The sequence below is a fragment of the Engystomops pustulosus genome, chromosome 9 (genome assembly GCF_040894005.1).
Source record: "Engystomops pustulosus chromosome 9, aEngPut4.maternal, whole genome shotgun sequence".
Taxonomy (NCBI): Eukaryota; Metazoa; Chordata; class Amphibia; order Anura; family Leptodactylidae; genus Engystomops; species Engystomops pustulosus.
The window spans coordinates 113,535,001-113,679,179 of record NC_092419.1 but is presented as its reverse complement, the minus strand read 5'-3'; the positions used below and the strand labels follow the sequence as shown (position 1 = coordinate 113,679,179).

Sequence of the window (144,179 nt, the reverse complement as noted above, 5' to 3'; positions counted from 1 at the left end):
GTGTACGGACCCCTGTGTGGGGAGTCATACAGCAGTAGATGAGGTGACCCTGGGGTGCAGCAGGACTATCGCTGGGACCCCCTATCCTGGCAGTGCGGTGTACGGACCCCTGTGTGGGGCTTCATACAGCAGTAGATGAGGTGACCCTGGGGTGCAGCAGGACTATCGCTGGGACCCCCTATCCTGGCAGTGGGGTGTACGGACCCCTGTGTGGGGAGTCATACAGCAGTAGATGAGGTGACCCTGGGGTGCAGCAGGACTATCGCTGGGACCCCCTATCCTGGCAGTGCGGTGTACGGACCCCTGTGTGGGGAGTCATACAGCAGTAGATGAGGTGACCCTGGGGTGCAGCAGGACTATCGCTGGGACCCCCTATCCTGGCAGTGGGGTGTACGGACCGCTGTGTGGGGAGTCATACAGCAGTAGATGAGGTGACCCTGGGGTGCAGCAGGACTATCACTGGGACCCCCTATCCTGGCAGTGGGGTGCTGCAGGACTATCGCTGGGACCCCCTATCCTGGTAGTGCGGTGTACGGACCCCTGTGTGGGGAGTCATACAGCAGTAGATGAGGTGACCCTGGGGTGCAGCAGGACTATCACTGGGACCCCCTATCCTGGTAGTGGGGTGTACGGACCCCTGTGTGGGGAGTCATACAGCAGTAGATGAGGTGACCCTGGGGTGCAGCAGGACTATCGCTGGGACCCCCTATCCTGGCAGTGGGGTGTACGGACCCCTGTGTGGGGAGTCATACAGCAGTAGATGAGGTGACCCTGGGGTGCAGCAGGACTATCGCTGGGACCCCCTATCCTGGCAGTGGGGTGTACGGACCCCTGTGTGGGGAGTCATACAGCAGTAGATGAGGTGACCCTGGGGTGCAGCAGGACTATCGCTGGGACCCCCTATCCTGGCAGTGGGGTGTACGGACCCCTGTGTGGGGAGTCATACAGCAGTAGATGAGGTGACCCTGGGGTGCAGCAGGACTATCACTGGGACCCCCTATCCTGGCAGTGGGGTGCTGCAGGACTATCGCTGGGACCCCCTATCCTGGTAGTGCGGTGTACGGACCCCTGTGTGGGGAGTCATACAGCAGTAGATGAGGTGACCCTGGGGTGCAGCAGGACTATCACTGGGACCCCCTATCCTGGTAGTGGGGTGTACGGACCCCTGTGTGGGGAGTCATACAGCAGTAGATGAGGTGACCCTGGGGTGCAGCAGGACTATCGCTGGGACCCCCTATCCTGGCAGTGCGGTGTACGGACCCCTGTGTGGGGAGTCATACAGCAGTAGATGAGGTGACCCTGGGGTGCAGCAGGACTATCGCTGGGACCCCCTATCCTGGCAGTGGGGTGTACGGACCCCTGTGTGGGGAGTCATACAGCAGTAGATGAGGTGACCCTGGGGTGCAGCTGGACTATCACTGGGACCCCCTATCCTGGCAGTGGGGTGTACGGACCGCTGTGTGGGGAGTCATACAGCAGTAGATGAGGTGACCCTGGGGTGCAGCAGGACTATCGCTGGGACCCCCTATCCTGGCAGTGCGGTGTACGGACCCCTGTGTGGGGAGTCATACAGCAGTAGATGAGGTGACCCTGGGGTGCAGCAGGACTATCGCTGGGACCCCCTATCCTGGCAGTGCGGTGTACGGACCCCTGTGTGGGGAGTCATACAGCAGTAGATGAGGTGACCCTGGGGTGCAGCAGGACTATCGCTGGGACCCCCTATCCTGGCAGTGGGGTGTACGGACCCCTGTGTGGGGCTTCATACAGCAGTAGATGAGGTGACCCTGGGGTGCAGCAGGACTATCGCTGGGACCCCCTATCCTGGCAGTGGGGTGTACGGACCCCTGTGTGGGGAGTCATACAGCAGTAGATGAGGTGACCCTGGGGTGCAGCAGGACTATCGCTGGGACCCCCTATCCTGGCAGTGGGGTGTACGGACCCCTGTGTGGGGCTTCATACAGCAGTAGATGAGGTGACCCTGGGGTGCAGCAGGACTATCGCTGGGACCCCCTATCCTGGCAGTGGGGTGTACGGACCCCTGTGTGGGGAGTCATACAGCAGTAGATGAGGTGACCCTGGGGTGCAGCTGGACTATCACTGGGACCCCCTATCCTGGCAGTGGGGTGTACGGACCCTGTGTGGGGAGTCATACAGCAGTAGATGAGGTGACCCTGGGGTGCAGCTGGACTATCGCTGGGACCCCCTATCCTGGCAGTGCGGTGTACGGACCCCTGTGTGGGGAGTCATGCAGCAGTAGATGAGGTGACCCTGGGGTGCAGCAGGACTATCGCTGGGACCCCCTATCCTGGCAGTGGGGTGTACGGACCCCTGTGTGGGGAGTCATCCAGCAGTAGATGAGGTGACCCTGGGGTGCAGCAGGACTATCGCTGGGACCCCCTATCCTGGCAGTGCGGTGTACGGACCCCTGTGTGGGGAGTCATCCAGCAGTAGATGAGGTGACCCTGGGGTGCAGCAGGACTATCGCTGGGACCCCCTATCCTGGCAGTGCGGTGTACGGACCCCTGTGTGGGGAGTCATACAGCAGTAGATGAGGTGACCCTGGGGTGCAGCAGGACTATCGCTGGGACCCCCTATCCTGGCAGTGGGTTGTACGGACCCCTGTGTGGGGAGTCATACAGCAGTAGATGAGGTGACCCTGGGGTGCAGCAGGACTATCGCTGGGACCCCCTATCCTGGCAGTGGGGTGTACGGACCCCTGTGTGGGGAGTCATACAGCAGTAGATGAGGTGACCCTGGGGTGCAGCAGGACGATCGCTGGGACCCCCTATCCTGGCAGTGCGGTGCACGGACCCCTGTGTGGGGAGTCATACAGCAGTAGATGAGGTGACCCTGGGGTGCAGCAGGACTATCGCTGGGACCCCCTATCCTGGCAGTGGGGTGTACGGACCCCTGTGTGGGGAGTCATACAGCAGTAGATGAGGTGACCCTGGGGTGCTGCAGGACTATCGCTGGGACCCCCTATCCTGGCAGTGGGGTGTACGGACCCCTGTGTGGGGAGTCATCCAGCAGTAGATGAGTTGACCCTGGGGTGCTGCAGGACTATCGCTGGGACCCCTATCCTGGCAGTGGGGTGTACGGACCCCTGTGTGGGGAGTCATACAGCAGTAGATGAGGTGACCCTGGGGTGCAGCAGGACTATCACTGGGACCCCCTATCCTGGCAGTGGGGTGTACGGACCCCTGTGTGGGGAGTCATACAGCAGTAGATGAGGTGACCCTGGGGTGGCAGCAGGACTATCACTGGGACCCCCTATCCTGGCAGTGCGGTGTACGGACCCCTGTGTGGGGAGTCATACAGCAGTAGATGAGGTGACCCTGGGGTGCAGCTGGACTATCGCTGGGACCCCCTATCCTGGCAGTGCGGTGTACGGACCCCTGTGTGGGGAGTCATACAGCAGTAGATGAGGTGACCCTGGGGTGCAGCAGGACTATCACTGGGACCCCCTATCCTGGCAGTGCGGTGTACGGACCCCTGTGTGGGGAGTCATACAGCAGTAGATGAGGTGACCCTGGGGTGCAGCAGGACTATCGCTGGGACCCCCTATCCTGGTAGTGGGGTGCACGGACCCCTGTGTGGGGAGTCATACAGCAGTAGATGAGGTGACCCTGGGGTGCAGCAGGACTATCGCTGGGACCCCCTATCCTGGTAGTGGGGTGCACGGACCCCTGTGTGGGGAGTCATACAGCAGTAGATGAGGTGACCCTGGGGTGCAGCAGGACTATCGCTGGGACCCCCTATCCTGGCAGTGGGGTGTACGGACCCCTGTGTGGGGAGTCATACAGCAGTAGATGAGGTGACCCTGGGGTGCAGCAGGACTATCGCTGGGACCCCCTATCCTGGCAGTGGGGTGCACGGACCCCTGTGTGGGGAGTCATACATCAGTAGATGAGGTGACCCTGGGGTGCAGCAGGACTATCGCTGGGACCCCCTATCCTGGCAGTGCGGTGTACGGACCCCTGTGTGGGGAGTCATCCAGCAGTAGATGAGGTGACCCTGGGGTGCAGCAGGACTATCGCTGGGACCCCCTATCCTGGCAGTGGGGTGTACGGACCGCTGTGTGGGGAGTCATCCAGCAGTAGATGAGGTGACCCTGGGGTGCAGCAGGACTATCACTGGGACCCCCTATCCTGGCAGTGGGGTGTACGGGACCCCTGTGTGGGGAGTCATACAGCAGTAGATGAGGTGACCCTGGGGTGCAGCAGGACTATCGCTGGGACCCCCTATCCTGGTAGTGGGGTGTACGGACCCCTGTGTGGGGAGTCATACAGCAGTAGATGAGGTGACCCTGGGGTGCAGCTGGACTATCACTGGGACCCCCTATCCTGGCAGTGGGGTGTACGGACCCCTGTGTGGGGAGTCATACAGCAGTAGATGAGGTGACCCTGGGGTGCAGCAGGACTATCGCTGGGACCCCCTATCCTGGTAGTGGGGTGTACGGACCCCTGTGTGGGGAGTCATCCAGCAGTAGATGAGGTGACCCTGGGGTGCAGCAGGACTATCGCTGGGACCCCCTATCCTGGCAGTGGGGTGTACGGACCCCTGTGTGGGGAGTCATACAGCAGTAGATGAGGTGACCCTGGGGTGCAGCTGGACTATCGCTGGGACCCCCTATCCTGGCAGTGCGGTGTACGGACCCCTGTGTGGGGAGTCATACAGCAGTAGATGAGGTGACCCTGGGGTGCAGCAGGACTATCGCTGGGACCCCCTATCCTGGTAGTGGGGTGTACGGACCCCTGTGTGGGGAGTCATACAGCAGTAGATGAGGTGACCCTGGGGTGCAGCAGGACTATCGCTGGGACCCCCTATCCTGGTAGTGGGTGTACGGACCCCTGTGTGGGGAGTCATACAGCAGTAGATGAGGTGACCCTGGGGTGCAGCAGGACTATCGCTGGGACCCCCTATCCTGGCAGTGGGGTGTACGGACCCCTGTGTGGGGAGTCATACAGCAGTAGATGAGGTGACCCTGGGGTGCAGCAGGACTATCGCTGGGACCCCCTATCCTGGCAGTGCGGTGTACGGACCCCTGTGTGGGGAGTCATACAGCAGTAGATGAGGTGACCCTGGGGTGCAGCAGGACTATCGCTGGGACCCCCTATCCTGGCAGTGCGGTGTACGGACCCCTGTGTGGGGAGTCATACAGCAGTAGATGAGGTGACCCTGGGGGTGCAGCAGGACTATCACTGGGACCCCCTATCCTGGCAGTGCGGTGTACGGACCCCTGTGTGGGGAGTCATACAGCAGTAGATGAGGTGACCCTGGGGTGCAGCAGGACTATCGCTGGGACCCCCTATCCTGGCAGTGCGGTGTACGGACCCCTGTGTGGGGAGTCATACAGCAGTAGATGAGGTGACCCTGGGGTGCAGCAGGACTATCGCTGGGACCCCCTATCCTGGCAGTGCGGTGTACGGACCCCTGTGTGGGGAGTCATCCAGCAGTAGATGAGGTGACCCTGGGGTGCAGCTGGACTATCGCTGGGACCCCCTTATCCTGGCAGTGGGGTGTACGGACCCCTGTGTGGGGAGTCATACAGCAGTAGATGAGGTGACCCTGGGGTGCTGCAGGACTATCGCTGGGACCCCCTATCCTGGCAGTGGGGTGTACGGACCCCTGTGTGGGGAGTCATACAGCAGTAGATGAGGTGACCCTGGGGTGCAGCAGGACTATCGCTGGGACCCCCTATCCTGGCAGTGCGGTGTACGGACCCCTGTGTGGGGAGTCATACAGCAGTAGATGAGGTGACCCTGGGGTGCAGCAGGACTATCGCTGGGACCCCCTATCCTGGCAGTGCGGTGTACGGACCCCTGTGTGGGGAGTCATACAGCAGTAGATGAGGTGACCCTGGGGTGCAGCAGGACTATCGCTGGGACCCCCTATCCTGGCAGTGGGGTGCACGAACCCCTGTGTGGGGCTTCATACAGCAGTAGATGAGGTGACCCTGGGGTGCTGCAGGACTATCGCTGGGACCCCCTATCTGGCAGTGGGGTGTACGGACCCCTGTGTGGGGAGTCATACAGCAGTAGATGAGGTGACCTGGGGTGCAGCAGGACTATCACTGGGACCCCCTATTCCTGGCAGTGCGGTGTACGGACCCCTGTGTGGGGAGTCATACAGCAGTAGATGAGGTGACCCTGGGGTGCAGCAGGACTATCGCTGGGACCCCCTATCCTGGCAGTGGGGTGTACGGACCCCTGTGTGGGGAGTCATACAGCAGTAGATGAGGTGACCCTGGGGTGCAGCAGGACTATCTGCTGGGACCCCCTATCCTGGCAGTGGGGTGTACGGACCCCTGTGTGGGGAGTCATACAGCAGAGATGAGGTGACCCTGGGGTGCAGCAGGACTATCGCTGGGACCCCCTATCCTGGCAGTGCGGTGTACGGACCCCTGTGTGGGGAGTCATACAGCAGTAGATGAGGTGACCCTGGGGTGCAGCAGGACTATCGCTGGGACCCCCTATCCTGGCAGTGGGTTGCACGAACCCCTGTGTGGGGAGTCATACAGCAGTAGATGAGGTGACCCTGGGGTGCAGCAGGACTATCGCTGGGACCCCCTATCCTGGCAGTGGGGTGTACGGACCCCTGTGTGGGGAGTCATACAGCAGTAGATGAGGTGACCCTGGGGTGCAGCAGGACTATCGCTGGGACCCCCTATCCTGGCAGTGGGGTGTACGGAACCCTGTGTGGGAGTTCATCCAGCAGTAGATGAGGTGACCCTGGGGTGCTGCAGGACTATCGCTGGGACCCCCTATCCTGGCAGTGGGGTGCACGGACCCCTGTGTGGGGAGTCATACAGCAGTAGATGAGGTGACCCTGGGGTGCAGCAGGACTATCGCTGGGACCCCCTATCCTGGCAGTGCGGTGTACGGACCCCTGTGTGGGGAGTCATACAGCAGTAGATGAGGTGACCCTGGGGTGCAGCAGGACTATCGCTGGGACCCCCTATCCTGGCAGTGCGGTGCACGGACCCCTGTGTGGGGAGTCATACAGCAGTAGATGAGGTGACCCTGGGGTGCAGCAGGACTATCACTGGGACCCCCTATCCTGGCAGTGGGGTGTACGGACCCCTGTGTGGGGAGTCATACAGCAGTAGATGAGGTGACCCTGGGGTGCAGCAGGACTATCGCTGGGACCCCCTATCCTGGCAGTGGGGTGTTACGGACCCCTGTGTGGGGGAGTCATACAGCAGTAGATGAGGTGACCCTGGGGTGCAGCAGGACTATCGCTGGGACCCCCTATCCTGGCAGTGGGGTGTACGGACCCCTGTGTGGGGAGTCATACAGCAGTAGATGAGGTGACCCTGGGGTGCAGCAGGACTATCGCTGGGACCCCCTATCCTGGCAGTGGGGTGTACGGACCCCTGTGTGGGGAGTCATACAGGCAGTAGATGAGGTGACCCTGGGGTGCAGCTGGACTATCACTGGGACCCCCTATCCTGGCAGTGCGGTGTACGGACCCCTGTGTGGGGAGTCATACAGCAGTAGATGAGGTGACCCTGGGGTGCAGCAGGACTATCACTGGGACCCCCTATCCTGGCAGTGCGGTGTACGGACCCCTGTGTGGGGAGTCATACAGCAGTAGATGAGGTGACCCTGGGGTGCAGCAGGACTATCGCTGGGACCCCCTATCCTGGTAGTGGGGTGTACGGACCCCTGTGTGGGGAGTCATACAGCAGTAGATGAGGTGACCCTGGGGTGCAGCAGGACTATCGCTGGGACCCCCTATCCTGGCAGTGCGGTGTACGGACCCCTGTGTGGGGAGTCATTCCAGCAGTAGATGAGGTGACCCTGGGGTGCAGCTGGACTATCGCTGGGACCCCCTATCCTGGCAGTGGGGTGTACGGACCCCTGTGTGGGGAGTCATACAGCAGTAGATGAGGTGACCCTGGGGTGCTGCAGGACTATCGCTGGGACCCCCTATCCTGGCAGTGGGTGTACGGACCCCTGTGTGGGGAGTCATACAGCAGTAGATGAGGTGACCCTGGGGTGCAGCAGGACTATCGCTGGGACCCCCTATTCTGGTAGTTGGGGTGTACGGACCCCTGTGTGGGGAGTCATACAGCAGTAGATGAGGTGACCCTGGGGTGCAGCTGGACTATCGCTGGGACCCCTATCCTGGCAGTGGGGTGTACGGACCCCTGTGTGGGGAGTCATACAGCAGTAGATGAGGTGACCCTGGGGTGCAGCAGGGGACTATCGCTGGGACCCCCTATCCTGGCAGTGGGGTGTACGGACCCCTGTGTGGGGAGTCATACAGCAGTAGATGAGGTGACCCTGGGGTGCAGCAGGACTATCGCTGGGACCCCCTATCCTGGCAGTGCGGTGTACGGACCCCTGTGTGGGGAGTCATCCAGCAGTAGATGAGGTGACCCTGGGGTGCAGCAGGACTATCGCTGGGACCCCCTATCCTGGCAGTGCGGTGTACGGACCCCTGTGTGGGGAGTCATACAGCAGTAGATGAGGTGACCCTGGGGTGCAGCAGGACTATCCTGGGACCCCCTATCCTGGCAGTGCGGTGTACGGACCCCTGTGTGGGAGTCATCCAGCAGTAGATGAGGTGACCCTGGGGTGCAGCAGGACTATCGCTGGGACCCCCTATCCTGGCAGTGGGGTGTACGGACCCCTGTGTGGGAGTCATCCAGCAGTAGATGAGGTGACCCTGGGGTGCAGCAGGACTATCTCGCTGGGACCCCCTATCCTGGCAGTGCGGTGTACGGACCCCTGTGTGGGGAGTCATCCAGCAGTAGATGAGGTGACCCTGGGGTGCAGCAGGACTATCGCTGGGACCCCCTATCCTGGCAGTGCGGTGTACGGACCCCTGTGTGGGGAGTCATACAGCAGTAGATGAGGTGACCCTGGGGTGCAGCAGGACTATCACTGGGACCCCCTATCCTGGCAGTGCGGTGTACGGACCCCTGTGTGGGAGTCATCCAGCAGTAGATGAGGTGACCCTGGGGTGCAGCAGGACTATCGCTGGGACCCCCTATCCTGGCAGTGGGGTGTACGGACCCCTGTGTGGGAGTCATCCAGCAGTAGATGAGGTGACCCTGGGGTGCAGCAGGACTATCGCTGGGACCCCCTATCCTGGCAGTGGGGTGTACGGACCCCTGTGTGGGGAGTCATACAGCAGTAGATGAGGTGACCCTGGGGTGCTGCAGGACTATCGCTGGGACCCCCTATCCTGGCAGTGGGGTGTACGGACCCCTGTGTGGGGAGTCATACAGCAGTAGATGAGGTGACCCTGGGGTGCAGCTGGACTATCGCTGGGACCCCCTATCCTGGTAGTGGGGTGTACGGACCCCTGTGTGGGGAGTCATACAGCAGTAGATGAGGTGACCCTGGGGTGCAGCAGGACTATCACTGGGACCCCCTATCCTGGCAGTGGGGTGTACGGACCCCTGTGTGGGGAGTCATACAGCAGTAGATGAGGTGACCCTGGGGTGCAGCAGGACTATCGCTGGGACCCCCTATCCTGGCAGTGCGGTGTACGGACCCCTGTGTGGGAGTCATCCAGCAGTAGATGAGGTGACCCTGGGGTGCAGCAGGACTATCGCTGGGACCCCCTATCCTGGCAGTGGGGTGTACGGACCCCTGTGTGGGGCTTCATACAGCAGTAGATGAGGTGACCCTGGGGTGCAGCAGGACTATCGCTGGGACCCCCTATCCTGGCAGTGGGGTGTACGGACCCCTGTGTGGGGAGTCATACAGCAGTAGATGAGGTGACCCTGGGGTGCAGCAGGACTATCACTGGGACCCCCTATCCTGGCAGTGGGGTGTACGGACCCCTGTGTGGGGAGTCATACAGCAGTAGATGAGGTGACCCTGGGGTGCAGCAGGACTATCGCTGGGACCCCCTATCCTGGCAGTGGGGTGTACGGACCGCTGTGTGGGGAGTCATACAGCAGTAGATGAGGTGACCCTGGGGTGCAGCAGGACTATCGCTGGGACCCCCTATCCTGGCAGTGCGGTGTACGGACCCCTGTGTGGGGAGTCATACAGCAGTAGATGAGGTGACCCTGGGGTGCAGCAGGACTATCGCTGGGACCCCCTATCCTGGCAGTGCGGTGTACGGACCCCTGTGTGGGGAGTCATACAGCAGTAGATGAGGTGACCCTGGGGTGCAGCTGGACTATCGCTGGGACCCCCTATCCTGGCAGTGCGGTGTACGGACCCCTGTGTGGGGAGTCATACAGCAGTAGATGAGGTGACCCTGGGGTGCAGCAGGACTATCACTGGGACCCCCTATCCTGGCAGTGGGGTGTACGGACCCCTGTGTGGGGAGTCATACAGCAGTAGATGAGGTGACCCTGGGGTGCAGCTGGACTATCACTGGGACCCCCTATCCTGGCAGTGCGGTGTACGGACCCCTGTGTGGGGAGTCATACAGCAGTTGATGAGGTGACCCTGGGGTGCAGCAGGACTATCGCTGGGACCCCCTATCCTGGCAGTGCGGTGTACGGACCCCTGTGTGGGGAGTCATACAGCAGTAGATGAGGTGACCCTAGGGTGCAGCAGGACTATCGCTGGGACCCCCTATCCTGGCAGTGCGGTGTACGGACCCCTGTGTGGGGAGTCATACAGCAGTAGATGAGCTGCTCTCCCCTTACACAATGGCTGCCGCCCGCTCGCCGTCTGCATGGAATTTGTATTCTTAGAGGAATTCTCTGTAAAGGTCGTTCTCTCATCCCGGGTTTGACGCACGTCCGGTTTCCTGCCACAGAGAGATTTCCATTGTTCTGGAAAGTGTGGAGCAGCATCTTTGTGCCGCACTCACTTCCTATTTCCTGTCCGAGAGGAAGTCCAGATTTGTGACCCATGTGAACCGCAGTGTGATGGATGCTCTGCAGAGCGCGATACTCTGCAGGGTTATCTGCTCCGCAATGTGCAGCGTTGGTTCCTCGAAGAACCGTGACGATGGAGATGTGAGGGTGGGACCTGCAGGGTTTATCAGGGGACGGGGGGGGGGGGGGGGGGGGCTATTTTGGGTAGAAGTTGTTACTGAACAAAGGCTTTTCCTGAGTTTCCTTTTCCTGAATCTTTGGACAATAGAGTCCGGTCCGGAGCGCGGCAGCAGCTTCTCCATCTCCATGGATCAGGATCCGGGGGCGGCTTCATCAATGTGAAATCACGGAGAACAAATCCCCCAAATCACAAGTCACTACAATCCTCCATAGCTCCCATAGTGCTGAGCTGTGTATCTAATCCTATCCTGTGTGATACTGTCTGCTGAGCCATGTATCCAATCCCATCACGTGTGATACTGACTGCTGAGCTGTGTATCTAATCCCATCACGTGTGATACTGACTGCTGAGCTGTGTATCTAATCCCATCACGTGTGATACTGACTGCTGAGCTGTGTATCTAATCCCATCACGTGTGATACTGACTGCTGAGCTGTGTATCTAATCCCATCACGTGTGATACTGACTGCTGAGCTGTGTATCTAATCCCATCGCGTGTGATACTGACTGCTGAGCTGTGTATCTAATCCCATCGCGTGTGATACTGTCTGCTGAGCGGTGTATCTAATCCCATCACGTGTCATACTGACTGCTGAGCTGTGTATCTAATCCTCTCCTGTGTGATACAGTCTGCTTAGCTGTGTATCTAATCCCATCACGTGTCATACTGACTGCTGAGCTGTGTATCTAATCCTATCCTGTGTGATACTGTCTGCTGAGCTGTGTATCTAATCCTATCCTGTGTGATACTGCCTGCTGAGCTGTGTATCTAATCCTATCCTGTGTGATACTGCCTGCTGAGCTGTGTATCTAATCCTATCCTGTGTGATACTGACTGCTGAGCCGTGTGTCTAATCCCATCACGTGTCATACTGACTGCTGAGCTGTGTATCTAATCCTCTCCTGTGTGATACAGTCTGCTGAGCTGTGTATCTAATCCCATCACGTGTCATACTGACTGCTGAGCTGTGTATCTAATCCTCTCCTGTGTGATACTGTCTGCTGAGCCGTGTGTCTAATCCCATCATGTGTGATACTGACTGCTGAGCTGTGTATCTAATTCTATCCTGTGTGATACTGTCTGCTGAGCTGTGTATCTAATCCCATCCTGTGCGATACTGACTGCTGAGCTGTGTATCTAATCCTATCCTGTGTGATACTGACTGCTGAGCTGTGTATCTAATCCTATCCTGTGTGATACAGTCTGCTGAGCTGTGTATCTAATCCTCTCCTGTGTGATACAGTCTGCTGAGCTGTGTATCTAATCCCATCACGTGTCATACTGACTGCTGAGCTGTGTATCTAATCCTATCCTGTGTGATACTGACTGCTGAGCTGTGTATCTAATCCCATCACGTGTGATACTGACTGCTGAGCTGTGTATCTAATCCTCTCCTGTGTGATAGTCTGCTGAGCTGTGTATCTAATCCTATCCTGTGTGATACTGACTGCTGAGCTGTGTATCTAATCCTATCCTGTGTGATACTGCTAAGCTGTGTATCTAATCCTATCCTGTGTGATACTGCCTGCTGAGCTGTGTATCTAATCCTATCCTGTGTGATACTGCCTGCTGAGCTGTGTATCTATTCCCATCCTGTGTGATACAGCCTGCTGAGCTGTGTATCTAATCCTATCCTGTGTCATACTGACTACTGAGCTGTGTATCTAATCCTATCCTGTGTGATACTGTCTGCTGAGCTGTGTATCTAATCCCATCGCGTGTCATACTGCCTGCTGAGCTGTGTATCCAATCCCATCACGCGTGATACTGACTGCTGAGCTGTGTATCTAATCCTATCCTGTGTGATACTGACTGCTGAGCTGTGTATCCAATCCCATCACGTGTGATACTGACTGCTGAGCTGTGTATCTAATCCTATCCTGTGTGATACTGACTGCTGAGCTGTGTATCTAATCCTATCCTGTGTGATACTGACTGCTGAGCTGTGTATCCAATCCCATCACGTGTGATACTGACTGCTGAGCTGTGTATCCAATCCCATCACGCGTGATACTGACTGCTGAGCTGTGTATCTAATCTGTCGCTCCTCCGTGTTTCCGTATAATGGGGGGGGGGGTACATTATTTTGGCTGGGACCTTCCCCCAAGTCTCCTAAGAGCATGAACAGACACATTGGGGGCCGTTTTCGGGGGGATCACAGGTTGTAATGTTTCCTGAGCTCAGACTGCAGAGCGCGTCATTCATTACTCGTATATGTCTCCCCATATATATATATGGATACATGACCTCCCACTTACTGACAGCATCTTGTCATGTTATAGAGCAGGAGGAGCTGAGCACATTGTACATAGTGTCCTATCTGCAGGCAGCATGTTATAGAGCAGGAGGAGCTGAGCAGATTGTACATAGTGTCCTATCTGCAGGCAGCATGTTATAGAGCAGGAGGAGCTGAGCACATTGTACATGGTGTCCTATCTGCAGGCAGCATGTTATAGAGCAGGAGGAGCTGAGCAGATTGTACATAGTGTCCTATCTGCAGGCAGCATGTTATAGAGCAGGAGGAGCTGAGCACATTGTACATAGTGTCCTATCTGCAGGCAGAATGTTATAGAGCAGGAGGAGCTGAGCACATTGTACATAGTGTCCTATCTGCAGGCAGCATGTTATAGAGCAGGAGGAGCTGAGCAGATTGTACATAGTGTTCTATCTGCAGGCAGCATATAATAGAGCAGGAGGAGCTGAGCACATTGTACATAGTTTCCTATCTGCAGGCAGCATGTTATAGAGCAGGAGGAGCTGAGCACATTGTACATAGTGTCCTATCTGCAGGCAGCATGTTATAGAGCAGGAGGGGCTGAGCAGATTGTACATAGTGTCCTATCTGCAGGCAGAATGTTATAGAGCAGGAGGAGCTGAGCAGATTGTACATAGTGTCCTATCTGCCTGTAGCATGTTATAGAGCAGGAGGAGCTGAGCAGATTGTACATAGTGTCCTATCTGCAGGCAGCATGTTATAGAGCAGGAGGAGCTGAGCACATTGTACATAGTGTCCTATCTGCAGGCAGCATGTTATAGAGCAGAAGGAGCTGACTGAGCAGATTGTATATAGTGTCCTATCTGCAGGCAGCATGTTATAGAGCAGGAGGAGCTGAGCACATTTTACATAGTGTCCTATCTGCAGGCAGCATGTTATAGAGCAGGAGAAGCTGAGCACATTGTACATAGTGTCCTATCTGCCTGTAGCATGTTATAGAGCAGGAGGAGCTGAGCACATTGTACATAGTGTCCTATCTGCAGGCAGCATGTTATAGAGCAGAAGGAGCTGACTGAGCAGATTGTACATAGTGTCCTATCTGCAGGCAGCATGTTATAGAGCAGGAGGAGCTGAGCACATTTTACATAGTGTCCTATCTGCAGGCAGTATGGTATGGAGCTGGAGGAGCTGAGCACTTGTACATAGTGTCCTTTCTGCAGGCAGCATGGTATAGAGCAGGAGGAGCTGAACACATTGTACATAGTGTCCTATCTGCAGGCAGCATGTTATAGAGCAGGAGGGCTGTACAGTGTCCTATCTGCAGATTGTCTTGACTTCAAAATCTTCATAGGTGAGTATGTTAGGACATTGTAGATGTTGTGAGATCAGTTTTGCCTCCTTGTCAGTTTCAGTATGACACTAATATAATTAACAAATTAAGTTCCGTATCGGTCTGTAGTGGCCCATTTATGTTTTCTGGAAGGGGTCTGGTGTGATCCATGAAGGTCTGATGGGAGGGGTCTGGTGTGGTCCATGAAGGCCTGATGGGAGGAGTCTGGTGTGGTCCATGAAGGCCTGGCTAGAGGGGTCTGGTGTGATCCATGAAGGCCTGATCGGAGGGGTCTGGTGTGGTCCATGAAGGCCTGATCGGAGGGGTCTGGTGTGGTCCATGAAGGCCTGATCGGAGGGGTCTGGTGTGGTCCATGGAGGCCTGATGGGAGGGGTCTGGTGTGGTCCATGAAGGCCTGATCGGAGGAGTCTGGTGTGGTCAATGAAGGCCTGATGGAAGGGGTCTTGTGTTGTCCATGAAGGCCTGATCGGAGGGGTCTTGTGTTGTCCATGAAGGCCTGATCGGAGGGGTCTGGTGTGGTCCGTGAAGGCCTGGCCCGAGGGGTCTGGTGTGGTCCATGAAGGCCTGATGTGAGGGTTCTGGTGTGGTCCATAAAGGACTGATGGCAAAAGTCTGGTGTGGTCCATGAAGGCCTGGTTAGAGGGGTCTGGTGTGGTCCATGAAGGCCTGATTGGAGGGGTCTGGTGTGGTTCATGAAGGCCTGATCGGAGAAGTCTGGTGTGGTCAATGAAGGCCTAATGGGAGGGGTCTGGTGTGGTCCATGAAGGCCTGATTGGAGGAGTCTGGTGTGGTCCATGAAAGCCTGATGAAAGGGGTCTGGTGTGGTCCTTGAAGGCCTGATGGGAGGGGTCTGGTGTGGCCCATGAAGGCCTGATCAGAGGGGTCTGGTGTGGTCTATGAAGGCCTGGCCTGAGGGGTCTGGTGTGGTCCATGAAGTTCGGGCCAGAGGGGTCTCGTGTGGCCCATGAAGGTCTGATGGGAGGGGTCTGGTGTGGCCCATGAAGGCCTGATCGGAGGGGTCTGGTGTGGTCTATGAAGGCCTGATGGGAGGGGTCTGGTGTGGTCCATGAAGGTCTGGCCAGAGGGATCTGGTGTGGTCCATGAAGGCCTGATGGGAGGAGTTTGGTGTGGTCCATGAAGGCCTGGCCGGAGGGGTCTGGTGTGGTCCATGAAGGCCTGATGGGAGGGGTCTGGTGTGGTCCATGAAGGTCTGATGGCAAAAGTCTGGTGTGGTCCATGAAGGCCTGAGGGGTCTGTTGTGGTCCATGAAGGCCTGATGGGAGGGGTCTGGTGTGGTCCATGAAGGCCTAGCCGGACGGGTCTGGTGTGGTCCATGAAGGCCTGATTGGAGGGGTCTGGTGTGGTCCATGAAGGCCTGATTGGAGGGGTCTGGTGTGGTCCATGAAGGCCTGATTGGAGGGGTCTGGTGTGGTCCATGAAGGCCTGATGGGAGGGGTCTGCTGTGGTCCATGAAGGCCTGATCGGAGGAGTCTGGTGTGGTCCATGAAGGCCTGATGGGAGGGGCCTGGTGTGGTCCATGAAGGTTTGATGGGAGGAGTCTGGTGTGGTCCATGAATGACTTGCCCGAGGGTTCTGATTAGGTCCATGAAGGCCTGATGGGAGGAGTCTGGTGTAGTCCATGAAGGCCTGATCGGAGAGGTCTGGTGTGGTTCATGAAGGCCTGATTGGAAGAGTCTGGTGTGGTCCATGAAGGCCTGATGGGAGGGGTCTGGTGTGGTCCATGAAGGCCTGATCGGAGGACTCTGGTGTGGTCCATGAAGGCCTGATGGAAGGGGTCTTTTGTGGTCCATGAAGGCCTGATCAGAGGGGTCTGGTGTGGTCCATGAAGGCCTGATGGAGGGATCTGGTGTGGTCCATGAAGGCCTGACGGGAGGGGTCTGGTGTGGACCATAAAGGCCTGATGGGAGGGAACTGGTGTGGTTCATGAAGGCCTGGAAGTTGGGATCTGGTGTGGTCCATGAAGGCCTGGAAGTTGGGATCTGGTGTGGTCCATGAAGGCCTGGAAGTTGGGATCTGGTGTGGTCCATGAAGGCCAGGCAGGAGGTGTCTGGTGTGGCGTAGAAGACCTGGCAGGTAGGATCATTGGTAGTCCGTGAAGGCCTGACGGAAGGGGTCTGGTGTGGTCCATGAAGGCCTGATCGGAGGAGTCTGGTGTGGGCCATGAAAGTCTGATTGGAAAGGTCTGGTGTGGTCCATGAAGGCCTGATGGGAGGGGTCTGGTGTGGTCCATGAAAGCCTGATCGGAGGAGTCTGGTGTGCTCCTTGAAGATCTGATGGGGAAGGTCTATTGTGGTCCATGAAGGCCTGATCGAAGGGGTCTGGTGTGGTCCATTAAGGTCTGGCCGGAGGGGTCGTTTGTGGTCCATGAAGGTCTGGCCGGAGGGGTCTGGTGTGGTCCATGAAGGTCTGATGGGCCGGGTCTGGTATGGTCCATGAAGGCCTGATCGGAGGAGTCTGGTGTGGTCCTTGAAGGTCTAATGGGAAAGGTCTGGTGTGGTCCATGACGGCCTGATCGAAGGGGTCTGGTGTGGTCCATGAAAGCCTGATGGGAGGGGTCTGGTGTGGTCCATGAAGGCCTGGCCAGACGGATCTGGTGTGGTCCATGAAGGTCTGATGGGAGGGGTCTGGTGTGGTCCATGAAGGCCTGATGGGAGGAGGCTGGTGTGGTCCATGAAGGCCTGATCGGAGGAGTCTGGTGTGGTCCATGAAGGTCTGATTAGAGGAGTCTGGTGTGGTCCATGAAGGCCTGATCGGAGGAGTCTGGTGTGGGCCATGAAGGTCTGATTGGAAAGGTCTGGTGTGGTCCATGAAGGCCTGATGGGAGGGGTCTGGTGTGGTCCATGAAGGTCTGATGGGAAAGGTCTGGTGTGGTCCATGAAGGCCTGATCGAAGGGGTTTGGTGTGGTCCATGAAGGTCTGGCCGGAGGGGTCGTTTGTGGTCCATGAAGGTCCGGCCGGAGGGGTCTGGTGTGGTCCATGAAGGTCTGATGGGCCGGGTCTGGTATGGTCCATGAAGGCCTGATCAGAAGAGTCTGGTGTGGTCCTTGAAGGTCTGATGGGAAAGGTCTGGTGTGGTCCATGACGGCCTGATCGAAGGGGTCTGGTGTGGTCCATGGAAGCCTGATGGGAGGGGTCTGGTGTGGTCCATGAAGACCTGATGGGAGGAGGCTGGTGTGGTCCATGAAGGCCTGATCGGAGGAGTCTGGTGTGGTCCATGAAGGTCTGGCTGGAGGGGTATGGGTGGTCCATGAAGGCCTGATGGGAGGGTTCTGGTGTGGTCCATGAAGGCCTGATGGGAGGGGAGGGAACTGGTGTGGTCAATGAAGGCCTGGAAGTTGGGATCTGGTGTGGTCCATGAAGGCCTGGAAGTTGGGACCTGGTGTGGTCCATGAAGGCCATGATGTTGGCATCTGGTGTGGTCCATGAAGGCCTGGCAGGAGGTGTCTGGTGTGGTCGAAGAAGACCTGGCAGGTAGGATCATTGGTAGTCTGTGAAGGTCTGATGGGAGGGGTCTGGTGTGGTCCATGATGGTCCGATGGGAGGGGTCTGGTGTGGTCCATGAAGGACTGATGGGAGGGGTCTGGTGTGGTACATGAAGGTCTGATGGGAGGGGTCTGGTGTGGTCCATGAAGGCCTGATGGGAGGAGTCTGGTGTGGTCCATGAAGGCCTGATCGGAGGAGTCTGGTGTGGTCTATGAAGGCCTGATGGGAGGGGTTTGGTGTGGTCCATGAAGGCCTGATGAGAGGGATCAGGTGTGGTCCATGAAGGCCTGATGGGAGGGGTCTGGTGTGGTCCATGAAGGCCTGATGGGAGGGTTCTGGTTTGGTCCATGAAGGCCTGATGGGAGGGGAGGGAACTGGTGTGGTCCATGAAGGCCTGGAAGTTGGGATCTGGTGTGGTCCTTGATGGCCTGGCAGGAGGTGTCTGGTGTGGTCGAAGAAGACCTGGCAGGTAGGATCATTGGTAGTCCGTGAAGGCCTGATGGGAGGGGTCTGGTGTGATCCAAGCAGGCCTGATTGGAGGAGTCTGGTGTGGTCCATGAAGGCCTGATGAAAGGGGTCTGGTGTGGTCCATGAAGGCCTGATCGGAGGGGTCTGGTGTGGTCCATGAAGGCCTGATCGGAGGGGTCTGGTGTGGTCCATGAAGCCCTGATCGGAGGGGTCTGGTGTGGTCCATGAAGGCCTGATGGGAGGGAACTGGTGTGGTTCATGAAGGCCTGGAAGTTGGGATCTGGTGTGGTCCATGAAGGCCTGGAAGTTGGGATCTGGTGTGGTCCATGAAGGCCTGGCAGGAGGTGTCTGTTGTGGTCGAAGAAGACCTGGCAGGTAGGATCATTGGTAGTCTGTGAAGGCCTGATGGGAGAGGTCTGGTGTGGTCCATGAAGGCCTGGAAGTTGGGATCTGGTGTGGTCCTTGATGGCCTGGCAGGAGGTGTCTGGTGTGGTCGAAGAAGACCTGGCAGGTAGGATCATTGGTAGTCCGTGAAGGCCTGATGGGAGGGGTCTGGTGTGGTCCATGAAGGCCTGATGGGAGGGGTCTGGTGTGGTCCATGAAGGCCTGATCGGAGCAGTCTGGTGTGGTCCATGAAGGCCTGGCCGGAGGGTTTTGGTGTGGTCCATGAAGGCCTGTCCGGAGGGTTCTGGTTTGGTCCATGAATACCTGATGGGAGGGGTCTGGTGTGGTCCATGAAGGCCTGATGGGAGGGAACTGGTGTGGTTCATGAAGGCCTGGAAGTTGGGATCTGGTGTGGTCCATGAAGGCCTGATCGGAGGGGTCTGGTTTGGTCCATAAAGGCCTGATCGGAGGGGTCTGGTGTGGTCCATGAATGCCTGATTGGAGGGGTCTGGTGTGGTCCATGAAGGCCTGATGGGAGGGAACTGGTGTGGTTCATGAAGGCCTGGAAGTTGGGATCTGGTGTGGTCCATGAAGGCCTGGCAGGAGGTGTCTGTTGTGGTCGAAGAAGACCTGGCAGGTAGGATCATTGGTAGTCTGTGAAGGCCTGATGGGAGGGGTCTGGTGTGGTCCATGAAGGCCTGAAGGCCTGGCAGGAGGTTTCTGGTGTGGTCGAAGAAGACCTGGCAGGTAGGATCATTGGTTGTCCGTGAAGGCCTGATGGGAGAGGTCTGGTGTGGTCCATGAAGGCCTGATGGGAGAGGTCTGGTGTGGTCCATGAAGGCCTGATCGGAGCAGTCTGGTGTGATCCATGAAGGCATGATAGGAGGGGTCTGGTGTGGTCCATGAAGGCATGGCCAGAGGGTTCTGGTGTGGTCCATGAAGGCCTGATGGGAGGAGTTTGGTGTGGTCCATGAAGGCCTGGCCGGAGGGGTCTTGTGTGGTCCATGAAGGACTGATCGTAGGGGTCTGGTGTGGTTCATGAAGGTCTGATGGGCAAGGTCTGGTGTGGGCCATGAAGGTACGATGGGAAAGGTCTGGTGTCGTCCATGAAGGCCTGATGGGAGGGGTCTGGTGTGGTCCATGAAAGAGTTATTGGAGGGGTCTGGTGTGGTCCATGAAGGCCTGGCCAGAGGGGTCTGGTGTGGTCCATGAAGGCCTGATCGTAGGGGTCTGGTGTGGTCCATGAAGGCCTGGCCGGAGGGTTCTGGTGTGGTCCAAGAAGGCCTGATGGGAGGGGTCTGGTGTGGTCCATGAAGGCTTGATTGGAGGAGTCTGGTGTGGTCCATGAAGGCCTGATGGAAGGGTTCTGGTGTGGTCCATGAAGGTCTGATCGGAGGGGTCTGGTGTGGTCCATGAAGGCCTGATGGGAGGGGTCATGTGTGGTCCATGAAGGCCTGATGGGAGGGGTCATGTGTGGTCCATGAAGACCTGATGGGAGCTGTCTGGTGTGGTCCATGAAGGCCTGATGGGAGGGGTCTGGTGTGGTCCATGAAGGCCTGGCCGGAGGGTTCTGGTGTGATCCATGAAGGCCTGGTTAGAGGGGTCTGGTGTGGTCCTTGAAGGCCTGATGGGAGGGTTCTGGTGTGGTCTATGAAGGCCTGATGGGAGGGTTCTGGTGTGGTCTATGAAGGCCTGATGGGAGGGTTCTGGTGTGGTTCATGAAGGCCTGATGGGAGGGAACTGGTGTGGTCCATGAAGGCCTGGAAGTTGGGATCTGGTGTGGTCCATGAAGGCCTGGAAGTTGGGATCTGGTGTGGTCCATGAAGGCCTGGAAGTTGGGATCTGTTGTGGTCCATGAAGGCCTTGCAGGAGGTTTCTGGTGTGGTCGAAGAAGACCTGGCAGGAAGGATCATTGGTAGTCCGTGAAGGCCTGATGGGAGGGGTCTGGTGTGGTCCATGAAGGCCTGATGGGAGAGGTCTGGTGTGGTCCATGAAGGCCTGATCGGAGCAGTCTGGTGTGGTCCATGAAGGCCTGATGGGAGGGGTCTGGTGTGGTCCATGAAGGCCTGATGGGAGAGGTCTGGTGTGGTCCATGAAGGCCTGATCGGAGCAGTCTGGTGTGGTCCATGAAGGCCTGGCTGGAGGAGTCTTGTGTGGTCCATGAAGGTCTGATGGGAAAGGTCTGGTGTGGGCCATGAAGGTCTGATGGGAAAGGTCTGGTGTGGTCCATGAAGGTCTGATGGGAGGGTTCTAGTGTGGTCCATGAAGGTCCGATGGGGGGGGGGGGTCTGGTGTGGTCCATGAAGGCCTGATGGGAAGGGCCTGGTGTGGTCCATGAAGGTCTGATGGGAGGCGTCTGGTGTGGTCCATGAAGGCTTGATCGGAGGCGTCTGGTGTGGTCCATGAAGGCTTGATCGGAGGTGTCTGGTGTGTTCCATGAACGCCTGATGGGAGGGGTCTGCTGTGGTCCATGAAGGCCTGATCGGAGGAGTCTGGTGTGGTCCATGAAGGCCTGATGGGAGGGGTCTGGTGTGGTCCATGAAGGCCTGGCAGGAGGTGTCTGTTGTGGTCGAAGAAGACCTGGCAGGTAGGATCATTGATAGTCTGTGAAGGCCTGATGGGAGAGGTCTGGTGTGGTCCATGAAGGCCTGGAAGTTGGGATCTGGTGTGGTCCTTGATGGCCTGGCAGGAGGTGTCTGGTGTGGTCGAAGAAGACCTGGCAGGTAGGATCATTGGTAGTCCGTGAAGGCCTGATGGGAGGGGTCTGGTGTGGTCCATGAAGGCCTGATGGGAGGGGTCTGGTGTGGTCCATGAAGGCCTGATCGGAGCAGTCTGGTGTGGTCCATGAAGGCCTGGTCGGAGGTTTCTGGTGTGGTCCATGAAGGCCTGTCCGGAGGGTTCTGGTTTGGTCCATGAATGCCTGATGGGAGGGTTCTGGTGTGGTCCATGAAGGCCTGATTGGAGGAGTCTGGTGTGGTCCATGAAGGCCTGATGGAAGGGGTCTGGTGTTGTCCATGAAGGCCTGATCGGAGGGGTCTGGTGTGGTCCATGAAGGCCTGATTGGAGGGGTCTGGTGTGGTCCATGAAGCCCTGATTGGAGGGGTCTGGTGTGGTCCATGAAGGCCTGATGGGAGGGAACTGGTGTGGTTCATGAAGGCCTGGAAGTTGGGATCTGGTGTGGTCCATGAAGGCCTGGAAGTTGGGATCTGGTGTGGTCCATGAAGGCCTGGCAGGAGGTGTCTGTTGTGGTCGAAGAAGACCTGGCAGGTAGGATCATTGGTAGTCTGTGAAGGCCTGATGGGAGGGGTCTGGTGTGGTCGATGAAGGCCTGATGGGAGGGATCTGGTGTGGTCCATGAAGGCCTGAAGGCCTGGCAGGAGGAGTCTTGTGTGGTCCATGAAGGTCTGATGGGAAAGGTCTGGTGTGGGCCATGAAGGTCTGATGGGAAAGGTCTGGTGTGGTCCATGAAGGTCTGATGGGATGGTTCTAGTGTGGTCCATGAAGGTCCGATGGGGGGGGGGGGTCTGGTGTGGTCCATGAAGGCCTGATGGGAAGGGCCTGGTGTGGTCCATGAAGGTCTGATGGGAGGCGTCTGGTGTGGTCCATGAAGGCTTGATCGGAGGCGTCTGGTGTGGTCCATGAAGGCTTGATCGGAGGTGTCTGGTGTGGTCCATGAACGCCTGATGGGAGGGGTCTGCTGTGGTCCATGAAGGCCTGATCGGAGGAGTCTGGTGTGGTCCATGAAGGCCTGATGGGAGGGGTCTGGTGTGGTCCATGAAGGCCTGGCCTGAGGGTCCTGGTGTTTGCCATGAAGGCCTGATGGGAGGAGTCTGGTGTGGTCCATGAAGGCCTGGCCAGAGCGGTCTGGTGTGGTCCTTGAAAGCCTGATCGGAGGTGTCTGGTGTGGTCCATGAAGGCTTGATCGGAGGTGTCTGGTGTGGTCCATGAACGCCTGATGGGAAGGGTCTGCTGTGGTCCATGAAGGCCTGATCGGAGGAGTCTGGTGTGGTCCATGAAGGCCTGATGGGAGGGGTCTGGTGTGGTCCATGAAGGCCTGGCCGGAGGGTTCTGGTTTGGTCCATGAAGGCCTGATGGGAGGAGTTTAGTGTGGTCCATGAAGGCCTGGCCGGAGGGGTCTTGTGTGGTCCATGAAGGCCTGATCGGAGGGGTCTTGTGCGGTCCATGAAGGTCTGATGGGAGGAGTCTGGTGTGGTCCATGAAGGCCAGATCGGAAGGGTCTGGTGTGGTCCATGAAGGCCTGATGGGAGGAGTCTGGTGTGGTCCATGAATGCCTGATCGGAAGGGATGTGGTATGGTCCATGAAGGCCTGATCGGAGGAATCTGGTGTGGTCCATGAAGGTCTGATGGGAAAGGTCTGGTGTGGTCCATGAAGGCCTGATCGGAGCAGTCTGGTGTGATCCATGAAGGCATGATAGGAGGGGTCTGGTGTGGTCCATGAAGGCATGGCCAGAGGGTTCTGGTGTGGTCCATGAAGGCCTGATGGGAGGAGTTTGGTGTGGTCCATGAAGGCCTGGCCGGAGGGGTCTTGTGTGGTCCATGAAGGCCTGATCGTAGGGGTCTGGTGTGGTTCATGAAGGTCTGACGGGCAAGGTCTGGTGTGGGCCATGAAGGTCCGATGGGAAAGGTCTGGTGTCGTCCATGAAGGCCTGATGGGAGGGGTCTGGTGTGGTCCATGAAAGCCTGATGGGAGGGGTCTGGTGTGGTCCATGCAGGCCTGGCCAGAGGGGTCTGGTGTGGTCCATGAAGGTCGGATGGGAGGGGTCTGGTGTGGTCCATGAAGACCTGGCCAGAGGGGTCTGGTGTGGTCCATGAAGCTCGGATGGGAGGAGTTTGGTGTGTTTCATTAAGGCCTGATCGGAGGGGTCTGGTATGGTCCATGAAGGCCTGATCGGAGGAGTCTTGTGTGGTCCCTGAAGGTCTGATGGGAAACGTCTGGTGTGGTCCATGAAGGCCTGATGGGAGGGGTCTGGTGTGGTCCATGAAGGTCTGGCAGGAGGGGTCTGGTGTGGCCCATGAAGGTCTGATGGGAGGGGTCTGGTTTAGTCCATGGAGGCCTGATAGGAGGGGTCTGGTGTTGTCTATCAAGGTCTGATGGGAGTAGTCTGTTGTGGTCCATGAAGGCCTGGCCGGAGGGTTCTGGTGTGGTCCCTAAAGGCCTGGCCAGAGGGGTGTGGTGTGGTCCATGAAGGCCTGACAGGAGGTGTCTGGTGTGGTCGTTGAAGACCTTGCAGGTAGGATCTTTTGTAGTCCGTGAAGGCCTGATGGGAGGGGTCTGGTATGGTCCATGAAGGTCTGGCCGGAGGGGTCTGGTGTGGTCCATTAAGGCCTGGCCGGAGGGGTCTGGTGTGGTCCATGAAGGCCTGATCGGAGGGGTCTGGTGTGGTCCATGAAGGCCCGGCCGGAGGGGTCTGGTGTGGTCCATGAAGGTCTGGCGGGAGGAGTCTGGTGTGGTCAATGAAGGCCTTGCCAGAGGTGTCTGGTGTGGTCCATGAAGGTCTGATGGGAGTGGTCTAGTGTGGTCCATGAAGGCCTGACGGGAGGGGCCTGGTGTGTTCCATGAAGGTCTAATGGGAGGAGACTGGTGTGGTTCATGAAGGCCTTGCCAGAGGGGTCTGATTTGGTCCATGAAGGCCTGATCGGAGGTGTCTGGTGTGGTCCATGAAGGCCTGATGGGAGGGGTCTGCTGTGGTCCACGAAGGCCTGATCAGAGGAGTCTGGTGTGGTCCATGAAGGCCTGGCCGTAGGGTTCTGGTGTGCTCCATGAAGACCTGATGGGAGGAGTTTGGTGTGGTCCATGAAGGCCTGATGGAAGGGGTCTTGTGTGGTCCATGAAGGCCTGATCGGAGGGATCTGGTGTGGTCCATGAAGCCCTGGCCGGAGGGGTCTGGTGTGAACCATGAAGGCCTGGGAGGGGTCTGGTGTGGTCCATGAAGGCCTGGGAGGGGCCTGGTGTGGTCCATGAAGGTCTGATGGGAGGGGTCTGGTGTGGTCCATGAAGGCCTGGAAGGGGCCTGGTGTGGTCTATGAAGGTCTGATGGGAGGGGTCTGGTGTGGTCTAGTGTGGTCATGAAGGCCTGATTGGAGGAGTCTGGTGTGGTCCATGAAGGCCTGGCCAGAGGGGTCTGGTGTGGTCCATGAAGGCCGGATGGGAGGGGTCTGGTGTGGTCCATAAAGGTCTGATGGGAGGGGTCTGGTGTGGTCCATGAAGGCCTGGGAGGGGCCTGGTGTGGTCTATGAAGGTCTGATGGGAGGGGTCTGGTGTGGTCTAGTGTGGTCATGAAGGCCTGATTGGAGGAGTCTGGTGTGGTCCATGAAGGCCTGGCCAGAGGGGTCTGGTGTGGTCCATGAAGGCCTGGCCAGAGGGGTCTGGTGTGGTCCATGAAGGCCGGATGGGAGGGGTCTGGTGTGGTCATGAAGGCCTGATTGGAGGAGTCTGGTGTGGTCCATGAAGGCCTGGCCAGAGGGGTCTGGTGTGGTCCATGAAGGCCTGGCCAGAGGGGTCTGGTGTGGTCCATGAAGGCCGGATGGGAGGGGTCTGGTGTGGTCCATGACGGCCTGATCGGAGGGGTCTGGTGTGGTCTATGAAGGCCTGATGGGAGGGATCTGGTGTGGTCCATGAAGGCCTGATCGGAGGTGTCTGGTGTGGTCCCTGATGGCCTGATGGGAGAAGTCTGGTGTGGTCCATGAAGGGTTGCATTTTGTTTTCTGCTTTTTTAGTGTCCAATTGAATTGTTGAAAATTCCAAGAATTCCAGAGCCATTATTTCCTAGAATGTAACCTGGGAATGTTTAGTTATACATTGGCTGTGCGGCAATCATTAGACGCTGTCCCCGGGATGAGAGAGCGAAGTGGAACTAATAATCGGTGCGGAATGTGTGGAATACACAGGTCACATAGGAACCGGGATTACTGCCGACCCAGGCAACAGCCACACTGCGAAAGGAGTCAGCACATTCCAAATTACATCTGTATCTAGGAAAGCTGGGTGACCGTCAGTATGGCCCCCATATATAGCCTGTGATATGTAGCCAGAACATTGTGTATAACCTGTATCTGAGGTGTCTGTGTGTATAACCTGTATCTGAGGCGTCTGTGTGTATAACCTGTATCTGAGGTGTCTGTGTATAACCTGTATCTGAGGTGTCTGTGTGTATAACCTGTATCTGAGGCGTCTGTGTGTATAACCTGTATCTGAGGCGTCTGTGTATAACCTGTATCTGAGGTGTCTGTGTACAACCTGTATCTGAGGCGTCTGTGCGTACAACATGTATCTGAGGCGTCTGTGTGTATAACCTGTATCTGAGGTGTCTGTGTATAACCTGTATCTGAGGTGTCTGTGTATAACCTGTATCTGAGGTGTCTGTGTGTGCAACCTTTATCTGAGGCGTCTGTGTGTATAACCTGTATCTGAGGCGTCTGTGTGTATAACCTGTATCTGAGGCGTCTGTGTGTATAACCTGTATCTGAGGTGTCTGTGTATAACCTGTATCTGAGGCGTCTGTGTATAACCTGTATCTGAGGCGTCTGTGTACAACCTGTATCTGAGGTGTCTGTGTGTATAACCTGTATCTGAGGTGTCTGTGTGTATAACCTGTATCTGAGGTGTCTGTGTGTATAACCTGTATCTGAGGCGTCTGTGTGTGCAACCTTTATCTGAGGCGTCTGTGTGTATAACCTGTATCTGAGGCGTCTGTGTGTATAAAGTGTATCTGAGGTGTCTGTGTATAACCTGTATCTGAGGTGTCTGTGTATAACCTGTATCTGAGGTGTCTGTGTATAACCTGTATCTGAGGTGTCTGTGTACAACCTGTATCTGAGGCGTCTGTGTGTATAACCTGTATCTGAGGCGTCTGTGTGTATAACCTGTATCTGAGGTGTCTGTGTATAACCTGTATCTGAGGTGTCTGTGTATAACCTGTATCTGAGGTGTCTGTGTGTATAACCTGTATCTGAGGCGTCTGTGTGTGCAACCTTTATCTGAGGCGTCTGTGTGTATAACCTGTATCTGAGGCGTCTGTGTGTATAACCTGTATCTGAGGTGTCTGTGTGTATAACCTGTATCTGAGGCGTCTGTGTGTATAACCTGTATCTGAGGTGTCTGTGTATAACCTGTATCTGAGGTGTCTGTGTGTATAACCTGTATCTGAGGCGTCTGTGTGTATAACCTGTATCTGAGGCGTCTGTGTATAACCTGTATCTGAGGTGTCTGTGTACAACCTGTATCTGAGGTGTCTGTGTATAACCTGTATCTGAGGCGTCTGTGTATAACCTGTATCTGAGGCGTCTGTGTATAACCTGTATCTGAGGTGTCTGTGTATAACCTGTATCTGAGGTGTCTGTGTGTATAACCTGTATCTGAGGTGTCTGTGTATAACCTGTATCTGAGGTGTCTGTGTGTATAACCTGTATCTGAGGCGTCTGTGTGTATAACCTGTATCTGAGGCGTCTGTGTGTATAACCTGTATCTGAGGTGTCTGTGTATAACCTGTATCTGAGGTGTCTGTGTATAACCTGTATCTGAGGTGTCTGTGTATAACCTGTATCTGAGGCGTCTGTGTGTATAACCTGTATCTGAGGCGTCTGTGTACAACCTGTATCTGAGGCGTCTGTGTATAACCTGTATCTGAGGTGTCTGTGTATAACCTGTATCTGAGGTGTCTGTGTATAACCTGTATCTGAGGCGTCTGTGTATAACCTGTATCTGAGGCGTCTGTGTATAACCTGTATCTGAGGCGTCTGTGTGTATAACCTGTATCTGAGGCGTCTGTGTGTATAACCTGTATCTGAGGTGTCTGTGTATAACCTGTATCTGAGGCGTCTGTGTGTATAACCTGTATCTGAGGTGTCTGTGTATAACCTGTATCTGAGGTGTCTGTGTATAACCTGTATCTGAGGTGTCTGTGTATAACCTGTATCTGAGGTGTCTGTGTATAACCTGTATCTGAGGCGTCTGTGTGTATAACCTGTATCTGAGGTGTCTGTGTATAACCTGTATCTGAGGTGTCTGTGTATAACCTGTATCTGAGGGGTCTGTGTGTATAACCTGTATCTGAGGCGTCTGTGTATAACCTGTATCTGAGGCGTCTGTGCATAACCTGTATCTGAGGCGTCTGTGTGTATAACCTGTATCTGAGGCGTCTGTGTGTATAACCTGTATCTGAGGTGTCTGTGTATAACCTGTATCTGTATCTGAGGTGTCTGTGTATAACCTGTATCTGAGGTGTCTGTGTATAAGCTGTATCTGAGGTGTCTGTGTATAACCTGTATCTGAGGCGTCTGTGCGTACAACCTGTATCTGAGGTGTCTGTGTATAACCTGTATCTGAGGCGTCTGTGTGTATAACCTGTATCTGAGGCGTCTGTGTGTATAACCTGTATCTGAGGCGTCTGTGTGTATAACCTGTATCTGAGGTGTCTGTGTATAACCTGTATCTGAGGTGTCTGTGTATAACCTGTATCTGAGGTGTCTGTGTGTATAACCTGTATCTGAGGTGTCTGTGTATAACCTGTATCTGAGGTGTCTGTGTATAACCTGTATCTGAGGTGTCTGTGTATAACCTGTATCTGAGGTGTCTGTGTATAACCTGTATCTGAGGTGTCTGTGTATAACCTGTATCTGAGGTGTCTGTGTATAACCTGTATCTGAGGCGTCTGTGTGTATAACCTTTATCTGAGGCGTCTGTGTGTATAACCTGTATCTGAGGTGTCTGTGTATAACCTGTATCTGAGGTGTCTGTGTGTAACCTGTATCTGAGGTGTCTGTGTATAACCTGTATCTGAGGTGTCTGTGTATAACCTGTATCTGAGGTGTCTGTGTATAACCTGTATCTGAGGCGTCTGTGTGTATAACCTGTATCTGAGGCGTCTGTGTGTATAACCTGTATCTGAGGTGTCTGTGTGTAACCTGTATCTGAGGTGTCTGTGTATAACCTGTATCTGAGGTGTCTGTGTATAACCTGTATCTGAGGTGTCTGTGTATAACCTGTATCTGAGGTGTCTGTGTGTATAACCTGTATTTGAGGCGTCTGTGTGTATAACCTGTATCTGAGGTGTCTGTGTATAACCTGTATCTGAGGTGTCTGTGTGTGCAACCTGTATCTGAGGTGTCTGTGTATAACCTGTATCTGAGGCGTCTGTGTATAACCTGGATCTGAGGTGTCTGTGTATAACCTGTATCTGAGGTGTCTGTGTGTATAACCTGTATCTGAGGCGTCTGTGTGTATAACCTGTATCTGAGGTGTCTGTGTATAACCTGTATCTGAGGTGTCTGTGTGTGCAACCTGTATCTGAGGTGTCTGTGTATAACCTGTATCTGAGGCGTCTGTGTATAACCTGTATCTGAGGTGTCTGTGTATAACCTGTATCTGAGGTGTCTGTGTATAACCTGTATCTGAGGTGTCTGTGTATAACCTGTATCTGAGGTGTCTGTGTGTATAACCTGTATCTGAGGTGTCTGTGTGTAACCTGTATCTGAGGTGTCTGTGTATAACCTGTATCTGAGGTGTCTGTGTATAACCTGTATCTGAGGTGTCTGTGTATAACCTGTATCTGAGGCGTCTGTGTATAACCTGTATCTGAGGTGTCTGTGTGTATAACCTGTATCTGAGGTGTCTGTGTGTAACCTGTATCTGAGGTGTCTGTGTATAACCTGTATCTGAGGTGTCTGTGTATAACCTGTATCTGAGGTGTCTGTGTATAACCTGTATCTGAGGTGTCTGTGTGTATAACCTGTATCTGAGGCGTCTGTGTGTGCAACCTTTATCTGAGGCGTCTGTGTGTATAACCTGTATCTGAGGCGTCTGTGTGTATAACCTGTATCTGAGGTGTCTGTGTGTATAACCTGTATCTGAGGCGTCTGTGTGTATAACCTGTATCTGAGGTGTCTGTGTATAACCTGTATCTGAGGTGTCTGTGTGTATAACCTGTATCTGAGGCGTCTGTGTGTATAACCTGTATCTGAGGCGTCTGTGTATAACCTGTATCTGAGGCGTCTGTGTACAACCTGTATCTGAGGTGTCTGTGTATAACCTGTATCTGAGGCGTCTGTGTATAACCTGTATCTGAGGCGTCTGTGTATAACCTGTATCTGAGGTGTCTGTGTATAACCTGTATCTGAGGTGTCTGTGTGTATAACCTGTATCTGAGGTGTCTGTGTATAACCTGTATCTGAGGTGTCTGTGTGTATAACCTGTATCTGAGGCGTCTGTGTGTATAACCTGTATCTGAGGCGTCTGTGTGTATAACCTGTATCTGAGGTGTCTGTGTATAACCTGTATCTGAGGTGTCTGTGTATAACCTGTATCTGAGGTGTCTGTGTATAACCTGTATCTGAGGCGTCTGTGTGTATAACCTGTATCTGAGGCGTCTGTGTACAACCTGTATCTGAGGTGTCTGTGTATAACCTGTATCTGAGGTGTCTGTGTATAACCTGTATCTGAGGTGTCTGTGTATAACCTGTATCTGAGGCGTCTGTGTATAACCTGTATCTGAGGCGTCTGTGTATAACCTGTATCTGAGGCGTCTGTGTGTATAACCTGTATCTGAGGCGTCTGTGTGTATAACCTGTATCTGAGGTGTCTGTGTATAACCTGTATCTGAGGCGTCTGTGTGTATAACCTGTATCTGAGGTGTCTGTGTATAACCTGTATCTGAGGTGTCTGTGTATAACCTGTATCTGAGGTGTCTGTGTATAACCTGTATCTGAGGTGTCTGTGTATAACCTGTATCTGAGGCGTCTGTGTGTATAACCTGTATCTGAGGTGTCTGTGTATAACCTGTATCTGAGGTGTCTGTGTATAACCTGTATCTGAGGGGTCTGTGTGTATAACCTGTATCTGAGGCGTCTGTGCATAACCTGTATCTGAGGCGTCTGTGTGTATAACCTGTATCTGAGGCGTCTGTGTGTATAACCTGTATCTGAGGTGTCTGTGTATAACCTGTATCTGAGGTGTCTGTGTGTATAACCTGTATCTGAGGCGTCTGTGTGTATAACCTGTATCTGAGGTGTCTGTGTATAACCTGTATCTGAGGTGTCTGTGTGTGCAACCTGTATCTGAGGCGTCTGTGTGTATAACCTGTATCTGAGGCGTCTGTGTGTATAACCTGTATCTGAGGTGTCTGTGTATAACCTGTATCTGAGGTGTCTGTGTATAACCTGTATCTGAGGTGTCTGTGTATAAGCTGTATCTGAGGTGTCTGTGTATAACCTGTATCTGAGGCGTCTGTGCGTACAACCTGTATCTGAGGTGTCTGTGTATAACCTGTATCTGAGGCGTCTGTGTGTATAACCTGTATCTGAGGCGTCTGTGTGTATAACCTGTATCTGAGGCGTCTGTGTGTATAACCTGTATCTGAGGTGTCTGTGTATAACCTGTATCTGAGGTGTCTGTGTATAACCTGTATCTGAGGTGTCTGTGTGTATAACCTGTATCTGAGGTGTCTGTGTATAACCTGTATCTGAGGTGTCTGTGTATAACCTGTATCTGAGGTGTCTGTGTATAACCTGTATCTGAGGTGTCTGTGTATAACCTGTATCTGAGGTGTCTGTGTATAACCTGTATCTGAGGTGTCTGTGTATAACCTGTATCTGAGGCGTCTGTGTGTATAACCTTTATCTGAGGCGTCTGTGTGTATAACCTGTATCTGAGGTGTCTGTGTATAACCTGTATCTGAGGTGTCTGTGTGTAACCTGTATCTGAGGTGTCTGTGTATAACCTGTATCTGAGGTGTCTGTGTATAACCTGTATCTGAGGTGTCTGTGTATAACCTGTATCTGAGGCGTCTGTGTGTATAACCTGTATCTGAGGCGTCTGTGTGTATAACCTGTATCTGAGGTGTCTGTGTGTAACCTGTATCTGAGGTGTCTGTGTATAACCTGTATCTGAGGTGTCTGTGTATAACCTGTATCTGAGGTGTCTGTGTATAACCTGTATCTGAGGTGTCTGTGTGTATAACCTGTATTTGAGGCGTCTGTGTGTATAACCTGTATCTGAGGTGTCTGTGTATAACCTGTATCTGAGGTGTCTGTGTGTGCAACCTGTATCTGAGGTGTCTGTGTATAACCTGTATCTGAGGCGTCTGTGTATAACCTGGATCTGAGGTGTCTGTGTATAACCTGTATCTGAGGTGTCTGTGTGTATAACCTGTATCTGAGGCATCTGTGTGTATAACCTGTATCTGAGGTGTCTGTGTATAACCTGTATCTGAGGTGTCTGTGTGTGCAACCTGTATCTGAGGTGTCTGTGTATAACCTGTATCTGAGGCGTCTGTGTATAACCTGTATCTGAGGTGTCTGTGTATAACCTGTATCTGAGGTGTCTGTGTATAACCTGTATCTGAGGCGTCTGTGTGTATAACCTGGATCTGAGGTGTCTGTGTATAACCTGTATCTGAGGTGTCTGTGTATAACCTGTATCTGAGGCGTCTGTGTATAACCTGTATCTAAGGCGTCTGTGTGTATCACCTGTATCTGAGGTGTCTGTGTGTATAACCTGTATCTGAGGCGTCTGTGTGTATAACCTGTATCTGAGGTGTCTGTGTATAACCCGTGTCTGGGGGGTACAAGGATATCTTGGGGTACATGTGGGGGGCTGTAGTGGATGCGGCCGGTGCATCTGTGTGACCTCTGGAGGATATCCCTCCTCTGGCTCTTCCTGTAATCTCGGAGCGGTGACTTGCGGGTGACAGCCGGGTCCCTATGGGTGACACTTCCTTGTAATCTCATACTGTAAACAGACCGGATTGGGGGATGTGACTGCGGCCGGCGCTGGGGACATCAGGACCGCGGCCGCTCAAGTGTTTGTTGTAGCAGAAAGCTTTATCAGCCCCAAACACACACAGGATATCCTCTCCCCGAGCGGCCAGCCCCGTCCTGATTTATACAGGATCAGGGGCATAAAAAGATCCTTTCATAGAGTAACGCAGCACCAGTGCACCTCAAGGGTCTCCGAAGACGAGACCGCTCCTTCCAAGATGAACGCGGAGCCAGCACCCAGCAGGTAACGTCACCTTACTGCCTCCACACTGGAGGGTGCTCTGTACAGATGGCTGCACCCTGCAGGTAACGTCTCCTTACTGCCTCCACACTGGAGGGTGCACTGTACAGATGGCTGCACCCTGCAGGTAACGTCTCCTTACTGCCTCCGCACTGGAGGGTGCACTGTACAGATGGCTGCACCCTGCAGGTAACGTCTCCTTACTGCCTCCACACTGGAGGGTGCACTGTACAGATGGCTGCACCCTGCAGGTAACGTCTCCTTACTGCCTCCGCACTGGAGGGTGCTCTGTACAGATGGCTGCACCCTGCAGGTAACGTCTCCTTACTGCCTCCACACTGGAGGGTGCACTGTACAGATGGCTGCACCCTGCAGGTAACGTCTCCTTACTGCCTCCGCACTGGAGGGTGCTCTGTACAGATGGCTGCACCCTGCAGGTAACGTCTCCTTACTGCCTCCGCACTGGAGGGTGCTCTGTACAGATGGCTGCACCCTGCAGGTAACGTCTCCTTACTGCCTCCGCACTGGAGGGTGCACTGTACAGATGGCTGCACCCTGCAGGTAATGTGTCCTTACTGCCTCTGCACTGGAGGGTGCACTGTACAGATGGCTGCACCCTGCAGGTAACGTCCCCTTACTGCCTCCACACTGGAGGGTGCACTGTACAGATGGCTGCACCCTGCAGGTAACGTCTCCTTACTGCCTCCGCACTGGAGGGTGCACTGTACAGATGGCAGCACCCTGCACCCAGCAGGTAACGTCCCCTTGCTACCCCCGCAGATGTAGGAGCCCCCAGTGCCTGGAGGGATGTGGAGGTTTTCTCCTTGGGTTTTTCTTGTTTTATTACTATTCTTCTCCATTATTTTTATTTTTTTTTTTAATTTTGTGCTTTTTACTCATATGTTGTCTCTGCGTTACAATGTGTCAGTGCAGTCCTCTGTCCTTTATACGGGTGTTTGGGATGAGGAGTACAATAGTCATAGATCTGTGGGATGGTTTTGGGTGAGGCATCACTGAGGTCTGTCCTATATGTGACTGCCGCAGGGAGCGCTGCCTCTGAGCTGTCTGGGGGTTCTGCCTTCATGTACAACTTTTGTCCTGTGTATGGTGAACTGCAGTACCTGACCCGGCCTGTAGCCTGGGGTGGTGCTGTATCTGGCACCGCTTCAATGATTCCTCCCATGTATAGCAGACTGGCATTGAGGTGAAATCTGTGACTCTAAGAACAGCTGCAGCTTGTTATCCCCCCAAGTTCTGCCCCCTGGCCCCCCGCTCTTCTCAGGACCTTACTAATGTCTTCTCCTTTCCCCCCGCAGTCACATAAGAAGCAGCCGGAGCCATGAGGTGGACAGTCCTGGGAGGACACTAGGTGAGTGCCGGAGCCCCCTCAGATCTCCATGGAGCGGGGGTCTCACAACACCACAAGAGACTGAACTGCTTATGGCATCCAGGGTCGTCTCGTTAGGATTTCCTCCTGTCTCTTCTCTCTCTGTTTTCTCTCTCCTGTCGCTGTCTCTTTCTGTCCCTCTGTCTCCTCTGTTTTCTGTCTCCTGCCTTTTTCTATCACTCTCTCTTTATTTTCCTTTGTTCTCTCTCTGTTTTCTCTTTTTGTCTTTCTTTGTCTCTTTTCTTGGAATCTAAAACCTACACCTCTGTTATATGGCAGCAGCATGGTCTAGTCCTATGGAGAAGGTTCCATTCTAAACTAAAGTGCTGATGCTGCAGAACATTGCACCCAAAGACATACGCAGTGATATGCCCTGCAGAGCATTACACCATTGACCTCCTTGCTGACCTTTCTAGTGATCTGCAGAGCATTGCTCCATAGATGTGCAGCAGGTGCTGGGGCTCCACTCATCGCCTGTACCCATAGCCTCTGCCTCCAGGTGTAAGCGCTGGGCCCCCATCCAATGGGGAAAAGGGAGGAGGAGGGGGCACTGGCACGCGGGGGAGGGGGCCCCACAACTCCTGTCACTTTCCCACTACACATCAATGTATATCCCACTGCAGCTGACCAACTGAGCCCGGACCCCGTGTACCTGAGCCCACCTGGTGCTGGACCCCCGTGTACCTGAGCCCACCTGGTGCTGGACCCCCGTGTACCTGAGCCCACCTGGTGCTGGACCCCCGTGTACCTGAGCCCACCTGGTGCTGGACCCCCGTGTACCTGAGCCCACCTGGTGCTGGACCCCCGTGTACTTGAGCCCACCTGGTGCTGGACCCCCGTGTACCTGAGCCCACCTGGTGCTGGACCCCCGTGTACCTGAGCCCACCTGGTGCTGGACCCCCGTGTACCTGAGCCCACCTGGTGCTGGACCCCCGTGTACCTGAGCCCACCTGGTTCTGGACCCCCGTGTATCTAAGCCGATGGACTACTCACTGACTGTGCTGTGACGAGAGCAGAGGGCGAGTGACAGTGAGTACATTCTGCACCTTGTGTGTCTCCAGTGCAAGGGTTAAATACCCCCCCCCCCCTTCCTATGATTGGGGCGCTGGGACCTGTTCTGCTTGCAGCGGTTCTGTCCAATATATTGGGACCCCCTCCTCCATTATTCTGGGTGCTGTGATGTCACCGCTCGCATTGCGCAGCACTCCGGGTGATGAAGGCGTTTGGGGGTGATTGATTTAACCCTGTGATTGCTGCGCTAACCCTTGACCCTTTAGTTTAATCAGTTGGTGTAATAGAAGTGGAAGTTGTGGTGATACATTGTATCCTCATCTTGGGGCAGCAGCTGCCACCTGGAGGCCGCTCTGAGGTACTGCACCTGCCCCCATCCCCCAGACGCCCCCCACAGCTGTGATACGGCAGTGAGTGAGGAGTCCCAGGCCCAGCCATTACTCGTCTGTCATCCCCAGGAACCTGAGAACCAATCATAATCTCCAGGGACCGCGATACGGAGCTGTGTATCTAATCCTGATGTGTGTGATCCTGAGCTGTGTATCTAATCCTGATGTGTGTGATCCTGAGCTGTGTATCTAATCCTGATGTGTGTGATCCTGAGCTGTGTATCTAATCCTGATGTGTGCGATCCTGAGCTGTGTATCTAATCCTGATGTGTGCGATCCTGAGCTGTGTATCTTATCCTGATGTGTGTGATCCTGAGCTGTGTATCTAATCCTGATGTGTGTGATCCTGAGATGTGTATCTAATCCTATCCTGTGATACAGTGTGCTGAGCTGTGTATCTAATCCTATCCTTTGATACAGTGTGCTGAGCTGTGTATCTAACCCTATCCTGTGATACAGTGTGCTGAGCGGTGTATCTAATCCTATCCTGTGACACAGTGTGCTGAGCGGTGTATCTAATCCTATGCTGTGATACAGTGTGCTGAGCGGTGTATCTAATCCTATGCTGTGATACAGTGTGCTGCGCTGTGTATCTAATCCTATGCTGTGATACAATGTGCTGCGCGGTGTATCTAATCCTATGCTGTGATACAGTGTGCTGCGCTGTGTATCTAATCCTATGCTGTGATACAATGTGCTGCGCTGTGTATCTAATCCTATGCTGTGATACAGTGTGCTGAGCGGTGTATCTAATCCTATGCTGTGATACAGTGTGCTGCGCTGTGTATCTAATCCTATGCTGTGATACAATGTGCTGCGCTGTGTATCTAATCCTATGCTGTGATACAGTGTGCTGCGCTGTGTATCTAATCCTATGCTGTGATACAATGTGCTGCGCTGTGTATCTAATCCTATGCTGTGATACAGTGTGCTGAGCGGTGTATCTAATCCCCTCCTGTGCAGTGGGTGTGTATGGGGGTCTCCCCCAGCTGATGTGATGACACACGTGTGTTGAGGGGTCTGCTATAGGTTGGCTCCTATGTGACGGCTCGTGCGCTTTGTCTTCCAGGGATTTCCTCTGGAGCGGCAGGATCGGGATGCGGAGAATGTGGGGAGTGGGCTGCTGGATGATGGGCTTCCTGCTGCTGGGGGCCCAGGCTGCAGATCTTCTGTATCGCTCCGGGTAAGACCCTCTGACTGTATATGGTGGGGGGCTATGCTGAGGGTTGTAGTTCTCCTGGAGTGCGGATCTGTGTGATGAGAATGTTGTCAGGGCCCAATACTGTGGATAGCTGGTGTCAGACCCCGCCCATTGTGGGTGTGGCCAGGTGTGGCATTATTGGGTCCCCACCCGAAATGTGCGTCCTCAGTGCGGGGGACATGTGGTTCCCATTACACGTATCACAGATAGATCCTTCTCCTCAGGTGCCCCGCAGGGTGGGAAGGGGTTAATGCCCCCCCAGTGTAAATGTGCGGACCCCCATCGCTGAGAGATACGGCCTAGCACTGAGGGGCTCACATTCCGATGGGGGGGATTGTTCCTGGCGCACAATGTAATCCACCCCAGAGCCAGTGACCGGGGCAATGGGGGGACCATGCGGGGGTCTGCAGCTCAGGGGGTCCCGCTGCCAATGTTACTGCACCAGAACCCCCCGACCCAGACTCACAGGTAAGAGAGCCCCCCAATGGTCCCCTAGAGAGGCAGCCTGCTGGGAGTTGTAGTGCACCAGGTGTTATGTGACGTCTTCCGCAGGAGACGGATCTGTTCCTCCGGCACTCGGATCGGCTCGGTGTGGGTGACGCAGTCGCTGGTGCAGCCGGTGTACAAGCCACTGATCACCGTGTGCGAGGGTCTCCGGGTGTGCAGCACCTACAGGTCAGTCCTGGGTACACAGCACCGCTGAGCAGTGGTCCGGGGGTCCCAGGATATTTGGGGGGCTCTCATGGTCTTGTGTCTTTCACTTGTAGAACAACCTATAAGATTTCCTACAGACAAATATCCAGGAAGATGGCGCTGCCCTTGTACTCGTGCTGCCCGGGCTGGTGGAGGGCAGAGGGGCACAGCTGTAGCCAAGGTAACGCTGCGGACCCCCAGGACGCCCCATGTGTTCCATTGTGCACAGGCTACTACACACCGGACATGGGGTATAATGTCTCCAGTGATGGGGAGGGGTCTCCAGTTACAAGAGGTGGGGGTCTGTAGTGATCAGGGATGGGGGGTCTCTAGTGATGTGGGGGTCTCCAGTGATCAGGGATGGGGGTCTATAGTGATGTGGGGGTCTTCAGTGATGTGGGGGTCTTCAGTGATGTGGGGGTCTCCAGTGATGGGGAGGGGTCTCCAGTTACAAGAGGTGGGGGTCTCTAGTGATCAGGGATGGGGGGTCTCTAGTGATGTGGGGGTCTATAGTGATGTGGGGGTCTCCAGTGATGGGGAGGGGTCTCCAGTTATAAGAGATGGGGCTCTATAGTGATGTGAGGGTCTCTAGTGATCAGGGATGGGGGTCTATAGTGATGTGGGGGTCTCCAGTGATGGGGAGGGGTCTCCAGTTACAAGAGGTGGGGGTCTCTAGTGATCAGGGATGGGGGGTCTCTAGTGATGTGGGGGTCTCCAGTGATCAGGGATGGGGGTCTATAGTGATGTGGGGGTCTCCAGTGATGGGGAAGGGTCTCTAGTGATCAGGGATGGGGGTCTATAGTGATGTGAGGGTCTCTAGTGATCAGGGATGGGGGTCTATAGTGATGTGAGGGTCTCCAGTGATGGGGAGGGGTCTCCAGTTACAAGAGGTGGGGGTCTCTAGTGATCAGGGATGGGGGGTCTCTAGTGATGTGGGGGTCTCCAGTGATCAGGGATGGGGCTCTATAGTGATGTGAGGGTCTCTAGTGATCAGGGATGGGGGTCTATAGTGATGTGGGGGTCTCCAGTGATGGGGAGGGGTCTCCAGTTACAAGAGGTGGGGGTCTCTAGTGATCAGGGATGGGGGTCTCTAGTGATCAGGGATGGGGGTCTCTAGTGATCAGGGATGGGGGTCTCTAGTGATCAGGGATGGGGGTCTCTAGTGATCAGGGATGGGGGTCTCTAGTGATGTGGGGGTCTCCAGTGATCAGGGATGGGGGTCTCTGGTGATGTAGGGGTCTCCAGTGATCAGGGAAGGGGGTCTATGGTGATGTGGGGGTCTCCAGTGATCAGGGATGGGGGCCTATGGTGATGTGGGGGTCTCCAGTGATCAGGGAAGTGGGTCTATGGTGATGTGGGGGTCTCCAGTGATCAGGGATGGGGGTCTATGGTGATGTGGGGGTCTCCAGTGATCAGGGATGGGGGTCTATGGTGATGTGGGGGTCTCCAGTGATCAGGGATGGGGGTCTCCAGTGATCAGGGATGTGGGGGTCTATAGTGATGTGGGGGTCTCCAGTGATCAGGGATGGGGGTCTATAGTGATGTGGGGGTCTCTAGTGATCAGGGATGGGGGTCTATAGTGATGTGGGGGTCTCACCTGCTCATGTTTCTCCCCCCCCCCCCCCCCAGTATCTTGCCCGCTGCCATGTCACAATGGAGGAGCGTGCGTCGGCTACAACCAGTGTCGGTGCAGCGAGGGCTGGAGCGGGGTCCACTGCCAAACAGGTAAGACCCTCCTGCGGGCTGTAAGGTCATGGGGCGAGGGGGGCTGCAGGAGGGTCTTCATGTCATGTCTCCTGTCTCCAGATGTGGACGAGTGCGAGAGCGGACAGCACCACTGTTCCCAAAGCTGCATCAACACCTCCGGAAGCTTCCGCTGCGGCTGCTCCCAGGGATTCTACCTCTCAGATGACGGGGGGGCCTGTCACAAAGTGGAGAAGACCACCAGCGCCCCCCCAACACCCCCACAGCCAGCAGTGATAGAGACGGGTGAGTGCAGCGCCCCCACAGCCAGCAGTGATAGAGACGGGTGAGTGCAGCGCCCCCACAGCCAGCAGTGATAGAGACGGGTGAGTGCAGCGCCCCCACAGCCAGCAGTGATAGAGACGGGTGAGTGCAGCGCCCCCACAGCCAGCAGTGATAGAGACGGGTGAGTGCAGCGCCCCCACAGCCAGCAGTGATAGAGACGGGTGAGTGCAGCGCCCCCACAGCCAGCAGTGATAGAGACGGGTGAGTGCAGCGCCCCCACAGCCAGCAGTGATAGAGACGGGTGAGTGCAGCGCCCCCACAGCCAGCAGTGATAGAGACGGGTGAGTGCAGCGCCCCCACAGCCAGCAGTGATAGAGACGGGTCAGCGCCACCTTTATATTCACAGATTGTCGTCTACAGCCTCCCCCTGGCAGCGAGGAGATGATGGGGGTTGTACTCCAGCACAGCAGTTGGTGGCTGCACATTATTACTTTTGGTACGCGCTGTGACACATCAAACTCGTACCGTGAGTAATAATGCGCTGCTGCCGGCGCGGCCATCGATCACCCGACCCGAGAGAACTGGCACCAGAACCGAGCCCAATACTCAAGATGTGACGGATGATGGACAATAAACACTGGCACCCATCTGTCCCAGTGCCAGATCATGCGGAGCCCCATATATCCCAGCTGTGCAGGAGCCTGGGAGAGCTGGGTGTCTGGGATTCTCTGTCCTGATCTCGTTTCCTTTTCTCTCCTGTTCATTAGGAGAATCAGAAGACGTCAGGAGAGAAGTGCGAGAGCTGCGGAGCAAGATAGAGGTCCTGGAGCAGGTGAGCGGCCACACCCGTCCTGGGGGGCTCCCCCATGACATGTCATACACTGTGTATACACCGGGGGTGCTGCAGGACCCCTCACCCTCCCCCATCACATGTCATACACTGTGTATACACTGGGGGCACTGCAGGACCCCTCTCCCATCACATGTCATACACTGTGTATACACTGGGGGCACTGCAGGACCCCTCTCCCATCACATGTCATACACTGTGTACACACCGGGGGGCGCTGCAGGGCTGCACCCATGAGCTCCCTGTGTTCTCTCTTACAGAAGCTGCACTTGGTTTTGGCCCCCTTTCATAGTCTGAGCTCCTCGTCCCCTGAAGACGTCTTGGGCCCCGTCACCGTCCTGACACATTCCCTGCAGCAGATGGAAAGGATGGAATCCCTCAGCGAGCAGATCTCATTCCTGGAGGAGCGGCTCGAGACGTGTGAGTGGGCGCCGGGTCCGGACACCCCAAATACATCACTGTGCACCAGGTTACATATAATAAAGTGTCCGCACCCTACACCGCACCATCCAACACCGCAGCACTGCACCATCCAACATCCCACCGCAGCACTGCACCATCCAACACCCCACCGCAGCACTGCACCATCCAACACCCCACCGCAGCACTGCACCATCCAACACCCCACCGCAGCACTGCACCATCCAACACCGCAGCACTGCACCATCCAACACCGCAGCACTGCACCATCCAACACCCCACCGCAGCACTGCACCATCCAACACCCCACCGCAGCACTGCACCATCCAACACCCCACCGCAGCACTGCACCATCCAACACCCCACCGCAGCACTGCACCATCCAACACCCCACCGCAGCACTGCACCATCCAACACCGCAGCACTGCACCATCCAACACCCCACCGCAGCACTGCACCATCCAACACCCCACCGCAGCACTGCACCATCCAACATCGCAGCACTGCACCATCCAACACCGCAGCACTGCACCATCCAACACCCCACCGCAGCACTGCACCATCCAACACCCCACCGCAGCACTGCACCATCCCACACCCCACCGCAGCACTGCACCATCCCACACCCCACCGCAGCACTGCACCATCCAACACCCCACCGCAGCACTGCACCATCCAACACCCCACCGCAGCACTGCACCATCCAACACCCCACCGCAGCACTGCACCATCCAACACCCCACCGCAGCACTGCACCATCCAACACCCCACCGCAGCACTGCACCATCCAACACCCCACCGCAGCACTGCACCATCCAACACCCCACCGCAGCACTGCACCATCCAACACCCCACCGCAGCACTGCACCATCCAACACCCCACCGCAGCACTGCACCATCCAACACCCCACCGCAGCACTGCACCATCCAACACCCCACCGCAGCACTGCACCATCCAACACCCCACCGCAGCACTGCACCATCCAACACCCCACCGCAGCACTGCACCATCCAACACCCCACCGCAGCACTGCACCATCCAACACCCCACCGCAGCACTGCACCATCCAACACCCCACCGCAGCACTGCACCATCCAACACCCCACCGCAGCACTGCACCATCCAACACCCCACCGCACCACCCAACACCCCACCGCAGCACCGCACCACCCAACACCCCACCGCAGCACCGCACCGTCCAACACCCCACCGCAGCACCGCACCGTCCAACACCCCACCGCAGCACCGCACCGTCCAACACCCCACCGCAGCACCGCACCGTCCAACACCCCACCGCAGCACCGCACCATCCAACACCCCACCGCAGCACCGCACCATCCAACACCCCACCGCAGCACTGCACCATCCAACACCCCACCGCAGCACTGCACCATCCAACACCCCACCGCAGCACTGCACCATCCAACACCCCACCGCAGCACTGCACCATCCAACACCCCACCGCAGCACTGCACCATCCAACACCCCACCGCAGCACTGCACCATCCAACACCCCACCGCAGCACTGCACCATCCAACACCCCACCGCACCACCCAACACCCCACCGCAGCACCGCACCACCCAACACCCCACCGCAGCACCGCACCGTCCAACACCCCACCGCAGCACCGCACCGTCCAACACCCCACCGCAGCACCGCACCGTCCAACACCCCACCGCAGCACCGCACCGTCCAACACCCCACCGCAGCACCGCACCGTCCAACACCCCACCGCAGCACTGCACCGTCCAACACCCCACCGCAGCACTGCACCGTCCAACACCCCACCGCAGCACTGCACCGTCCAACACCGCAGCACCGCACAGTCCAACACCGCACCGCACCGTCCAACACCCCACCGCAGCACTGCACCGTCCAACACCCCACCGCAGCACTGCACCGTCCAACACCGCAGCACCGCACAGTCCAACACCGCACCGCACCGTCCAACACCCCACAGCAGCACCGCACCATCCAACACCCCACAGCAGCACCGCACCATCCAACACCCCACAGCACTGCGCCACCACACCCTACACCGCACCATCCAACACCCCTCCGCAGCACTGCACCACCACACCCTACACCCTACACCAGGGGTCAGGAACCTTTTTGGCTGAGAGAGCCATGAACGCCACATTTTAAAATGTTATTCCATAAGAGCCGTACCATATGCCCCCCAGTAGATAGGTAGTCCCAGTGTCACGGGTGCCCCTGTGATCTAGGTCTCGGATCGCAGGCACACCCGTGCCCCTCTCCGTGGCAGGGTCCATTTCCGAGCTCACAACTCACCACTTTCCGTCTCCCGTCCCGGCTGGCCAGTGTGCACCGGCACTCATGGATTTAAAGGGCCAGTGCGCCGCTGATTGGCGCTGCCCACTTTCCGGGTTCCTATAAACACCGGCGGGTCCCAGCATTCCCCGTCGGATCTTAGTGCTTCATGCCTATGAGGAAGCTTTCCAGTGTTGTCCTCCTGTTGTGACCCTGGACCTGTTCCTGATTCTGCTCCTTCGCTTCCAGCCCTGATCTCTTGCTTCCTTCCCAACCTCACATCATTGCCGCCTGCCTGGACCGTCTGCCTGTTCCTGACCACGAGACTGCCTAGTGATCCTCTACCTCGACCTTGGAAGCACCGTGGACAAGTCGTGCCTGTGGAATGACCTGGTGTCTGTATACATCATTATCCACGGTGGTCCAGGAGGTTCACTACTCCAAATCCTGACCACATGCCCCCAGTAGATAGGTAGCCCCAGCACCTGCCCCCAAGGAGATAGGTAGCCCCAGCACCTGCCCCCAAGGAGATAGGTAGCCCCAGCACATGCACCCAAGGAGATAGGTAGCCCCAGCACATGCACCCAAGGAGATAGGTAGCCCCAGCACATGCACCCAAGGAGATAGGTAGCCCCAGCACATGCACCCAAGGAGATAGGTAGCCCCAGCACATGCACCCAAGGAGATAGGTAGCCCCAGCACATGCACCCAAGGAGATAGGTAGCCCCAGCACATGCACCCAAGGAGATAGGTAGCCCCAGCACATGCACCCAAGGAGATAGGTAGCCCCAGCACATGCACCCAAGGAGATAGGTAGCCCCAGCACATGCACCCAAGGAGATAGGTAGCCCCAGCACATGCACCCAAGGAGATAGGTAGCCCCAGCACATGCACCCAAGGAGATAGGTAGCCCCAGCACATGCACCCAAGGAGATAGGTAGCCCCAGCACATGCACCCAAGGAGATAGGTAGCCCCAGCACATGCCCCCAAGGAGATAGGTAGCCCCAGCACATGCACCCAAGGAGATAGGTAGCCCCAGCACATGCCCCCAAGGAGATAGGTAGCCCCAGCACATGCACCCAAGGAGATAGGTAGCCCCAGCACATGCACCCAAGGAGATAGGTAGCCCCAGCACATGCCCCCAAGGAGATAGGTAGCCCCAGCACATGCCCCCAAGGAGATAGGTAGCCCCAGCACATGCCCCCAAGGAGATAGGTAGCCCCAGCACATGCCCCCAAGGAGATAGGTAGCCCCAGCACATGCCCCCAAGGAGATAGGTAGCCCCAGCACATGCCCCCAAGGAGATAGGTAGCCCCAGCACATGCCCCCAAGGAGATAGGTAGCCCCAGCACATGCCCCCAAGGAGATAGGTAGCCCCAGCACATGCTCCCCGCCCTTCTCTCACACCCCACCGCAGCACCACACACCCCACTGCACTACCGCACCACCACACACCCCACCGCAGCACCGCACCACCACACACCCCACCGCAGCACCGCACCATCCAACACCCCACCGCAGCACCGCACCATCCAACACCCCACCGCAGCACCGCACCATCCAACACCCCACCGCAGCACCGCACCATCCAACACCCCACCGCAGCACCGCACCACCACACACCCCACCGCAGCACCGCACCGCCCACCCCACCGCACTACCGCACCATCCAACACCCCACCGCAGCACTGCACCACCACACACCCCACCGCAGCACCGCACCACCACACACCCCACCGCAGCACCGCACCACCACACACCCCACCGCAGCACCGCACCGCCCACCCCACCGCACTACCGCACCATCCAACACCCCACCGCAGCACTGCACCACCACACACCCCACCGCACTACCGCACCACCACACACCCCACCGCAGCACCGCACCATCCAACACCCCACCGCAGCACCGCACCACCACACACCCCACCGCACTACCGCACCACCACACACCCCACCGCAGCACCGCACCATCCAACACCCCACCGCAGCACCGCACCATCCAACACCCCACCGCAGCACCGCACCATCCAACACCCCACCGCAGCACCGCACCATCCAACACCCCACCGCAGCACCGCACCACCACACACCCCACCGCAGCACCGCACCACCACACACCCCACCGCAGCACCGCACCACCACACACCCCACCGCAGCACCGCACCGCCCACCCCACCGCACTACCGCACCATCCAACACCCCACCGCAGCACCGCACCACCACACACCCCACCGCACTACCGCACCACCACACACCCCACCGCAGCACCGCACCATCCAACACCCCACCGCAGCACCGCACCACCACACACCCCACCGCACTACCGCACCACCACACACCCCACCGCAGCACCGCACCACCACACACCCCACCGCAGCACCGCACCATCCAACACCCCACCGCAGCACCGCACCATCCAACACCCCACCGCAGCACCGCACCATCCAACACCCCACCGCAGCACCGCACCACCACACACCCCACCGCAGCACCGCACCACCACACACCCCACCGCAGCACCGCACCACCACACACCCCACCGCAGCACCGCACCACCACACACCCCACCGCAGCACCGCACCACCACACACCCCACCGCACTACCGCACCATCCAACACCCCACCGCAGCACCGCACCACCACACACCCCACCGCAGCACCGCACCACCACACACCCCACCGCAGCACCGCACCACCACACACCCCACCGCAGCACCGCACCACCACACACCCCACCGCAGCACCGCACCACCACACACCCCACCGCACTACCGCACCATCCAACACCCCACCGCAGCACCGCACCACCACACACCCCACCGCAGCACCGCACCACCACACACCCCACCGCAGCACCGCACCGCCCACCCCACCGCACTACCGCACCATCCAACACCCCACCGCAGCACTGCACCACCACACCCCACACTCCACACCCCTCCATCCCACACCCTACACCCCACCCGGCTTAGTCCGGGTTTGTGACACTCTTATTACTGAGCTGCACCGCGATTTTTCAGCAAAATACGAAGGACAATATTCAGAAATCACAATGGGGCAGATTTACTTACCCGGTCCATTCGCGATCCAGCGGTGCGTTCTCTGCGCTGGATTCGGGTCCGGATGGGATTTATTAAGGTAGTTCCTCCGCCGTCCACCAGGTGGCGCTGCTGCGCTGAAAAGCATCGGAACGCACTGGAATACACCGAGCCGGGCTGAATGAAGGTAAGTGCAAGCTCCGCGACACATTTTCCGTTTTTAAATGCTGCGATTTTTCAGAATCCGTCGGGTTTTCGTTCGGCCACGGCCCCCGATTTCCGTCCGCGCATGCCAGCGCCGATGCGCCACAATCTGATTGCGTGCGCCAAAATCCCGGGGCAATACAGGGAAAATCGGCGCAAATCGGAAATATTCGGGTAACACGTCGGGATAACGCGAATCGGGACCTTAGTAAATGACCCCCAATCTGTACGTGATCCTAATCCAAATCTGGTTACGTCTGGTCACCCGCTCTTGTATCCCAAATACTTCCCCAGCCGCCCCGCAGCAGTAATTACACCCGCCCCGCAGCAGTAATTACACCCGCCCCGCACACAGGGAAAACTCATTCATCCTTCTCTATATCCAGTAATTATTCCATGAAATCTGACGATTTAGAGGCTGAGGCCCCGTCATTGCCGGTGGATGTGACCCCCACTGTAGGTTGTTCTGGGGTCTCTCACTTACATCTTCTTCTTTTAGGTTCCTGCAGAAAAGATCTGTGATGTCACTAGAAGGGGAAACCCCGGGGAATCCCAGGTACTGCACACAGGACACAGGGGCTCTGCAGACTATCGCTGCCGCAGATGGGCTCCTCCTTTCACTATTTCCATGGTACTGGATGCTGATTATTTGCTGTGAAATAAACCATAATGTGCAGCATGTGATGTGGTCCCTGGTAATGGGGGGGTCACGGGCTGTGGGGGGTTTCGGGTCACAGGCTGCGGGGGGGGGGGGGGGTCACAGGCTGCGGGGGGAGGCGACACAGGGCTCCGTATACACAACAGTTTTGCTTTAATTAAGGCACTTTTTTTTTTGTTTTTATCAACATTTGTTAAAGCAAACAACAAATCAATTATATGAAACTATGACCGGCGCCCCCTGCAGGATGAGCGTCCTCCCTGCAGGGTCTGTGGCACAAAAACTGGAAGTTAAACTTAGAAAATAATTGGCACCCCTAGAGCGCGTTCACACCCGGCACCCATAGAGCGCGTTCACACCCGGCACCCATAGAGCGCGTTCACACCCGGCACCTGCGCCCATTCACATGAGCTGTACAATTATACAACCGACGGCTTCATCCGGGTGATGACTCTACAGACAGGGGGGCACAACCGCACTGGATAACAGCACGGACCCCTTTCTGTGAAGCCCCTTTAAGAACTGCGCTGCTGGATATCCTGGCACTATATGGCGGCTTCTCTGCTGAGGCCGTGGTCTGTGGCGCAGATATTTATCCAGTAAGTTTGTGCCCCCCAGAGTTAGAGAACAGGTGGAGCCGGACCCTGATAACTTGTGTCCATAACATAATGTGGGAGATCCAGAAACATCGTCTCCCATCAGCCACTTGTGTAAGGACCTGCTCCGGTCCCTAAAATACCTTTCCCATGAGTCTCTGGGCCCAGGGACCCCCACTCTCAGTGCGGGGGTCTGGCTTAGTGGCTGGAGGCGTCCTGCTGGAGGGGCGCTTTACCCGAGAGGCTGAAGAAGACCCTCCTCATGTCATGGAAGCAGCGCTCCGTCACCACGGAGATGTCCTCCTCCTTCACTCCCGAAATGTCCATTTTTGGAAGAACTTCCACTTTTATAATTCCTGGAAATGGAAGAAAGGAAAAGTTCAACAGACGAGAAAATGAGGCGAGAAGAAGAGACTGGACCCTGCAGCGGGGCAAGGGGGGGCTGCCCCGGGCGAGAGGTGACACAGGCGGTATAATAAGTCCAGCTACTCCCCCCCCGCACACAGAGCCCGGGTCCGAAACACATGGAATCCACAAACGTAATAAATGATAAAATGATGACATTTGCTTTATATTGTCCGTTTTATTCCTGATCTAAGGATTTAGGCCGGGAATGGGCCGCGCGGTCACATCTACTACAAGTAACCAGCACCCGAGGTACAACAAGCACAGCACAGGGTGCCACCCAGCACCCAAATACTGCATACAGAGCAGAGACACCCCCCCCCCCCCCCCCCCCGGAGCAAATGTATAATCCTGGAGACACCAGAGCAGGTAATAAGACTGGAGACCCCCCCAGAGCAGGTAATAATACTGGAGACCCCCCAGAGTAGGTAATAATACTGTAGACCCCAGAGCAGGTAATAATACTGGAGACCCCCCAGAGCAGGTAATAATACTGGAGACCCCCCCAGAGTAGGTAATAATACTGGAGACCCCCATAGCAGACAATACTACTGGAGACCCCAGAGCAGTTAATACTACTGGAGACCCCCAGAGCAGGTAATAATACTGGAGACCCCCCAGAGCAGGTAATAATACTGGAGACCCCCCAGAGCAGTTAATACTACTGGAGACCCCCAGAGCAGGTAATAATACTGGAGACCCCCAGAGCAGGTAATAAAACTGGAGACCCCCCAAAGCAGATAATAATACTGGAGACCCCCCCCCCCCCCCAGAGCAGGTAATAATACTGGAGACCCCTGAGAGCAGGTAATAATACTGGAAACCCCCCAAAGCAGATAATAATACTGGAGACCCCCCCCAGAGCAGGTAATAATACTGGAGACCCCCCAGAGCAGGTAATAATACTGGAGACCCCCCAGAGCAAGTAATTATACTGGAGACCCCCCCCCCCCCCAGAGCAGATAATAATACTGGAGACCCCCCAGAGCAGGTAATAATACTGGAGACCCCCCAGAGCAGGTAATAATACTGGAACCCCCCCCCCCCCCCCAGAGCAAGTAATTATACTGGAGACCCCCCCCCCCCCCAGAGCAGATAATAATACTGGAGACCCCCCAGAGCAGGTAATAATACTGGAGACCCCCCAGAGCAGGTAATAATACTGGAAACCCCCCCCCCCCCGAGCAAAAAATTATATTGGAGACCCCCCCCCCCCCCCCCCAGAGCAGATAATAATACTGGAGACCCACCAGAGCAGGTAATAATACTGGAGACCCCCCAGAGCAGGTAAAAATACTGGAGACCCCCCAGAGCAGGTAATAATACTGGAGACCCCCCAGAGCAGGTAATAATACTGGAGACCCCCCCCCCCCCCCCCAGAGCAGATAAAAATACCGGAGACCCCCAAAGCAGATAATAATATTGGAGACCCCCCAGAGCAGGTAATAATACTGGAGACCCCCCAAAGCAGGTAATAATACTGGAGACCCCCAGAGCAGGTAATAATACTGGAGACCCCAGTGCAGATAATAATACTGGAGACCCCCAGAGCAGATAATAATACTGGAGACCCCATAGCTGATAATAATACTGGAGACCCCATAGGAGATAATAAGACTGGAGACCCCCCCAGAGCAGGTAATAATACTGGAGACCCCCCCACCAGAGCAGGTAATAATACTGGAGACCCCAGTGCAGATAATAATACTGGAGACCCCCAGAGCAGATAATAATACTGGAGACCCCATAGCTGATAATAATACTGGAGACCCCATAGGAGATAATAAGACTGGAGACCCCCCCAGAGCAGGTAATAATACTGGAGACCCCCAGAGCAGGTAATACTACTGGAGACCCCCCAGAGCAGGTAATAATACTGGTGACCCCCCAGAGCAGGTAATAATACTGGAGACCCCCCAGAGCAGATAATAATACTGGAGACCCCCCAGAGCAGGTAATAATACTGGAGACCTCCCCCCCCCCCCCCACACACAGAGCAGGTAATAATACTGGAGACCCCAGAGCAGGTAATAATACTGGAGACCCCAGAGCAGGTAATAATACTGGAGACCCCCCAGAGCAGGTAATAATACTGGAGACCCCCCAGAGCAGGTAATAATACTGGAGACCCCCCAGAGCAGGTAATAATACTGGAGACAACAGAGCAGATAATAATACTGGAGACCCCCAGAGCAGATAATAATACTGGAGACCCCCCAGAGCAGATAATAATACTGGAGACCCCCAGAGCAGGTAATAATACTGGAGACTCCCAGAGCAGGTAATAATACTGGAGACCCCAGAGCAGATAATAATACTGGAGACCCCCAGAGCAGATAATAATACTGGAGACCCCAGAGCAGGTAATAATACTGGAGACCCCCCAGAGCAGGTAATAATACTGGAGACCCCCCCAGAGCAGATAATAATACTGGAGACCCCCCAGAGCAGATAATAATACTGGAGACCCCCCCCCCCCCCAGAGCAGGTAATAATACTGGAGACCCCAGAGCAGATAATAATACTGGAGACCCCCAGAGCAGATAATACTACTGGAGACCCCCAGAGCAGATAATAATACTGGAGACCCCCCAGAGCAGATAATAATACTGGAGACCCCCCAGAGCAGGTAATAATACTGGAGACCCCCAGAGCAGGTAATAATACTGGAGACCCCCCAAAGCAGGTAATACTACTGGAGACCCCCAGAGCAGATAATAATACTGGAGACCCCCCAGAGTAGGTAATAATACTGGAGACCCCCCAGGGCAGATAATAATACTGGAGACCCCCCAGAGCAGGTAATAATACTGGAGACCCCCCAGAGCAGGTAATAATACTGGAGACCCCCCAGAGTAGGTAATAATACTGGAGACCCCCCAGAGCAGGTAATAATACTGGAGACCCCAGAGCAGATAATAATACTGGAGACCCCCCAAAGCAGGTAATACTACTGGAGACCCCCAGAGCAGGTAATAATACTGCAGACCCCCCCCACACACACACACAGAGCAGGTAATACTACTGGAGACCCCCAGAGCAGATAATAATACTGGAGACCCCCCAGAGTAGGTAATAATACTGGAGACCCCCAGAGCAGGTAAAACTACTGGAGACCCCCAGAGCAGATAATAATACTGGAGACCCCCCAGAGTAGGTAATAATACTGGAGACACCCCCCCCCCCCAGAGCAGGTAATAATACTGGAGACCCCCCCAGAGTAGGTAATAATACCGGAGACCCCCCCAGAGCAGGTAATAATACTGGAGACCCCCCAGAGTAGGTAATAATACTGGAGACCCCCCAGAGCAGATAAGAATACTGGAGACCCCCCAGAGCAGGTAATAATACTGGAGACCCCCCAGAGCAGATAATAATACTGGAGACCCCCCAGAGCAGGTAATAATACTGGAGACCCCCCAAAGCAGATAATAATACTGGAGACCCCCCCCCCCCCCGAGCAGGTAATAATACTGGAGACCCCAGTGCAGATAATAATACTGGAGACCCCCCAGAGCAGGTAATAATACTGGAGACCCCCCAGAGCAGATAAAAATACCGGAGACCCCCAAAGCAGATAATAATACTGGAGATCCCCAGAGCAGATAATACTACTGGAGACCCCCAGAGCAGATAATAATACTGGAGACCCCCAGAGCAGGTAATAATACTGGAGACCCCCCAAAGCAGGTAATAATACTGGAGACCCCCCAGAGCAGGTAATACTACTGGAGACCCCCCAGAGCAGGTGATAATACTGGAGACCCCCCAGAGCAGGTAATAATACTGGAGACCCCCCCCAGAGCAGATAAAAATACTGGAGATCCCCAGAGCAGATAATAATACTGGAGACCCCCCAGAGCAGATAATAATACTGGAGATCCCCAGAGCAGGTAATAATACTGGAGACCCCCCAGAGCAGGTAATAATACTGGAGACCCCCCCCCCCCCCCCATGACCGAGCAGATAAAAAATACCGGAGACCCCCAAAGCAGGTAATAATACTGGAGACCCCCCAGAGCATATAATAATACTGGAGACCCCCCAGAGCAGGTAATAATACTGGAGATCCCCCCAGAGCAGATAATAATACTGGAGATCCCCAGAGCAGGTAATAATACTGGAGACCCCCCAAAGCAGATAATAATACTGGAGACCCCCCAGAGCAGGTAATAATACTGGAGACCCCCCAAAGCAGATAATAATACTGGAGACCCCCCCCCCCAGAGAGGGTAATAATACTGGAGACCCCCCAGAGCAGGTAATAATACTGGAGACCCCCCAGAGCAGGTAATAATACTGGAGACCCCCCAAAGCAGATAATAATACTGGAGACCCCCCCCCCCAGAGCAGGTAATAATACTGGAGACCCCAGAGCAGATAATAATACTGGAGACCCCCCAGAGCAGATAATAATACTGGAGACCCCCAGAGCAGATAATACTACTGGAGACCCCCAGAGCAGGAAATAATACTGGAGACCCCCCAAAGCAGGTAATACTACTGGAGACCCCCAGAGCAGATAATAATACTGGAGACCCCCCAGAGCAGATAATAATACTGGAGACCCCCCCCCCAGAGCAGGTAATAATACTGGAGACCCCAGAGCAGATAATAATACTGGAGACCCCCCAGAGCAGATAATAATACTGGAGACCCCCAGAGCAGATAATACTACTGGAGACCCCCAGAGCAGGAAATAATACTGGAGACCCCCAGAGCAGATAATAATACTGGAGACCCCCCAGAGTAGGTAATAATACTGGAGACCCCCCAGAGCAGATAATAATACTGGAGACCCCCCAGAGCAGATAATAATACTGGAGACCCCCCAGAGCAGATAATAATACTGGAGACCCCCCCCCCCCCAGAGCAGGTAATAATACTGGAGACCCCAGAGCAGATAATAATACTGGAGACCCCCCAGAGCAGATAATAATACTGGAGACCCCAGAGCAGATAATAATACTGGAGACCCCCCAAAGCAGGTAATAATACTGGAGACCCCCCCCCCCCCCACAGAGCAGGTAATAATACTGGAGACCCGCCAGAGTAGGTAATAATACTGGAGACCCCCCAAAGCAGGTAATAATACTGGAGACCTCCCCCCCCCCCCCCCACAGAGCAGGTTATAATACTGGAGACCCCCCAGAGTAGGTGATAATACTGGAGACCCCCCAAAGCAGGTAATAATACTGGAGACCCCCCAGAGTAGGTAATAATACTGGAGACCCCCCAGAGTAGGTAATAATACTGGAGACCCCCCAGAGCAGATAATAATACTGGAGACCCCCCAGAGCAGGTAATAATACTGGAGACCCCCCAGAGCAGGTAATAATACTGGAGACCCCTCAGAGCAGGTAATAATACTGGAGACCCCCCAAAGCAGGTAATAATACTGGAGACCTCCCCCCCCCCCCCACAGAGCAGGTTATAATACTGGAGACCCCCCAGAGTAGGTGATAATACTGGAGACCCCCCAAAGCAGGTAATAATACTGGAGACCCCCCAGAGTAGGTAATAATACTGGAGACCCCCCAGAGTAGGTAATAATACTGGAGACCCCCCAGAGCAGATAATAATACTGGAGACCCCCCAGAGCAGGTAATAATACTGGAGACCCCCAGAGCAGGTAATAATACTGGAGACCCCCCAGAGCATATAATAATACTGGAGACCCCCCAAAGCAGGAAATACTACTGGAGACCCCCCAGAGTAGGTAATAATACTGGAGACCCCCCAGAGTAGGTAATAATACTGGAGACCCCCCAGAGCAGATAATAATACTGGAGACCCCCAGAGCAGGTAATAATACTGGAGACCCCCCAGAGCAGATAATAATACTGGAGACCCCCCCAGAGCAGGTAATACTGGAGACCCCCCCAGAGCAGGTAATACTGGAGACCCCCCAAAGCAGGTAATACTACTGGAGACCCCCAGAGCAGATAATAATACTGGAGACCCCCCAGAGCAGGTAATAATACTGGAGACCCCCCAGAGCATATAATAATACTGGAGACCCCCCAAAGCAGGTAATACTACTGGAGACCCCCCAGAGTAGGTAATAATACTGGAGACCCCCCAAAGTAGGTAATAATACTGGAGACCCCCCAGAGTAGGTAATAATACTGGAGACCCCCCAGAGTAGGTAATAATACTGGAGACCCCCCAGAGCAGATAATAATACTGGAGACCCCCCAGAGCAGGTAATAATACTGGAGACCCCCAGAGCAGGTAATACTACTGGAGACCTCCCCCCCCCCCCCACAGAGCAGGTAATACTGGAGACCCCCCAAAGCAGGTAATACTACTGGAGACCCCCAGAGCAGATAATAATACTGGAGACCCCCCAGAGCAGGTAATAATACTGGAGACCCCCCAGAGCATATAATAATACTGGAGACCCCCCAAAGCAGGTAATACTACTGGAGACCCCCCAGAGTAGGTAATAATACTGGAGACCCCCCAAAGCAGGTAATAATACTGGAGACCCCCCAGAGCAGATAATAATACTGGAGACCCCCCAAAGCAGGTAATAATACTGGAGACCCCCCCCCACCCCCCCGAGCAGGTAATAATACTGGAGACCCCCCCCCCCCCCCCAGAGCAGGTAATAATACTGGAGACCCCCCAGAGTAGGTAATAATACTGGAGACCCCCCAGAGCAGATAATAATACTGGAGACCCCCCCGAGCAGGTAATAATACTGGAGACCCCCCCCCCCCCCCAGAGCAGATAATAATACTGGAGACCCCCCAGAGCAGGAAATAATACTGGAGACCCCCCCCCCCCCCCCCAGAGCAGATAATAATACTGGAGACCCCCCCGAGCAGGTAATAATACTGGAGACCCCCCCCCCCCCCCAGAGCAGATAATAATAGTGGAGACCCCCCAGAGCAGGAAATAATACTGGAGACCCCCCAGAGCAGGTAATAATACTGGAGACCCCCCAGAGCAGGTAATACTACTGGAGACCCCCCAGAGCAGATAATAATACTGGAGACCCCCCAGAGCAGGTAATACTACTGGAGACCCCAAAACAGGTAATAATATTGGAGACCCCCCAGAGCAGGTAATACTACTGGAGACCCCAGAGCAGATAATAATACTGGAGACTCCCCAGAGCAGGTAATAATACTGGAGACCCCAGAGCAGATAATAATACTGGAGACCCCCCAAAGCAGGTAATAATACTGGAGACCCCCCAAAGCAGGTAATAATACTGGAGACCCCAGAGCAGGTAATAATACTGGAGACCCCAGAGCAGGTAATAATACTGGAGACCCCCCAGAGCAGATAATAATACTGGAGACCCCAAAACAGGTAATAATATTGGAGACCCCCCAGAGCAGGTAATACTACTGGAGACCCCAGAGCAGATAATAATACTGGAGACTCCCCAGAGCAGGTAATAATACTGGAGACCCCAGAGCAGATAATAATACTGGAGACCCCCCAAAGCAGGTAATAATACTGGAGACCCCAGAGCAGGTAATAATACTGGAGACCCCAGAGCAGGTAATAATACTGGAGACCCCCAGAGTAGGTAATAATACTGGAGACCCCCCAGAGCAGGTAATACTACTGGAGACCCCAGAGCAGATAATAATACTGGAGACCCCCCAGAGCAGGTAATAATACTGGAGACCCCAGAGCAGATAATAATACTGGAGACCCCCCAAAGCAGGTAATAATACTGGAGACCCCCCAGAGCAGGTAATAATACTGGAGACCCCCCAGAGCAGGTAATAATACTGGAGACCCCCCAGAGCAGGTAATAATACTGGAGACCCCAGAGCGGATAATAATACTGGAGATCCCCAGAGCAGGTAATAATACTGGAGACCCCAGAGCAGGTAATACTGGAGACCCCCCAGAGCAGGTAATACTACTGGAGACCCCAGAGCAGATAATAATACTGGAGACCCCCCAGAGCAGGTAATAATACTGGAGACCCCAGAGCAGATAATAATACTGGAGACCCCCCAAAGCAGGTAATAATACTGGAGACCCCCCAGAGCAGGTAATAATACTGGAGACCCCCCAGAGCAGGTAATAATACTGGAGACCCCCCAGAGCAGGTAATAATACTGGAGACCCCAGAGCAGATAATAATACTGGAGACCCCCCAAAGCAGATAATAATACTGGAGACCCCCCAGAGCAGGTAATAATACTGGAGACCCCAGAGCAGATAATAATACTGGAGACCCCCCCAAAGCAGATAATAATACTGGAGATCCCCAGAGCAGATAATAATACTGGAGACCCCCCAGAGCAGGTAATAATACTGGAGACCCCAGAGCAGATAATAATACTGGAGACCCCAGAGCAGGTAATAATACTGGAGACCCCCCAAAGCAGGTAATAATACTGGAGACCCCCCAGAGCAGGTAATAATACTGGAGACCCCCCAGAGCAGGTAATAATACTGGAGACCCCCCAGAGCAGGTATTAATACAGGAGACCCCCCAGAGCAGGTAATAATACTGGAGACCCCCCAGAGCAGGTAATAATACTGGAGACCCCTCAGAGCAGGTAATAATACTGGAGACCCCCCAGAGCAGGTAATAATACTGGAGACCCCCCCAGAGCAGGTAATAATACTGGAGACCCCAGAGCAGGTAATAATACTGGAGACCCCAGAGCAGATAATAATACTGGAGACCCCAGAGCAGGTAATAATACTGGAGACCCCAGAGCAGATAATAATACTGGAGACCCCCCCCCCCCCTCAACATGGTACATACCGCCCGAGAATAAACTCTTCTTCCTGTCATAGAAGCTGGTGAAGGAGGAATATACCACAGGCACAATGGGGACCTGGAAGACACAAGGGAACCGAGGATAACACCCAGGAGAGGGTCTGCTACAGTGTGTCAGGACACTGGATATCTCATCCGATTCTGTGTGATACTGTCTGCTGAGCTGTGTATCTAATCCCATCATGTGTGATACTGACTGCTGAGCTGTGTATCTAATCCTATCCTGTGTGATACTGTCTGCTGAGCTGTGTATCTAATCCTATCCTGTGTGATACTGTCTGCTGAGCTGTGTATCTAATCCTATCCTGTGTGATACTGCTGAGCTGTGTATCTAATCCTCTCCTGTGTGATACAGTCTGCTGAGCTGTGTATCTAATCCTATCCTGTGTGATACTGTCTGCTGTGCCGTGTATCTAATCCTATCCTGTGTGATACTGCCTGCTGAGCTGTGTATCTAATCCTATCCTGTGTGATACTGTCTGCTGAGCTGTGTATCTAATCCCATCCTGTGTGATACGGTCTGCTGAGCTGTGTATCTAATCCTATCCTGTGTGATACTCACTGCTGAGCTGTGTATCTAATCCTATCCTGTGTGATACTGTCTGCTGAGCTGTGTATCTAATCCTATCCTGTGTGATACTGTCTGCTGAGCTGTGTATCTAATCCTATCCTGTGTGATACTGTCTGCTGAGCAGTGTATCTAATCCAATCATGTGTCATACTGCCTGCTGAGCTGTGTATCTAATCCTCTCCTGTGTGATATTGTCTGCTGAGCTGTGTATCTAATCCCATCCTGTGTGATACTGTCTGCTGAGCCGTGTATCTAATCCTATCCTGTGTGATACTGTCTGCTGAGCTGTGTATCTAATCCTATCCTGTGTGATACTGTCTGCTGAGCTGTGTATCTAATCCTATCCTGTGTGATACTGTCTGCTGAGCTGTGTATCTAATCCTATCCTGTGTGATACTGTCTGCTGAGCTGTGTATCTAATCCTATCCTGTGTGATACTGTCTGCTGAGCTGTGTATCTAATCCTATCCTGTGTGATACTGTCTGCTGAGCTGTGTATCTAATCCTATCCTGTGTGATACTGTCTGCTGAGCTGTGTATCTAATCCTATCCTGTGTGATACTGCCTGCTGTGCTGTGTATCTAATCCTTTCCTGTGTGATACTGTCTGCTGAGCTGTGTATCTAATCCTCTCCTGTGTGATACTGTCTGCTGAGCCGTGTATCTAATCCTATCCTGTGTGATACTGTCTGCTGAGCTGTGTATTTGATCCTATCCTGTGTGATACTGACTGCTGAGCTGTGTATCTAATAATATCCTGTGTTATACTGCTGAGCTGTGTATCTAATCCTATCCTGTGTGATACTGTCTGCTGAGCTGTGTATCTAATCCTATCCTGTGTGATGCTGTCTGCTGAGCTGTGTATCTAATCCTATCCTGTGTGATACTGTCTGCTGAGCTGTGTATCTAATCCTATCCTGTGTGATACTGACTGCTGAGCTGTGTATCTAATCCCATCCTGTGTGATACTGTCTGCTGAGCTGTGTATCTAATCCTCTCCTGTGTGATACTGACTGCTGAGCTGTGTATCTAATCCTCTCTTGTGTGATACTGTCTGCTGAGCTGTGTATCTAATCCTATCCTGTGTGATACTGTCTGCTGAGCTGTGTATCTAATCCTCTCCTGTGTGATACTGCCTGCTGAGCTGTGTATCTAATCCTATCCTGTGTGATACTGACTGCTGCGCTGTGTATCTAATCCTATCCTGTGTGATACTGTCTGCTGAGCTGTGTATCTAATCCTATCCTGTGTGATACTGCCTGCTGAGCTGTGTATCTAATCCTATCCTGTGTGATACTGACTGCTGCGCTGTGTATCTAATCCTATCCTGTGTGATACTGTCTGCTGAGCTGTGTATCTAATCCTATCCTGTGTGATACTGTCTGCTGAGCCGTTTGTCTAATCCTATCCTGTGTGATACTGCTGAGCTGTGTATCTAATCCCATCCTGTGTGATACTGCCTGCTGAGCTGTGTATCTAATCCTATCCTGTGTGATACTGCTGAGCTGTGTATCTAATCCTGTCCTGTGTGATACCGTCTGCTGAGCTGTGTATCTAATCCTCTCCTGTGTGATACTGCCTGCTGAGCTGTGTATCTAATCCCATCCTGTGTGATACTGCCTGCTGAGCTGTGTATCTAATCCTATCCTGTGTGATACTGCTGAGCTGTGTATCTAATCCTGTCCTGTGTGATACCGTCTGCTGAGCTGTGTATCTAATCCTCTCCTGTGTGATACTGCCTGCTGAGCTGTGTATCTAATCCCATCCTGTGTGATACTGTCTGCTGAGCTGTGTATCTAATCCCATCCTGTGTGATACTGTCTGCTGAGCCGTGTATCTAATCCCATCCTGTGTGATACTGTCTGCTGAGCTGTGTATCTAATCCTATCCTGTGTGATACTGCTGAGCTGTGTATCTAATCCTATCCTGTGTGATACCGTCTGCTGAGCTGTGTATCTAATCCTATCCTGTGTGATACTGCTGAGCTGTGTATCTAATCCTATCCTGTGTGATACCGTCTGCTGAGCCGTGTATCTAATCCTATCCTGTGTGATACTGACTGCTGAGCAGTGTATCTAATCCTATCCTGTGTGATACTGTCTGCTGAGCTGTGTATTTAATCCTCTCCTGTGTGATACTGTCTGCTGAGCTGTGTATCTAATCCTATCCTGTGTGATACTGCTGAGCTGTGTATCTAATCCTCTCCTGTGTGATACTGTCTGCTGAGCCGTGTATCTAATCCTATCCTGTGTGATACTACCTGCTGAGCTGTGTATCTAATCCCATCCTGTGTGATACTGTCTGCTGAGCTGTGTATCTAATCCTATACTGTGTGATACTGTCTGCAGAGCTGAGTATCTCATCCCGTCCTGTGTGATACTGTCTGCTGAGCTGTGTATCTAATCCTATCCTGTGTGATACTGACTGCTGAGCTGTGTATCTAATCCTATCCTGTGTGATACTGTCTGCTGAGCCGTGTATCTAATCCCATCCTGTGTGATACTGTCTGCTGAGCCGTGTATCTAATCCTATCCTGTGTGATACTGTCTGCTGAGCTGTGTACCTAATCCTATCCTGTGTGATACTGACTGCTGAGCTGTGTATCTAATCCTAACCTGTGTGATACAGTCTGCTGAGCTGTGTATCTAATCTTACCCTGTGTGATACTGTCTGCTGAGCTGTGTATCTAATCCTGTCCTGTGTGATACTGTCTGCTGAGCTGTGTATCTAATCCTATCCTGTGTGATACAGTCTGCTGAGCTGTGTATCTAATCCCATCATGTGTTATACTGACTGCTGAGCTGTGTATCTAATCCTATCCTGTGTGATACTGTCTGCTGAGCTGTGTATCTAATCCTGTCCTGTGTGATACTGTCTGCTGAGCTGTGTATCTAATCCTATACTGTGTGATACTGTCTGCTGAGCCATGTATCTAATCCCATCATGTGTGATACTGACTGCTGAGCTGTGTATCTAATCCTATCCTGTGTGATACTATCTGCTGTGCTGTGTATCTAATCCCATCATGTGTTATACTGACTGCTGAGCTGTGTATCTAATCCTATCCTGTGTGATACTGTCTGCTGAGCTGTGTATCTAATCCTATCCTGTGTGATACTGTCTGCTGAGCTGTGTATCTAATCCTCTCCTGTGTGATACTGCCTGCTGAGCTGTGTATCTAATCCCATCCTGTGCGATACTGACTGCTGAGCTGTGTATCTAATCCTATCCTGTGTGATACTGACTGCTGAGCTGTGTATCTAATCCTATCCTGTGTGATACTGACTGCTGAGCTGTGTATCTAATCCCATCCTGTGTGATACTGTATGCTGAGCTGTGTATCTAATCCTATCCTGTGTGATACTGTCTGCTGAGCTGTGTATCTAATCCTATCCTGTGTGATACTGACTGCTGTGCTGTGTATCTAATCCCATCCTGTGTGATACTGCCTGCTGAGCTGTGTATCCAATCCTATCCTGTGTGATACTGACTGCTGAGCTGTGTATCTAATCCTATCCTGTGTGATACTGTCTGCTGAGCTGTGTATCTAATCCTATCCTGTGTGATACTGACTGCTGAGCTGTGTATCTAATCCTATCCTGTGTGATACTGTCTACTGAGCTGTGTATCTAATCCTCTCCTGTGTGATACTGACTGCTGAGCCGTGTATCTCATCCTCTCTTGTGTGATACTGACTGCTGAGCGGTGTATCTAATCCTATCCTGTGTGATACTGTCTGCTGAGCTGTGTATCTAATCCCATCCTGTGTGATACAGTCTGCTGAGCTGTGTATCTAATCCTCTCCTGTGTGATACTGTCTGCTGAGCTGTGTATCTAATCCTATCCTGTGTGATACTGCTGAGCCGTGTATCTAATCCTATCCTGTGTGATACTGCCTGCTGAGCTGTGTATCTCATCCTCTCCTGTGTGATACAGCCTGCTGAGCTGTGTATCTCATCCTCTCCTGTGTGATACAGCCTGCTGAGCTGTGTATCTAATCCTATCCTGTGTGATACTGTATGCTGAGCTGTGTATCTCATCCTATCCTGTGTGATACTGTCTGCTGAGCTGTGTATCTAATCCCATCCTGTGTGCTACTGCCTGCTGAGCTGTGTATCTCATCCTCTCCTGTGTGATACTGCCTGCTGAGCTGTGTATCTCATCCTCTCCTGTGTGATACTGTCTGCTGAGCTGTGTATCTCATCCTCTCCTGTGTGATACTGTCTGCTGAGCTGTGTATCTCATCCTCTCTTGTGTGATACAGCCTGCTGAGCTGTGTATCTCATCCTCTCCTGTGTGATACAGCCTGCTGAGCTGTGTATCTCATCCTCTCCTGTGTGATACTGACTACTGAGCCGTGTATCTCATCCTCTCCTGTGTGATACAGCCTGCTGAGCAGTGTATCTCATCCTCTCTTGTGTGATACAGCCTGCTGAGCTGTGTATCTCATCCTCTCCTGTGTGATACAGCCTGCTGAGCTGTGTATCTCATCCTCTCCTGTGTGATACTGACTACTGAGCCGTGTATCTCATCCTCTCCTGTGTGATACAGCCTGCTGAGCTGTGTATCTCATCCTCTCCTGTGTGATACAGCCTGCTGACCCCGCGTTACCTTGGCCTGGAGGGCGAGGTGGAAGGCTCCTTTCTTGAAGGGCAGGAGGTCTCCGCTGTTGTTGCGGGTGCCTTCTGGATACACCCAGACCTTTAACTATGGGGAGAGACGTGTGAGTATGAGGACACCTGCACCCTCAGCCATTAACCCTCGCACAGCTTACATTATCGTGTATCATGGCCTGCGCCACCCCCGCCATCACAGACTTGGCGTCGCGCGTTCGTTTCCTGTTGATGTAAATGACTCCTCCCAGGTAAGTGATGAGGCCCACAGAACCGGCAAATAACAGCTCCCGCTTGGCGATCTGCACGCAGCGGTCTGGCAGGATCTCCATCAACCCTGGAGGAAAGAAAAAGCACAAAAATCAGCAACAAGAAGCCAAGCCGTGACCATCCCTCACACTGCTGTGCTCTGTGCTCTCTGCAGCCAGTGCTATGTATTGTCCCTGGAGAGATGTGTAATCATCCCTCACACTGCTGTGCTCTGTGCTCTCTGCAACCAATGTTATGTACTGTCCCTGGAGAGATGTGTAATCAGACCTCACACTGCTGTGCTCTGTGCTCTCTGCAGCCAGTGTTATGTATTGTCCCTGGAGAGATGTGTAATCAGACCTCTCACTGCTGTGCTCTGTGCTCTCTGCAGCCAGTGTTATGTACTGTCCCTGGAGAGATGTGTAATCAGACCTCACACTGCTGTGCTCTGTGCTCTCTGCAGCCAGTGTTATGTATTGTCCCTGGAGAGATGTGTAATCAGACCTCACACTGCTGTGCTCTGTGCTCTCTGCAGCCAGTGTTATGTACTGTCCCTGGAGAGATGTGTAATCAGACCTCACACTGCTGTGCTCTGTGCTCTCTGCAGCCAGTGTTATGTAGTGTCCCTGGAGAGATGTGTAATCATACCTCACACTGCTGTGCTCTGTGCTTTCTGCAGCCAGTGTTATGTATTGTCCCTGGAGAGATGTGTAATCAGACCTCACACTGCTGTGCTCTGTGCTCTCTGCAGCCAGTGTTATGTATTGTACCTGGAGAGATGTGTAATCAGACCTCACACTGCTGTGCTCTGTACTCTCTGCAGCCAGTGTTATGTATTGTCCCTGGAGAGATGTGTAATCAGACCTCACACTGCTGTGCTCTGTGCTCTCTGCAGCCAGTGTTATGTATTGTCCCTGGAGAGATGTGTAATCAGACCTCACACTGCTGTGCTCTGTGCTCTCTGCAGCCAGTGTTATGTACTGTCCCTGGGGGGATGTGTAATCACACCTCACACTGCTGTGCTCTGTGCTCTCTGCAGCCAGTGTTATGTATTGTCCCTGGAGAGATGTGTAATCAGACCTCACACTGCTGTGCTCTGTGCTCTCTGCAGCCAGTGTTATGTATTGTCCCTGGAGAGATGTGTAATCAGACCTCACACTGCTGTGCTCTGTGCTCTCTGCAGCCAGTGTTATGTAGTGTCCCTGGAGAGATGTGTAATCAGACCTCACACTGCTGTGCTCTGTGCTCTCTGCAGCCAGTGTTATGTAGTGTCCCTGGAGAGATGTGTAATCAGACCTCACACTGCTGTGCTCTGTGCTCTCTGCAGCCAGTGTTATGTATTGTCCCTGGAGAGATGTGTAATCAGACCTCACACTGCTGTGCTCTGTGCTCTCTGCAGCCAGTGTTATGTACGGTCCCTGGAGAGATGTGTAATCAGACCTCACACTGCTGTGCTCTGTGCTCTCTGCAGCCAGTGTTATATACTGTCCCTGGAGAGATGTGTAATCTCAGACTGCTGTGCTCTGTGCTCTCTGCAGCCAGTGTTATGTATTGTCCCTGGAGAGATGTGTAATCAGACCTCACACTGCTGTGCTCTGTGCTCTCTGCAGCCGGTGTTATGTATTGTCCCTGGAGAGATGTGTAATCAGACCTCACACTGCTGTGCTCTGTGCTCTCTGCAGCCAGTGTTATGTATTGTCCCTGGAGAGATGTGTAATCAGACCTCACACTGCTGTGCTCTGTGCTCTCTGCAGCCAGTGTTATGTACTGTCCCTGGGGGGATGTGTAATCACACCTCACACTGCTGTGCTCTGTGCTCTCTGCAGCCAGTGTTATGTATTGTCCCTGGAGAGATGTGTAATCAGACCTCACACTGCTGTGCTCTGTGCTCTCTGCAGCCAGTGTTATGTATTGTCCCTGGAGAGATGTGTATTCAGACCTCACACTGCTGTGCTCTGTGTTCTCTGCAGCCAGTGTTATGTATTGTCCCTGGAGAGATGTGTAATCAGACCTCACACTGCTGTGCTCTGTGCTCTCTGCAGCCAGTGTTATGTACTGTCCCTGGAGAGATGTGTAATCAGACCTCACACTGCTGTGCTCTGTGCTCTCTGCAGCCAGTGTTATGTATTGTCCCTGGAGAGATGTGTAATCAGACCTCACACTGCTGTGCTCTGTGCTCTCTGCTGCCAGTGTTATGTATTGTCCCTGGAGAGATGTGTAATCAGACCTCACACTGCTGTGCTCTGTGCTCTCTGCAGCCAGTGTTATGTATTGTCCCTGGAGAGATGTGTATTCAGACCTCACACTGCTGTGCTCTGTGTTCTCTGCAGCCAGTGTTATGTATTGTCCCTGGAGAGATGTGTAATCAGACCTCACACTGCTGTGCTCTGTGCTCTCTGCAGCCAGTGTTATGTACTGTCCCTGGAGAGATGTGTAATCAGACCTCACACTGCTGTGCTCTGTGCTCTCTGCAGCCAGTGTTATGTATTGTCCCTGGAGAGATGTGTAATCAGACCTCACACTGCTGTGCTCTGTGCTCTCTGCTGCCAGTGTTATGTATTGTCCCTGGAGAGATGTGTAATCAGACCTCACACTGCTGTGCTCTGTGCTCTCTGCAGCCAGTGTTATGTGTTGTCCCTGGAGAGATGTGTAATCAGACCTCACACTGCTGTGCTCTGCGCTCTCTGCAGCCAGTGTTATGTATTGTCCCTGGAGAGATGTGTAATCAGACCTCACACTGCTGTGCTCTGTGCTCTCTGCAGCCAGTGTTATGTATTGTCCCTGGAGAGATGTGTAATCAGACCTCACACTGCTGTGCTCTGTGTTCTCTGCAGCCAGTGTTATGTATTGTCCCTGGAGAGATGTGTAATCAGACCTCACACTGCTGTGCTCTGTGCTCCCTGCAGCCAGTGTTATGTATTGTCCCTGGAGAGATGTGTAATCAGACCTCACACTGCTGTGCTCTGTGCTCCCTGCAGCCAGTGTTATGTATTGTCCCTGGAGAGATGTGTAATCGGACATCACACTGCTGTGCTCTGTGCTCCCTGCAGCCAGTGTTATGTACTGTCCCTGGAGAGATGTGTAATGATACCTCACACTGCTGTGCTCTGTGCTCTCTGCAGCCAGTGTTATGTATTGTCCCTGGAGAGATGTGTAATCAGACCTCACACTGCTGTGCTCTGTGCTCTCTGCAGCCAGTGTTATGTACTGTCCCTGGAGAGATGTGTAATCAGACCTCACACTGCTGTGCTCTGTGCTCCCTGCAGCCAGTGTTATGTATTGTCCCTGGAGAGATGTGTAATCAGACCTCACACTGCTGTGCTCTGTGCTCCCTGCAGCCAGTGTTATGTATTGTCCCTGGAGAGATGTGTAATCGGACATCACACTGCTGTGCTCTGTGCTCCCTGCAGCCAGTGTTATGTACTGTCCCTGGAGAGATGTGTAATGATACCTCACACTGCTGTGCTCTGTGCTCTCTGCAGCCACTGTTATGTATTGTCCCTGGAGAGATGTGTAATCAGACCTCACACTGCTGTGCTCTGTGCTCTCTGCAGCCAGTGTTATGTATTGTCCCTGGAGAGATGTGTAATCAGACCTCACACTGCTGTGCTCTGTGCTCTCTGCAGCCAGTGTTATGTATTGTCCCTGGAGAGATGTGTAATCAGACCTCACACTGCTGTGCTCTGTGCTCTCTGCAGCCAGTGTTATGTATTGTCCCTGGAGAGATGTGTAATCAGACCTCACACTGCTGTGCTCTGTGCTCTCTGCAGCCAGTGTTATGTACTGTCCCTGGAGAGATGTGTAATCAGACCTCACACTGCTGTGCTCTGTGCTCTGTGCAGCCAGTGTTATGTATTGTCCCTGGAGAGATGTGTAATCATACCTCACACTGCTGTGCTCTGTGCTCTCTGCAGCCAGTGTTATGTATTGTCCCTGGAGAGATGTGTAATCATACCTCACACTGCTGTGCTCTGTGCTCTCTGCAGCCAGTGTTATGTACTGTCCCTGGAGAGATGTGTAATCAGACCTCACACTGCTGTGCTCTGTGCTCTCTGCAGCCAGTGTTATGTATTGTCCCTGGAGAGATGTGTAATCAGACCTCACACTGCTGTGCTCTGTGCTCCCTGCAGCCAGTGTTATGTATTGTCCCTGGAGAGATGTGTAATCGGACATCACACTGCTGTGCTCTGTGCTCCCTGCAGCCAGTGTTATGTATTGTCCCTGGAGAGATGTGTAATCAGACCTCACACTGCTGTGCTCTGTGCTCTCTGCAGCCAGTGTTATGTATTATCCCTGGAGAGATGTGTAATCAGACCTCACACTGCTGTGCTCTGTGCTCTCTGCAGCCAGTGTTATGTACGGTCCCTGGAGAGATGTGTAATCAGACCTCACACTGCTGTGCTCTGTGCTCTCTGCAGCCAGTGTTATGTATTGTCCCTGGAGAGATGTGTAATCATACATCACACTGCTGTGCTCTGTGCTCTCTGCAGTCAGTGTTATGTACTGTCCCTGGAGAGATGTGTAATGATACCTCACACTGCTGTGCTCTGTGCTCTCTGCAGCCACTGTTATGTATTGTCCCTGGAGAGATGTGTAATCAGACCTCACACTGCTGTGCTCTGTGCTCTCTGCAGCCAGTGTTATGTATTGTCCCTGGAGAGATGTGTAATCAGACCTCACACTGCTGTGCTCTGTGCTCTCTGCAGCCAGTGTTATGTATTGTCCCTGGAGAGATGTGTAATCAGACCTCACACTGCTGTGCTCTGTGCTCTCTGCAGCCAGTGTTATGTATTGTCCCTGGAGAGATGTGTAATCAGACCTCACACTGCTGTGCTCTGTGCTCTCTGCAGCCAGTGTTATGTACTGTCCCTGGAGAGATGTGTAATCAGACCTCACACTGCTGTGCTCTGTGCTCTGTGCAGCCAGTGTTATGTATTGTCCCTGGAGAGATGTGTAATCATACCTCACACTGCTGGGCTCTGTGCTCTCTGCAGCCAGTGTTATGTATTGTCCCTGGTGAGATGTGTAATCAGACCTCACACTGCTGTGCTCTGTGCTCTCTGCAGCCAGTGTTATGTATTGTCCCTGGAGAGATGTGTAATCATACCTCACACTGCTGTGCTCTGTGTTCTCTGCAGCCAGTGTTATGTACTGTCCCTGGAGAGATGTGTAATCAGACCTCACACTGCTGTGCTCTGTGCTCTCTGCAGCCAGTGTTATGTATTGTCCCTGGAGAGATGTGTAATCAGACCTCACACTGCTGTGCTCTGTGCTGTCTGCAGCCAGTGTTATGTACTGTCCCTGGAGAGATGTGTAATCAGACCTCACACTGCTGTGCTCTGTGCTCTCTGCAGCCAGTGTTATGTATTGTCCCTGGAGAGATGTGTAATCAGACCTCACACTGTTGTGCTCTGTGCTCTCTGCAGCCAGTATTATGTATTGTCCCTGGAGAGATGTGTAATCAGACCTCACACTGCTGTGCTCTGTGCTCTCTGTTATGTTGTGGTCATGGTGTATTTTGGTTAGTTTTGCCCCCCGGGGTCAGGTTTTAGTTTCTGTTATGATCCCAGTGAGGGACGAATTCTGTTCTTATTATGTATATTGTGTCAGTGCTGTGCCCATATATACAGGATAGGAGTAGTAGTACTGTGCTGTGCCCATATATACAGGATAGGAGTAGTAGTACTGTGCTGTGCCCATATATACAGGATAGGAGTAGTAGTACTGTGCTGTGCCCATATATACAGGATAGGAGTAGTAGTACTGTGCTGTGCCCATATATACAGGATAGGAGTAGTAGTACAATGCTGCACCCAGATATACAGGATAGGAGTAGTAGTACTGTGCTGTGTCTATATATACAGGATAGGAGTAGTAGTACTGTGCTGTGCCCATATACAGGATAGGAGTAGTAGTACTGTGCTGCACCCAGATATACAGGATAGGAGTAGTAGTACTGTGCTGTGCCCATATATACAGGATAGGAGTAGTAGTACTGTGCTGTGCTCATATATACAGGATAGGAGTAGTAGTACTGTGCTGTGCCCATATATACAGGATAGGAGTAGTAGTACTGTACTGTGCCCATATATACAGGATAGTAGTAGTAGTACTGTGCTGTCACCATATATACAGGATAGGAGTAGTAGTACTGTGCTGTGCCCATATATACAGGATAGGAGTAGTAGTACTGTGCTGTGCCCATATACACAGGATAGGAGTAGTAGTACTGTGCTGTGCCCATATATACAGGATAAGAGTGATGGGGGTCCGAGGCAATAGACGGGGGGCAGGAGCCACCGGGGGTGGGGGGGCTGGAGGGGCAATAGAGGGTGGGGGGCAGGAGCCACGGGGAAGGCAGAGGCAATAGAGGATGGGGGAGGTAATGGGGGGTGTTGGAGAGAGGCAGGAGCGATGGGGGGGGGGTTCGAAAACCAGGACAGAGCAAAATCCACATGCATGGAGAGAAGTTGCATAAAGGGACAGAGACATTATATGTGCTGATGTGATCCACTGAAAGTGGCGCTCCTCAGTGGTGGGAGGCAGGACTGCAGGTTACACACTCACCCATCATGTCCAGGATGCTCTGGTGATTGGAGATGATGACGCAGGGTCCATCAATCTGGAAGTTCTCCAAACCCTTCACCTCAAATCTCAGGCCAAAGACGTACTTCATGGTCCTGACAAACGCCCGGATGATCCTGCGAGGAAGAAGAGGAGAGATCTGAGAGAGAATCACATAACCCATAGAGAGTGTAGTGGGCATGCTCTGTGACCTGTGCAGGCAGGGGGTGACGTCCTGTATAGACTGATGGCAGAATGTAGTGGGCATGCTCTGTGACCTGTGCAGGCAGGGGGTGACGTGCTGTATAGACTGATGGCAGAATGTAGTGGGCATGCTCTGTGACCTGTGCAGGCAGGGGGTGACGTGCTGTATAGACTGATGGCAGAATGTAGTGGGCATGCTCTGTGACCTGTGCAGGCAGGGGGTGACGTCCTGTATAGACTGATGGCAGAATGTAGTTGGCATGCTCTGTGACCTGTGCAGGCAGGGGGTGACGTCCTGTATAGACTGATGGCAGAATGTAGTGGGCATGCTCTGTGACCTGTGCAGGCAGGGGGTGACGTGCTGTATAGACTGATGGCAGAATGTAGTGGCATGCTCTGTGACCTGTGCAGGCAGGGGGTGACGTGCTGTATAGACTGATGGCAGAATGTAGTGGGCATGCTCTGTGACCTGTGCAGGCAGGGGGTGACGTGCTGTATAGACTGATGGCAGAATGTAGTGGGCATGCTCTGTGACCTGAGCAGGCAGGGGGTGACGTCCTGTATAGACTGATGGCAGAATGTAGTGGGCATGCTCTGTGACCTGTGCAGGGAGGGGGTGACGTCCTGTATAGACTGATGGCAGAATGTAGTGGGCATGCTCTGTGACCTGTGCAGGCAGGGGGTGACGTGCTGTATAGACTGATGGCAGAATGTAGTGGGCATGCTCTGTGACCTGTGCAGGCAGGGGGTGACGTCCTGTATAGACTGATGGCAGAATGTAGTGGCATACTCTGTGACCTGTGCAGGCAGGGGGTGACGTGCTGTATAGACTGATGGCAGAATGTAGTGGGCATGCTCTGTGACCTGTGCAGGCAGGGGGTGACGTCCTGTATAGACTGATGGCAGAATGTAGTGGGCATGCTCTGTGACCTGTGCAGGCAGGGGGTGACGTGCTGTATAGACTGATGGCAGAATGTAGTGGGCATGCTCTGTGACCTGTGCAGGCAGGGGGTGACGTGCTGTATAGACTGATGGCAGAATGTAGTGGGCATGCTCTGTGACCTGTGCAGGCAGGGGGTGACGTCCTGTATAGACTGATGGCAGAATGTAGTGGGCATGCTCTGTGACCTGTGCAGGCAGGGGTGACGTGCTGTATAGACTGATGGCAGAATGTAGTGGGCATGCTCTGTGACCTGTGCAGGCAGGGGGTGACGTGCTGTATAGACTGATGGCAGAATGTAGTGGGCATGCTCTGTGACCTGTGCAGGCAGGGGGTGACGTCCTGTATAGACTGATGGCAGAATGTAGTGGGCATGCTCTGTGACCTGTGCAGGCAGGGGGTGACGTGCTGTATAGACTGATGGCAGAATGTAGTGGGCATGCTCTGTGACCTGTGCAGGCAGGGGGTGACGTGCTGTATAGACTGATGGCAGAATGTAGTGGGCATGCTCTGTGACCTGTGCAGGCAGGGGGTGACGTCCTGTATAGACTGATGGCAGAATGTAGTGGGCATGCTCTGTGACCTGTGCAGGCAGGGGTGACGTGCTGTATAGACTGATGGCAGAATGTAGTGGGCATGCTCTGTGACCTGTGCAGGCAGGGGGTGACGTGCTGTATAGACTGATGGCAGAATGTAGTGGGCATGCTCTGTGACCTGTGCAGGGAGTGGGTGACGTCCTGTATAGACTAATGGCAGAATGTAGTGGGCATGCTCTGTGACCTGAGCAGGCAGGGGGTGACGTCCTGTATAGACTGATGGCAGAATGTAGTGGGCATGCTCTGTGACCTGTGCAGGCAGGGGGTGACGTGCTGTATAGACTGATGGCAGAATGTAGTGGCATGCTCTGTGACCTGTGCAGGCAGGGGGTGACGTCCTGTATAGACTGATGGCAGAATGTAGTGGCATGCTCTGTGACCTGTGCAGGCAGGGGGTGACGTGCTGTATAGACTGATGGCAGAATGTAGTGGGCATGCTCTGTGACCTGTGCAGGCAGGGGGTGACGTCCTGTATAGACTGATGGCAGAATGTAGTGGGCATGCTCTGTGACCTGTGCAGGCAGGGGGTGACGTGCTGTATAGACTGATGGCAGAATGTAGTGGGCATGCTCTGTGACCTGAGCAGGCAGGGGGTGACGTCCTGTATAGACTGATGGCAGAATGTAGTGGCATGCTCTGTGACCTGTGCAGGCAGGGGGTGACGTCCTGTATAGACTGATGGCAGAATGTAGTGGGCATGCTCTGTGACCTGTGCAGGCAGGGGGTGACGTCCTGTATAGACTGATGGCAGAATGTAGTGGGCATGCTCTGTGACCTGAGCAGGCAGGGGGTGACGTCCTGTATAGACTGATGGCAGAATGTAGTGGCATGCTCTGTGACCTGTGCAGGCAGGGGGTGACGTCCTGTATAGACTGATGGCAGAATGTAGTGGGCATGCTCTGTGACCTGTGCAGGCAGGGGGTGACGTTCTGTATAGACTGATGGCAGAATGTAGTGGGCATGCTCTGTGACCTGTGCAGGCAGGGGGTGACGTCCTGTATAGACTGATGGCAGAATGTAGTGGGCATGCTCTGTGACCTGTGCAGGCAGGGGGTGACGTCCTGTATAGACTGATGGCAGAATGTAGTGGGCATGCTCTGTGACCTGTGCAGGCAGGGGGTGACGTCCTGTATAGACTGATGGCAGAATGTAGTGGGCATGCTCTGTGACCTGTGCAGGCAGGGGGTGACGTGCTGTATAGACTGATGGCAGAATGTAGTTGGCATGCTCTGTGACCTGTGCAGGCAGGGGGTGACGTCCTGTATAGACTGATGGCAGAATGTAGTGGGCATGCTCTGTGACCTGTGCAGGCAGGGGGTGACGTCCTGTATAGACTGATGGCAGAATGTAGTGGGCATGCTCTGTGACCTGTGCAGGCAGGGGGTGACGTCCTGTATAGACTGATGGCAGAATGTAGTGGGCATGCTCTGTGACCTGTGCAGGCAGGGGGTGACGTCCTGTATAGACTGATGGCAGAATGTAGTGGGCATGCTCTGTGACCTGTGCAGGCAGGGGGTGACGTCCTGTATAGACTGATGGCAGAATGTAGTGGGCATGCTCTGTGACCTGTGCAGGCAGGGGGTGACGTCCTGTATAGACTGATGGCAGAATGTAGTTGGCATGCTCTGTGACCTGTGCAGGGAGGGGGTGACGTCCTGTATAGACTGATAGCAGAATGTAGTGGGCATGCTCTGTGACCTGTGCAGGCAGGGGGTGACGTGCTGTATAGACTGATGGCAGAATGTAGTGGGCATGCTCTGTGACCTGTGCAGGCAGGGGGTGACGTGCTGTATAGACTGATGGCAGAATGTAGTGGGCATGCTATGTGACCTGTGCAGGCAGGGGGTGACGTCCTGTATAGACTGATGGCAGAATGTAGTGGGCATGCTCTGTGACCTGTGCAGGGAGTGGGTGACGTCCTGTATAGACTGATGGCAGAATGTAGTGGGCATGCTCTGTGACCTGAGCAGGCAGGGGGTGACGTCCTGTACAGACTGATGGCAGAATGTAGTGGCATGCTCTGTGACCTGTGCAGGCAGGGGGTGACGTCCTGTATAGACTGATGGCAGAATGTAGTGGGCATGCTCTGTGACCTGTGCAGGCAGGGGGTGACGTCCTGTATAGACTGATGGCAGAATGTAGTGGGCATGCTCTGTGACCTGTGCAGGCAGGGGGTGACGTCCTGTATAGACTGATGGCAGAATGTAGTGGGCATGCTCTGTGTCCTGTGCAGGCAGGGGGTGACGTCCTGTATAGACTGATGGCAGAATGTAGTGGGCATGCTCTGTGACCTGTGCAGGCAGGGGGTGACGTCCTGTATAGACTGATGGCAGAATGTAGTGGGCATGCTCTGTGACCTGTGCAGGCAGGGGGTGACGTCCTGTATAGACTGATGGCAGAATGTAGTGGGCATGCTCTGTGACCTGTGCAGGCAGGGGGTGACGTCCTGTATAGACTGATGGCAGAATGTAGTGGGCATGCTCTGTGACCTGTGCAGGGAGGGGGTGGCGTCCTGTATAGACTGATAGCAGAATGTAGTGGGCATGCTCTGTGACCTGTGCAGGCAGGGGGTGACGTGCTGTATAGACTGATGGCAGAATGGAGTGGGCATGCTCTGTGACCTGTGCAGGGAGGGGGTGACGTCCTGTATAGACTGATGGCAGAATGTAGTGGGCATGCTCTGTGACCTGTGCCGGCAGGGGGTGACGTCCTGTATAGACTGATGGCAGAATGTAGTGGGCATGCTCTGTGACCTGTGCAGGGAGGGGGTGACGTCCTGTATAGACTGATGGCAGAATGTAGTGGGCATGCTCTGTGACCTGAGCAGGCAGGGGGTGACGTGCTGTATAGACTGATGGCAGAATGTAGTGGGCATGCTCTGTGACCTGTGCAGGCAGGGGGTGACGTCCTGTATAGACTGATGGCAGAATGTAGTGGGCATGCTCTGTGACCTGTGCAGGGAGGGGGTGACGTCCTGTATAGACTGATGGCAGAATGTAGTGGGCATGCTCTGTGACCTGTGCAGGCAGGGGGTGACGTCCTGTATAGACTGATGGCAGGATGTAGTGGGCAAGCTCTGTGACCTGTGCAGGCAGGGGGTGACGTGCTGTATAGACTGATGGCAGAATGTAGTGGGCATGCTCTGTGACCTGAGCAGGCCGGGGGTGACGTCCTGTATAGACTGATGGCAGAATGTAGTGGGCATGCTCTGTGACCTGTGCAGGCAGGGGGTGACGTCCTGTATAGACTGATGGCAGAATGTAGTGGGCATGCTCTGTGACCTGTGCAGGCAGGGGGTGACGTGCTGTATAGACTGATGGAAGAATGTAGTGGGCATGCTCTGTGACCTGTGCAGGCAGGGGGTGACGTCCTGTATAGACTGATGGCAGAATGTAGTGGGCATGCTCTGTGACCTGTGCAGGCAGGGGGTGACGTCCTGTATAGACTGATAGCAGAATGTAGTGGGCATGCTCTGTGACCTGTGCAGGCAGGGGGTGACGTGCTGTATAGACTGATGGAAGAATGTAGTGGGCATGCTCTGTGACCTGTGCTGGCAGGGGGTGACGTCCTGTATAGACTGATGGCAGAATGTAGTGGGCATGCTCTGTGACCTGTGCAGGCAGGGGGTGACGTCCTGTATAGACTGATGGCAGAATGTAGTGGGCATGCTCTGTGACCTGTGCAGGCAGGGGGTGACGTGCTGTATAGACTGATGGCAGAATGTAGTGGGCATGCTCTGTGACCTGAGCAGGCAGGGGGTGACGTCCTGTATAGACTGATGGCAGAATGTAGTGGGCATGCTCTGTGACCTGTGCAGGCAGGGGGTGACGTGCTGTATAGACTGATGGCAGAATGTAGTGGGCATGCTCTGTGACCTGTGCAGGCAGGGGGTGACGTCCTGTATAGACTGATGGCAGAATGTAGTGGGCATGCTCTGTGACCTGAGCAGGCAGGGGGTGACGTCCTGTATACACTGATGGCAGAATGTAGTGGGCATGCTCTGTGACCTGTGCAGGCAGGGGGTGACGTGCTGTATAGACTGATGGCAGAATGTAGTGGGCATGCTCTGTGACCTGTGCTGGCAGGGGGTGACGTCCTATATAGACTGATGGCAGAATGTAGTGGGCATGCTCTGTGACCTGTGCAGGCAGGGGGTGACGTCCTGTATAGACTGATGGCAGAATGGAGTGGGCATGCTCTGTGACCTGTGCAGGGAGGGGGTGACGTCCAGTATAGACTGATGGCAGAATGTAGTGGGCATGCTCTGTGACCTGTGCAGGCAGGGGGTGACGTCCTGTATAGACTGATGGCAGAATGTAGTGGGCATGCTCTGTGACCTGTGCAGGCAGGGGGTGACGTCATGTATAGACTGATGGCAGAATGTAGTGGGCATGCTCTGTGACCTGTGCAGGCAGGGGGTGACGTCCTGTATAGACTGATGGCAGAATGTAGTGGGCATGCTCTGTGACCAGTGCCGGCAGGGGGTGACGTGCTGTATAGACTGATGGCAGAATGTAGTGGGCATGCTCTGTGACCTGTGCAGGCAGGGGGTGACGTCCTGTATAGAGTGATGGCAGAATGTAGTGGGCATGCTCTGTGACCTGTGCAGGCAGGGGGTGACGTCCTGTATAGACTGATGGCAGAATGTAGTGGGCATGCTCTGTGACCTGAGCAGGCAGGGGGTGACGTGCTGTATAGACTGATGGCAGAATGTAGTGGGCATGCTCTGTGACCTGTGCAGGCAGGGGGTGACGTCCTGTATAGACTGATGGCAGAATGTAGTGGGCATGCTCTGTGACCTGTGCAGGCAGGGGGTGACGTCCTGTATAGACTGATGGCAGAATGTAGTGGGCATGCTCTGTGACCTGTGCAGGCAGGGGGTGACGTCCTGTATAGACTGATGGCAGAATGTAGTGGGCATGCTCTGTGACCTGTGCAGGCAGGGGGTGACGTGCTGTATAGACTGATGGCAGAATGTAGTGGGCATGCTCTGTGACCTGTGCAGGCAGGGGGTGACGTCCTGTATAGACTGATGGCAGAATGTAGTGGGCATGCTCTGTGACCTGTGCAGGCAGGGGGTGACGTCCTGTATAGACTGATGGCAGAATGTAGTGGGCATGCTCTGTGACCTGTGCAGGCAGGGGGTGACGTCCTGTATAGACTGATGGCAGAATGTAGTGGGCATGCTCTGTGACCAGTGCCGGCAGGGGGTGACGTGCTGTATAGACTGATGGCAGAATGTAGTGGGCATGCTCTGTGACCTGTGCAGGCAGGGGGTGACGTCCTGTATAGAGTGATGGCAGAATGTAGTGGGCATGCTCTGTGACCTGTGCAGGCAGGGGGTGACGTCCTGTATAGACTGATGGCAGAATGTAGTGGGCATGCTCTGTGACCTGAGCAGGCAGGGGGTGACGTGCTGTATAGACTGATGGCAGAATGTAGTGGGCATGCTCTGTGACCTGTGCAGGCAGGGGGTGACGTCCTGTATAGACTGATGGCAGAATGTAGTGGGCATGCTCTGTGACCTGTGCAGGCAGGGGGTGACGTCCTGTATAGACTGATGGCAGAATGTAGTGGGCATGCTCTGTGACCTGTGCAGGCAGGGGGTGACGTCCTGTATAGACTGATGGCAGAATGTAGTGGGCATGCTCTGTGACCTGTGCAGGCAGGGGGTGACGTCCTGTATAGACTGATGGCAGAATGTAGTGGGCATGCTCTGTGACCTGTGCAGGCAGGGGGTGACGTCCTGTATAGACTGATGGCAGAATGTAGTGGGCATGCTCTGTGACCTGTGCAGGCAGGGGGTGACGTGCTGTATAGACTGATGGCAGAATGTAGTGGGCATGCTCTGTGACCTGTGCAGGCAGGGGGTGACGTCCTGTATAGACTGATGGCAGAATGTAGTGGGCATGCTCTGTGACCTGTGCAGGCAGGGGGTGACGTCCTGTATAGACTGATGGCAGAATGTAGTGGGCATGCTCTGTGACCTGTGCAGGCAGGGGGTGACGTCCTGTATAGACTGATGGCAGAATGTAGTGGGCATGCTCTGTGACCTGTGCAGGCAGGGGGTGACGTCCTGTATAGACTGATGGCAGAATGTAGTGGGCATGCTCTGTGACCTGTGCAGGCAGGGGATGACGTCCTGTATAGACTGATGGCAGAATGTAGTGGGCATGCTCTGTGACCTGTGCAGGCAGGGGGTGACGTCCTGTATAGACTGATGGCAGAATGTAGTGGGCATGCTCTGTGACCTGTGCAGGCAGGGGATGACGTCCTGTATAGACTGATGGCAGAATGTAGTGGGCATGCTCTGTGACCTGTGCAGGGAGTGGGTGACGTCCTGTATAGACTGATGGCAGAATGTAGTGGGCATGCTCTGTGACCTGTGCAGGCAGGGGGTGACGTCCTGTATAGACTGATGGCAGAATGGAGTGGGCATGCTCTGTGACCATCTACTGTAAGTGGGATAAATCTTATATTATGTATATATCACCTGTCAGCAAAATCCAGTTTGTGCTTAGAAGTAAAAGTGATTTCAACAGAACAGGAAGTGTCAGACAATTGTGAGCCTCAGTGAGAGGAAAATCTACACAGTTACATTATAACAATATAGTATAGTTATCATCTCCTGGTGCTGCACTAGTGATGCCCCTCCACCCCCCGCCCTGGGCCCCTCCACCGCCCGTCTTGGGCCCCTCCACCCCCTGCCCTGGGCAGACACTCGACACAAGGAGGTTTCCCAATCACTTCAGTAAATGACTTAAATATTTTCTCTCCTTGAGCTGTGAAGTGATTTCTGGAGATGCTTTGGGCGAGAGGCGGCCCTCACTATATCGGGGCGAGAGGCGCCGATCACCATATCGGGGCGAGAGGCAGGGCCCACCATATCGGGGCGAGAGGCAGGGCCCACCATATTGGGGCGAGAGGCAGGGCCCACCATATCGGGGCGAGAGGCAGGGCCCACCATATCGGGGCGAGAGGCAGGGCCCACCATATTGGGGCGAGAGGCAGGGCCCACCATATTGGGGCGAGAGGCAGGGCCCACCATATCGGGGCGAGAGGCAGGGCCCACCATATTGGGGCGAGAGGCAGGGCCCACCATATTGGGGCGAGAGGCAGGGCCCACCATATCGGGGCGAGAGGCAGGGCCCACCATATCGGGGCGAGAGGCAGGGCCCACCATATCGGGGCGAGAGGCAGGGCCCACCATATCGGGGCGAGAGGCAGGGCCCACCATATCGGGGCGAGAGGCAGGGCCCACCATATCAGGGCGAGAGGCAGGGCCCACCATAGGACCTGTGTACTATGTGCAGTGTCCTGTGTACTATGTGCAGTGTCCTGTGTACTATGTTCAGGGGGTGTGTACTATGTGCAGTGTGTACTATGTGTAGGGTCCTGTGTACTATGTGCAGTGTCCTGTGTACTATGTGCAGGGTGTCCTGCGTACTATGTGCGGGGGTCCTGTGTACTATGTGCAGGGTCCTGTGTACTATGTGCAGTGTCCTGTGTGCTATGTGCAGGGTCCTGTGTACTATGTGCAGTGTCCTGTGTACTATGTGCAGGGTCCTGTGTACTATGTGCAGTGTGTACTATGTGCAGGGTCCTGTGTACTATGTGCAGGGTCCTGTGTACTATGTGCAGGGGTCCTGTGTACTATGTGCAGTGTGTGCTATGTGCAGGGTCCTGTGTACTATGTGCAGGGGTCCTGTGTACTATGTGCAGTGTGTACTATGTGCAGTGTCCTGTGTACTATGTGCAGGGTCCTGTGTACTATGTGCAGTGTGTCCTGTGTGCTATGTGCAGGGTCCTGTGTGCTATGTGCAGAGTCCTGTGTGCTATGTGCAGGGGTCCTGTGTACTATGTGCAGGGGTCCTGTGTACTATGTGCAGGCTCCTGTGTACTGTGTGCAGTGTCCTGTGTACTATGTGCAGGGTCCTGTGTACTATGTGCAGTGTCCTGTGTACTATGTGCAGGGGTCCTGTGTACTATGTGCAGTGTGTGCTATGTGCAGGGTCCTGTGTACTATGTGCAGGGTCCTGTGTACTATGTGCAGGGGTCCTGTGTACTATGTGCAGTGTGTGCTATGTGCAGGGTCCTGTGTACTATGTGCAGGGGTCCTGTGTACTATGTGCAGTGTCCTGTGTACTATGTGCTGTGTGTACTATGTGCAGGGGTCCTGTGTACTATGTGCAGTGTCCTGTGTACTATGTGCAGGGTCCTGTGTACTATGTGCAGGGGGTGTTCTATGTGCAGGGTCCTGTGTACTGTGTGCAGTGTCCTGTGTACTATGTGCAGTGTCCTGTGTACTATGTGCAGTGTCCTGTGTACTATGTGCAGGGTGTGTACTATGTGCAGTGTCCTGTGTACGATGTGTAGTTTGTACTATGTGCAGTGTCCTGTGTACTATGTGCAGGGTCCTGTGTACTATGTGCAGGGGGTGTACTATGTGCAGGGTCCTGTGTACTATGTGCAGTGTGTACTATGTGCAGGGTCCTGTGTACTATGTACAGGGTCCTGTGTACTATGTGCAGGGTCCTGTGTACTATGTGCAGTGTCCTGTGTACTATGTGCAGGGTGTCCTGTGTACTATGTGCAGGGTCCTGTATACTATGTGCAGGATCCTGTGTACTATGTGCAGTGTGTACTATGTGCAGTGTCCTGTGTACTATGTGCAGGGGGTGTACTATGTGCAGGGTCCTGTGTACTATGTGCAGTGTGTACTATGTGCAGGGTCCTGTGTACTATGTACAGGGTCCTGTGTACTATGTGCAGGGTCCTGTGTACTATGTGCAGTGTCCTGTGTACTATGTGCAGTGTGTACTATGTGCAGTGTGTACTATGTGCAGTGTCCTGTGTACTATGTGCAGTGTGTACTATGTGCAGTGTCCTGTATACTATGTGCAGGATCCTGTGTGCAGGGTCCTGTGTACTATGTGCAGTGTGTACTATGTGCAGGGTCCTGTGTACTATGGGCAGGGTCCTGTGTACTATGTGCAGTGTCCTGTGTACTATGTGCAGTGTCCTGTGTACTATGTGCAGGGTGTGTACTATGTGCAGTGTCCTGTGTACTATGTGTAGTTTGTACTATGTGCAGTGTCCTGTGTACTATGTGCAGTGTGTACTATGTGTAGGGTCCTGTGTACTATGTGCAGTGTCCTGTGTACTATGTGCAGGGGTCCTGCGTACTATGTGCAGTGTGTACTATGTGCAGTGTCCCGTGTACTACGTGTAGTGTGTACTATGTGTAGGGTCTTGTGTACTATGTTCAGTGTGTACTATGTGCAGTGTCCTGTGTACTATGTGCAGTGTGTACTATGTGCAGTGTCCTGTATACTATGTGCAGGATCCTGTGTACTATGTGCAGTGTCCTGTGTACTATGTGCAGGGGGTGTACTATGTGCAGGGTCCTGTGTACTATGTGCAGTGTGTACTATGTGCAGGGTCCTGTGTACTATGTACAGGGTCCTGTGTACTATGTGCAGTGTCCTGTGTACTATGTGCAGTGTGTACTATGTGCAGTGTGTACTATGTGCATTGTCCTGTGTACTATGTGCAGTGTGTACTATGTGCAGTGTCCTGTATACTATGTGCAGGATCCTGTGTGCAGGGTCCTGTGTACTATGTGCAGTGTGTACTATGTGCAGGGTCCTGTGTACTATGGGCAGGGTCCTGTGTACTATGTGCAGTGTCCTGTGTACTATGTGCAGTGTCCTGTGTACTATGTGCAGGGTGTGTACTATGTGCAGTGTCCTGTGTACTATGTGCAGTGTGTACTATGTGTAGGGTCCTGTGTACTATGTGCAGTGTCCTGTGTACTATGTGCAGGGGTCCTGCGTACTATGTGCAGTGTGTACTATGTGCAGTGTCCCGTGTACTACGTGTAGTGTGTACTATGTGTAGGGTCTTGTGTACTATGTGCAGGGTGTCCTGTGTACTATGTGCAGTGTGTACTTTGTGCAGTGTGTACTATGTGCAGGGTCCTGTGTACTATGTGCAGTGTCCTGTGTACTATGTGCAGTGTGTACTATGTGCAGTGTGTACTATGTGCAGTGTGTACTATGTGCAGGGGTCCTGTGTACTATGTGCAGGGGTCCTGTGTACTATGTGCAGTGTGTACTATGTGCAGTGTCCTGTGTACTATGTGCAGGGGTCCTGTGTACTATGTGCAGGGGTCCTGTGTACTATGTACAGTGTGTACTATGTGCAGTGTCCCGTGTACTATGTACAGGGGCCTGTGTACTATGTGCAGGGTCCTGTGTGCTATGTGCAGGGTGTCCTGTGTACTATGTGCAGGGGTCCTGTGTACTATGTGCAGGGTCCTGTGTACTATGTGCAGTGTGTACTATGTGCAGTGTGTACTATGTGTAGGGTCCTGTGTACTATGTGCAGGGTCCTGTGTACTATGTGCAGTGTGTACTATGTGCAGTGTGTACTATGTGTAGGGTCCTGTGTACTATGTGCAGTGTCCTGTGTACTATGTGCAGGGTCCCGTGTACTATGTGCAGTGTCCTGTGTACTATGTGCAGTGTGTACTATGTGTAGGGTCCTGTGTACTATGTGCAGGGTCCTGTGTACTATGTGAAGTGTGTACTATGTGCAGTGTGTACTATGTGTAGGGTCCTGTGTACTATGTGCAGTGTGTACTATGTGCAGTGTCCTGTGTGCTATGTGCAGGGTCCTGTGTACTATGTGCAGGGTCCTGTGTACTATGTGCAGGGGTCCTGTGTACTATGTGCAGTGTGTACTATGTGCAGTGTGTACTATGTGCAGTGTCCTGTGTACTATGTGCAGGGTCCTGTGTACTATGTGCAGTGTCCTGTGTACTATGTGCAGGCTCCTGTGTACTATGTGCAGTGTGTACTATGTGCAGTGTCCTGTGTACTATGTGCAGGGTGTGTACTATGTGCAGTGTCCTGTGTACTATGTGCAGTGTCCTGTGTACTATGTGCAGGCTCCTGTGTACTATGTGCAGTGTCCTGTGTACTATGTGCAGGCTCCTGTGTACTATGTGCAGGGGTCCTGTGTACTATGTGCAGTGTCCTGTGTACTATGTGCAGGGTGTGTACTATGTGCAGTGTCCTGTGTACTATGTGCAGTGTCCTGTGTACTATGTGCAGGCTCCTGTGTACTATGTGCAGTGTCCTGTGTACTATGTGCAGGCTCCTGTGTACTATGTGCAGGGGTCCTGTGTACTATGTGCAGTGTCCTGTGTACCATGTGCAGGGTCCTGTGTACCATGTGCAGGGTCCTGTGTACTATGTGCAGGGTCCTTTGTACTATGTGCAGTGTGTACTATGTGCAGGTGTCCTGTGTACTATGTGCAGTGTCCTGTGTACTATGTGCAGTGTCCTGTGTACTATGTGCAGGGGTCCTGTGTACTATGTGCAGTGTCCTGTGTACTATATGCAGTGTGTACTATGTGCAGTGTCCTGTGTACTATGTGCAGTGTCCTGTGTACTATGTGCAGGGTCCTGTGTACTATGTGCAGTGTCCTGTGTACTATGTGCAGGGGTCCTGTGTACTATGTGCAGTGTGGACTATGTGCAGGGGTCCTGTGTACTATGTGCAGGGGTCCTGTGTACTATGTGCAGGGTCCTGTGTACTATGTGCAGGGGTCCTGTGTACTATGTGCAGGGTCCTTTGTACTATGTGCAGTGTGTACTATGTGCAGGTGTCCTGTGTACTATGTGCAGGGTCCAGTGTACTATGTGCAGGGTCCTGTGTACTATGTGCAGTGTGGACTATGTGCAGGGTCCTGTGTACTATGTGCAGTGTCCTGTGTACTATGTGCAGGGGTCCTGTGTACTATGTGCAGGGTCCTGTGTGCTATGTGCAGGGTCATGTGTACTATGTGCAGGGTCATGTGTACTATGTGCAGGGTCCTGTGTACTATGTGCAGGGTCCTGTGTACTATGTGCAGGGGTCCTGTGTACTATGTGCAGGGTCCTGTGTGCTATGTGCAGGGTCATGTGTACTATGTGCAGGGTCATGTGTACTATGTGCAGGGTCCTGTGTACTATGTGCAGTGTCCTGTGTACTATGTGCAGGGTCCAGTGTACTATGTGCAGTGTGTACTATGTGCAGTGTCCTGTGTGCTATGTGCAGGGGTCCTGTGTACTGTGTGCAGGGTGTCCTGTGTACTATGTGCAGGGTGTCCTGTGTACTATGTGCAGGGTGTCCTGTGTACTATGTGCAGGGTGTCCTGTGTACTATGTGCAGGGTGTCCTGTGTACTATGTGCAGGGTGTCCTGTGTACTATGTGCAGGGTGTACTGTGTGCAGGAGGTGTAGTATGTGCAGGGTCCTATGTACTATGTGCAGGGTCCTGTGTACTATGTGCAGGGTCCTGTGTACTATGTGCAGTCCCATAGGCTTATTTACTATGGGACCCGCGGCCATTTTCGCTGGGTTTCCCGACATGCACCGCAAAGAAGGTGAACTCCTGGGACCTGAGCAGGGAAGCGACACATGCAGGATATCGGGCGCAGGATCTTAGTGACTCCCCGCACAGCGCATTATACACGGACAATGCACATACATGCACCAGGAAGAAGAAGGTGAACTCCGGGGACCTCAGCGGGGAAGCGACACATGCAGGATATCAGGCGCAGGATCTTAGTGACTCCCCGCACAGCACATTATACACAGACAATGCACTTACATGCACCAGGAAGAAGAAGGTGAACTCCAGGGACCTGAGCGGGGAAGCGACACATGCAGGATATCGGGCGCACGATCTTAGTGACTCCCCGCACAGCGCATTATACACGGGCAATGCACTTACATGCACCAGGAAGAAGAAGGTGAACTCCGGGGACCTGAGCGGGGAAGCGACACATGCAGGATACCGGGCGCAGGATCTTAGTGACTCCCCGCACAGCGCATTATACACGGACAATGCACTTACATGCACCAGGAAGAAGAAGGTGAACTCCGGGGACCTGAGCGGGGAAGCGGCACATGCAGGATATCGGGTGCACGATCTTAGTGACTCCCCGCACAGCGCATTATACACGGACAATGCACTTACATGCACCAGGAAGAAGAAGGTGAACTCCTGGGACCTGAGCGGGGAAGTGACACTTGCAGGATATCAGGCGCAGGGTCTTAGTGACTCCCCGCACAGCGCATTATACACGGACAATGCACTTACATGCACCAGGAAGAAGAAGGTGAACTCCGGGGACCTGAGCGGGGAAGTGACACATGCAGGATATCGGGCGCACGATCTTAGTGACTCCCCGCACAGTGCATTATACACGGACAATGCACTTACATGCACCAGGAAGAAGAAGGTGAACTCCGGGGACCTGAGCAGGGAAGAGACACATGCAGGATATCGGGCGCACGATCTTAGTGACTCCCCGCACAGCGCATTATACACGGACAATGCACTTACATGCACCAGGAAGAAGAAGGTGAACTCCGGGGACCTGAGCGGGGAAGCGACACATGCAGGATATCGGGTGCACGATCTTAGTGACTCCCCGCACAGCACATTATACACGGACAATGCACTTACATGCACCAGGAAGAAGAAGTGGAACTCCGGGGACCTGAGCGGGGAAGCTACACATGCAGGATATCGGGGCAGGATCTTAGTGACTCCCCGCACAGCGCATTATACACGGACAATGCACTTACATGCACCAGGAAGAAGAAGGTGAACTCCGGGACCTGAGCGGGGAAGCGACACATGCAGGATATCGGGTGCAGGATCTTAGTGACTCCTCGCACAGCCCATTATACACGGACAATGCACTTACATGCACCAGGAAGAAGAAGGTGAACTCCAGGGACCTGAGCGGGGGAAGCGACACATGCAGGATATCGGGCGCAGGATCTTAGTGACTCCCCGCACAGCGCATTATACACGGACAATGCACTTACATGCACCAGGAAGAAGAAGGTGAACTCCAGGGACCTGAGCGGGGAAGTGACACATGCAGGATATCGGGCGCAGGATCTTAGTGACTCCCCGCACAGCGCATTATACACGGACAATGCACTTACATGCACCAGGAAGAAGAAGGTGAACTCCTGGGACCTGAGCGGGGAAGTGACACTTGCAGGATATCAGGCGCAGGGTCTTAGTGACTCCCCGCACAGCGCATTATACACGGACAATGCACTTACATGCACCAGGAAGAAGAAGGTGAACTCCAGGGACCTGAGCGGGGAAGCGACACATGCAGGATATCGGGCGCACGATCTTATTGACTCCCCGCACAGCGCATTATACACGGACAATGCACTTACATGCACCAGGAAGAAGAAGGTGAACTCCTGGGACCTGAGCGGGGAAGCGACCCATGCAGGATATCGGGCGCAGGATCTTAGTGACTCCCTGCACAGCGCATTATACATGGACAATGCACTTACATGCACCAGGAAGAAGAAGGTGAACTCCGGGGACCTGAACGGGGAAGTGACACATGCAGGATATCAGGCGCAGGATTTTAGTGACTCCCCGCACAGTGCATTATACACGGACAATGCACTTACATGCACCAGAAAGAAGAAGGTGAACTCCAGGGACCTGAGCGGGGGAAGCGACACATGCAGGATATCGGGCGCAGGATCTTAGTGACTCCCCGCACAGCGCATTATACACGGACAATGCACTTACATGCACCAGGAAGAAGGTGAACTCCAGGGACCTGAGCAGGGAAGCGACACATGCAGGATATCGGGCGCAGGATCTTAGTGACTCCCCGCACAGCGCATTATACACGGACAATGCACTTACATGCACCAGGAAGAAGAAGGTGAACTCCAGGGACCTGAGCGGGGGAAGCGACACATGCAGGATATCGGGCGCAGGATCTTAGTGACTCCCCGCACAGCGCATTATACACGGACAATGCACTTACATGCACCAGGAAGAAGAAGGTGAACTCCAGGGACCTGAGCGGGGAAGTGACACATGCAGGATATCGGGCGCAGGATCTTAGTGACTCCCCGCACAGCGCATTATACACGGACAATGCACTTACATGCACCAGGAAGAAGAAGGTGAACTCCTGGGACCTGAGCGGGGAAGTGACACTTGCAGGATATCAGGCGCAGGGTCTTAGTGACTCCCCGCACAGCGCATTATACACGGACAATGCACTTACATGCACCAGGAAGAAGAAGGTGAACTCCAGGGACCTGAGCGGGGAAGCGACACATGCAGGATATCGGGCGCACGATCTTATTGACTCCCCGCACAGCGCATTATACACGGACAATGCACTTACATGCACCAGGAAGAAGAAGGTGAACTCCTGGGACCTGAGCGGGGAAGCGACCCATGCAGGATATCGGGCGCAGGATCTTAGTGACTCCCTGCACAGCGCATTATACATGGACAATGCACTTACATGCACCAGGAAGAAGAAGGTGAACTCCGGGGACCTGAACGGGGAAGTGACACATGCAGGATATCAGGCGCAGGATTTTAGTGACTCCCCGCACAGTGCATTATACACGGACAATGCACTTACATGCACCAGAAAGAAGAAGGTGAACTCCAGGGACCTGAGCGGGGGAAGCGACACATGCAGGATATCGGGCGCAGGATCTTAGTGACTCCCCGCACAGCGCATTATACACGGACAATGCACTTACATGCACCAGGAAGAAGAAGGTGAACTCCGGGGACCTGAGCGGGGAAGTGACACATGCAGGATATCGGGCGCAGGATCTTAGTGACTCCCCGCACAGCGCATTATACACGGACAATGCACTTACATGCACCAGGAAGAAGAAGGTGAACTCCAGGGACCTGAGCGGGGAAGTGACACATGCAGGATATCGGGCGCAGGATCTTAGTGACTCCCCGCACAGCGCATTATACACGGACAATGCACTTACATGCACCAGGAAGAAGAAGGTGAACTCCTGGGACCTGAGCGGGGAAGTGACACTTGCAGGATATCAGGCGCAGGGTCTTAGTGACTCCCCGCACAGCGCATTATACACGGACAATGCACTTACATGCACCAGGAAGAAGAAGGTGAACTCCAGGGACCTGAGCGGGGAAGCGACACATGCAGGATATCGGGCGCACGATCTTATTGACTCCCCGCACAGCGCATTATACACGGACAATGCACTTACATGCACCAGGAAGAAGAAGGTGAACTCCTGGGACCTGAGCGGGGAAGCGACCCATGCAGGATATCGGGCGCAGGATCTTAGTGACTCCCTGCACAGCGCATTATACATGGACAATGCACTTACATGCACCAGGAAGAAGAAGGTGAACTCCGGGGACCTGAACGGGGAAGTGACACATGCAGGATATCAGGCGCAGGATTTTAGTGACTCCCCGCACAGTGCATTATACACGGACAATGCACTTACATGCACCAGAAAGAAGAAGGTGAACTCCAGGGACCTGAGCGGGGGAAGCGACACATGCAGGATATCGGGCGCAGGATCTTAGTGACTCCCCGCACAGCGCATTATACACGGACAATGCACTTACATGCACCAGGAAGAAGGTGAACTCCAGGGACCTGAGCAGGGAAGCGACACATGCAGGATATCGGGCGCAGGATCTTAGTGACTCCCCGCACAGCGCATTATACACGGACAATGCACTTACATGCACCAGGAAGAAGAAGGTGAACTCCAGGGACCTGAGCGGGGAAGTGACACATGCAGGATATCGGGCGCAGGATCTTAGTGACTCCCCGCACAGCGCATTATACATGGACAATGCACTTACATGCACTAGGAAGAAGAAGGTGAACTCCGGGGACCTGAGCGGGGAAGTGACACATGCAGGATATCGGGCGCAGGATCTTAGTGACTCCCCGCACAGCGCATTATACACAGACAATGCACTTACATGCACCAGGAAGAAGAAGGTGAACTCCAGGGACCTGAGCGGGGAAGTGACACATGCAGGATATCAGGCGTAGGATCTTAGTGACTCCCCGCACAGCGCATTATACACGGACAATGCACTTACATGCACCAGGAAGAAGAAGGTGAACTCCGGGGACCTGAGCGGGGAAGCGACACATGCAGGATATCGGGCGCAGGATCTTAGTGACTCCCCGCACAGCGTATTATACACGGACAATGCACTTACATGCACCAGGAAGAAGAAGGTGAACTCCGGGGACCTGAGCGGGGAAGTGACACATGCAGGATATCGGGCGCAGGATCTTAGTGACTCCCCGCACAGCGCATTATACACAGACAATGCACTTGCATGCACCAGGAAGAAGAAGGTGAACTCCAGGGACCTGAGCGGGGAAGTGACACGTGCAGGATATCAGGCGTAGGATCTTAGTGACTCCCCGCACAGCGCATTATACACGGACAATGCACTTACATGCACCAGGAAGAAGAAGGAGAACTCCGGGGACCTGAGCGGGGAAGCGACACATGCAGGATATCGGGCGCAGGATCTTAGTGACTCCCCGCACAGCACATTATACACGGACAATGCACTTACATGCACCAGGAAGAAGAAGGTGAACTCCGGGGACCTGAGCGGGGTAGCGACACATGCAGGATATCGGGTGCAGGATCTTAGTGCCTCCCCGCACAGCGCATTATACATGGACAATGCACTTACATGCACCAGGAAGAAGAAGGTGAACTCCAGGGACCTGAGCGGTGAAGCGACACATGCAGGATATCGGAGGCACAATTTTAGTGCCTCCCCGAGATCAGCCACCATATACAGCGCTGAGGAGAGATCTGTCACCGTGTACAGCGCTGAGGAGAGATCTGTCACCGTGTACAGCGCTGAGGAGAGATCTGTCACCGTGTACAGCGCTGAGGAGAGATCTGTCACCGTGTACAGCGCTGAGGAGAGATCTGTCACCGTGTACAGCGCTGAGGAGAGATCTGTCACCGTGTACAGCGCTGAGGAGAGATCTGTCACCGTGTACAGCGCTGTGGAGAGATCTGTCACCGTGTACAGCGCTGAGGAGAGATCTGTCACCGTGTACAGCGCTGAGGAGAGATCTGTCACCGTGTACAGCGCTGAGGAGAGATCTGTCACCGTGTACAGCGCTGAGGAGAGATCTGTCACCGTGTACAGCGCTGAGGAGAGATCTGTCACCGTGTACAGCGCTGAGGAGAGATCTGTCACCGTGTACAGCGCTGAGGAGAGATCTGTCACCGTGTACAGCGCTGAGGAGAGATCTGTCACCGTGTACAGCGCTGAGGAGAGATCTGTCACCGTGTACAGCGCTGAGGAGAGATCTGTCACCGTGTACAGCGCTGAGGAGAGATCTGTCACCGTGTACAGCGCTGAGGAGAGATCTGTCACCGTGTACAGCGCTGAGGAGAGATCTGTCACCGTGTACAGCGCTGTGGAGAGATCTGTCACCGTGTACAGCGCTGAGGAGAGATCTGTCACCGTGTACAGCGCTGAGGAGAGATCTGTCACCGTGTACAGCGCTGAGGAGAGATCTGTCACCGTGTACAGCGCTGAGGAGAGATCTGTCACCGTGTACAGCGCTGAGGAGAGATCTGTCACCGTGTACAGCGCTGAGGAGAGATCTGTCACCGTGTACAGCGCTGAGGAGAGATCTGTCACCGTGTACAGCGCTGAGGAGAGATCTGTCACCGTGTACAGCGCTGAGGAGAGATCTGTCACCGTGTACAGCGCTGAGGAGAGATCTGTCACCGTGTACAGCGCTGAGGAGAGATCTGTCACCGTGTACAGCGCTGAGGAGAGATCTGTCACCATGTGACATGAAGTAAGAGTCGTTATAAATGTATAACTTGTGATATACACTATGGCGCCACCCAGTGGCCTGATTATCATGAAGCTCAGATGTGTAGTTATAGGTTATTATACTCACTGCTCACCTCATATTGTCCACCGTCCGCCCTCCATTTTTCAGCAGGCACACGGGCGCTGCCAGCGCAGACAGCGTAAGGCACAGGACGCAATAAGAGAAGATTTTAAAGTGGAATTTAAAGGTGCTGCTTATTTGCATGAGAAGAAAGGGGACAAGGATGATCATGGTGTACAAGAACAGCCAGCACAGGTCCATCTCGAGACCTGGATCCCCAGACAGTGGGAGGTGCAGGGAGCCAGGCAGGAGGGATGCAAGGAGTCAGAGAGGAGCAGCGCAGGGAGCGAGGCAAGAGGAACGCAGGTAGTCAGGCAGGAGGGATGCAAGGAGTCAGAGAGGAGCAACGCAGGGAGCGAGGCAAGAGGAACGCAGGGAGTCAGGCAGGAGGGATGCAAGGAGTCAGAGAGGAGCAACGCAGGGAGCGAGGCAAGAGGAACGCAGGTAGTCAGGCAGGAGGGATGCAAGGAGTCAGAGAGGAGCAACGCAGGGAGCGAGGCAAGAGGAACGCAGGGAGTCAGGCAGGAGGGACGCAAGGAGTCAGGCAGGAGGGACGCAAGGAGTCAGAGAGGAGGGACGCAAGGAGTCAGAGAGGAGGGACGCAAGGAGTCAGAGAGGAGGGACGCAAGGAGTCAGAGAGGAGGGACACAAGGAGTCAGAGAGGAGGGACGCAGGGAGTCAGAGAGGAGGAACGCTGGGAGTCAGAGAGAAGCGACGCAGGGAGCCAGACAGGAGGGAGGCAGGGAGCCAATCAGGAGGGCGCAGGGAGCCAGACAAGAGGGAGGCAGGGAGCCAGACAAGAGGGAGGCAGGGAGCCAGACAAGAGGGAGGCAGGGAGCCAGACAAGAGGGAGGCAGGGAGCCAGACAAGAGGGACGCAGGGAGCCAGACAGGAGGGTGCAGGGAGCCAGACAGGAGGGCGCAGGGAGCCAGTCAGGAGGGACGCAGGTAGCCAGACAGGAGGACGCAGGGAGCCAGACAGGAGGGACGCAGGGAGCCAGACAAGAGGGACGCAGGGAGCCAGACAAGAGGGACGCAGGGAGCCAGACAGGAGGGACGCAGGGAGCCAGACAGGAGGGGCGCAGGGAGCCAGACAGGAGGGCGCAGGGAGCCAGACAGGAGGGGCGCAGGGAGCCAGACAGGAGGGCGCAGGGAGCCCCTGGGCAGTTACCAGGGGTGTGAGGGGAGATCCGCCGGCAGGTAAGTGGGAAGGGTGAGACACTTCTTACAAGCACAAGAGACACGAGCAGCGGATCTGCAGGCAGAGAGACGGGCACAAGGTGTAAAGGAAAGAAGGCTGCAGCAGCTGCGCCCCTTCTCCTCCCCGCTGGGTGAGTGGCACCTGTCAGGCGAAGGTCAGAGTGAGCTCCTGGCACACAGGGGGCACCGCACGCGCCTCCAGGGACACCGGGACATGGAGACTCATACAACACAAGAAAGCAAAAGTTCTGCAAAGATCAGGAAGAAGCACAAGGAGGAGGACGAGAGGGCAGAGACTGGGAGGAGCAGTCTAATGAGAGGGCAGAGACTGAGAGGAGCAGTCTAATGAGAGGGCAGAGACTGGGAGGAGCAGTCTAATGAGAGGGCAGAGACTGAGAGGAGCAGTCTAATGAGAGGGCAGAGACTGGGAGGAGCAGTCTAATGAGAGGGCAGAGACTGGGAGGAGCAGTCTAATGAGAGGGCAGAGACTGGGAGGAGCAGTCTAATGAGAGGGCAGAGACTGGGAGGAGCAGTCTAATGAGAGGGCGGCTGAGAGCTGTCACACAGGGGAGGGTCACGTAGTGAGGAGCCAAGATCAGGGAGGACACAGGGCACAACACAGAGATCAGGCCCAGAAGAGAGACTGTCTAATGAGATAGTGTGCAGCGCAATCACAGAGAGAGCGCCGTGTGACGTCTAATAATAGAGAGAGCGCCGTGTGACATCTAATAATAGAGAGAGCGCCGTGTGACATCTAATAATAGAGAGAGAGCCGTGTGAGATCTAATGATAGAGAGAGAGCCGTATGACGTCTAATCACAGAGAGAGCGTCACGTGACGTCCAATCGTAGAGAGAGCGCCGCGTGACGTCTAATCGTAGAGAGAGCGCCGCGTGACATCTAATGATAGAGAGAGCGCCGCGTGACATCTAATGATAGAGAGAGCGCCGCATGTCGTCTAATGATAGAGAGAGCGCCGTATGACGTCTAATCACAGAGAGAGCGTCACGTGACGTCCAATCGTAGAGAGAGCGCCGCGTGACGTCTAATCATAGAGAGAGCGCCGCGTGACGTCTAATCGTAGAGAGAGCGCCGCGTGACGTCTAATCGTAGAGAGAGCGCCGCGTGACGTCTAATCGTAGAGAGAGCGCCGCGTGACGTCTAATCGTAGAGAGAGCGCTGCGTGACATCTAATGATAGAGAGAGCGCTGCGTGACATCTAATGATAGAGAGAGCGCCGCGTGACGTCTAATCGTAGAGAGAGCGCTGCGTGACATCTAATGATAGAGAGAGCGACGTGTGACGTCTAATCATAGAGAGAGTGCCGTATGACGTCTAATCACAGAGAGAGCGTCACGTGACGTCCAATCGTAGAGAGAGCGCCGCGTGACGTCTAATCATAGAGAGAGCACCGCGTGACGTCTAATCGTAGAGAGAGCGCCGCGTGACGTCTAATCATAGAGAGAGCGCCGCGTGACGTCTAATCGTAGAGAGAGCGCCGCGTGACGTCTAATCGTAGAGAGAGCGCTGCGTGACATCTAATGATAGAGAGAGCGCCATATGACGTCTAATCACAGAGAGAGCGTCACGTGACGTCCAATCGTAGAGAGAGCGCCGCATCACGTCTAATCGTAGAGAGAGCGCCGCGTGACGTCTAATCAAAGAGCACAGTGTGACGTCTTATCATAGAGAGAGCGCCGTATGACGTCTAATCACAGAGAGAGCGCTACGTGACGTCTAATCGTAGAGAGAGCGTCGCGTGACGTCTAATCGTAGAGAGAGCGCCGTGTGACGTCTGATCACAAAGAGCCGTGTGACGTCTAATGATAGAAAGAGCGCCGTGTGACGTCTAATGATAGAAAGAGCGCCGTGTGACGTCTAATCATAGAGAGAGCGCCGTGTGACGTCTAATCATAGAGAGAGCGCCGTGTGACGTCTAATGATAGAGAGCGCCGTATGACGTCTAATCACAGAGAGCGCCGTGTGACATCTAATCATAGAGAGAGCGCCGTGTGACATCTAATCATAGAGCGCCGTGTGACATCTAATCATAGAGAGAGCACCGTGTGACATCTAATCATAGAGCGCCGTGTGACTTCTAATCATAGAGAGAGCGCCGTGTGACGTCTAATGATAGAAAGAGCGCCGTGTGACGTCTAATCATAGAAAGAGCGCCGTGTGACGTCTAATCATAGAGAGAGCGCCGTGTGACGTCTAATGATAGAGAGCGCCGTATGACGTCTAATCACAGAGAGCGCCGTGTGACATCTAATCATAGAGAGAGCGCCGTGTGACATCTAATCATAGAGAGAGCGCCGTGTGACATCTAATCATAGAGAGAGCGCTGTGTGACGTCTAATGATAGAAAGAGCGCCGTGTGACGTCTAATCAAAGAGCACAGTGTGACGTCTAATGATAGAGAGAGCGCCGTGTGACGTCTAATGATAGAGAGAGCGCCGTGTGACGTCTGATCACAAAGAGAGCGCCGTCTGACGTCTAATCACAGAGAGAGCGCCGTATGACGTCTAATCACAAAGAGCGCCGTGTGACGTCTAATGATAGAAAGAGCGCCGTGTGACGTCTAATGATAGAGAGAGCGCCGTGTGACGTCTAATGATAGAGAGCGCCGTATGACGTCTAATCACAGAGAGCGCCGTGTGACATCTAATCATAGAGAGAGCGTCACGTGACATCTAATCATAGAGAGAGCGCCGTGTGACATCTAATCATAGAAAGAGCGCCGTGTGACGTCTAATCAAAGAGCACAGTGTGACGTCTAATGATAGAGAGAGCGCCGTGTGACGTCTAATGATAGAGAGAGCGCCGTGTGACGTCTAATGATAGAGCGCCGTGTGACATCTAATCATAGAGAGAGCGCCGTGTGCCATCTAATCATAGAGAGAGCGCCGTGTGACGTCTAATCACAGAGAGAGCGCCGTGTGACGTCTAATGATAGAAAGAGCGCCGTGTGACGTCTAATCACAGAGAGAGCGCCGTGTGACGTCTAATGATAGAGAGAGCGCCGTGTGACGTCTAATGATAGAAAGAGCGCCGTGTGACGTCTAATGATAGAAAGAGCGCCGTGTGACGTCTAATCACAGAGAGAGCGCCGTGTGACGTCTAATGATAGAGAGAGCGCCGTGTGACGTCTAATGATAGAGAGAGCGCCGTATGACGTCTAATCATAGAGAGAGCGCTGTGTGACGTCTAATCATAGAGAGAGCGCCGTGTGACGTCTAATCATAGAGAGAGCGCCGTGTGACGTCTAATGATAGAAAGAGCGCCGTGTGACGTCTAATCACAGAGAGAGCGCCGTGTGACGTCTAATGATAGAGAGAGCGCCGTGTGACGTCTAATGATAGAGAGAGCGCCGTATGACGTCTAATCATAGAGAGAGCGCCGCGTGACATCTAATGATAGAGAGAGCGCCGTATGACGTCTAATCATAGAGAGAGCGCCGTGTGACGTCTAATCATAGAGAGAGCGCCGTGTGACGTCTAATCGTAGAGAGAGCGCCGTGTGACGTCTAATCGTAGAGAGAGCGCCGTGTGACATCTAATCATAGAGAGAGCGCCGTGTGATGTCTAATCATAGAGAGAGCGCCGTGTGACGTCTAATCATAGAGAGAGCGCCGTGTGACGTCTAATCATAGAGAGAGCGCCGTAATAAATGTGGAGCAGTCAGTAATAAATGTGGAGCAGTCAGTAATAAATGTGATACAGTCAGTAATAAATGTGATGTAGTCAGTAATAAATGTGGAGCAGTCAGTAATAAATGTGATACAGTCAGTAATAAATGTGATGCAGTCAGTAATAAATGTGATGTAGTCAGTAATAAATGTGGTGCAGTCAGTAATAAATGTGATGCAGTCAGTAATAAATGTGATGCAGTCAGTAATAAATGTGATGCAGTCAGTAATAAATGTGATACAGTCAGTAATAAATGTGGTGCAGTCAGTAATAAATGTGATACAGTCAGTAATAAATGTAGTGCAGTCAGTAATAAATGTGGTGCAGTCAGTAATAAATGTGATACAGTCAGTAATAAATGTGATGCAGTCAGTAATAAATGTGATGTAGTCAGTAATAAATGTGGTGCAGTCAGTAATAAATGTGATGCAGTCAGTAATAAATGTGATGCAGTCAGTAATAAATGTGATGCAGTCAGTAATAAATGTGATACAGTCAGTAATAAATGTGGTGCAGTCAGTAATAAATGTGATACAGTCAGTAATAAATGTAGTGCAGTCAGTAATAAATGTGGAGCAGTCAGTAATAAATGTGATACAGTCAGTAATAAATGTGATGCAGTCAGTAATAAATGTGATGTAGTCAGTAATAAATGTGGTGCAGTCAGTAATAAATGTGATGCAGTCAGTAATAAATGTGATGCAGTCAGTAATAAATGTGATGCAGTCAGTAATAAATGTGATACAGTCAGTAATAAATGTAGTGCAGTCAGTAATAAATGTGGTGCAGTCAGTAATAAATGTGATGCAGTCAGTAATAAATGTGATGCAGTCAGTAATAAATGTGATGTAGTCAGTAATAAATGTGATGCAGTCAGTAATAAATGTGGAGCAGTCAGTAATAAATGTGATGCAGTCAGTAATAAATGTGGAGCAGTCAGTAATAAATGTGGTGCAGTCAGTAATAAATGTGGAGCAGTCAGTAATAAATGTGATGCAGTCAGTAATAAATGTGATACAGTCAGTAATAAATGTGGAGCAGTCAGTAATAAATGTGGAGCAGTCAGTAATAAATGTGGAGCAGTCAGTAATAAATGTGATACAGTCAGTAATAAATGTGGAGCAGTCAGTAATAAATGTGGAGCAGTCAGTAATAAATGTAATACAGTCAGTAATAAATGTGATGCAGTCAGTAATAAATGTGGAGCAGTCAGTAATAAATGTGATGCAGTCAGTAATAAATGTGATACAGTCAGTAATAAATGTGGAGCAGTCAGTAATAAATGTGATACAGTCAGTAATAAATGTGATACAGTCAGTAATAAATGTGGAGCAGTCAGTAATAAATGTGATGCAGTCAGTAATAAATGTGGTGCAGTCAGTAATAAATGTGATGCAGTCAGTAATAAATGTGATGTAGTCAGTAATAAATGTGGAGCAGTCAGTAATAAATGTGATACAGTCAGTAATAAATGTGATGCAGTCAGTAATAAATGTGATACAGTCAGTAATAAATGTGGAGCAGTCAGTAATAAATGTGGAGCAGTCAGTAATAAATGTGATACAGTCAGTAATAAATGTGGAGCAGTCAGTAATAAATGTGATTCAGTCAGTAATAAATGTGATGCAGTCAGTAATAAATGTGATGTAGTCAGTAATAAATGTGATGTAGTCAGTAATAAATGTGGAGCAGTCAGTAATAAATGTGATGTAGTCAGTAATAAATGTGATGCAGTCAGTAATAAATGTGATGCAGTCAGTAATAAATGTGATACAGTCAGTAATAAATGTGATGTAGTCAGTAATAAATGTGATACAGTCAGTAATAAATGTGATGTAGTCAGTAATAAATGTGATGCAGTCAGTAATAAATGTGATGCAGTCAGTAATAAATGTGGAGCAGTCAGTAATAAATGTGATGCAGTCAGTAATAAATGTGGAGCAGTCAGTAATAAATGTGATGTAGTCAGTAATAAATGTGGTGCAGTCAGTAATAAATGTGGAGCAGTCAGTAATAAATGTGATGCAGTCAGTAATAAATGTGATGTAGTCAGTAATAAATGTGATGCAGTCAGTAATAAATGTGGAGCAGTCAGTAATAAATGTGATGCAGTCAGTAATAAATGTGATGTAGTCAGTAATAAATGTGATGCAGTCAGTAATAAATGTGATGTAGTCAGTAATAAATGTGGTGCAGTCAGTAATAAATGTGGAGCAGTCAGTAATAAATGTGATGCAGTCAGTAATAAATGTGATGCAGTCAGTAATAAATGTGATGCAGTCAGTAATAAATGTGATACAGTCAGTAATAAATGTGGTGCAGTCAGTAATAAATGTGGTGTAGTCAGTAATAAATGTGATGTAGTCAGTAATAAATGTGATGCAGTCAGTAATAAATGTGGAGCAGTCAGTAATAAATGTGGTGCAGTCAGTAATAAATGTGATGTAGTCAGTAATAAATGTGATGTAGTCAGTAATAAATGTGGTGCAGTCAGTAATAAATGTGATGCAGTCAGTAATAAATGTGGTGCAGTCAGTAATAAATGTGGAGCAGTCAGTAATAAATGTGATGAAGTCAGTAATAAATGTGGAGCAGTCAGTAATAAATGTGATGCAGTCAGTAATAAATGTGGAGCAGTCAGTAATAAATGTGATGCAGTCAGTAATAAATGTGATGTAGTCAGTAATAAATGTGATGCAGTCAGTAATAAATGTGATACAGTCAGTAATAAATGTGGTGCAGTCAGTAATAAATGTGATGCAGTCAGTAATAAATGTGGTGCAGTCAGTAATAAATGTGATGCAGTCAGTAATAAATGTGGAGCAGTCAGTAATAAATGTGGAGCAGTCAGTAATAAATGTGATGTAGTCAGTAATAAATGTGGTGCAGTCAGTAATAAATGTGGAGCAGTCAGTAATAAATGTGATGCAGTCAGTAATAAATGTGGAGCAGTCAGTAATAAATGTGGAGCAGTCAGTAATAAATGTGATACAGTCAGTAATAAATGTGGAGTAGTGAGTAATAAATGTGATACATTCAGAAATAAATGTGGTGCAGTCAGTAATAAATGTGATACAGTCAGTAATAAATGTGATGCAGTCAGTAATAAATGTGTTGTAGTCAGTAATAAATGTGATACAGTCAGTAATAAATGTGGAGCAGTCAGTAATAAATGTGATACAGTCGGTAATAAATGTGATACAGTCAGTAATAAATGTGGAGCAGTCAGTAATAAATGTGGTGCAGTCAGTAATAAATGTGATGCAGTCGGTAATAAATGTGATACAGTCAGTAATAAATGTGATGCAGTCAGTAATAAATGTGATGCAGTCAGTAATAAATGTGATACAGTCAGTAATAAATGTGGAGCAGTCAGTAATAAATGTGATACAGTCAGTAATAAATGTGATGTAGTCAGTAATAAATGTGATGCAGTCAGTAATAAATGTGATTCAGTCAGTAATAAATGTGATGCAGTCGGTAATAAATGTGATACAGTCAGTAATAAATGTGAAGCAGTCAGTAATAAATGTGGAGCAATCAGTAATAAATGTGATGTAGTCAGTAATAAATGTGGAGCAGTCAGTAATAAATGTGGTGCAGTCAGTAATAAATGTGGAGCAGTCAGTAATAAATGTGATGCAGTCAGTAATAAATGTGGAGCAGTCAGTAATAAATGTGATGCAGTCAGTAATAAATGTGATGCAGTCAGTAATAAATGTGGAGCAGTCAGTAATAAATGTGATGCAGTCAGTAATAAATGTGATGCAGTCAGTAATAAATGTGATACAGTCAGTAATAAATGTGGAGCAGTCTGTAATAAATGTGATACAGTCAGTTATAAATGTGATGCAGTCAGTAATAAATGTGGAGCAGTCAGTAATAAATGTGGAGCAGTCAGTAATAAATGTGATGCAGTCAGTAATAAATGTGATGTAGTCAGTAATAAATGTGGAGCAGTCAGTAATAAATGTGATACAGTCGGTAATAAATGTGATACAGTCGGTAATAAATGTGGTGCAGTCAGTAATAAATGTGGAGCAGTCAGTAATAAATGTGATACAGTCAGTAATAAATGTGATACAGTCAGTAATAAATGTGATACAGTCAGTAATAAATGTGATGCAGTCAGTAATAAATGTGATACAGTCAGTAATAAATGTGGTGCAGTCAGTAATAAATGTGATGCAGTCAGTAATAAATGTGATGCAGTCAGTAATAAATGTGGTGCAGTCAGTAATAAATGTGGTGCAGTCAGTAATAAATGTGATGCAGTCATTAATAAATGTGATACAGTCAGTAATAAATGTGGTGCAGTCAGTAATAAATGTGATGTAGTCAGTAATAAATGTGATGCAGTCAGTAATAAATGTGATGTAGTCAGTAATAAATGTGATGCAGTCAGTAATAAATGTGGAGCAGTCAGTAATAAATGTGGTACAGTCAGTAATAAATGTGGTACAGTCAGTAATAAATGTGATGTAGTCAGTAATAAATGTGATACAGTCAGTAATAAATGTGATGCAGTCAGTAATAAATGTGATACAGTCAGTAATAAATGTGATGCAGTCAGTAATAAATGTGATGCAGTCAGTAATAAATGTGGTACAGTCAGTAATAAATGTGATGCAGTCAGTAATAAATGTGGAGCAGTCAGTAATAAATGTGATACAGTCAGTAATAAATGTGGTGCAGTCAGTAATAAATGTGATGCAGTCAGTAATAAATGTGATACAGTCAGTAATAAATGTGATGCAGTCAGTAATAAATGTGATGTAGTCAGTAATAAATGTGGAGCAGTCAGTAATAAATGTGATGCAGTCAGTAATAAATGTGATGCAGTCAGTAATAAATGTGGTGCAGTCAGTAATAAATGTGATGTAGTCAGTAATAAATGTGATACAGTCAGTAATAAATGTGATGTAGTCAGTAATAAATGTGATGCAGTCAGTAATAAATGTGATGCAGTCAGTAATAAATGTGGAGCAGTCAGTAATAAATGTAATGCAGTCAGTAATAAATGTGATGTAGTCAGTAATAAATGTGATGTAGTCAGTAATAAATGTGATACAGTCAGTAATAAATGTGATGTAGTCAGTAATAAATGTGATGCAGTCAGTAATAAATGTGATGCAGTCAGTAATAAATGTGGAGCAGTCAGTAATAAATGTGATGCAGTCAGTAATAAATGTGGAGCAGTCAGTAATAAATGTGATGTAGTCAGTAATAAATGTGGTGCAGTCAGTAATAAATGTGGAGCAGTCAGTAATAAATGTGATGCAGTCAGTAATAAATGTGATGTAGTCAGTAATAAATGTGATGCAGTCAGTAATAAATGTGATGCAGTCAGTAATAAATGTGATGCAGTCAGTAATAAATGTGATACAGTCAGTAATAAATGTGGAGCAGTCAGTAATAAATGTGATACAGTCAGTAATAAATGTGATACAGTCAGTAATAAATGTGATGCAGTCAGTAATAAATGTGGAGCAGTCAGTAATAAATGTGATGCAGTCAGTAATAAATGTGGAGCAGTCAGTAATAAATGTGGTGCAGTCAGTAATAAATGTGATGCAGTCAGTAATAAATGTGATACAGTCAGTAATAAATGTGATGTAGTCAGTAATAAATGTGGTGCAGTCAGTAATAAATGTGGAGCAGTCAGTAATAAATGTGATGCAGTCAGTAATAAATGGGGAGCAGTCAGTAATAAATGTGATGTAGTCAGTAATAAATGTGATGCAGTCAGTAATAAATGTGATACAGTCAGTAATAAATGTGGAGCAGTCAGTAATAAATGTGATGCAGTCAGTAATAAATGTGATGCAGTCAGTAATAAATGTGATGCAGTCAGTAATAAATGTGATACAGTCAGTAATAAATGTGGTGCAGTCAGTAATAAATGTGGTGTAGTCAGTAATAAATGTGATGTAGTCAGTAATAAATGTGGTGCAGTCAGTAATAAATGTGATGTAGTCAGTAATAAATGTGATGTAGTCAGTAATAAATGTGGTGCAGTCAGTAATAAATGTGATGCAGTCAGTAATAAATGTGGTGCAGTCAGTAATAAATGTGGAGCAGTCAGTAATAAATGTGATGAAGTCAGTAATAAATGTGATGTAGTCAGTAATAAATGTGATACAGTCAGTAATAAATGTGGAGCAGTCAGTAATAAATGTGATGCAGTCAGTAATAAATGTGGAGCAGTCAGTAATAAATGTGATGCAGTCAGTAATAAATGTGATGTAGTCAGTAATAAATGTGATACAGTCAGTAATAAATGTGGTGCAGTCAGTAATAAATGTGATGCAGTCAGTAATAAATGTGATGTAGTCAGTAATAAATGTGATGCAGTCAGTAATAAATGTGATGCAGTCAGTAATAAATGTGATGCAGTCAGTAATAAATGTGATGCAGTCAGTAATAAATGTGATGCAGTCAGTAATAAATGTGATGCAGTCAGTAATAAATGTGGAGCAGTCAGTAATAAATGTGGAGCAGTCAGTAATAAATGTGGAGCAGTCAGTAATAAATGTGGTACAGTCAGTAATAAATGTGGAGCAGTCAGTAATAAATGTGATACAGTCAGTAATAAATGTGATGTAGTCAGTAATAAATGTGATGCAGTCAGTAATAAATGTGATGCAGTCAGTAATAAATGTGATGCAGTCAGTAATAAATGTGGTGCAGTCAGTAATAAATGTGATGTAGTCAGTAATAAATGTGGTGCAGTCAGTAATAAATGTGGAGCAGTCAGTAATAAATGTGGAGCAGTCAGTAATAAATGTGATACAGTCAGTAATAAATGTGGAGTAGTGAGTAATAAATGTGATACATTCAGAAATAAATGTGGTGCAGTCAGTAATAAATGTGATACAGTCAGTAATAAATGTGATGCAGTCAGTAATAAATGTGTTGTAGTCAGTAATAAATGTGGTGCAGTCAGTAATAAATGTGGAGCAGTCAGTAATAAATGTGGTGCAGTCAGTAATAAATGTGGAGCAGTCAGTAATAAATGTGATGCAGTCAGTAATAAATGTGGAGCAGTCAGTAATAAATGTGATGCAGTCAGTAATAAATGTGATGTAGTCAGTAATAAATGCGGAGCAGTCAGTAATAAATGTGATACAGTCAGTAATAAATGTGGAGCAGTCAGTAATAAATGTGATACAGTCGGTAATAAATGTGATACAGTCAGTAATAAATGTGGAGCAGTCAGTAATAAATGTGATACAGTCGGTAATAAATGTGATACAGTCAGTAATAAATGTGATGTAGTCAGTAATAAATGTGATGCAGTCAGTAATAAATGTGATGCAGTCAGTAATAAATGTGATACAGTCAGTAATAAATGTGATGTAGTCAGTAATAAATGTGATGCAGTCAGTAATAAATGTGATACAGTCAGTAATAAATGTGGAGCAGTCAGTAATAAATGTGATACAGTCGGTAATAAATGTGATACAGTCAGTAATAAATGTGATGCAGTCAGTAATAAATGTGATGCAGTCAGTAATAAATGTGATACAGTCAGTAATAAATGTGGAGCAGTCAGTAATAAATGTGATGCAGTCAGTAATAAATGTGATGCAGTCAGTAATAAATGTGATGTAGTCAGTAATAAATGTGATGCAGTCAGTAATAAATGTGATGCAGTCAGTAATAAATGTGATACAGTCAGTAATAAATGTGATGTAGTCAGTAATAAATGTGATGCAGTCAGTAATAAATGTGGAGCAGTCAGTAATAAATGTGGAGCAGTCAGTAATAAATGTGGTACAGTCAGTAATAAATGTGGAGCAGTCAGTAATAAATGTGATACAGTCAGTAATAAATGTGATGTAGTCAGTAATAAATGTGGTACAGTCAGTAATAAATGTGATGCAGTCAGTAATAAATGTGATTCAGTCAGTAATAAATGTGATGCAGTCGGTAATAAATGTGATACAGTCAGTAATAAATGTGAAGCAGTCAGTAATAAATGTGGAGCAGTCAGTAATAAATGTGGAGCAGTCAGTAATAAATGTGATGCAGTCAGTAATAAATGTGGAGCAGTCAGTAATAAATGTGATACAGTCAGTAATAAATGTGATGCAGTCAGTAATAAATGTGATGCAGTCAGTAATAAATGTGGAGCAGTCAGTAATAAATGTGATGCAGTCAGTAATAAATGTGGAGCAGTCTGTAATAAATGTGATACAGTCAGTAATAAATGTGATGCAGTCAGTAATAAATGTGATGCAGTCAGTAATAAATGTGGAGCAGTCAGTAATAAATGTGATGCAGTCAGTAATAAATGTGGTGTAGTCAGTAATAAATGTGGTGCAGTCAGTAATAAATGTGATGCAGTCAGTAATAAATGTGATGCAGTCAGTAATAAATGTGGTGCAGTCAGTAATAAATGTGATGCAGTCAGTAATAAATGTGATGCAGTCAGTAATAAATGTGATGTAGTCAGTAATAAATGTGGTGCAGTCAGTAATAAATGTGGTGCAGTCAGTAATAAATGTGATGTAGTCAGTAATAAATGTGATACGGTCAGTAATAAATGTGATGCAGTCAGTAATAAATGTGATGCAGTCAGTAATAAATGTGATACAGTCAGTAATAAATGTGGTGCAGTCAGTAATAAATGTGATGCAGTCAGTAATAAATGTGGTGCAGTCAGTAATAAATGTGGTGCAGTCAGTAATAAATGTGATGTAGTCAGTAATAAATGTGATACGGTCAGTAATAAATGTGATGCAGTCAGTAATAAATGTGGAGCAGTCAGTAATAAATGTGGTGCAGTCAGTAATAAATGTGATACAGTCAGTAATAAATGTGGTGCAGTCAGTAATAAATGTGATACAGTCAGTAATAAATGTGATACAGTCAGTAATAAATGTGGAGCAGTCAGTAATAAATGTGATGTAGTCAGTAATAAATGTGGAGCAGTCAGTAATAAATGTGATGCAGTCAGTAATAAATGTGATGTAGTCAGTAATAAATGTGATGCAGTCAGTAATAAATGTGATGTAGTCAGTAATAAATGTGATGTAGTCAGTAATAAATGTGGAGCAGTCAGTAATAAATGTGGAGCAGTCAGTAATAAATGTGGAGCAGTCAGTAATAAATGTGATGTAGTCAGTAATAAATGTGGAGCAGTCAGTAATAAATGTGATGCAGTCAGTAATAAATGTGATGTAGTCAGTAATAAATGTTATACAGTCAGTAATAAATGTGATGCAGTCAGTAATAAATGTTATACAGTCAGTAATAAATGTGGAGCAGTCAGTAATAAATGTGGAGCAGTCAGTAATAAATGTGATGCAGTCAGTAATAAATGTGATGCAGTCAGTAATAAATGTGATGTAGTCAGTAATAAATGTGGAGCAGTCAGTAATAAATGTGATACAGTCAGTAATAAATGTGATACAGTCAGTAATAAATGTGATGTAGTCAGTAATAAATGTGGAGCAGTCAGTAATAAATGTGGAGCAGTCAGTAATAAATGTGGAGCAGTCAGTAATAAATGTGATGCAGTCAGTAATAAATGTGATGCAGTCAGTAATAAATGTGATGTAGTCAGTAATAAATGTGGAGCAGTCAGTAATAAATGTGATACAGTCAGTAATAAATGTGATGCAGTCAGTAATAAATGTGATGCAGTCAGTAATAAATGTGATGTAGTCAGTAATAAATGTGGAGCAGTCAGTAATAAATGTGATACAGTCAGTAATAAATGTGATGCAGTCAGTAATAAATGTGATGCAGTCAGTAATAAATGTGGTGCAGTCAGTAATAAATGTGATGCAGTCAGTAATAAATGTGGAGCAGTCAGTAATAAATGTGGAGCAGTCAGTAATAAATGTGATGCAGTCAGTAATAAATGTGATGCAGTCAGTAATTAATGTGATGCAGTCAGTAATAAATGTGATGCAGTCAGTAATAAATGTGATGCAGTCAGTAATAAATGTGATACAGTCAGTAATAAATGTGGTGCAGTCAGTAATAAATGTGATACAGTCAGTAATAAATGTGGTGCAGTCAGTAATAAATGTGATACAGTCAGTAATAAATGTGATACAGTCAGTAATAAATGTGATACAGTCAGTAATAAATGTGATGTAGTCAGTAATAAATGTGGAGCAGTCAGTAATAAATGTGATGCAGTCAGTAATAAATGTGATGTAGTCAGTAATTAATGTGATGCAGTCAGTAATAAATGTGATGTAGTCAGTAATAAATGTGATGCAGTCAGTAATAAATGTGATACAGTCAGTAATAAATGTGGTGCAGTCAGTAATAAATGTGATACAGTCAGTAATAAATGTGGTGCAGTCAGTAATAAATGTGAAGCAGTCAGTAATAAATGTGATGCAGTCAGTAATAAATGTGATACAGTCAGTAATAAATGTGGTGCAGTCAGTAATATATGTGGTGCAGTCAGTAATGAATGTGCAGCAGTCAGTGATAAATGTGATGTAGTCAGTAATAAATGTGATGTAGTCAGTAATAAATGTGGAGCAGTCAGTAATAAATGTGGTGCAGTCAGTAATAAATGTGGAGCAGTCAGTAATAAATGTGGTGCAGTCAGTAATAAATGTGGTGCAGTCAGTAATAAATGTGGTGCAGTCAGTAATAAATGTGGAGCAGTCAGTAATAAATGTGGTGCAGTCAGTAATAAATGTGATGCAGTCAGTAATAAATGTGGAGCAGTCAGTAATAAATGTGATGCAGTCAGTAATAAATGTGATACAGTCAGTAATAAATGTGATATAGTCAGTAATAAATGTGGTGCAGTCAGTAATAAATGTGGAGCAGTCAGTAATAAATGTGATGCAGTCAGTAATAAATGTGATGCAGTCAGTAATAAATGTGATGTAGTCAGTAATAAATGTGGTGCAGTCAGTAATAAATGTGATACAGTCAGTAATAAATGTGGAGCAGTCAGTAATAAATGTGGTGCAGTCAGTAATAAATGTGATGCAGTCAGTAATAAATGTGATGCAGTCAGTAATAAATGTGGTGCAGTCAGTAATAAATGTGGTGCAGTCAGTAATAAATGTGGAGCAGTCAGTAATAAATGTGGTGCAGTCAGTAATAAATGTGATGCAGTCAGTAATAAATGTGATGCAGTCAGTAATAAATGTGGAGCAGTCAGTAATAAATGTGATGCAGTCAGTAATAAATGTGATACAGTCAGTAATAAATGTGGAGCAGTCAGTAATAAATGTGATGCAGTCAGTAATAAATGTGATGCAGTCAGTAATAAATGTGGAGCAGTCAGTAATAAATGTGATGCAGTCAGTAATAAATGTGATGTAGTCAGTAATAAATGTGATGTAGTCAGTAATAAATGTGGAGCAGTCAGTAATAAATGTGATGCAGTCAGTAATAAATGTGATACAGTCAGTAATAAATGTGATGCAGTCAGTAATAAATGTGATATAGTCAGTAATAAATGTGGAGCAGTCAGTAATAAATGTGACGCAGTCAGTAATAAATGTGATGTAGTCAGTAATAAATGTGGTGCAGTCAGTAATAAATGTGATGTAGTCAGTAATAAATGTGGTGCAGTCAGTAATAAATGTGATACAGTCAGTAATAAATGTGATGTAGTCAGTAATAAATGTGGTGCAGTCAGTAATAAATGTGATACAGTCAGTAATAAATGTGATGCAGTCAGTAATAAATGTGATGTAGTCAGTAATAAATGTGATACAGTCAGTAATAAATGTGGTGCAGTCAGTAATAAATGTGGTACAGTCAGTAATAAATGTGATACAGTCAGTAATAAATGTGATGTAGTCAGTAATAAATGTGATGCAGTCAGTAATAAATGTGATGTAGTCAGTAATAAATGTGATACAGTCAGTAATAAATGTGGTGCAGTCAGTAATAAATGTGGTACAGTCAGTAATAAATGTGATGCAGTCAGTAATAAATGTGGAGCAGTCAGTAATAAATGTGGAGCAGTCAGTAATAAATGTGATGCAGTCAGTAATAAATGTGATGCAGTCAGTAATAAATGTGATATAGTCAGTAATAAATGTGATACAGTCAGTAATAAATGTGATGTAGTCAGTAATAAATGTGATGTAGTCAGTAATAAATGTGGAGCAGTCAGTAATAAATGTGGAGCAGTCAGTAATAAATGTGATGCAGTCAGTAATAAATGTGGAGCAGTCAGTAATAAATGTGATACAGTCAGTAATAAATGTGATGTAGTCAGTAATAAATGTGATGTAGTCAGTAATAAATGTGATGCAGTCAGTAATAAATGTGGAGCAGTCAGTAATAAATGTGATACAGTCAGTAATAAATGTGGAGCAGTCAGTAATAAATGTGATACAGTCAGTAATAAACGTGGAGCAGTCAGTAATAAATGTGATGCAGTCAGTAATAAATGTGGTGCAGTCAGTAATAAATGTGGAGCAGTCAGTAATAAATGTGGTACAGTCAGTAATAAATGTGATACAGTCAGTAATAAATGTGGAGCAGTCAGTAATAAATGTGATGCAGTCAGTAATAAATGTGGAGCAGTCAGTAATAAATGTGATACAGTCAGTAATAAATGTGATGTAGTCAGTAATAAATGTGATGTAGTCAGTAATAAATGTGATGCAGTCAGTAATAAATGTGGAGCAGTCAGTAATAAATGTGATACAGTCAGTAATAAATGTGGAGCAGTCAGTAATAAATGTGATACAGTCAGTAATAAACGTGGAGCAGTCAGTAATAAATGTGATGCAGTCAGTAATAAATGTGGTGCAGTCAGTAATAAATGTGGAGCAGTCAGTAATAAATGTGGTACAGTCAGTAATAAATGTGATACAGTCAGTAATAAATGTGGAGCAGTCAGTAATAAATGTGATGCAGTCAGTAATAAATGTGGTGTAGTCAGTAATAAATGTGGAGCAGTCAGTAATAAATGTGATGCAGTCAGTAATAAATGTGATACAGTCAGTAATAAATGTGGAGCAGTCAGTAATAAATGTGATGCAGTCAGTAATAAATGTGGTGCAGTCAGTAATAAATGTGATGCAGTCAGTAATAAATGTGATGCAGTCAGTAATAAATGTGATGTAGTCAGTAATAAATGTGATGCAGTCAGTAATAAATGTGATGCAGTCAGTAATAAATGTGGAGCAGTCAGTAATAAATGTGATACAGTCAGTAATAAATGTGGAGCAGTCAGTAATAAATGTGGAGCAGTCAGTAATAAATGTGATACAGTCAGTAATAAATGTGATACAGTCAGTAATAAATGTGGAGCAGTCAGTAATAAATGTGGAGCAGTCAGTAATAAATGTGATGTAGTCAGTAATAAATGTGGAGCAGTCAGTAATAAATGTGGAGCAGTCAGTAATAAATGTGATGTAGTCAGTAATAAATGTGGAGCAGTCAGTAATAAATGTGATGCAGTCAGTAATAAATGTGATGTAGTCAGTAATAAATGTGATGTAGTCAGTAATAAATGTGGAGCAGTCAGTAATAAATGTGGAGCAGTCAGTAATAAATGTGGAGCAGTCAGTAATAAATGTGGAGCAGTCAGTAATAAATGTGGTGTAGTCAGTAATAAATGTGATACAGTCAGTAATAAATGTGGTGCAGACAGTAATAAATGTGATGCAGTCAGTAATAAATGTGATGTAGTCAGTAATAAATGTGATGCAGTCAGTAATAAATGTGGAGCAGTCAGTAATAAATGTGATACAGTCAGTAATAAATGTGATGCAGTCAGTAATAAATGTGATGTAGTCAGTAATAAATGTGGAGCAGTCAGTAATAAATGTGGAGCAGTCAGTAATAAATGTGGTGCAGTCAGTAATAAATGTGGTGCAGTCAGTAATAAATGTGGAGCAGTCAGTAATAAATGTGATGCAGTCAGTAATAAATGTGGAGCAGTCAGTAATAAATGTGGAGCAGTCAGTAATAAATGTGAAGCAGTCAGTAATAAATGTGATACAGTCAGTAATAAATGTGGAGCAGTCAGTAATAAATGTGGTGCAGTCAGTAATAAATGTGGAGCAGTCAGTAATAAATGTGATACAGTCAGTAATAAATGTGGAGCAGTCAGTAATAAATGTGGAGCAGTCAGTAATAAATGTGATACAGTCAGTAATAAATGTGATACAGTCAGTAATAAATGTGGAGCAGTCAGTAATAAATGTGGAGCAGTCAGTAATAAATGTGATGTAGTCAGTAATAAATGTGGAGCAGTCAGTAATAAATGTGGAGCAGTCAGTAATAAATGTGATGTAGTCAGTAATAAATGTGGAGCAGTCAGTAATAAATGTGATGTAGTCAGTAATAAATGTGGAGCAGTCAGTAATAAATGTGGAGCAGTCAGTAATAAATGTGGAGCAGTCAGTAATAAATGTGGAGCAGTCAGTAATAAATGTGGTGTAGTCAGTAATAAATGTGATACAGTCAGTAATAAATGTGGTGCAGACAGTAATAAATGTGATGCAGTCAGTAATAAATGTGATGTAGTCAGTAATAAATGTGATGCAGTCAGTAATAAATGTGGAGCAGTCAGTAATAAATGTGATACAGTCAGTAATAAATGTGATGCAGTCAGTAATAAATGTGATGTAGTCAGTAATAAATGTGGAGCAGTCAGTAATAAATGTGGAGCAGTCAGTAATAAATGTGGTGCAGTCAGTAATAAATGTGGTGCAGTCAGTAATAAATGTGGAGCAGTCAGTAATAAATGTGATGCAGTCAGTAATAAATGTGGAGCAGTCAGTAATAAATGTGGAGCAGTCAGTAATAAATGTGATACAGTCAGTAATAAATGTGGAGCAGTCAGTAATAAATGTGGTGCAGTCAGTAATAAATGTGGAGCAGTCAGTAATAAATGTGATACAGTCAGTAATAAATGTGATGTAGTCAGTAATAAATGTGGAGCAGTCAGTAATAAATGTGGAGCAGTCAGTAATAAATGTGATGTAGTCAGTAATAAATGTGGAGCAGTCAGTAATAAATGTGGTGCAGTCAGTAATAAATGTGATGTAGTCAGTAATAAATGTGATACAGTCAGTAATAAATGTGTTGCAGTCAGTAATAAATGTGATGCAGTCAGTAATAAATGTGATACAGTCAGTAATAAATGTGATGTAGTCAGTAATAAATGTGATGCAGTCAGTAATAAATGTGATGCAGTCAGTGATAAATGTGATACAGTCAGTAATAAATGTGATACAGTCAGTAATAAATGTGGAGCAGTCAGTAATAAATGTGATGCAGTCAGTAATAAATGTGGAGCAGTCAGTAATAAATGTGGAGCAGTCAGTAATAAATGTGGTGCAGTCAGTAATAAATGTGATACAGTCAGTAATAAATGTGGTGCAGTCAGTAATAAATGTGGAGCAGTCAGTAATAAATGTGATACAGTCAGTAATAAATGTGATGTAGTCAGTAATAAATGTGGAGCAGTCAGTAATAAATGTGGAGCAGTCAGTAATAAATGTGATGTAGTCAGTAATAAATGTGGAGCAGTCAGTAATAAATGTGGTGCAGTCAGTAATAAATGTGATGTAGTCAGTAATAAATGTGATACAGTCAGTAATAAATGTGTTGCAGTCAGTAATAAATGTGATGCAGTCAGTAATAAATGTGATACAGTCAGTAATAAATGTGATGTAGTCAGTAATAAATGTGATGCAGTCAGTAATAAATGTGATGCAGTCAGTGATAAATGTGATACAGTCAGTAATAAATGTGGAGCAGTCAGTAATAAATGTGGAGCAGTCAGTAATAAATGTGGTGCAGTCAGTAATAAATGTGGTACAGTCAGTAATAAATGTGGTGCAGTCAGTAATAAATGTGATGCAGTCAGTAATAAATGTGATACAGTCAGTAATAAATGTGATACAGTCAGTAATAAATGTGATGTAGTCAGTAATAAATGTGATACAGTCAGTAATAAATGTGGTGCAGTCAGTAATAAATGTGGAGCAGTCAGTAATAAATGTGGAGCAGTCAGTAATAAATGTGGAGCAGTCAGTAATAAATGTGGAGCAGTCAGTATCTGGACACTGTTCTGTCTTGTGGGACACGTTGCGTTCGTTGTGTTTGAAGCTTTTCGGGGCTTGCGGTCTCATCAGTGGGGCGTTAGGGTCAGTCCGGGTTGTGAAGTCTAATCAGAGGTTGTGGATCTCTTATAGACATCCTGCGGTCTCCCAGTAGCGCCCCCTTGGGTGGGGTCCAGGACTGTGGTGCTATAGAGGATGATCTATTTCTAGGGGTTTATGGCGTATTTCTACGTCTACAGCACTGAGTACAATGGAGACAGGGTCCCTCCACCATCAGCCCCGGATTGTGTATTGAGCGATGTCTCTGTCCCTGTGGTGTTTACACAATGATGTCATGTGACGATGGCGGCCAAAGGTCCCTGACTGTGCTGCGGTGCCGCCAATAGTGATGTCAGTATCTGCCACTCAGGATAGAGCAGGAAAACAGGAGAATCCGCTCCCAGAAACATCAACAGCAACGTCACAGAGAAGTCCTGACCTGTAACAATGGGAATAAATCATGTGGGGTGAGATAGAAGCTTACTAGTATCTCCAGCAGCCACTTTTTGTCTGTGTCTCTTCTCTATCATTCAGGATAATCAGGAGGATCATGCAGGACATCACAGAGAAGTCCTGACCTGTAATATTAGGAATAAATCACATGGGGCGAGATAGAAGCTTACTACTATCTCCAGCAGCCACTTTTTGTCTGTGTCTCTTCTCTATCATTCAGGATAATCAGGAGGATCGTGCAGGACATCACAGAGAAGTCCTGACCTGTAATATTAGGAATAAATCACATGGGGCGAGATAGAAGCTTACTAGTATCCCCAGCAGCCACTTTGTGTCTGTGTCTCTTCTCTGTCATTCAGGATAATCAGGAGGATCATACAGGACATCACAGAGAAATCCTGACTTGTAACATTAGGAATAAATCACATGGGGCGAGATAGAAGCTTACTAGTATCCCCAGCAGCCACTTTGTGTCTGTGTCTCTTCTCTATCATTCAGGATAGTCAGGAGGATCATACAGGACATCACAGAGAAGTCCTGACCTGTAATATTAGGAATAAATCACATGGGGCGAGATAGAAGCTTACTAGTATCCCCAGCAGCCACTTTGTGTCTGTGTCTCTTCTCTATCATTCAGGATAGTCAGGAGGATCATACAGGACATCACAGAGAAGTCCTGACCTGTAATATTAGGAATAAATCACATGGGGCGAGATAGAAGCTTACTAGTATCCCCAGCAGCCACTTTGTGTCTGTGTCTCTTCTCTGTCATTCAGGATAAACAGGAGGATCATACAGGACATCACAGAAAAGTCCTGACCTGTAATATTAGGAATAAATCACATGGGGCGAGATAGAAGCTTACTAGTATCCCCAGCAGCCACTTTGTGTCTGTGTCTCTTCTCTGTCATTCAGGATAATCAGGAGGATCATACAGGACATCACAGAGAAGTCCTGACCTGTAATATTAGGAATAAATCACATGGGATGAGATAGAAGCTTACTAGTATCCCCAGCAGCCACTTTGTGTCTGTGTCTCTTCTCTATCATTCAGGATAATCAGGAGGATCATACAGGACATCACAGAGAAGTCCTGACCTGTAATATTAGGAATAAATCACATGGGGCGAGATAGAAGCTTACTAGTATCCTTAGCAGCCACTTTATGTCTGTGTCTCTTCTCTGTCATTCAGGATAATCCGGAGGATCATACAGGACATCACAGAGAAGTCCTGACCTGTAATATTAGGAATAAATCACATGGGGTGAGATAGAAGCTTACTAGTATCCCCAGCAGCCACTTTGTGTCTGTGTCTCTTCTCTATCATTCAGGATAATCAGGAGGATCATACAGGACATCACAGAGAGGTCCTGACCTGTAATATTAGGAATAAATCACATGGGGCGAGATAGAAGCTTACTAGTATCTCCAGCAGCCACTTTGTGTCTGTGTCTCTTCTCTATCATTCAGTATAATCAGGAGGATCATGCAGGACATCACAGAGAAGTCCTGACCTGTAACATTAGGAATAAATCACATTGGGCGAGATAGAAGCTTACTAGTATCCCCAGCAGCCACTTTGTGTCTGTGTCTCTTCTCTGTCATTCAGGATAATCAGGAGGATCATGCAGGACATCACAGAGAAGTCCGGACCTGTAACATTAGGAATAAATCACATTGGGCGGGATAGAAGCTTACTAGTATCCCCAGCAGCCACTTTGTGTCTGTGTCTCTTCTCTGTCATTCAGGATAATCCGGAGGATCATGCAGGACATCACAGAGAAGTCCTGACCTGTAATATTAGGAATAAATCACATGGGGCGAGATAGAAGCTTACTAGTATCCCCATCAGCCACTTTGTGTCTGTGTCTCTTCTCTATCATTCAGGATAATCCGGAGGATCATGCAGGACATCACAGAGAAGTCCTGACCTGTAATATTAGGAATAAATCACATGGGGAGAGATAGAAGCTTACTAGTATCCCCATCAGCCACTTTGTGTCTGTGTCTCTTCTCTGTCATTCAGGATAATCCGGAGGATCATGCAGGACATCACAGAGAAGTCCTGACCTGTAATATTAGGAATAAATCACATGGGGTGAGATAGAAGCTTACTAGTATCCCCAGCAGCCACTTTGTGTCTGTGTCTCTTCTCTGTCATTCAGGATAATCAGGAGGATCATACAGGACATCACAGAGAAGTCCTGACCTGTAATATTAGGAATAAATCACATGGGGTGAGATAGAAGCTTACTAGTATCCCCAGCAGCCACTTTTTGTCTGTGTCTCTTCTCTATCATTCAGGATAATCAGGAGGATCATGCAGGACATCACAGAGAAGTCCGGACCTGTAACATTAGGAATAAATCACATGGGGCGAGATAGAAGCTTACTAGTATCCCCAGCAGCCACTTTGTGTCTGTGTCTCTTCTCTGTCATTCAGGATAATCAGGAGGATCATACAGGACATCACAGAGAAGTCCTGACCTGTAATATTAGGAATAAATCACATGGGGTGAGATAGAACCTTACTTCAAGCTCCAGCTCCAAAATAAAACTATTTTATGACCAGTCACAGTCAGTAAGAGGCTTCTTTAGTCTGGTAAAACAATCTGTAATATGGGAGAACTTTATAGGAGATAGATGATGGGCAGCACGTTGGCTCGGTGGTTAGCACTACAGCCTTACAGCACTGGGGTCTTGGGTTCAAGTCCCAGGTCAAACATCTGCAAAGAGTTTGTATGTTCTCTCTGTGTTTGCGTGGGTTTCCTCCGGGTCCTCCGGTTTTCTCCCACACTCCAAATAATTACTGGTAGGTTGATTAGATTGTGGGCTCCATTGGGGACAGGGATCAGTTTGGCGAGCTCTGTGCAGCGCTGTGGTATCTGTGTGCGCTATATAAATAATTATTATTATGATAGAAGATAAATATGAAAGATGATAGAGATTTCTAGATGCAGAACTATAAAGTACTGTATATATACTCGAGTACTCATCTTTCTGACTTCCCCCATAGGTCCTCTTCTGCTTCCGATGCTCCGGTGCCTCCTCAGGTCCTCCTAAGGTTCTTCCGCTCCTCCTCGGGTCCCCTCACGTTGCCAGTGCCTGAGGTCATTCTGTGTGCCAGCTGAGCTCGAAGACCCAAAGAGGAGTGCAACATCCAGAAGAGGTGCGGAAGAATTTTTTTTTACTAAAAGGGCTGGCTGTATACTACAGGAGGCTGGCAGGCTGTATACTATGGAGCTGGCAGGCTGTATACTACAGGGGGCTGTCTGGCTATATACTACAGGAGGCTGGCTGGCTATATACTACAGGAGGCTAGCTGGCTATATACTACAGGAGGCTGGCTGGCTATATACTACAGGAGGCTGGCTATATACTACAGGAGGCTGGCTATATACTACAGGGGGCTGGCTGGCTATATACTACAGGGGGCTGGCAGGCTATAAACTACAGGAGGCTGGCTGTATACTACTGGGGGCTGTCTATATACTACAGGGGGCTGGCTATATACTACAGGGGGCTGGCAGGCTATATGCTACAGGGGGCTGGCTGGCTATATGCTAGAGGGCGCTGGCTGGCTATATACTACAGGAGGCTGGCTGGCTATATACTACAGGAGGCTAGCTGGCTATATACTACAGGAGGCTGGCTGGCTATATACTACAGGAGGCTGGCTAAATACTACAGGGGGCTGGCTATATACTACAGGGGGCTGGCTATATACTACAGGGGGCTGGCTGGCTATATACTACAGGGGGCTGGCAGAATATACAACAGGAGGCTGGCTATATACTACAGGGGGCTGGCTATATACTACAGGGGGCTGTCTAAATACTACAGGGGGCTGGCTGGCTATATACTACAGGAGGCTGGCTGGCTATATACTACAGGGGGCTGACTGGCTATATACTACAGGAGGCTGGCTATATACTACAGGGGGCTGGCTGGCTATATACTACAGGGGGCTGGCAGGCTAAATACTACAGGGGGCTGGCAGGATATATATACAGCAGGGGCTGGCAGGCTATATACTACAGGAGGCTGGCAGGCTATATACTACAGGGGGCTGGCTGGTTATATACTACAGGGGGCTGGCAGGCTATATACTACAGGGGGCTGGCTGGCTATATACTACAGGGGGCTGGCAGGCTATATACTACAGGGGGCTGGCAGGCTATATACTACAGGGGCTGGCAGGCTATTTACTGCAGGGGGCTGGCTGGCTATATACTACAGGGGGCTGGCAGAATATACAACAGGAGGCTGGCTGTATACTACTGGGGGCTGTCTAAATACTACAGGGGGCTGGCTGGCTATATACTACAGGAGGCTGGCTGGCTATATACTACAGGGGGCTGACTGGCTATATACTACAGGAGGCTGGCTATATACTACAGGGGGCTGGCAGGCTATATACTACAGGGGGCTGGCAGGCTATATACTACAGGGGCTGGCAGGCTATATACTACAGGGGGCTGGCTGGCTATATACTACAGGGGGCTGGCAGAATATACAACAGGAGGCTGGCTGTATACTACTGGGGGCTGTCTAAATACTACAGGGGGCTGGCTGGCTATATACTACAGGAGGCTGGCTGGCTATATACTACAGGGGGCTGACTGGCTATATACTACAGGAGGCTGGCTATATACTACAGGGGGCTGGCTGGCTATATACTACAGGGGGCTGGCAGGCTATATACTACAGGGGGCTGGCAGGCTATATACTACAGGGGCTGGCAGGCTATATACTACAGGAGGCTGGCAGGCTATATACTACAGGGGGCTGGCTGGCTATATACTACAGGGGGCTGGCTGGCTATATACTACAGGGGGCTGGCTGGCTATATACTACAGGGGGCTGGCTGGCTATATACTACAGGGGGCTGGCTGGCTATATACTACAGGGGGCTGGCTGGCTATATACTACAGGGGGCTGGCAGGCTATATACTACAGGGGGCTGGCAGGCTATATACTACAGGGGCTGGCAGGCTATATACTACAGGGGGCTGGCTGGCTATATACTACAGGGGGCTGGCTGGCTATATACTACAGGGGGCTGGCAGGCTATATATTACAGGGGGCTGGCTGGCTATATACTACAGGGGGCTGGCAGGCTATATACTACAGGGGGCTGGCAGGCTGTATACTACAGGAGGCTGGCTATATACTACAGGGGGCTGGCTGGCTATATACTACAGGGGGCTGACTGGCTATATACTACAGGAGGCTGGCTATATACTACAGGGGGCTGGCTGGCTATATACTACAGGGGGCTGGCAGGCAATATACTACAGGGGGCTGGCAGGCTATATACTACAGGGAGCTGGCAGGCTATATACTACAGGGGGCTGGCAGGCTATATACTACAGGGGCTGGCAGGCTATATACTACAGGAGGCTGGCAGGCTATATACTACAGGGGGCTGGCTGGCTATATACTACAGGGGGCTGGCTGGCTATATACTACAGGGGGCTAGCTGGCTATATACTACAGGGGGCTGGCAGGCTATATACTACAGGGGCTGGCAGGCTATATACTACAGGGGGCTGGCTGGCTATATACTACAGGGGGCTGGCTGGCTATATACTACAGGGGGCTGGCAGGCTATATACTACAGGGGGCTGGCTGGCTATATACTACAGGGGGCTGGCAGGCTATATACTACAGGGGGCTGGCAGGCTATATACTACAGGGGGCTGGCAGGCTGTATACTACAGGAGGCTGGCTATATACTACAGGGGGCTGGCAGGCTATATACTACAGGGGGCTGGCAGGCTATATACTACAGGGGGCTGGCTATATACTACAGGGGCTGGCAGGCTGTATACTACAGGAGGCTGGCTATATACTACAGGGGGCTGGCAGGCTATATACTACAGGGGGCTGGCAGGCTATATACTACAGGGGGCTGGCAGGCTATATACTACAGGGGGCTGGCAGGCTATATACTACAGGGGGCTGGCAGGCTGTATACTACAGGGGGCTGGCAGGCTATATACTACAGGAGGCTAGCTGGCTATATACTACAGGGGGCTGGCAGGATATATACTACAGGGGGCTGGCAGGCTATATACTACAGGAGGCTAGCTGGCTATATACTACAGGGGGCTGGCAGGCTATATACTACAGGGGGCTGGCAGGCTATATACTACAGGAGGCTAGCTGGCTATATACTACAGGGGGCTGGCTATATACTACAGGGGCTGGCAGGCTGTATACTACAGGAGGCTGGCTATATACTACAGGGGGCTAGCAGGCTATATACTACAGGGGGCTGGCAGGCTATATACTACAGGGGGCTGGCAGGCTATATACTACAGGGGGCTGGCAGGCTATATACTACAGGGGGCTTGCAGGCTGTATACTACAGGGGGCTGGCAGGCTATATACTACAGGAGGCTAGCTGGCTATATACTACAGGGGGCTGGCAGGATATATACTACAGGGGGCTGGCAGGCTATATACTACAGGAGGCTAGCTGGCTATATACTACAGGGGGCTGGCTATATACTACAGGGGCTGGCAGGCTATATACTACAGGAGGCTGGCAGGCTATATACTACAGGGGCTGGCAGGCTGTATACTAGTGGAGGTTTACACACAAATAGGGATTTAAAAATAATAAGACAAAGTGAGCAGATTTATATAAACCACAATACACAACATCAAGAATTTACACTCACAAAAATGCTAAAACAAAAACTGTGCCATATTTGGTTGCTATCCACAAATGTGTTTAAAAATATAAATATAACAAGAATAACTTTTTAGTTCACACCACCAGCTTTGCAGCAAACAGCAATAAAATGCAGAAATTGCAGGAAAGTATTCTGGATTTGTCCATAAAGAAAACATACTTTCCTAAAACGGCAGGATCTCCTCAGCTAGATATTATTTGGGTGACCATTGTGTAAGGAATAATAACTACGGTATATATCCATAACCCAAGCTAATGACATAATACAAGTCACTTATAGATGTGACCATTGTATTATCCGCACAATGACAGAGCCCTCCGCGCTTCATAGGAATGAGAGGGAGAACCTTATAACATGGGGGTAAGTAATGGGGGATGGGGGGGGAATAATAACTATATATCCATAACCCAAGCTAATGACATAATACAAGTCACTTATAGATGTGACCATTGTATTATCCGCACAATAACAGAGCCCTCCGCGCTTCATAGGAATGAGAGGGAGAACCTTATAACATGGGGGTAAGTAATGGGGGATGGGGGGAATAATAACTATATATCCATAACCCAAGCTAATGACATAATACAAGTCACTTATAGATGTGACCATTGTATTATCTGCACAATAACAGAGCCCTCCGCGCTTCATAGGACTGAGAGGAGAACCTTATAACATGGGGGTAAGTAATGGAGGATGGGGGGAATAATAACTATATATCCATAACCCAAGCTAATGACATAATACAAGTCACTTATAGATGTGACCATTGTATTATCTGCACAATAACAGAGCCCTCCGCGCTTCATAGGACTGAGAGGAGAACCTTATAACATGGGGGTAAGTAATGGGGGATGGGGGGAATAATAACTATATATCCATAACCCAAGCTAATGACATAATACAAGTCACTTATAGATGTGACCATTGTATTATCCGCACAATAACAGAGCCCTCCGCGCTTCATAGGAATGAGAGGGAGAACCTTATAACATGGGGGTAAGTAATGGAGGATGGGGGGAATAATAACTATATATCCATAACCCAAGCTAATGACATAATACAAGTCACTTATAGATGTGACCATTGTATTATCCGCACAATGACAGAGCCCTCCGCGCTTCATAGGAATGAGCGGGAGAACCTTATAACATGGGGGTAAGTAATGGGGGATGGGGGGAATAATAACTATATATCCATAACCCAAGCTAATGACATAATACAAGTCACTTATAGATGTGACCATTGTATTATCCGCACAATAACAGAGCCCTCCGCGCTTCATAGGAATGAGAAGGAGAACCTTATAACATGGGGGTAAGTAATGGAGGATGGGGGGGAATAATAACTATATATCCATAACCCAAGCTAATGACATAATACAAGTCACTTATAGATGTGACCATTGTATTATCCGCACAATAACAGAGCCCTCCACGCTTCATAGGAATGAGAGGGAGAACCTTATAACATGGGGGTAAGTAATGGAGGATGGGGGGAATAATAACTATATATCCATAACCCAAGCTAATGACATAATACAAGTCACTTATAGATGTGACCATTGTATTATCCGCACAATGACAGAGCCCTCCGCGCTTCATAGGAATGAGAGGGAGAACCTTATAACATGGGGGTAAGTAATGGAGGATGGGGGGAATAATAACTATATATCCATAACCCAAGCTAATGACATAATACAAGTCACTTATAGATGTGACCATTGTATTATCCGCACAATGACAGAGCCCTCCGCGCTTCATAGGAATGAGCGGGAGAACCTTATAACATGGGGGTAAGTAATGGGGGATGGGGGGAATAATAACTATATATCCATAACCCAAGCTAATGACATAATACAAGTCACTTATAGATGTGACCATTGTATTATCCGCACAATAACAGAGCCCTCCACGCTTCATAGGAATGAGAGGGAGAACCTTATAACATGGGGGTAAGTAATGGAGGATGGGGGGAATAATAACTATATATCCATAACCCAAGCTAATGACATAATACAAGTCACTTATAGATGTGACCATTGTATTATCCGCACAATAACAGAGCCCTCCGCGCTTCATAGGAATGAGAAGGAGAACCTTATAACATGGGGGTAAGTAATGGAGGATGGGGGGAATAATAACTATATATCCATAACCCAAGCTAATGACATAATACAAGTCACTTATAGATGTGACCATTGTATTATCCGCACAATAACAGAGCCCTCCGCGCTTCATAGGAATGAGAGGGAGAACCTTATAACATGGGGGGTAAGTAATTGAGGATGGGGGGAATAATAACTATATATCCATAACCCAAGCTAATGACATAATACAAGTCACTTATAGATGTGACCATTGTATTATCTGCACAATAACAGAGCCCTCCGCGCTTCATAGGAATGAGAGGGAGAACCTTATAACATGGGGGTAAGTAATGGGGGATGGGGGGAATAATAACTATATATCCATAACCCAAGCTAATGACATAATACAAGTCACTTATAGATGTGACCATTGTATTATCCGCACAATAACAGAGCCCTCCGCGCTTCATAGGAATGAGAGGGAGAACCTTATAACATGGGGGTAAGTAATGGGGGATGGGGGGGAACATGTGAGTGTATTGGTGTTACATATAACATTACGGACATGTTCTGGGTCGCGGTGTTACTATGTAGCCACATTAGGGGAAGTGGATGGAATGTTCATCGGATCAGTCAATATTCACAATAATAATAATAATAAAAGGCAATAAGAGAAAAAGTGTGCTCTTAGTTCTGGATAGGAGAGGGTTAAAAACATGAATATTAGTTTATTTTTATTCCTTATGAAAATGTAGTAACAAGTGAATATTTCCATTATCTGTGAGGTGCAGCAGCTCCTGTGTGCAGTGATTTCTCCCTGTGATTTTCAGCCTTTTTTGAGCCGCGGCACACCACCAACCAAAATAGCACAAAGTGACACTAGAACAGTCATATTACACATATAGATAATAATATAGATTCTACATTTATTTTACTCACTCAGTGTGAACCCTGGGCCCACAAAAGGGATATCCTGGCAGGAATGGTGGAAGGACACACACGAAGCTCTTCCACAACACTTCTCAGTCTCTCCCTGTTTTTAGTATATGGTGCTGATTATTATGTGGCTCATATACTGCAGAATAAAGGGGTACAATGAGAAGTACTATGGCCATGAGGCTCATATACTCAGCATATGTGCTGGTACTTGTAGTACTCCAGCCTCATGACTATAGTATTTCTCATTGTTATATGCAGTATACTGCTGGAGTACTACAAGTACCAGCTCATATGCTGAGTATTCTGCCAACAGTTCATATACTCAGGCAAAAGCTCATATAGTCAGCATTATTGGCGGGCATTACCTTGGCGGTGGGCAAATGCGAGAGTCTCTCCGCTCTCAGGATGATGCGCCGGCCTCGGTGCGTATGTGTTATAGTACACGTCTCCTACATTGTAAGAAGCCGTGACTGCACATCGCTGCGCATTGCCAGGAAACAAAACACAGGGGGCACCATAGATTGGGGAACTTTCCCCGTGGCACACCCGGCCATGTGTCGCGGCACACTGGTTGAAAATCACTGCTGTAGCCTGATGGCTAAGAATCTGGAGGGGGGGGCTACACTTCAGGGGGCTGTATCTCTGGCTCTGTGACACATAGAGCCTCACTTCTTTTTTTTATATGAATCTGTGTTTCTAAGTGTCAGGAAAACGGAGATATTAACTGTTAATCTGCCGTTGGAGGTGATTTTTATGTATAACTATCACACCTGTTATTCTCACTTTAAATATCGGAATATCTCTGGATCCCTGGCACCTAGAAACACAATTCAAAATTCATTTAAAGACGAGATTCTCCCCTTTCAGGGAGCCCTGGGCAATTGTCTACCATAAAGCCGGCCCTGTGCTCAGGCAGATTATAAGAAAGTCACAGTAAAGGATTTTTATATATAAAATATTTATTTCTTTTCATTTTAATAAAAAAAAATGAATGAAGTTCTAATATTGGGCGAACTAGCGAGACTGGCGTCGGCATGGTGGATTGTTATATGCACACTTTTACCTTTGCTTTGTGAGTATGTTTTTATCTGAATACATTTTTACTTGGTTGGACATACTACACTATTACTGCCTAAATCTTTTCTACCGTAGCCTGTGATTGCTGGAGTGGTTATATATATATATATATATATATATATATGGAGATATATATATGGGAACAGTGGTCTATTCTCATCTTGATGCCTATTTGTGTGGAGCTACACCAGAGAAGTCCCTAAGGAGTGGGAGTGGAAGGACACTGTGGAGTTGCCACAGAACATTGAAAAGACTGAGCTCCGGTCAGACTGATTTTTATACATATTTTATGTTTGGACGTGGGAATGGTCCGAGACTGTGGGGCAGCTCCCAATAGGGAATAGTCTGCAACTCACTATATTTTCAATTTAAGTTCTAATATTGTTACAGACGGGAATAAGACAGAAGCCGCGTCTCCCTCCTCCCCCATCACCTCCGGGTTTACTTCCCGACTGTTTGCCTTATGCACATGATGACCCCTCAGGCCACCCGAGTGCGAGACGTCTGAGAGATCCGGCAGATCCCAGGTGGTGTCTATACTGTGCTCCTATAGGTGGGTGACCCCGGTATACAGGGTGGGTACAGGTGGGTGACCCCGGTATACAGGGTGGGTACAGGTGGGTGACCCCGGTATACAGGGTGGATATAGGTGGGTGTCCCCGGTATACAGGGTGGATATAGGTGGGTGTCCCCGGTATACAGGGTGGATATAGGTGGGTGTCCCCGGTATACAGGGTGGATATAGGTGGGTGTCCCCGGTATACAGGGTGGGTACAGGTGGGTGACCCCGGTATACAGGGTGGGAACAGGTGGGTGTCCCCGGTATACAGGATGGATATAGGAGGGTGTCCCCGGTATACAGGGTGGATATAGGTGGGTGTCCCCGGTATACAGGGTGGATATAGGTGGGTGTCCCCGGTATACAGGGTGGATATAGGTGGGTGTCCCCGGTATACAGGGTGGATATAGGTGGGTGTCCCCGGTATACAGGGTGGATATAGGTGGGTGTCCCCGGTATACAGGGTGGATATAGGTGGGTGTCCCCGGTATACAGGGTGGATATAGGTGGGTGTCCCCGGTATACAGGGTGGATATAGGTGGGTGTCCCCAGTATACAGGGTGGATATAGGTGGGTGTCCCCGGTATACAGGGTGGATATAGGTGGGTGTCCCCGGTATACAGGGTGGATATAGGTGGGTGACCCCGGTATACAGGGTGGATATAGGTGGGTGTCCCCGGTATACAGGGTGGATATAGGTGGGTGTCCCCGGTATACAGGGTGGATATAGGTGGGTGTCCCCGGTATATAGGGTGGATATAGGTGGGTGTCCCCGGTATACAGGGTGGATATAGGTGGGTGTCCCCGGTATACAGGGTGGATATAGGTGGGTGACCCCGGTATACAGGGTGGATATAGGTGGGTGACCCCGGTATACAGGGTGGATATAGGTGGGTGTCCCCGGTATACAGGGTGGATATAGGTGGGTGTCCCCGGTATACAGGGTGGATATAGGTGGGTGTCCCCGGTATACAGGGTGGATATAGGTGGGTGACCCCGGTATACAGGGTGGATATAGGTGGGTGTCCCCGGTATACAGGGTGGATATAGGTGGGTGTCCCCGGTATACAGGGTGGATATAGGTGGGTGTCCCCGGTATATAGGGTGGATATAGGTGGGTGTCCCCGGTATACAGGGTGGATATAGGTGGGTGTCCCCGGTATACAGGGTGGATATAGGTGGGTGACCCCGGTATACAGGGTGGATATAGGTGGGTGTCCCCGGTATACAGGGTGGATATAGGTGGGTGTCCCCGGTTTACAGGGTGGATATAGGTGGGTGTCCCCGGTATACAGGGTGGATATAGGTGGGTGTCCCCGGTATACAGGGTGGATATAGGTGGGTGTCCCCGGTATACAGGGTGGATATAGGTGGGTGTCCCCGGTATACAGGGTGGATATAGGTGGGTGTCCCCGGTATACAGGGTGGATATAGGTGGGTGTCCCCGGTATACAGGGTGGATATAGGTGGGTGTCCCCGGTATACAGGGTGGATATAGGTGGGTGTCCCCGGTATACAGGGTGGATATAGGTGGGTGTCCCCGGTATACAGGGTGGATATAGGTGGGTGTCCCCGGTATACAGGGTGGATATAGGTGGGTATCCCCGGTATACAGGGTGGATATAGGTGGGTGTCCCCGGTATACAGGGTGGGTACAGGTGGGTGACCCCGGTATACAGGGTGGGAACAGGTGGGTGTCCCCGGTATACAGGATGGATATAGGAGGGTGTCCCCGGTATACAGGGTGGATATAGGTGGGTGTCCCCGGTATACAGGGTGGATATAGGTGGGTGTCCCCGGTATACAGGGTGGATATAGGTGGGTGTCCCCGGTATACAGGGTGGATATAGGTGGGTGTCCCCGGTATATAGGGTGGATATAGGTGGGTGTCCCCGGTATACAGGGTGGGAACAGGTGGGTGACCCCGGTATACAGGGTGGATATAGGTGGGTGTCCCCGGTTTACAGGGTGGATATAGGTGGGTGTCCCCGGTATACAGGGTGGATATAGGTGGGTGTCCCTGGTATACAGGGTGGATATAGGTGGGTGTCCCCGGTATACAGGGTGGATATAGGTGGGTGTCCCCGGTATACAGGATGGATATAGGTGGGTGTCCCCGGTATACAGGATGGATATAGGTGGGTGTCCCCGGTATACAGGGTGGATATAGGTGGGTGTCCCCGGTATACAGGGTGGATATAGGTGGGTGTCCCCGGTATACAGGGTGGGAACAGGTGGGTGTCCCCGGTATACAGGGTGGATATAGGTGGGTGTCCCTGGTATACAGGATGGATATAGGTGGGTGTCCCCGGTATACAGGGTGGATATAGGTGGGTGTCCCCGGTATACAGGGTGGATATAGGTGGGTGACCCCGGTATACAGGGTGGGAACAGGTGGGTGACCCCGGTATACAGGGTGGATATAGGTGGGTGTCCCCGGTATACAGGGTGGATATAGGTGGGTGTCCCCGGTATACAGGGTGGATATAGGTGGGTGTCCCCGGTATACAGGATGGATATAGGTGGGTGTCCCCGGTATACAGGATGGATATAGGAGGGTGTCCCCGGTATACAGGGTGGATATAGGTGGGTGTCCCCGGTATACAGGGTGGATATAGGTGGGTGTCCCCGGTATACAGGGTGGATATAGGTGGGTGTCCCCGGTATACAGGGTGGATATAGGTGGGTGTCCCCGGTATACAGGGTGGATATAGGTGGGTGTCCCCGGTATACAGGGTGGATATAGGTGGGTGTCCCCGGTATACAGGGTGGATATAGGTGGGTGTCCCCGGTATACAGGGTGGATATAGGTGGGTGTCCCCGGTATACAGGGTGGATATAGGTGGGTGTCCCCGGTATACAGGGTGGATATAGGTGGGTGACCCCGGTATACAGGGTGGATATAGGTGGGTGTCCCCGGTATACAGGGTGGATATAGGTGGGTGTCCCCGGTATACAGGGTGGATATAGGTGGGTGTCCCCGGTATACAGGGTGGATATAGGTGGGTGTCCCTGGTATACAGGGTGGATATAGGTGGGTGTCCCCGGTATACAGGGTGGATATAGGTGGGTGTCCCCGGTATACAGGGTGGATATAGGTGGGTGTCCCCGGTATACAGGGTGGATATAGGTGGGTGTCCCCGGTATACAGGGTGGATATAGGTGGGTGACCCCGGTATACAGGGTGGATATAGGTGGGTGTCCCCGGTATACAGGGTGGATATAGGTGGGTGTCCCCGGTATACAGGGTGGATATAGGTGGGTGTCCCCGGTATACAGGGTGGATATAGGTGGGTGTCCCTGGTATACAGGGTGGATATAGGTGGGTGTCCCCGGTATACAGGGTGGATATAGGTGGGTGTCCCTGGTATACAGGGTGGATATAGGTGGGTGTTCCCGGTATACAGGGTGGATATAGGTGGGTGTCCCCGGTATACAGGGTGGATATAGGTGGGTGTCCCCGGTATACAGGGTGGATATAGGTGGGTGTCCCTGGTATACAGGGTGGATATAGGTGGGTGACCCCGGTATACAGGGTGGATATAGGCGGGTGACCCCGGTATACAGGGTGGGAACAGGTGGGTGTCCCGGTATACAGGGTGGATATAGGTGGGTGTCCCCGGTATACAGGGTGGATATAGGTGGGTGTGCCCGGTATACAGGGTGGATATAGGTGGGTGACCCCGGTATACAGGGTGGATATAGGTGGGTGTCCCCGGTATACAGGATGGATATAGGTGGGTGTCCCCGGTATACAGGGTGGATATAGGTGGGTGTCCCCGGTATACAGGGTGGATATAGGTGGGTGTCCCCGGTATACAGGGTGGATATAGGTGGGTGTCCCCGGTATACAGGGTGGATATAGGTGGGTGTCCCCGGTATACAGGGTGGATATAGGTGGGTGTCCCCGGTATACAGGGTGGATATAGGTGGGTGTCCCCGGTATACAGGGTGGATATAGGTGGGTGTCCCGGTATACAGGGTGGATATAGGTGGGTGTCCCCGGTATACAGGGTGGATATAGGTGGGTGTCCCCGGTATACAGGGTGGATATAGGTGGGTGTCCCCGGTATACAGGGTGGATATAGGTGGGTGTCCCCGGTATACAGGGTGGATATAGGTGGGTGTCCCCTGTATACAGGGTGGATATAGGTGGGTGTCCCCGGTATACAGGGTGGATATAGGTGGGTGTCCCCGGTATACAGGGTGGATATAGGTGGGTGTCCCCGGTATACAGGGTGGATATAGGTGGGTGTCCCCGGTATACAGGGTGGATATAGGTGGGTGTCCCCGGTATACAGGGTGGATATAGGTGGGTGTCCCCGGTATACAGGGTGGATATAGGTGGGTGTCCCCGGTATACAGGGTGGATATAGGTGGGTGTCCCTGGTATACAGGGTGGATATAGGTGGGTGTGCCCGGTATACAGGGTGGATATAGGTGGGTGTCCCTGGTATACAGGGTGGATATAGGTGGGTGTCCCCGGTATACAGGGTGGATATAGGTGGGTGTCCCTGGTATACAGGGTGGATATAGGTGGGTGTGCCCGGTATACAGGGTGGATATAGGTGGGTGTCCCTGGTATACAGGGTGGATATAGGTGGGTGTGCCCGGTATACAGGGTGGATATAGGTGGGTGTCCCTGGTATACAGGGTGGATATAGGTGGGTGTCCCCGGTATACAGGGTGGATATAGGTGGGTGTCCCCGGTATACAGGATGGATATAGGTGGGTGTCCCCGGTATACAGGGTGGATATAGGTGGGTGTCCCCGGTATACAGGGTGGATATAGGTGGGTGTCCCCGGTATACAGGGTGGATATAGGTGGGTGTCCCCGGTATACAGGGTGGATATAGGTGGGTGTCCCCGGTATACAGGGTGGATATAGGTGGGTGTCCCTGGTATACAGGGTGGATATAGGTGGGTGTCCCCGGTATACAGGGTGGATATAGGTGGGTGTCCCCGGTATACAGGGTGGATATAGGTGGGTGTCCCCGGTATACAGGGTGGATATAGGTGGGTGTGCCCGGTATACAGGGTGGATATAGGTGGGTGTCCCTGGTATACAGGGTGGATATAGGTGGGTGTGCCCGGTATACAGGGTGGGTACATGACTCCATGTATTGGGACACAAGACGCACAACGCAGACGCCTCCAATCATACGGATCAGAAGACCTCTGCCACGTGTGCTCTATACCATGACCCGAGACCAAAGAGCACAAGATAAGGGACAAGGAATAACATCCCCAACACTGTACAACATATAGATAGAGCTAAGCTCACGAGGCAGCATGTTATAGAGCAGGAGGAGCTGAGCATGTTGTACATAGTGTCTTATCTGCAGGCAGCATGTTATAGAGCAGGAGGAGCTGAGCAAGTTGTACATAGTGTCCTATCTGCAGGCAGCATGTTATAGAGCAGGAGGATCTGAGCAGATTGTACATAGTGTCCTATCTGCAGGCAGCATGTTATAGAGCAGGAGGAGCTGAGCACATTGCACATAGTGTCCTATCTGCAGGTTGCATGTTATAGAGCAGGAGGAGCTGAGCACATTGTACACAGTGTCCTATCTGCAGGCAACATGTTATAGAGCAGGAGGAGCTGAGCACATTGCACATAGTGTCCTATCTGCAGGTTGCATGTTATAGAGCAGGAGGAGCTGAGCACATTGTACACAGTGTCCTATCTGCAGGCAGCATGTTATAGAGCAGGAGGAGCTGAGCACATTGCACATAGTGTCCTATCTGCAGGCTGCATGTTATAGAGCAGGAGGAGCTGAGCACATTGTACATAGTGTCCTATCTGCAGGCAGCATGTTATAGAGCAGGAGGAGCTGAGCACATTGTACATAGTGTCTTATCTGCAGGCAGCATGTTATAGAGCAGGAGGAGCTGAGCTTACTGTACGTAGCTTCCTATCTGCGGGCAGCATGTTATAGAGCAGGAGCAGCTGAGCACATTGTACATAGTGTCCTATCTGCAGGTAGCATGTTATAGAGCAGGAGGAGCTGAGCAGATTGTATGTAGTGTCCTATCTGCAGGCAGCATGTTATAGAGCAGGAGGAGCTGAGCACATTGTACATAGTGTCCTATGTGCAGGCAGCATGTTATAGAGCAGGAGGAGCTGAGCAGATTGTATGTAGTGTCCTATCTGCAGGCAGCATGTTATAGAGCAGGAGGAGCTGAGCAGATTGTACATAGTGTCTTATCTGCAGGCAGCATGTTATAGAGCAGGAGAAGCTGAGCAGATTGTACATAGTGTCCTATTTGCAGGCAGCATGTTATAGAGCAGGAGGAGCTGAGCAGATTGTATGTAGTGTCCTATCTGCAGGCAGCATGTTATAGAGCAGGAGAAGCTGAGCAGATTGTACATAGTGTCCTATTTGCAGGCAGCATGTTATAGAGCAGGAGAAGCTGAGCAGATTGTACATAGTGTCCTATTTGCAGGCAGCATGTTATAGAGCAGGAGAAGCTGAGCAGATTGTACATAGTGTCCTATTTGCAGGCAGCATGTTATATGGTAGGAGGAGCTGAGCAGATTGTACATAGTGTCCTATCTGCAGGCAGCATGTTATAGAGCAGTAGGAGCTGAGCACATTGTACATAGTGTCCTATCTGCAGGCAGCATGTTATAGAGCAGGAGGAGCTGAGCACATTGTACATAGTGTCCTATCTGCAGGCAGCATGTTATAGAGCAGTAGGAGCTGAGCACATTGTACACAGTGTCCTATCTGCAGGCAGCATGTTATAGAGCAGGAGAAGCTGAGCAGATTGTACATACTGTCCTATTTGCAGGCAGCATGTTATAGAGCAGGAGGAGCTGAGCAGACTGTATGTAGTGTCCTATCTGCAGGCAGCATGTTATAGAGCAGGAGAAGCTGAGCAGATTGTACATAGTGTCCTATCTGCAGGCAGCATGTTATAGTGCAGGAGGAGCTGAGCAGATTGTATGTAGTGTCCTATCTGCAGGCAGCATGTTATAGAGCAGGAGGAGCTGAGCACATTGTACATAGTGTCCTATGTGCAGGCAGCATGTTATAGAGCAGGAGGAGCTGAGCAGATTGTATGTAGTGTCCTATCTGCAGGCAGCATGTTATAGAGCAGGAGGAGCTGAGCACATTGTACATAGTGTCCTATGTGCAGGCAGCATGTTATAGAGCAGGAGGAGCTGAGCACATTGTACATAGTGTCCTATCTGCAGGCAGCATGTTATAGAGCAGGAGGAGCTGAGCAGATTGTATGTAGTGTCCTATCTGCAGGCAGCATGTTATAGAGCAGGAAGAGCTGAGCAGATTGTACATAGTGACCTATCTGCAGGCAGCATGTTATAGAGCAGGAGGAGCTGAGCACATTGTACATAGTGTCCTATCTGCAGGCAGCATGTTATAGAGCAAGAGGAGCTGAGCAGATTATATATAGTGTCCTATCTGCAGGCAGCATGCTATAGAGCAGGAGGAGCTGAGCACATTGTACATAGTGTCCTATGTGCAGGCAGCATGTTATAGAGCAGGAGGAGCTGAGCAGATTGTATGTAGTGTCCTATCTGCAGGCAGCATGTTATAGAGCAGGAGGAGCACAAATAAAGAATGATACCGATGATAACATTTGTATTGCTCCTTGTACACCAAGTATTATATTTTATCAGGGGTAAATACACTGGTGAACCCTGCAGGACGCCTCCGCTGATACATCGCTGTGTGCATTACATAGGTCACTGCTTCCATATAGATCCACCAGCACATTTACATTCTGGACCTGGGCTGAACCTCAGAACTCTGCAGATTCTTTCACAGAAACTAAACAAATTGCCCCAGAATTTCCCTGTTTGCTTTGTGACTGATGTGAAATCCATTTCCGTGATGCAAGATCCTTCCACAACACCTCAGGTGCGGAGTCACACGAGACCCGAAGGCGTCAGCACCGATCCGGAACTGAGGAGGAAAAAATGCAATCTGCTTCTTCTTCCTGGTGCATGTAAGTGCATTGTCCGTGTATAATGCGCTGTGCGGGGGGTCACTAAGATCCTGCGCCCGATATCCTGCATGTGTCACTTCCCCGCTCAGGTCCCAGGAGTTCACCTTCTTCTTCCTGGTGCATGTAAGTGCATTGTCCGTGTATAATGCGATGTGCGGGGAGTCACTAAGATCCTGCGCCCGATATCCTGCATGTGTCACTTCCCCGCTCAGGTCCCAGGAGTTCACCTTCTTCTTCCTGGTGCATGTAAGTGCATTGTCCGTGTATAATGCGCTGTGCGGGGAGTCACTAAGATCCTGCACCCGATATCCTGCATGTGTCACTTCCCCGCTCAGGTCCCAGGAGTTCACCTTCTTCTTCCTGGTGCATGTAAGTGCATTGTCCGTGTATAATGCGCTGTGCGGGGAGTCACTAAGATCCTGCACCCGATATCCTGCATGTGTCACTTCCCCGCTCAGGTCCCCGGAGTTCACCTTCTTCTTCCTGGTGCATGTATGTGCATTGTCCGTGTATAATGTGCTATGCGGGGAGTCACTAAGATCCTGTGCCCGATATCCTGCATGTGTCGCTTCCCCGCTCAGGTCCCCGGAGTTCACCTTCTTCTTCCTGGTGCATGTAAGTGCATTGTCCGTGTATAATGCGCTGTGCAGGGAGTCACTAAGATCCTGCACCCGATATCCTGCATGTGTCGCTTCCCCGCTCAGGTCCCGGAGTTCACCTTCTTCTTCCTGGTGCATGTAAGTGCATTGTCCGTGTATAATGCGCTGTGCAGGGAGTCACTAAGATCCTGCACCCGATATCCTGCATGTGTCACTTCCCCGCTCAGGTCCCCGGAGTTCACCTTCCTCTTCCTGGTGCATGTAAGTGCATTGTCCGTGTATAATGTGCTGTGCGGGGAGTCACTAAGATCCTGCACCTGATATCCTGCATGTGTCGCTTCCCCGCTCAGGTCCCTGGAGTTCTCCTTCTTCTTCCTGGTGCATGTAAGTGCATTGTCTGTGTATAATGCGCTGTGCGGGGAGTCACTAAGATCCTGCACCTGATATCCTGCATGTGTCGCTTCCCCGCTCAGGTCCCCGGGGTTCACCTTCTTCTTCCTGGTGCATGTAAGTGCATTGTCCGTGTATAATGTGCTGTGCGGGGAGTCACTAAGATCCTGCACCTGATATCCTGCATGTGTCGCTTCCCCGCTCAGGTCCCCGGAGTTCACCTTCTTCTTCCTGCTGCATGTAAGTGCATTGTCCATGTATAATGCGCTGTGCCGGGAGTCACTAAGATCCTGCCCCGATATCCTGCATGTGTCGCTTCCCCGCTCAGGTCCCCGGAGTTCACCTTCTTCTTCCTGGTGCATGTAAGTGCATTGTCCGTGTATAATGTGCTGTGCAGGGAGTCACTAAGATCCTGCGCCCGATATCCTGCATGTGTCGCTTCCCCGCTCAGGTCCCTGGAGTTCACCTTCTTCTTCCTGGGGCATGTAAGTGCATTGTCCGTGTATAATGTGCTGTGCGGGGAGTCACTAAGATCCTGCACCCGATATCCTGCATGTGTCACTTCCCCGCTCAGGTCCCCGGAGTTCACCTTCTTCTTCCTGGTGCATGTAAGTGCATTGTCCGTGTATAATGTGCTGTGCGGGGAGTCACTAAGATCCTGCACCCGATATCCTGCATGTGTCACTTCCCCGCTCAGGTCCCCGGAGTTCACCTTCCTCTTCCTGGTGCATGTAAGTGCATTGTCCGTGTATAATGCGCTGTGTGGGGAGTCACTAAGATCCTGCGCCCGATATCCTGCATGTTTCGCTTCCCCGCTCAGGTCCCTGGAGTTCACCTTCTTCTTCCTGGTGCATGTAAGTGCATTGTCCGTGTATAATGTGCTGTGCGGGGAGTCACTAAGATCCTGCCCCGATATCCTGCATGTGTCACTTCCCCGCTCAGGTCCCCGGAGTTCACCTTCTTCCTGGTGCATGTAAGTACATTGTCCGTGTATAATGCGCTGTGCGGGGAGTCACTAAGATCCTGCACCCGATATCCTGCATGTGTCACTTCCTCGCTCAGGTTACCGGAGTTCACCTTCTTCTTCCTGGTGCATGTAAGTGCATTGTCCGTGTATAATGCGCTGTGCGGGGAGTCACTAAGATCCTGCGCCCGATATCCTGCATGTGTCACTTCCTCGCTCAGGTCCCCGGAGTTCACCTTCTTCTTCCTGGTGCATGTAAGTGCATTGTCCGTGTATAATGTGCTGTGCAGGGAGTCACTAAGATCCTGCACCCGATATCCTGCATGTGTCACTTCCCCGCTCAGGTCCCAGGAGTTCACCTTCTTCTTCCTGGTGCATGTAAGTGCATTGTCCGTGTATAATGCGATGTGCGGGGAGTCACTAAGATCCTGCGCCCGATATCCTGCATGTGTCACTTCCCCGCTCAGGTCCCAGGAGTTCACCTTCTTCTTCCTGGTGCATGTAAGTGCATTGTCCGTGTATAATGCGCTGTGCGGGGAGTCACTAAGATCCTGCACCCGATATCCTGCATGTGTCACTTCCCTGCTCAGGTCCCCGGAGTTCACCTTCTTCTTCCTGGTGCATGTAAGTGCATTGTCCGTGTATAATGCGCTGTGCGGGGAGTCACTAAGATCCTGCGCCCGATATCCTGCATGTGTCACTTCCTCGCTCAGGTCCCCGGAGTTCACCTTCTTCTTCCTGGTGCATGTAAGTGCATTGTCCGTGTATAATGTGCTGTGCAGGGAGTCACTAAGATCCTGCACCCGATATCCTGCATGTGTCACTTCCCCGCTCAGGTCCCAGGAGTTCACCTTCTTCTTCCTGGTGCATGTAAGTGCATTGTCCGTGTATAATGCGATGTGCGGGGAGTCACTAAGATCCTGCGCCCGATATCCTGCATGTGTCACTTCCCCGCTCAGGTCCCAGGAGTTCACCTTCTTCTTCCTGGTGCATGTAAGTGCATTGTCCGTGTATAATGCGCTGTGCGGGGAGTCACTAAGATCCTGCACCCGATATCCTGCATGTGTCACTTCCCTGCTCAGGTCCCCGGAGTTCACCTTCTTCTTCCTGGTGCATGTATGTGCATTGTCCGTGTATAATGTGCTGTGCGGGGAGTCACTAAGATCCTGTGCCCGATATCCTGCATGTGTCGCTTCCCCGCTCAGGTCCCCGGAGTTCACCTTCTTCTTCCTGGTGCATGTAAGTGCATTGTCCGTGTATAATGCGCTGTGCAGGGAGTCACTAAGATCCTGCACCCGATATCCTGCATGTGTCGCTTCCCCGCTCAGGTCCCGGAGTTCACCTTCTTCTTCCTGGTGCATGTAAGTGCATTGTCCGTGTATAATGCGCTGTGCAGGGAGTCACTAAGATCCTGCACCCGATATCCTGCATGTGTCGCTTCCCCGCTCAGGTCCCCGGAGTTCACCTTCCTCTTCCTGGTGCATGTAAGTGCATTGTCCGTGTATAATGTGCTGTGCGGGGAGTCACTAAGATCCTGCACCTGATATCCTGCATGTGTCGCTTCCCCGCTCAGGTCCCTGGAGTTCACCTTCTTCTTCCTGGTGCATGTAAGTGCATTGTCCGTGTATAATGCGCTGTGCGGGGAGTCACTAAGATCCTTCCCCCGATATCCTGCATGTGTCGCTTCCCCGCTCAGGTCCCTGGAGTTCTCCTTCTTCTTCCTGGTGCATGTAAGTGCATTGTCTGTGTATAATGCGCTGTGCGGGGAGTCACTAAGATCCTGCACCTGATATCCTGCATGTGTCGCTTCCCCGCTCAGGTCCCCGGGGTTCACCTTCTTCTTCCTGGTGCATGTAAGTGCATTGTCCGTGTATAATGTGCTGTGCGGGGAGTCACTAAGATCCTGCACCTGATATCCTGCATGTGTCGCTTCCCCGCTCAGGTCCCCGGAGTTCACCTTCTTCTTCCTGCTGCATGTAAGTGCATTGTCCATGTATAATGCGCTGTGCCGGGAGTCACTAAGATCCTGCCCCGATATCCTGCATGTGTCGCTTCCCCGCTCAGGTCCCCGGAGTTCACCTTCTTCTTCCTGGTGCATGTAAGTGCATTGTCCGTGTATAATGTGCTGTGCAGGGAGTCACTAAGATCCTGCGCCCGATATCCTGCATGTGTCGCTTCCCCGCTCAGGTCCCTGGAGTTCACCTTCTTCTTCCTGGGGCATGTAAGTGCATTGTCCGTGTATAATGTGCTGTGCGGGGAGTCACTAAGATCCTGCGCCTGATATCCTGCATGTGTCACTTCCCCGCTCAGGTCCCCGGAGTTCACCTTCCTCTTCCTGGTGCATGTAAGTGCATTGTCCGTGTATAATGCGCTGTGCGGGGAGTCACTAAGATCCTGCACCTGATATCCTGCATGTGTCGCTTCCCCGCTCAGGTCCCCGGAGTTCACCTTCTTCTTCCTGGTGCATGTAAGTGCATTGTCCGTGTATAATGCGCTGTGTGGGGAGTCACTAAGATCCTGCGCCCGATATCCTGCATGTTTCGCTTCCCCGCTCAGGTCCCCAGAGTTCACCTTCTTCTTCCTGGTGCATGTAAGTGCATTGTCCGTGTATAATGCCCTGTGCGGGGAGTCACTAAGATCCTGCGCCCGATATCCTGCATGTGTCGCTTCCCCGCTCAGGTCCCTGGAGTTCACCTTCTTCTTCCTGGTGCACGTAAGTGCATTGTCCGTGTATAATGCGCTGTGCGGGGAGTCACTAAGATCCTGCCCCGATATCCTGCATGTGTCGCTTCCCCGCTCAGGTCCCCGGAGTTCACCTTCTTCTTCCTGGTGCATGTAAGTGCATTGTCCGTGTATAATGTGCTGTGCAGGGAGTCACTAAGATCCTGCGCCCGATATCCTGCATGTGTCACTTCCCCGCTCAGGTCCCCGGAGTTCACCTTCTTCTTCCTGGTGCATGTAAGTGCATTGTCCGTGTATAATGCGCTGTGTGGGGAGTCACTAAGATCCTGCACCCGATATCCTGCATGTGTCACTTCCTCGCTCAGGTCCCCGGAGTTCACCTTCTTCTTCCTGGTGCATGTAAGTGCATTGTCCATGTATAATGCGCTGTGCGGGGAGTCACTAAGATCCTGCACCCGATATCCTGCATGTGTCTCTTCCCCACTCAGGTCCCCGGAGTTCACCTTCTTCTTCCTGGTGCATGTAAGTGCATTGTCCGTGTATAATGTGCTGTGCAGGGAGTCACTAAGATCCTGCACCCGATATCCTGCATGTGTCACTACCCCGCTCAGGTCCCCGGAGTTCACCTTCTTCTTCCTGGTGCATGAAAGTGCATTGTCCGTGTATAATGCGCTGTGCGGGGAGTCACTAAGATCCTGCGCCCGATATCCTGCATGTGTCACTTCCCCGCTCAGGTCCCCGGAGTTCACCTTCTTCTTCCTGGTGCATGTAAGTGCATTGTCCATGTATAATGCGCTGTGCGGGGAGTCACTAAGATCCTGCGCCCGATATCCTGCATGTGTCACTTCCCCGCTCAGGTCCCAGGAGTTCACCTTCTTCTTCCTGGTGCATGTAAGTGCATTGTCCGTGTATAATGCGCTGTGCGGGGAGTCACTAAGATCCTGCGCCCGATATCCTGCATGTGTCACTTCCCCGCTCAGGTCCCCGGAGTTCACCTTCTTCTTCCTGGTGCATGTAAGTGCTTGGGCTTGTGACACAATTTAAAAGTTAAATCCCGCGCTCAGTCTGATGGACCCCCACTCTCCCCTATTTCTGTCGTATGTGCCACAATCCGATCACGTGCGGCACAATACTCTGCTAAATACCTGTCACAGCGGCGCAAATCTGGAAATGACGGAAAAAATGACGAAACTGCAATCCGCGGACCCTTAGTAAATAAGCCCCATTGTATGCGCCCCACCATAGTGATGCTCACGGGCCAGAAGAGCAGAAGACGGAAGGGGAGTATAGTTTTGTTTTTGTTTAGACTGAAGCCGGATCTTCATATAGGGCCAAAGACACGGTACAATGCCGCGCTTAGTGTTCCCTACACGGTACAATGCCGCGCTTAGTGGTCCCTACACGGTACAATGCCGCGCTTAGTGGTCCCTACACGGTACAATGCCGCGCTTAGTGGTCCCTACACGGTACAATACGGCGCTTAGTGGTCCCTACACGGTACAATGCCGCGCTTAGTGTTCCCTACACGGTACAATGCCGCGCTTAGTGGTCCCTACACGGTACAATACGGCGCTTAGTGGTCCCTACACGGTACAATGCCGCGCTTAGTGGTCCCTACACGGTACAATACGGCGCTTAGTGGTCCCTACACGGTACAATGCCGCGCTTAGTGTTCCCTACACGGTACAATACGGCGCTTAGTGGTCCCTACACGGTACAATGCCGCGCTTAGTGTTCCCTACACGGTACAATACGGCGCTTAGTGGTCCCTACACGGTACAATGCCGCGCTTAGTGGTCCCTACACGGTACAATGCCGCGCTTAGTGGTCCCTACACGGTACAATACGGCGCTTAGTGGTCCCTACACGGTACAATGCCGCGCTTAGTGGTCCCTACACGGTACAATACGGCGCTTAGTGGTCCCTACACGGTACAATGCCGCGCTTAGTGTTCCCTACACGGTACAATACGGCGCTTAGTGGTCCCTACACGGTACAATGCCGCGCTTAGTGTTCCCTACACGGTACAATACGGCGCTTAGTGGTCCCTACACGGTACAATGCCGCGCTTAGTGGTCCCTACACGGTACAATGCCGCGCTTAGTGGTCCCTACACGGTACAATGCCGCGCTTAGTGGTCCCTACACGGTACAATGCCGCGCTTAGTGGTCCCTACACGGTACAATGCCGCGCTTAGTGGTCCCTACACGGTACAATGCCGCGCTTAGTGGTCCCTACACGGTACAATGCCGCGCTTAGTGGTCCCTACACGGTACAATACGGCGCTTAGTGGTCCCTACACGGTACAATACGGCGCTTAGTGGTCCCTACACGGTACAATACGGCGCTTAGTGGTCCCTACACGGTACAATGCCGCGCTTAGTGGTCCCTACACGGTACAATGCCGCGCTTAGTGGTCCCTACACGGTACAATGCCGCGCTTAGTGGTCCCTACACGGTACAATGCCGCGCTTAGTGGTCCCTACACGGTACAATGCCGCGCTTAGTGGTCCCTACACGGTACAATGCCGCGCTTAGTGGTCCCTACACGGTACAATGCCACGCTTAGTGGTCCCTACACGGTACAATGCGGCGCTTAGTGGGGACCACTTAGTGCGGTATTATACTGTGTAGGGACCAGTTATTGCTGTATTATATTGTGTAGGGACCACTAAGTGCGGTATTATACTGTGTAGGGACCAGTTATTGCGGTATTATATTGTGTAGGGACCACTAAGTGCGGTATTATACTGTGTAGGGACCAGTTATTGCGGTATTATACTGTGTAGGGACCAGTTATTGCGGTATTATATTGTGTAGGGACCACTTAGTGCGGTATTATACTGTGTAGGGACCAGTTATTGCGGTATTATATTGTGTAGGGATCACTTAGTGCGGTATTATATTGTGTAGGGACCAGTTATTGCGGTATTATACTGTGTAGGGACCACTTAGTGCGGTATTATACTGTGTAGGGACCACTTAGTGCGGTATTATACTGTGTAGGGACCAGTTATTGCGGTATTATACTGTGTAGGGACCACTAAGTGCGGTATTATACTGTGTAGGGACCAGTTATTGTGGTATTATATTGTGTAGGGACCACTAAGTGCGGTATTATACTATGTAGGGACCAGTTATTGCGGTATTATATTGTGTAGGGACCACTAAGTGCGGTATTATACTATGTAGGGACCAGTTATTGCGGTATTATACTGTGTAGGGACCAGTTATTGCGGTATTATACTGTGTAGGGACCACTTAGTGCGGTATTATATTGTGTAGGGACCAGTTATTGCGGTATTATACTGTGTAGGGACCACTTAGTGCGGTATTATACTGTGTAGGGACCACTTAGTGCGGTATTATACTGTGTAGGGACCAGTTATTGTGGTATTATATTTTGTAGGGACCACTTAATGCGGTATTATACTATGTAGGGACCATATATTGCGGTATTATACTGTAATAAGGACACCAGAGGGTTAGGGCTGGGGTATATGGCATCTGTTGCCCCGGGAGGGCAGGAGGCACCAGCAATGGCTGCCCTGTAACATCTCCCACACGGAGTCTTCATGGAGCAGAACGTCTTGTCCTGACGCCGGAGACTTGTTTGCAACTGAAGTAATTTTGTTATGGAGGAGAAGATACGATGGAGGACGCACCCAACGCCTCCGGGCACCATCACTGACGAAACGTCTGCACCAGACACAGAGCGAGGAGAGTACAAGGAACTAACATGTTATATACAGGACATCCCCAGGTTATAGCGGCCGCACACACATCGTTACATGCAGGAGATCCCCAGGTTATAGCGGCCGCACACACATCGTTACATGCAGGAGATCCCCAGGTTATAGCGGCCGCACACACATCGTTACATGCAGGAGATCCCCAGGTTATAGCGGCCGCACACACATCGTTACATGCAGGAGATCCCCAGGTTATAGCGGCCGCACACACATCGTTACATGCAGGAGATCCCCAGGTTATAGCGGCCGCACACACATCGTTACATGCAGGAGATCCCCAGGTTATAGCGGCCGCACACACATCGTTACATGCAGGAGATCCCCAGGTTATAGCGGCCGCACACACATCGTTACATGCAGGAGATCCCCAGGTTATAGCGGCCGCACACACATCGTTACATGCAGGAGATCCCCAGGTTATAGCGGCCGCACACACATCGTTATATGCAGGAGATCCCCAGGTTATAGCGGCCGCACACACATCGTTATATGCAGGAGATCCCCAGGTTATAGCGGCCGCACATACATCGTTATATGCAGGAGATCCCCAGGTTATAGCGGCCGCACATACATCGTTATATGCAGGAGATCCCCAGGTTATAGCGGCCGCACATACATCGTTATATGCAGGAGATCCCCAGGTTATAGCGGCCGCACATACATCGTTATATGCAGGAGATCCCCAGGTTATAGCGGCTGCACATACATCGTTATATAGAGGGAGGGGAAATAAGGGGATTCAAAGAGATGCTGCTGAAGAGAATCCCTGAGGGAGGGGAAATAAGGGGATTCAAAGAGAGATGCTGGCTGTGTGTGGCTGCTGAAGAGAGTTCCTGAGGGAGGGGAAATAAGGGGATTCAAAGAGAGATGCTGGCTGTGTGTGGCTGCTGAAGAGAGTTCCTGAGGGAGGGGAATTAAGGGGATTCAAAGAAAGATGCTGGCTGTGTGTGGCTGCTGAACAGAATTCCTGAGGGAGGGGAAATAAGGGGATTCAAAGAGAGATGCTGGCTGTGTGTGGCTGTTGATGAAAATTCCTGAGGGAGGGGAAATAAGAGGATTCAAAGAGATGCTGCTGTGTGTGGCTGCTGAAGAGAGTTCCTGAGGGAGGGGAAATAAGGGGATTCAAAGAGAGATGCTGCTGAAGAGAATCCCTGAGGGAGGGGAAATAAGGGGATTCAAAGAGAGATGCTGGTTGTGTGTGGCTGCTGAAGAGAGTTCCTGAGGGAGGGGAATTAAGGGGATTCAAAGAGAGATGCTGCTGAAGAAAATTCCTGAGGTTGGGGAAATAAGGGGATTCAAAGAGAGATGCTGGCTGTGTGTGGCTGCTGAAGAGAGTTCCTGAGGGAGGGGAAATAAGGGGATTCAAAGAGATGCTGGTTGTGTGTGGTTGCTGAAGAGAATTCCTGAGGGAGGGGAAATAAGGGGATTCAAAGAGAGACGCTGGCTGTGTGTGGCAGTTGATGAAAATTCCCGAGGGAGGGGAAATAAGGGGATTCAAAGAGATGCTGGCTGAGTGTGGCCACTGAAGAGAATTCCTGAGGGAGGGGAAAAAAGGGGATTCACAGAGGGATGCTGGTTGTGTGTGGCTGTTGATGAAAATTCCTGAGGGAGGGAAAATAAGGGGATTCAAAGAGAGATGCTGGCTGTGTGTGGCTGTTGATGAAAATTCCTGAGGGAGGGGGAAAAAGGGGATTCAAAGAGAGATGCTGGCTGTGTGTGTTTGCTAATGGGAATTCCTAAGGGAGGAGAAATGAGGGGATTCAAAGAGACGCTCGCTGTGTGTGGCTGCTGAAGAGGATTCCTGAGGGAGGGGAAATAAGAGCAGAACATCAGAGCATCAACATGAGGGATGCATGAAACAAGCTGTACATTATGCCATTGTAAAATGTATACCTCTAATGTTGATGATATATGTTATATATACCTGCCTATATTTCCCAATAAAAAAAGAGGATTCAAAGAGAGATGCTGGCTGTGTGTGGCTGCTGAAGAGAATAACAGTAAACAGATAATCCCATGGATAGAGGCATCCGTAAAACATCTAAAAGGAGCGGTGTCTGGTTTGTGGGGGGAGGGGGGGGGTCGCTCATGACAAGATCCCTTTAAAGAGGTTGTCGCTAGTTTTATAGTTTTCCCCCATCCAATAGGAATTAGGGTGTTCTGACCTCTAGGACCCCCATACCCGACCACTCCATTCATTAACCCCACTTACAACCCGTATACTCATGATCAGCTGGGGGAGCCCAACAATCCTCGAGTATAAGGAGAGACCCCACACCATGTGCGGCATTGGTGGTCCCTCATCTTATCAAAATCTCCCATAATCTCAAGTCCCAGGACTGAGGCGCGAGGCATCGGAATAGTCAATTACTATGGAAAAAGGTTCCAACCAACCAGGGAAGAAGGGATTTACCTATAAATGTACATGTTGTATTTATACAGATGCAGCAGAGCTGAGCGTGTCATGTGACGGCCCTGCTACTCCTGATACCAGCAGACGAGCCCCCCCCCCCCCCTCCCTCCAGGCCCTAGACTGTGACCCATACAACGTGTAACCTTTACTCAGGCGTCACCCTGGACATTGTATCACAACTCATCTCCCGTTACATAACCGTCCCGGACTATTACACAGTCCACGTGATGGGAGTGACCGCTAGTAACCTCTAGTGTACAAGCAATGACTGGGAGATAACCAGCAGGGGGCAGCAGTGTGATGAGAGCTCCTCCCTCACTAACCAGCAGGGGGCAGCAGTGTGATGGCAGCTCCTCCATCACTAACCAGCAGGGGGCAGCAGTGTGATGGCAGCTCCTCCATCACTAACCAGCAGGGGGCAGCAGTGTGATGAGAGCTCCTCCCTCACTAACCAGCAGGGGGCAGCAGTGTGATGAGAGCTCCTCCCTCACTAACCAGCAGGGGGCAGCAGTGTGATGAGAGCTCCTCCCTCACTAACCAGCAGGGGGCAGCAGTGTGATGGCTGCTCCTCCCTCACTAACCAGCAGGGGGCAGCAGTGTGATGGCAGCTCCTCCCTCACTAACCAGCAGGGGGTAGCAGTGTGATGGCTGCTCCTCCCTCACTAACCAGCAGGGGGCAGCAGTGTGATGGCAGCTCCTCCCTCACTAACCAGCAGGGGGCAGCAGTGTGATGAGAGCTCCTCCTTCACTAACCAGCAGGGGGCAGCAGTGTGATGAGAGCTCCTCCCTCACTAACCAGCAGGGGGCAGCAGTGTGATGGCAGCTCCTCCCTCACTAACCAGCAGGGGGCAGCAGTGTGATGAGAGCTCCTCCATCACTAACCAGCAGGGGGCAGCAGTGTGATGAGAGCTCCTCCCTCACTAACCAGCAGGGGTCAGCAGTGTGATGAGAGCTCCTCCCTCACTAACCAGCAGGGGGCAGCAGTGTGATGGCAGCTCCTCCCTCACTAACCAGCAGGGGGCAGCAGAGTGATGGCAGCTCCTCCCTCACTAACCAGCAGGTGGCAGCAGTGTGATGGCAGCTCCTCCCTCACTAACCAGCAGGGGGCAGCAGTGTGATGGCAGCTTCTCCCTCACTAACCAGCAGGGGGCAGCAGTGTGATGAGAGCTCCTCCCTCACTAACCAGCAGGGGGCAGCAGTGTGATGGCAGCTCCTCCCTCACTAACCAGCAGGGGGCAGCAGAGTGATGGCAGCTCCTCCCTCACTAACCAGCAGGGGGCAGCAGTGTGATGAGAGCTCCTCCATCACTAACCAGCAGGGGGCAGCAGTGTGATGGCAGCTTCTCCCTCACTAACCAGCAGGGGGCAGCAGTGTGATGGCTGCTCCTCCCTCACTAACCAGCAGGGGGCAGCAGTGTGATGAGAGCTCCTCCCTCACTAACCAGCAGGGGGCAGCAGTGTGATGGCAGCTCCTCCCTCACTAACCAGCAGGGGGCAGCAGTGTGATGAGAGCTCCTCCATCACTAACCAGCAGGGGGCAGCAGTGTGATGAGAGCTCCTCCATCACTAACCAGCAGGGGGCAGCAGTGTGATGGCTGCTCCTCCCTCACTAACCAGCAGGGGGTAGCAGTGTGATGAGAGCTCCTCCTTCACTAACCAGCAGGGGGTAGCAGTGTGATGAGAGCTCCTCCTTCACTAACCAGCAGGGGGTAGCAGTGTGATGAGACCTCCTCCATCACTAACCAGCAGGGGGCAGCAGTGTGATGGCAGCTTCTCCCTCACTAACCAGCAGGGGGCAGCAGTGTGATGAGAGCTCCTCCCTCACTAACCAGCAGGGGGCAGCAGTGTGATGGGAGCTCCTCCCTCACTAACCAGCAGGGGGCAGCAGTGTGATGGCAGCTCCTCCTTCACTAACCAGCAGGGGGCAGCAGTGTGATGGCAGCTCCTCCATCACTAACCAGCAGGGGGCAGCAGTGTGATGAGAGCTCCTCCCTCACTAACCAGCAGGGGGCAGCAGTGTGATGAGAGCTCCTCCATCACTAACCAGCAGGGGGCAGCAGTGTGATGGCAGCTCCTCCATCACTAACCAGCAGGGGGCAGCAGTGTGATGGCAGCTCCTCCCTCACTAACCAGCAGGGGGCAGCAGTGTGATGGCAGCTCCTCCTTCACTAACCAGCAGGGGGCAGCAGTGTGATGGCAGCTCCTCCATCACTAACCAGCAGGGGGCAGCAGTGTGATGAGAGCTCCTTCATCACTAACCAGCAGGGGGCAGCAGTGTGATGAGAGCTCCTCCCTCACTAACCAGCAGGGGGCAGCAGTGTGATGGCAGCTCCTCCCTCACTAACCAGCATGGGGCAGCAGTGTGATGAGAGCTCCTCCATCACTAACCAGCAGGGGGTAGCAGTGTGATGGCAGCTCCTCCCTCACTAACCAGCAGGGGTCAGCAGTGTGATGGCAGCTCCTCCCTCACTAACCAGCAGGGGGCAGCAGTGTGATGAGAGCTCCTCCATCACTAACCAGCAGGGGGCAGCAGTGTGATGAGAGCTCCTCCATCACTAACCAGCAGGGGGCAGCAGTGTGATGGCTGCTCCTCCCTCACTAACCAGAAGGGGGTAGCAGTGTGATGAGAGCTCCTCCTTCACTAACCAGCAGGGGGTAGCAGTGTGATGAGAGCTCCTCCTTCACTAACCAGCAGGGGGTAGCAGTGTGATGAGACCTCCTCCATCACTAACCAGCAGGGGGCAGCAGTGTGATGGCAGCTTCTCCCTCACTAACCAGCAGGGGGCAGCAGTGTGATGAGAGCTCCTCCCTCACTAACCAGCAGGGGGCAGCAGTGTGATGGGAGCTCCTCCCTCACTAACCAGCAGGGGGCAGCAGTGTGATGGCAGCTCCTCCTTCACTAACCAGCAGGGGGCAGCAGTGTGATGGCAGCTCCTCCATCACTAACCAGCAGGGGGCAGCAGTGTGATGAGAGCTCCTCCCTCACTAACCAGCAGGGGGCAGCAGTGTGATGAGAGCTCCTCCATCACTAACCAGCAGGGGGCAGCAGTGTGATGGCAGCTCCTCCATCACTAACCAGCAGGGGGCAGCAGTGTGATGGCAGCTCCTCCCTCACTAACCAGCAGGGGGCAGCAGTGTGATGGCAGCTCCTCCTTCACTAACCAGCAGGGGGCAGCAGTGTGATGGCAGCTCCTCCATCACTAACCAGCAGGGGGCAGCAGTGTGATGAGAGCTCCTTCATCACTAACCAGCAGGGGGCAGCAGTGTGATGAGAGCTCCTCCCTCACTAACCAGCAGGGGGCAGCAGTGTGATGG

At 51.1% G+C, this 144,179-nt stretch overlaps 2 protein-coding genes across 3 annotated transcripts; one reads left to right on the top strand and one right to left on the bottom strand.

Annotated features, from left to right (window-relative positions):
* Window positions 1–32,759: 32,759 nt before the first annotated feature.
* Window positions 32,760–47,033, top strand: EGFL7 (EGF like domain multiple 7). 2 transcript variants are annotated; one of them, XM_072125826.1, is made up of 11 exons: window positions 32,760–32,916; window positions 34,230–34,282; window positions 34,924–35,329; window positions 36,770–36,883; window positions 37,454–37,576; window positions 37,669–37,775; window positions 39,224–39,319; window positions 39,401–39,583; window positions 40,330–40,394; window positions 40,673–40,832; window positions 46,852–47,033. In XM_072125826.1, the coding sequence occupies exons 4-11, from the start codon at window positions 36,798–36,800 to the stop codon at window positions 46,872–46,874; spliced, it is 843 nt and encodes a 280-aa protein (XP_071981927.1). In that variant the 5' UTR covers window positions 32,760–32,916; window positions 34,230–34,282; window positions 34,924–35,329; window positions 36,770–36,797; the 3' UTR covers window positions 46,875–47,033. The 2 variants fall into 2 exon arrangements, with proteins under 2 accessions (XP_071981927.1, XP_071981928.1); XM_072125827.1 differs by lacking the exon at window positions 34,924–35,329.
* Window positions 47,034–47,155: 122 nt separating this feature from the next.
* On the bottom strand, window positions 47,156–90,806 carry AGPAT2 (1-acylglycerol-3-phosphate O-acyltransferase 2). The gene is made up of 6 exons (XM_072125825.1): window positions 89,335–90,806; window positions 68,774–68,907; window positions 62,119–62,294; window positions 61,956–62,051; window positions 56,761–56,833; window positions 47,156–47,962 (listed from the first exon to the last, which is right to left on the bottom strand). The coding sequence occupies exons 1-6, from the start codon at window positions 89,520–89,522 to the stop codon at window positions 47,805–47,807; spliced, it is 825 nt and encodes a 274-aa protein (XP_071981926.1). The 5' UTR covers window positions 89,523–90,806; the 3' UTR covers window positions 47,156–47,804.
* Window positions 90,807–144,179: the final 53,373 nt, after the last annotated feature.

Coding starts and splice junctions, on each gene's coding strand:
- EGFL7 (XM_072125827.1), top strand. CDS start 36,798: ATGCGGAGAATGTGGGGAGTGGGCTGCTGGATGATGGGCTTCCTGCTG. Junction 37,776..39,223: donor GGGGCACAGCTGTAGCCAAG/GTAACGCTGCGG, acceptor CCCCCCCCCCAG/TATCTTGCCCGCTGCCATGT. Junction 39,584..40,329: donor GCCAGCAGTGATAGAGACGG/GTGAGTGCAGCG, acceptor CCTGTTCATTAG/GAGAATCAGAAGACGTCAGG.
- AGPAT2 (XM_072125825.1), bottom strand. CDS start 89,522: ATGGACCTGTGCTGGCTGTTCTTGTACACCATGATCATCCTTGTCCCC. Junction 68,908..89,334: donor CGGACGGTGGACAATATGAG/GTGAGCAGTGAG, acceptor TCTTCCTCGCAG/GATCATCCGGGCGTTTGTCA. Junction 62,295..68,773: donor GAGCATCCTGGACATGATGG/GTGAGTGTGTAA, acceptor TCTTTCCTCCAG/GGTTGATGGAGATCCTGCCA.